The sequence below is a fragment of the Necator americanus genome, chromosome V (genome assembly GCF_031761385.1).
Source record: "Necator americanus strain Aroian chromosome V, whole genome shotgun sequence".
Taxonomy (NCBI): Eukaryota; Metazoa; Nematoda; class Chromadorea; order Rhabditida; family Ancylostomatidae; genus Necator; species Necator americanus.
In genome coordinates, this window is record NC_087375.1 from 31,024,621 (window position 1) to 31,161,079 (window position 136,459).

The 136,459-nt window shown below is 39.4% G+C and overlaps 17 protein-coding genes across 26 annotated transcripts; 8 read left to right on the top strand and 9 right to left on the bottom strand.

Annotated features, from left to right (window-relative positions):
* Positions 1-883: 883 nt before the first annotated feature.
* Positions 884-2,959, bottom strand: RB195_015739 (uncharacterized protein; the record flags this gene model as incomplete). The annotated part of the gene is made up of 3 exons (XM_064206596.1): positions 884-966; positions 1,135-1,219; positions 2,873-2,959. The coding sequence occupies 3 exons, from the start codon at positions 2,957-2,959 to the stop codon at positions 884-886; spliced, it is 255 nt and encodes an 84-aa protein (XP_064062477.1).
* Positions 2,960-5,408: 2,449 nt separating this feature from the next.
* On the bottom strand, positions 5,409-8,741 carry RB195_015740 (uncharacterized protein; the record flags this gene model as incomplete). Its single annotated transcript, XM_064206597.1, has 6 exons — positions 5,409-5,537; positions 7,358-7,444; positions 7,496-7,657; positions 7,816-7,928; positions 8,015-8,165; positions 8,637-8,741. 6 exons carry the CDS (start codon positions 8,739-8,741, stop codon positions 5,409-5,411), a joined length of 747 nt encoding a protein of 248 aa, XP_064062478.1.
* A 1,145-nt stretch (positions 8,742-9,886) lies between these two features.
* RB195_015741 (uncharacterized protein) lies at positions 9,887-13,597 on the top strand (the record flags this gene model as incomplete). The annotated part of the gene is made up of 20 exons (XM_013453276.2): positions 9,887-9,985; positions 10,151-10,278; positions 10,347-10,410; positions 10,475-10,614; positions 10,682-10,739; positions 10,795-10,917; positions 10,985-11,122; positions 11,180-11,362; positions 11,433-11,646; positions 11,717-11,830; positions 11,897-11,967; positions 12,035-12,112; positions 12,217-12,317; positions 12,398-12,457; positions 12,592-12,732; positions 12,792-12,851; positions 12,916-13,008; positions 13,142-13,267; positions 13,333-13,428; positions 13,483-13,597. The coding sequence occupies 20 exons, from the start codon at positions 9,887-9,889 to the stop codon at positions 13,595-13,597; spliced, it is 2,202 nt and encodes a 733-aa protein (XP_013308730.1).
* A 259-nt stretch (positions 13,598-13,856) lies between these two features.
* On the bottom strand, positions 13,857-22,009 carry RB195_015742 (uncharacterized protein; the record flags this gene model as incomplete). Of its 2 annotated transcripts, XM_064206598.1 has the most annotated exons (14): positions 13,857-13,897; positions 14,332-14,438; positions 14,489-14,586; positions 15,041-15,147; positions 15,215-15,317; positions 17,686-17,736; positions 19,827-19,890; positions 19,949-20,061; positions 20,340-20,437; positions 20,511-20,661; positions 21,108-21,248; positions 21,496-21,574; positions 21,644-21,741; positions 21,842-22,009. In XM_064206598.1, 14 exons carry the CDS (start codon positions 22,007-22,009, stop codon positions 13,857-13,859), a joined length of 1,419 nt encoding a protein of 472 aa, XP_064062479.1. The 2 variants fall into 2 exon arrangements, with proteins under 2 accessions (XP_064062479.1, XP_064062480.1); XM_064206599.1 differs by lacking the exon at positions 13,857-13,897 and having other exon boundaries at positions 14,270-14,438.
* A 530-nt stretch (positions 22,010-22,539) lies between these two features.
* Positions 22,540-25,779, top strand: RB195_015743 (uncharacterized protein; the record flags this gene model as incomplete). Of its 2 annotated transcripts, XM_064206601.1 has the most annotated exons (15): positions 22,540-22,623; positions 22,716-22,900; positions 22,976-23,084; positions 23,197-23,317; positions 23,473-23,575; positions 23,642-23,749; positions 23,807-23,939; positions 24,022-24,091; positions 24,169-24,302; positions 24,399-24,479; positions 24,630-24,806; positions 24,891-24,992; positions 25,109-25,241; positions 25,599-25,649; positions 25,748-25,779. In XM_064206601.1, 15 exons carry the CDS (start codon positions 22,540-22,542, stop codon positions 25,777-25,779), a joined length of 1,623 nt encoding a protein of 540 aa, XP_064062481.1. The 2 variants fall into 2 exon arrangements, with proteins under 2 accessions (XP_064062481.1, XP_064062482.1); XM_064206600.1 differs by lacking the exons at positions 25,599-25,649; positions 25,748-25,779 and having other exon boundaries at positions 25,109-25,264.
* A 39-nt stretch (positions 25,780-25,818) lies between these two features.
* On the top strand, positions 25,819-27,426 carry RB195_015744 (uncharacterized protein; the record flags this gene model as incomplete). Of its 2 annotated transcripts, XM_064206603.1 has the most annotated exons (10): positions 25,819-25,884; positions 26,027-26,127; positions 26,215-26,293; positions 26,351-26,428; positions 26,548-26,637; positions 26,729-26,887; positions 26,946-27,091; positions 27,149-27,189; positions 27,222-27,224; positions 27,290-27,426. In XM_064206603.1, the coding sequence occupies 10 exons, from the start codon at positions 25,819-25,821 to the stop codon at positions 27,424-27,426; spliced, it is 900 nt and encodes a 299-aa protein (XP_064062483.1). The 2 variants fall into 2 exon arrangements, with proteins under 2 accessions (XP_064062483.1, XP_064062484.1); XM_064206602.1 differs by lacking the exons at positions 27,222-27,224; positions 27,290-27,426 and having other exon boundaries at positions 27,149-27,221.
* A 4,371-nt stretch (positions 27,427-31,797) lies between these two features.
* Positions 31,798-42,094, bottom strand: RB195_015745 (uncharacterized protein; the record flags this gene model as incomplete). Its single annotated transcript, XM_064206604.1, has 8 exons — positions 31,798-31,848; positions 32,588-32,675; positions 33,617-33,695; positions 34,640-34,778; positions 35,449-35,543; positions 35,711-35,777; positions 40,868-41,022; positions 42,001-42,094. 8 exons carry the CDS (start codon positions 42,092-42,094, stop codon positions 31,798-31,800), a joined length of 768 nt encoding a protein of 255 aa, XP_064062485.1.
* Positions 42,095-48,410: 6,316 nt separating this feature from the next.
* Positions 48,411-48,689, top strand: RB195_015746 (uncharacterized protein; the record flags this gene model as incomplete). Its single annotated transcript, XM_064206605.1, has 2 exons — positions 48,411-48,528; positions 48,598-48,689. The coding sequence occupies 2 exons, from the start codon at positions 48,411-48,413 to the stop codon at positions 48,687-48,689; spliced, it is 210 nt and encodes a 69-aa protein (XP_064062486.1).
* A 14,435-nt stretch (positions 48,690-63,124) lies between these two features.
* On the top strand, positions 63,125-67,501 carry RB195_015747 (uncharacterized protein; the record flags this gene model as incomplete). Its single annotated transcript, XM_064206606.1, has 4 exons — positions 63,125-63,321; positions 63,353-63,446; positions 67,187-67,358; positions 67,434-67,501. 4 exons carry the CDS (start codon positions 63,125-63,127, stop codon positions 67,499-67,501), a joined length of 531 nt encoding a protein of 176 aa, XP_064062487.1.
* Positions 67,502-69,335: 1,834 nt separating this feature from the next.
* RB195_015748 (uncharacterized protein) lies at positions 69,336-75,086 on the bottom strand (the record flags this gene model as incomplete). 3 transcript variants are annotated; one of them, XM_064206609.1, is made up of 14 exons in its annotated part: positions 69,336-69,546; positions 69,604-69,756; positions 70,186-70,316; positions 70,387-70,464; positions 70,526-70,687; positions 71,100-71,184; positions 72,848-72,945; positions 73,240-73,285; positions 73,682-73,786; positions 73,872-73,981; positions 74,070-74,159; positions 74,332-74,412; positions 74,502-74,589; positions 75,019-75,059. In XM_064206609.1, the coding sequence occupies 14 exons, from the start codon at positions 75,057-75,059 to the stop codon at positions 69,336-69,338; spliced, it is 1,479 nt and encodes a 492-aa protein (XP_064062488.1). The 3 variants fall into 3 exon arrangements, with proteins under 3 accessions (XP_064062488.1, XP_064062489.1, XP_064062490.1); XM_064206607.1 differs by lacking the exons at positions 73,240-73,285; positions 73,682-73,786; positions 73,872-73,981; ... (2 more) ...; positions 74,502-74,589; positions 75,019-75,059 and having other exon boundaries at positions 72,848-72,942; XM_064206608.1 differs by lacking the exons at positions 69,336-69,546; positions 69,604-69,756; positions 70,186-70,316; ... (2 more) ...; positions 71,100-71,184; positions 72,848-72,945 and having other exon boundaries at positions 73,228-73,285; positions 75,019-75,086.
* A 566-nt stretch (positions 75,087-75,652) lies between these two features.
* RB195_015749 (uncharacterized protein) lies at positions 75,653-82,928 on the top strand (the record flags this gene model as incomplete). Its single annotated transcript, XM_064206610.1, has 27 exons — positions 75,653-75,739; positions 75,847-75,969; positions 76,552-76,692; positions 76,786-76,957; positions 77,320-77,432; positions 77,490-77,623; positions 77,689-77,772; positions 77,994-78,087; positions 78,211-78,323; positions 78,388-78,481; positions 78,535-78,684; positions 78,758-78,894; positions 78,958-79,099; positions 79,262-79,344; positions 79,534-79,687; positions 79,871-79,965; positions 80,030-80,111; positions 80,228-80,404; positions 80,546-80,683; positions 80,763-80,852; positions 80,907-81,101; positions 81,184-81,286; positions 81,429-81,589; positions 81,647-81,744; positions 81,935-82,021; positions 82,093-82,177; positions 82,818-82,928. The coding sequence occupies 27 exons, from the start codon at positions 75,653-75,655 to the stop codon at positions 82,926-82,928; spliced, it is 3,243 nt and encodes a 1,080-aa protein (XP_064062491.1).
* A 1,642-nt stretch (positions 82,929-84,570) lies between these two features.
* On the top strand, positions 84,571-98,892 carry RB195_015750 (uncharacterized protein; the record flags this gene model as incomplete). 3 transcript variants are annotated; one of them, XM_064206613.1, is made up of 34 exons in its annotated part: positions 84,571-84,650; positions 84,875-84,972; positions 85,038-85,150; positions 85,272-85,371; positions 85,422-85,514; positions 85,674-85,772; positions 86,800-86,928; positions 87,040-87,153; positions 87,416-87,540; positions 87,625-87,732; positions 87,820-87,933; positions 88,384-88,460; positions 88,587-88,717; positions 89,365-89,537; positions 89,652-89,793; positions 89,851-90,338; positions 91,432-91,551; positions 91,745-91,858; positions 92,019-92,114; positions 92,431-92,509; positions 92,760-92,935; positions 93,527-93,629; positions 94,167-94,252; positions 94,325-94,459; positions 94,531-94,661; positions 94,955-95,027; positions 95,316-95,474; positions 95,531-95,590; positions 97,107-97,193; positions 97,714-97,837; positions 97,980-98,113; positions 98,171-98,277; positions 98,336-98,423; positions 98,788-98,892. In XM_064206613.1, the coding sequence occupies 34 exons, from the start codon at positions 84,571-84,573 to the stop codon at positions 98,890-98,892; spliced, it is 4,161 nt and encodes a 1,386-aa protein (XP_064062492.1). The 3 variants fall into 3 exon arrangements, with proteins under 3 accessions (XP_064062492.1, XP_064062493.1, XP_064062494.1); XM_064206611.1 differs by lacking the exons at positions 93,527-93,629; positions 94,167-94,252; positions 94,325-94,459; ... (8 more) ...; positions 98,336-98,423; positions 98,788-98,892 and having other exon boundaries at positions 92,760-92,962; XM_064206612.1 differs by lacking the exons at positions 84,571-84,650; positions 84,875-84,972; positions 85,038-85,150; ... (17 more) ...; positions 92,760-92,935; positions 98,788-98,892 and adding exons at positions 93,023-93,076; positions 98,616-98,639.
* Positions 98,893-99,202: 310 nt separating this feature from the next.
* On the bottom strand, positions 99,203-100,939 carry RB195_015751 (uncharacterized protein; the record flags this gene model as incomplete). The annotated part of the gene is made up of 1 exon (XM_064206614.1): positions 99,203-100,939. The coding sequence occupies one exon, from the start codon at positions 100,937-100,939 to the stop codon at positions 99,203-99,205; it is 1,737 nt and encodes a 578-aa protein (XP_064062495.1).
* Positions 100,940-101,128: 189 nt separating this feature from the next.
* On the bottom strand, positions 101,129-101,464 carry RB195_015752 (uncharacterized protein; the record flags this gene model as incomplete). The annotated part of the gene is made up of 1 exon (XM_064206615.1): positions 101,129-101,464. One exon carries the CDS (start codon positions 101,462-101,464, stop codon positions 101,129-101,131), a length of 336 nt encoding a protein of 111 aa, XP_064062496.1.
* Positions 101,465-101,750: 286 nt separating this feature from the next.
* Positions 101,751-103,970, top strand: RB195_015753 (uncharacterized protein; the record flags this gene model as incomplete). Of its 2 annotated transcripts, none has more annotated exons than XM_013436427.2 (5): positions 101,751-101,837; positions 103,055-103,196; positions 103,300-103,418; positions 103,598-103,717; positions 103,821-103,970. In XM_013436427.2, 5 exons carry the CDS (start codon positions 101,751-101,753, stop codon positions 103,968-103,970), a joined length of 618 nt encoding a protein of 205 aa, XP_013291881.2. The 2 variants fall into 2 exon arrangements, with proteins under 2 accessions (XP_013291881.2, XP_064062497.1); XM_064206616.1 differs by lacking the exon at positions 101,751-101,837 and adding an exon at positions 102,470-102,502.
* Positions 103,971-107,651: 3,681 nt separating this feature from the next.
* RB195_015754 (uncharacterized protein) lies at positions 107,652-110,545 on the bottom strand (the record flags this gene model as incomplete). Of its 2 annotated transcripts, none has more annotated exons than XM_064206617.1 (11): positions 107,652-107,772; positions 107,932-108,029; positions 108,092-108,178; positions 108,464-108,604; positions 108,681-108,753; positions 108,821-108,917; positions 109,441-109,550; positions 109,613-109,701; positions 109,757-109,886; positions 109,935-110,053; positions 110,447-110,545. In XM_064206617.1, 11 exons carry the CDS (start codon positions 110,543-110,545, stop codon positions 107,652-107,654), a joined length of 1,164 nt encoding a protein of 387 aa, XP_064062498.1. The 2 variants fall into 2 exon arrangements, with proteins under 2 accessions (XP_064062498.1, XP_064062499.1); XM_064206618.1 differs by having other exon boundaries at positions 110,447-110,458.
* A 16,050-nt stretch (positions 110,546-126,595) lies between these two features.
* On the bottom strand, positions 126,596-126,926 carry RB195_015755 (uncharacterized protein; the record flags this gene model as incomplete). The annotated part of the gene is made up of 2 exons (XM_064206619.1): positions 126,596-126,724; positions 126,816-126,926. The coding sequence occupies 2 exons, from the start codon at positions 126,924-126,926 to the stop codon at positions 126,596-126,598; spliced, it is 240 nt and encodes a 79-aa protein (XP_064062500.1).
* Positions 126,927-136,459: the final 9,533 nt, after the last annotated feature.

The following is a 136,459-nucleotide window of genomic DNA, read 5'->3' on the forward strand; positions in this document are numbered from 1 at the left end:
TTATAACTGAAACTACACATTAATCACAATCGCGAGAAGTTCTCTTATGATTAAGGTCGGCTACATCGGAGCTTATGCGCGGTCAAGAACAGTGTTTATCGTTCGGTTGTCAACAAGCACTAGTTGCACAAAGCAGTAATAAACACACTGCGGTGGTTATCACGGTTAACCTATTTAACTTACTTATAAACTAGTTATACTATACTATGTATTTACTTATACAGCTTATAAACGAACTCATGCATAATAATGACAGTAACGAAGAAAACGCAACTTAGCTGAATATTATCGATGTAAGGGGGTAGTAAACAAAAGTGAAAATTAACGTGAATAGAATTTTTCCCATGCCGATTTTTGCAATCATATCATTCGACGAAACGCTTGGAAGAAAGAAATTCCGCGCAATGGATGTGTCCTTAGACGAAATAACGTCACTACATATTCATATAATCCCTCGCGCATAATTCACAACAAACACAGTTTGTAACGAGATATTGGAAATGTTTTTCCATAACGTTGACGCTCACGAAGCATAAAAACTTACCGTCACGAATATGAAAAAAAAGCGTGACAGAGAATCACAGAATTCTATAAAAGGAACACAAACACAAACATACCTTGTAAACAGAATCCACTTCAATTTATGTCAGTGGGCCAACGCTTGACACTCCTCGCCAAATGTTGTTAGTGAGCAAGTTTAGCAAAAAATCAAGCAACGTCAAGAATGTGCAGCTATCCTGACCTGGAACAGAGTCGTTCGGAGTCGAACACAGATATGTCCATGAAACTAACAGTAGCAGTTCCCGAGCACACAATAAATTTCACGACTGCCGAATTTACAACGCGCCAAACCCACCAAATATGGTCATTTCGTTGCGGGGAACTAGAAGTAAGGATGCCGCAACTCGGTGAAATTCTCGATGTTGTGACGGAAACTTTCAAGTGCTCCACGAGAACACCACATTCCTACAGTATAAACAGGATCTAGAATAGGTCAAACTGGAATTGTTGAAGAAAAAGTGCAAACCACCCAAGACACAATGGAAAATAGAATTGACTAGGAAAAAACAAGAATATTCATCATCTTCATCATTCTGATCTGTCATTTAAGAACGATCTCTGCTCTCCAACTACCTTTGCACCTTACGTTTTTCTTCTGTTGCTTATCTGAGGTTTGTGACGCCTGCTTCGTTTCTTTGTACTTCCAATTCATGTCCACCTATAATGTATAATATATAAAACGTATAATGTCTTGTTCCAATGCTTTTTTTTATAAAATTTTTCGCCAGATCGCTTAAAGGCAACGTATCACAGAACTGAAATAATTGGGAACCCTTTGGGAAGAGTAGAGTCTGCGGTGTGGATTACGAATATCAGCGTACTCCCACTCGGTTCTTCTTAATCGTCCAGAAAAACGGTGCGCGTTGTTTGTTCCCGAGAACGTTAGAAAGTGATCCTTGCACACATTCCGGTCCCCTCAGCAGTCTATTTCTTGGTTTTACTTGAATAGGCTGGTGAGGAGACCCCATCGATCTTCGACTGCTCGCTCGTGAACGCGGCGCTCGCACAAGGGTGGAGAGTTCCACGCGCCTCGTAAGAACGAATGCAGTTTTTTCCACCCGTTTTCCAGGAAAATTAGTAGAAAGTTAGCGGTGCCACAGTCATGCTCGTGATCTACACACCGAACTATATGCCCAAAGAGAATCCAATATCGTCAGTTTCATGATACGCCACCTTTAATAAACTTTCACTTGACCCTGCAGTACAAAACTAACGCTGGTTTATTGGCGCTGTGAGGTCTGAGGTAGCGATTCATTGGCAGAAGAAGTAAGATATGAGATATTTCAACATCTTAATGTTATTTGGCCGATTTAACACCAAAATCAATAGCGCTACTTATATACTGCAAGAAAAATAATAGTAAACGATAATCGAGGAGCAGTAAATGCTAGGATGTTTTTGTCCGAGCTTCCAAACGCTACATAACAACTCCAAGTTAGATGATTGATGTCATTTCCTTGAGATTTTTCCCGATGTCATAATCGGGGAGCTTCCGGTGCAATGTCGCTCTTTTTTCGAGAAGAGATGCCAACGGTGGAAGGAGCAGAGGCCAAAAGTACAGGTGTATCATTCGGCGAACAGGCATGGATTTCATACACGTGCGTGCCGCTGTAGCACAGGCAAGTATAGTAGGGCCGAAACGACATGACGCAAAGTACAGTTGCGTAAGTGGCTGCGTTCGAAGCGGTACGGCGAGCCGTTGCGGTTAGGATCGACGGGGGACCCTTGCTCGTATCGTTTCTCGCTGCAGTTCACTAGGGTCCTACCTCGATTCCACCCGCTTTCTGCACCACGCCGCTACACAACGGCACCGTGCTTCATGTCGTTTTGACTCGACTTCATTTGATTTCAGTTGTATTGGGCATACATTTCAGGAACATACCGTCTTTTATTCCTTAGCAGTTCTTGCTCGAGAAAGTTTCAAAGGGTTGTCAAGCGGTTATAGCTTTTTTCATGAGGACATTCTGATTTGTGTGATATGTTTTGCCAATATATTCGTAAGAAAATTGATTAGTGATTGATTGTGCGCCGAAATAAGAGAGCACTGCTGACGCCCTACTCCCCTCTTTGTTCACAAATTTTTCCCAGTAGAGAGAAAAAGCGTAAACATGGAAAAGAAGTAGAAATAAATCATTTTGAGAGGAAAAAAAAACATGACTCCCTAGAGATCAGAAACTTAATGGTTCGACCGTTCATTGCGACCGTCTGTTTGCACAATCGTTTTCACTTTATGCTGCTTTTGGATGTCTAGTTATGTACACGTAGCTCTTTTTTACGTGTTTAATTCTTCACATAGTACTAATTTCAGTACCTTATTCTCCTGGGAATAATCTAATCGAGAAAAGGAGGTAGTGATTTTTCGGAAACCGTTTTTGTGATGAGAATCTGAAAGTACCATATTCATATACCTTAATTGTGTTTCTCTTTTTTCTGTTCCTATCTTTCTTCTTTCTGTTGCTTGTTTTTTTTTTTGCAAGGTCAAGCTACCCCATCATTCACGCCGCGAGAGATTTCTGCAACGCGAGCCAAAAAAGCAATTTTTTATCCGGTGACGACAAGTGGCACAATAGGACAGCTGCTGTGAGGTGGAAAAAAAAACTGATTCGTTGGTGTCGTATCGGTGTAACATATGCAAAAATGTGGGAATAGGTTCCAGCGATTAAAAAAGACGTGTGAATGATGACGAAGGGTTCCTATCGACTGTGTGTTTTTGGGGAACGAAATGTTGACATGTTTATAAAATATAACATACGATGAAGCCGAATAGTGGAAAAGTCAACAACAGAAGAGTATTTTCATGTTTTTCATCCAAAACGAGAGCACATCTACAAAGATGTATCGAAGAGTTTCCGGAATTTGTTTTTGTAGAGTTCATGAAAATTTTGCACTGACTCGTTCTAGTTCTCTATGCTTATCAGTTCCTCTTATACTAGTGTTTTTTTAACTACCTGAATCCATCTTATCTCTTACTCAACTGCTTCTCGAACGTAACTCTTGGTTTCCCCCATGCCCAGCCTTTTTTCTGTCGAGAAAATCCGTACGAACTCATAAATTATATGCTCTGGTGCTCTAACTATTTTAAAATTGATGGCTCATTATCTACTCTCCTTTTTGCCAAAAAAAAAATGGTTTTATTTCTTTTCTCTCTGGAACATTGGTCAAATTCAATTTCCAGATCAGGAAACATCTTGCTTGCTCTCTTTCTTTGTTACTGAAAGCTCACCCATTGTTTCTGCAAGATCTGTTATAGTCGGGTCAAAATGAGATGAAGCAGTTGCGCATGCGGTTGCGTTCGAAGCGACGCGGTTAGGATAGAGGGACACCTGCTAGCACCACTCTTCGCTACAGTTCGCGATGGTCCCACTTCGGCTCCACAAGCTTTCTCCAACGCATCGCTTCGAGCGCAACCGCATACGTAACTGCACGTGCTTTGTACCGTTATGACCTACTGTTCCTGGAATCACCATGTCAAAAAAGGAATGTTCGCATAATTAAGGATGTGAGCAATCTATTTACTTCTCTAAGTCATTTAGCAGAAACTTATTTTTAAAAAACATACGGGCTAAAGCAACTACCCTTTTGCTTTTATTGCCTTTGTTCGCTGCAACACGACAATTTGTCATGAGAAAACGTCGATAGTGAACATGTGGTCGTTTTTGTCAAATCGTAAACTCGGTACCGTATAATGCCCTTTAGAGGTGTGAAAGAAGGCATTGACAGACAACTGCCGTTACGTCCAGATGGCCAACAGCACCGTAACGTAACGGCTAATTGACCCGCTAGGTGGTGTCTGCACATTTCTAAAGGGATCGACGATCCTGAATCGAATTTAGAGATACTGCTGTAAAATAAACCTTCATAGCGATGATGAAGAACCAGAGTAAATGCTGTAATTAAACAATGATCGCTGAAATGGCCAGTAACAACAGAAATATGTTCAAAGACAGCTACGTTAGGAGCAAACAAAGAATAACAATTGAACAAAAAACGAACCACTTTAATAGTACATTTTACGAATTTTCTTGTGGAGGAGGTATAAAGAAATGACACTATCTAAGTGAAACTTTAGATAATACTTATCTGCAAGTTGAATAGGCTCCAATAAAACGGTCATGTGATATAATGAAATGCCCACTCTATTCAGAAGGATAGAAAGTTTAAGTATTTTAACAATTCTTTCTTCAGCCAACAAAGCTCATTCTTCCCTGTAGCAGCACGGAAAAAGTCGAATAGTTCCCAAATCAATAAAGACACTTTTTGAGAACAGATGTTAGAGAAAAAAATAATAAAAACAGTCTCCAGAAAAAAAACTCAAGCTCCAGTCAATATCATAGTAACACCAGGAAAACGTTTTCCTCCTGCAAGAATACGGCAACAAAAAAAATCGCAAAAAGTGGTTTACACTACCTTTCTCTGCACATATCCGTCTGCAAGGTCATTAAAAACAATGTTTCTAATACTACCATTGTAACATTGTATCTAATGTTTCTAATACGTTAAAATGCTAGGAATTTTGCGTCGGTACATACTACCCAACCCTATAAATTATATGTAAGTAAATTCTGTAGCACAATGTCGGAATGAGTGGAATCTCTAACTTAGATCACCTTTGAGAACGATAAAACGTAATGTCTGGAATGATGGGACAAATCTGACTGGGAAATAAAAGATGGGACCAACGAAAGATATTGAAAGCACATAACTGCATGTATGGCTAATGGATATTTCATCACGTAAAACACCTCAGATTATGTCATGTTATACTCGATTTTGTCGATAAAGTAAAACAACACTATTTCAACAACATTTGATACCTAAAATAAGTGTAAACCGTCGAGGTCAACCAATCAGGAGCTCTTCGCCTTCTCTGGAAAATTGAATTTTTCGATGGCAAGCCATTCAATACCTCCCCAGTGACGCTGGATGAAGAAGAAGATCGACGACGACATGAAAGCGAATGAACACATGTATGGGATCTGAAAAAAAAGAGAAGTTCTTCATTCCTTCATCCAAACGTTTTTCCTACTCATATAACAAGGGCGCAGAGCATAAGCATCCTGGAATGTTACTGAGTTGTCCCCGTTACTTCCACTAAAGGCAACATATCACGAAATTGACGTACTATGGAGACCCGTAGAGTAACTGTAAATTACGGAACTAAACGTGGCTCCGCTCAATCTCCCCTAATCTTCGTTTAAAAAAAACCGAGTGGGAACGGCGGTTTTTCCTATGAGATATGGTTGGGTCAAAACGACATGAAACACGGACAGTTGCGCGAGCGGCTGCGCGCTCGAAGCGGCGCGGTGGAGCGTAGCGGTTCGGATCGTGTAAGGATCATCGCTACCGCCACCCATGGCTGCAGTTCACCATGGTCCCACCTCGATTCCGACCGCTGTCTCCACTGCACTGCTTCGCGGGCGCAGCTGTTTACGTAACTGTCCGTGCTTCATGTCGTTTTGACCCAACTATACGTTAGAACACGTCCGCTTGTGCACGCTCCTCTCGGCAGCCTGTTCATTGGTTTTGCCTGAATAGGCTGGTGTGAAGACCCATTAATCTTCGACCGCTCGCTCGCGGACGCGGCGACCTGTACGAGGGTGGTGCGTTCCAACTTACCTCTTAAGAAAGAACGCCGTCTTCCTCGACATTTTTTGCGGCAATTAAGGGAAGTTGAGCGGAGTCACACTCTCTTCTCTAATCTACATTCCGAACTCTACGGATTCCCTGGGGTTTCCACACTACGTCAATTTCATGATACGCTGCCTTTGAAGGATGTGTTACTATGCAAAGAAACCTGCTACACGAGCAGCAGCAACACGTTGGTGCAGCATGCCAATGACGTGATTTTTTTGGTGTCACCAATATGCATCCTTTAATGAAGGATCATGCAGCAACTTCAAGAATTTCGTCAGGGTGGGGAGGGCTTACAGGCGTTCTAATAGCGTTGGCTGTCATGATTTTCATTAACATTGCAGCATTCTTCTTTCTATCCTCTTATCCTTCGTTTTAGAAAGAAACACCTTCATTTCGTTCGCAGCTGCAAAAAAGATAACTGCGTATGAAACACGCAACTTATCAAGATGTCGTTTCTCTAATGGTCGATCTTTGAGGAGGAGCTGCTTCGCTGCAAAACTGGGCTGAAATTCTATGCATTTTGTAGGTCTTAATTTTCACAGAAAAAAAACCACAGCCCTCCTTTTGAGTACGCCAGAGAACTGTACCCTCGTCGACGGAAGTGGATGACATTCAAATTGGAACTCTTTCCGGTAAACATTAAAAGCATTAAGGACTAGAAGGCGAATGTAGTGTGTGTAGATTTGGGTCGCCCAATTATAGGTTTCTATATCGAGGTAACGGTAACGAAGCTCTCACTGCTTGGCCCTAGAAGGCATTTGAGGAAAAGCTTACATCGATCGTGTTTGTACTGCTTCATCCCTACTTTCTATCTTTGTTTTCATCATATGATTTCAACAAAAACGTAAAAAATCTTCCTCTCCTATTCTGCTGAATAGATCACACTTGAACATAGATCCAGTATAGAAAAGCATAGATCGTGTACGCTCAAGTTTGAATCTATTTCCTTTCTGCACAACTCCAATTCCTAGTTCAAACGGTTATTTCCTGCTGAATTCAGCTGCTTATACTGCCAATGCATATTACTGCGAAGCACAGGGCCGCACTACAGCAATGTCTCCATTATTCTCCAAGAGCTTGTTATCCAGAGAAAATCCTGTTCTACTAGATCAGTTTAGTAAATGAATAAATGATAGTGATACGAACGTTCGGAAAAAATTACCATGAAGAATCCGTAGACCCACATAACTGTCGTCAAAATCCAAAAGAAGTTGATCACAAGCTGTCCTCCGAACACAGAATTGCTCATCTAAAAAGAAGAAAGCATCTTTCCGAATTATAACAACTTCCAAACTCAAACCTCATAGTCCCGTCCACCGGGAGTGTTTTCAAACGTTCGATGCTCTGGATCCAATGAATAAAATTTGCGTAATTTCTGTTCCTTTTCGTTCCACAGGTCAATGATCCACTTGGCTAGTTCTTCATCACCTTTAGGTATATCACTAATGTTGAGTCTTCGAACCTGAACCAGTTGTTGTCGATTTCAAAAACCATGGACAAGCGGTGTTTGGCAGCTCGAAAACCACACTCCAAAATAAGAGACTTTTCAAATCTACAAAGTTGCTTCTGCTGCACTCCGAATGAGCTAATTTGTTAAAAATTTCCTACAAAAAATCCTACTTGATAGTGCACATCCTTCGGACAAGCGCCATATTTAACAAAATCCACCTCTGACTGTACGATGCAGTCACCAAACCCTATGGTGACATCATAAATATAGTCGATGTAGCCGGCTGAAATCTACAACATCAGTCAATCTGCTGATTTTCAAGGAAACGGTGTCATTTCAAGCACTTCCACATTTCCTGGGGACACAAACCTCTTCTCATATTTTGAATCATATGGACGAAGCCAGTGGTCCGCGGATGGAGAACGTATTCATAATGTACGAGCTGGTTTTTTTCTGCATACTTCCTACTTCTCTCTGTTGCCAAGGGACATTTGTCGGTCCCTTCAGGATAAAATAGAATCTGGAATTATCTTGAACTAATTTCTAGATGTCCTCATCACTTATTTGTTGCTCTCAATCGAAACCAAAAAAAAAAAAACTGTGATATTCATACCGTTTTCAGGAAAATACACAGTCGAGCAGATCTTTAAAAGAATAACTCGATACTACTGATATGGAACGTATATTTTTCTACTTGTCTCTGAGTATATCTTGCAATCGGAAGGGAATGAAGTGTACCTCATGTCTATTTGAAATAAGTATTATTCCAAAAATGTGTCTAAAAATTGAAGACTAAGTCGGATTGTTAATTAGCTAGCCAAGTGGTTGGCACAGAACTCGATAAAGTTATCTGTCCATAATTAAAGGAAATTCTCACTTGATATCGAAAATTTAATTCAACTGACAAAACAAATCAGTCAGAAACATCTAGAAAGAGGACAACACTTAGTACCCTCACAGCAGAGGGAAAAAAAAGAACCGAATCTGTTACCTGGTAATTGAATCCACATCGAGCGTAGTAATCAAGCATTTTGTCAAGTCGACATTTATCTGTTTCATAGGACCGATCGAGAAAGATGAACGAATTGCACGCCATCGCCCATCCTTAGAATTAACAAAACATCAACAAAATGGGATTCAAATTGAGCACTGTGACATATTAAGGAAGAACACCCCTCTCTTAATTCTGTATGTTCTGCTTAGGGTACTATATTATATTTCAGTAGTTGAAATGCTGTAAAGAAATTCAGAAGAAGGTTCGGTTGAAGAGTGAATTTTGTTTGTTTTTTCTTCGAAGTAGAATGATCTTCTGCCACTGTCACTTTACTTTTTTTTTAAATGGAGAATCGTATACTATTCAAAAGCTTTTTCATCATCCACATAGCTCCGTATATCGTTTTGCGGATTCGTATACGAATACTCCACCTGAAATCCGTACCACCTCAGATTCGTGGGTTAATGCCTTTAGTCATACCAGGGTCCCAGGCTGAAATAATGGTGCGCCAAATCGCCAGAAATCGCGAGAATTAAACCCAACATCTTCTTTCCGTTGTCTGTAATGGAATTGGAAAAGTCCCCGAAACAGTACGACACTGTTGTGTTGTGTGCGGCGAAGATGGAATCAACGGGAATAGCGTGCAGATGACAACTTCTCTAAGATCAGACCCTCTACTATTTCACTGCTATTACTATCGAACAGGGACCGATAAGAGAACCTTTTAAAAGGCACTAGAAATAACCTACTACCACCGATGACCAAGACCGACTTCCTCCATCGCTTCTCTTATTACTTTTGAAAAGGACGTTCTCACACGTGAGCTAAGGAGAAAAAAACAACATTACTCATCCTCATCCAAATATTCTCTGTTAAATGGACCGTATTGCAAGAAAACATACTTATTACAACAGTTATTCCAACATAATGGACCTCGCTTCACAAAACATTGCGACTGCCGTGACCCAATGACGCATATGCGCCGTCGCTAATTCAAACTGTTCGCGCGGGAAACTAAACGTGCGGGAATTCGCGTCGCGCTTGGTTGTTGCTAATCTTTGTCGTTCCTCGGATTTTTCTAGTTTCCTTCTTCCCTTGATCACTGGAATCAAAGCTTCAGCTAGTACATTAAGAAGTTTGTCCGTTTTCGCGGATTCATTCTTTTCCATGTACGTCTTCGTAGTTACGCACTCATACTGGACAAAAGGGAATATTATAAATCATTTAAAAGTAATCCGATTTGTAGAATGGCACTCAACAAGGAAGAGATGGACTACGACAAGCACAAAACTCTCATAAGAGAATTCATAGACACATATTACGGTGTCGATGAGAGCGGAGCAAAGGTAAGCCTGATCCGCCTACATTTTCCTGTAGTAGCAAAGACTACACTGTTTATGCTAGTACAGGTGCAGGTTCCCACCAATCCAAGTAAATAAGCTCATTCTGGGGTAAAATAAGGGAAACCACCCATACAACTATTTTGGAAAAAAAAAACAAGCTCTTTGTAGGTGTTCTATTACCGAGAAGATGTCCAACGAATCGCTGAGCGTGAACAAGTTGCACTTTACGTTAATCTCGATGATATCAATCGTTTCGATGAATCTCTGGCTGCTTTGATAGAGGGAAACGCACGAAGGTTTGCTTTTTTTTTCCTGTATCTATCTATCACATTACCGTAAGAGGACGTCGATACTTATTTTGTAGGTTCCACCAGATTTTCAATGAAGTTATTGATGAAATGGTGCACGAGATACTAGGAGATCGTCAGGTATCAGTTTTTTCGAGTTATTAGTCAAATTATTCTTAAGGAAGAGTAAGAATGTTCTTCTTAGCCTCCCGTTCGTGACGCTCTGGATGCTTTCATTTTCCAACGGGTTTACATGGATGATCAATCGAAAATCTCCGAAGGATACCTCGGAGGAACAATTCAAGAAACTCGCAAGAAATATCCTCCACAGTTGTTAAGGCGTTTGTAAGTTATATTGAGTGTTTGTCTTCCACAAGCAGATCTTTAATTTTCTATATCGTCTTCTTTTCAGCGAAGTAGTCTTCAAAAATCGTGACGCTGCAAAACCACTTGCAGTTCGTGATATCAAGGTAAGAAAAACGTGAACAATATGTCTACAGATTTGAAGGAACTTTTCTATTGCAGGCGAACTGTGTCGGTAAACTTGTCACCGTTAGTGGAATCGTGATCCGCGCTACAGAAGTGAAACCTATCGTTGAAGTAATGACCTACGCTTGTGACACTTGTGGAGCTGAAGTCTACCAACCAGTATGATCTTAATTTCTATTGTTTGTGCGAATGAATTTGGTGAGTAGTTTCAATGGCTCTGATTTAGGTGAATGGACCATCTTTCATGCCAGCTGTAAATTGTCCTAGTAAGGAGTGTGTAGAGTCGAAGGCGAATGGACGTCTCCACATGCAAGTACGAGGCTCGAAATTCGGCAAATTCCAAGAGATCAAGATTCAAGAGACGGTTAGCATGTGGAACTCTCGAGCGATCTATTGTTTTTATGTCCTCAACTCGTTTTAGAGTGATCAAGTACCCGTGGGCTCAATTCCTCGCACTCTTACTGTAAATGTATATGGAGAAGCTACTCGTCAATGCAACCCAGGAGATCATGTTCGCATCTCCGGAGTACTAATTCCTCTTATGAGAACCGGATTCCGACAAGGTGGAGGCGGACTTGTCGCGGAAACTTTCTTGGAAGCACATGTATGCAGTATTTTCTACATTGCCTGCTAGAATTATTACTGCACGTTATTACTCTTAGGATATGTTTTAGTTCGTCGAAAATGTACACAGCACAGCTGATGAAAAAGACGTTGATGAGGAGTTGACGGAAGAGGAAGTGGAGGTTCTCGCGCAGGACAATCTGTACGACTTGTTGGCATACTCCATAGCTCCAGAAATCTATGGGTTGACCGATGTGAAGAAGAGCTTGCTGCTAGCCCTTGTTGGAGGCGTAGACAAGAATGCCAGTGGCATGAAGATAAGAGGTTGGTTCTTTTCAGCGTGCGTTCATTTGCATTCTAAATTCACTAACAACCTAAAGGATAACAACTTAAGGATGTCTCAATATCTTGCTCATGGGAGATCCTGGAGTTGCCAAATCCCAGTTACTGTCATACGTGAACCGTCTTGCCCCTCGATCTCAGTATACCACTGGTCGCGGATCCTCCGGTATGCACTTTAGATTTACATTGTATCGGAAATGGGCAAGAGTGTGCTCAGTTGCATATTTTTAAGGTGTTGGTTTGACGGCGGCTGTTGTCAAGGACCCGCTCACAGGTGAAATGACCCTTGAAGGAGGTGCATTGGTAGGTTCTTCAACTTTGGCAGTATTAAAAACTCCCCAAATTAACTCAGAACACAGAGAATTCGTAGGTTCTCGCTGACCGCGGAATATGCTGCATTGATGAGTTTGACAAGATGATGGAAAGTGACCGAACATCCATCCACGAGGTTCGTGGTTTGAGATCCGCAGTATTATTCCAAGATTTGTAGACAGTTATTACTGCAGTCATTATATTTAGGTTAAAGACCCAATGAGAGTTCTACGTTTTTAGGTCATGGAACAACAGACGATATCCATTGCGAAGGCAGGGATTATGACAACGCTCAATGCTCGTGTAGCCATAGTAGCTGCTGCTAATCCCGCATTTGGGAGGTTCGTTTTGGTTTTCACAACTTCATGCTTTAAATTCTGAATAGAAAAGCAAAAATATTTACTTCAAAATTGCGTTTCAGATACAACCCCAAGAGAAGCATCGAACAGAACATTGATCTTCCTGCAGCACTCCTTTCAAGGTAATCTTTCAATATAAGTATGAAACTATGTTTGGATTAGTTATCACTTTTTCCTTGTTGACCATGAGATCTCGCCAGACAGTCGTACAAAAGTCCATCTTATTATTATTCAGACTTTTATAGAACAATTCTAGGTTCGATCTTCTCTGGTTGATACAAGACAAGCCAGACCGCGATGCTGACAAGCGCCTTGCTTCACACATCACCTATGTACATATGAATTCGAAACAGCCTGAAATCGATGGAATGAAGCCGATCGACATGCGACTGATAAGGTTAGCCCGCTAAATATTTCTTCCTCTGATTATTGGTGAGAAAAAATTGGTGTTTTTAGACGCCTCATCGAAGTAGCTCAGCGAAAACAGCCCGTTGTAGGAGATGCTCTTAGGGAAAGGTTCGTGGCCGTTCTCGTTAACTCTTTTCTCCTCTTAACCACGGTATATGTATAATTTGTTTAGGCTCGTTGAAATGTATGTTGATATGCGCCGCGTTGCTCGTGAGAGTGACGACTCTACCTTCACATCACCTCGTCTTCTGCTTTCTGTGATTAGGTATTGCTCCGTCATGTTTATGTACCAGATATTCCGTTCCATTTCTTTCACTTTGTTTGAGTTCTGCTTTATTGCTACTGTTCACAATTCTTAATTCAGAACTAACAACTACTGTTCACAATTCTTAATTCAGAATGTCAACTGCATTGGCTCGTTTACGCCTCTCAAATGTTGTTCTCGCAGATGACATTGAAGAAGCGATCCGCTTGATGCAAGCCAGCAAGGACTCTTTACGCCCAGAAATGTTGCAACAGGAAATGTACGTAATATCGAGAAGAATGATATTTGTTTCTAGTATGAAACAACTACTGTTCACAATTCCAGTCGCCAGTCCCCTATCGACAGAGCTTTCGCTGTTCTAAGAGACCTCAATTCGTCAGCAGGTGACTCTGTGATTGCACTGCAGACAGCTGTGGAAGCGTGAGTTCACAATTCTTCTTTCTTTGATTTCTTTCTTATAATGTAACTTTGCAGCTGTGCTCGCAAAGGTATCAGCGAGGAGGCACTCCGAGATGCCATTACGGTCCATCAAGCAAACGGTGTTATCATGGTCGATTCACAACAAAGGATCCGTTTTGTCATGAACTGAATCAACTATTTTGTCATCCATGTCCAATAACTCCGTTGCCTCTCGATCTCGTACTTCTTTAACACTCGAATGGTTCACTCGATGCATTTCATGACAAAGACTTTTGCTAATTTTCCACCGTTGTTACCTCTATGTAGCAGAATTTTCTATTGGTAGTATAGGAAAATTACAATAAATCTTGTATATATCTATTTTGTTATCAAAAAGTCTCGAACAAATATTAATGTGCCAAAATATTTCGTTAATATTTCGAAAAATTCTAGATATCAATACTATCGCAAATGTCCAAACTGACCACTGCTAAAAGCTTTCCAAAAAATAACTTTAAAAAAATAGAAGTAGAGAGTAGATGAACGCTATGTCTTCTTTTGAAAAAAGATAGCTATCCGCTTATTGGGAGAAATGTAGACTGAAAGATTCTATCCTTTCGAAACTTCAGCAGCTATTGATTGAGAACGAGACAAATAACAACATGAACTTGTACTTGTGATCTTTGCGCTGAACAGTTGCATCTCAAAGGACAATGCAACGATTCCAGAACAATGAAATGTGAAATTCTTAATTTTCGGAGAAAAAAGTATGGATAGTGAAGAATATCCCCCCGCACTTGAACCAATTTTAAAATAAAAGGTGGCACTAAAGTAGATGAATGCAAAGACATCTATAGTAATACTATAATATGGTGTCTTTCATAAATTTCGTAAAGTTCAAACTTCTAAAACTCGAAGTCAAACCTGCTCCAGGTAGATATTTTAAGATCCCTTTTAAGGTAATCTTCTCCGATGTGCACAGCCATGGATCCATTTTGTAGAGCGCATTCCAGAAATACAACCAATCTAACCTGAAGTTTATCGGTTTGATCGTTCAACCACAAAGCGACTGTGTGTGTACCTTGTTCTGTGGTTCATAATTATAACCGCCGGCTTGCTGTGATCGATCATATCGCCGCGCACGCGAACTTTTGCGCCGAAAACGTAGCTCATAAGAGACTGGAACATTTTTATTTACTTTTATAGGCTCGTAATCAATGTATCCGCCACTTTAACACGAACATTAATTTGCTCTTTGGCACCTGCAGAGAAAACAAAGAAACCAGTTTAACTATAAAAGCAGTTGCAGATGATTTGTTCTCACATTGATTTCTTCGATTGGAGATGTTAAGGAAAAGTTGTCAGTGTTAACTCTATAAACAATGTCTCTATGTGAAGAGGTGACGTTATCGATGTCGCAACGATCATTGCAGCCCTTGAATTGGGAAGTAGCACCCTACGTGACCTCAAACGAAAACGGTCTGCAGCCACGAGCATCATGCATGCAAAAACCCAGCTGAGAACAGCTCTAAACTTCCTTATTGACTCCATCCAGAAGTGTCCTTGAAATCACTTGAAAGCCAATAAGAAAGACCACAAAAAGTTCAAATAGTGTCCAAAACGTTTGACTCACCCCAGGCATAACCACCCATATTCCAATTAAGCGATCCATACATTTACGCCATAATTTTGGTCTAAGGACTATCAGTGGAAGTAGCGGTGTAATAATATAAATGGATCCTGCAAAGGAGAAGTTGATTTTTAGGGAAACGAAATGTACGAGAAAAAAAAAACTTGTGAAAATTACCTAGCAAAGCAGAGATCAACGTAAAAAAGCAAAACGCCCAACCCCTTAACCGAACGCAAATCGTTTGCCCAGCAGCCATGACTGGTGGTTCTCCAGCTCCCATCTTCAAATAAAATCTAAACTGGTAAATTCTGGTATTTCAGGTAGGTACATCTCATTCTGATCTTTTCCAGACATTTTTGATGTGCTATCCAGAGTTCTTTTCATGCAAATACAATTCTGCATACGATATGCTTAAAATGATACCAAATTTCCGTCACATTGATTCAATGAAAGAAAAAGAGATGTACGGCGGAAAAAAATTGCCTTCTAAAGCACATTACTCGTTCATGAAAAGAAAATAGATGGCATGTTGAACGAATGAAAATGATTGTAATGTGCTGGTACAAACGTAGTTTCCTTCCATATCTCGTCCGCAGGAGATCAATAATTGATCTAATAAAGATAGAAAGTAGAAGAAAAAGGATTTATTAGTGAAAAAAACCACCAGATGAAACACCTGCTGACGGTCATACGAAGCAGCACACAATGAAAAGTGCCTTAAAGCATTTCTTATACTGAAAGGGATCGGGAATGCAAGAAAACGTGACAACTGTCTCACTCGATTCTTCCCTAACTTTAATATTCATTGTGTAAAAGCGTGACTTCAATCGAACTTGCAAAAAAAAATCAATTTCTAGTTCCAGCATTCCTAGCGAACGTCAAAAACGTCAGCATTATCAGCGATTATTCCGTAATATGGCTGAGCAAATATTCCGCAAACGGTGGTCCGCGTTAAAATACATTATCATCGTGAACGTGAAATGACAAATTGCCATTCTTGGGTGACGCGGCGAGATGGCTAGTTCGATCAGGAAAGCAACTGCTGAATTTACAACACAAATAAGGGAAAGTGTCGCTTCGCTCTCTTCACTATCAACAGAGATTCCTTTGTCCGTGATTCCACTGAATGGCGAGCAGCAAAGAAAAAGAAACGTTATGGTTGATGATCTGCGAATGTAATGCGTTAAGAATTTTACAACTACCTCATATCCTCACTAATGTATAACATATGGGTTATGTTCCAGTCCCTACAGCGTTATCCACCTAACTGCATTCTTCCGACATGATCAATATACATTTCCAATCGCACACACGACAAGCTACTCTGATTTTCGTTAACCTCTCGCAATATTGATGCAACTGAAACTAAAGAAATCACAAATTGTTATGTTATTCACAAGACGAACGATGGCACACTTCCCAGGCCTTTCAGAAATCAGCAGATTATTAAGATAAGTTGCTCAAAGTTCAAATTCGAAATGTTCAAAGAAGATTTGCAGAGTCTCATCCCAAATCATCTCACAAGCACATGAACACGGCTAAAATTGATTTCTTAACACCTTTCTAAACTAGCACTGGATACGGCGTCAAATAAATTGTGAACAGGGATATGCAAATGTATACGTCCAAGGCCAGCGAGTCTTCGGACTGCTTCTGCTCTTATTTTCAAAACAAAATGTTGTCAGTTTCACAGCTCTGTCTTCTATGAATCAATAACTCCCCCGACGCCTAAAGCCTCAATTGAAGAATCCACAGCAGTGGATATTGTTGCCAGCCAAACAACAGCGAGACCTCCCATTCACTCATTAGCTAGGAATTCGTATGAGGAAGAAGAAAGAAACACTTGACGCACGGAAGAAAGCTGTTCTTTTCAGTAACTGAGCAAACCACCCTAACTGAATTCTGCAAAATCCGAGTCTTCAAGTAAGTAGTAAAGATATGTGCACTAACGAAATAAAGCGCAAATTCAAAAATAAGCGCATCCTATGGATCAAATGAGTAAAGCATCAAAAATCGGCGTAGAAATGTTGAGGACAAAACCGAAGCGATAGCTAAAATCAAGCCAGAAAGCACTTTTACATTATCGCTGATAATATAAAAGAAACATTAATGCAGACACAAAAAAGAAACTAGCACATCAGTCACTTTTATACATGACTAGTTTGGGATTCATGAAGATCACAACCAGTTGAAAAATGATGATCAGAGGTGGTCATTTACACTGGTTAAGATGAAGGACACGTTTTCATGGAAAAGAGAAGTGCTAACCAAAACCTAAACAAACTATTCGAATGCGCCAACAATGTCAGAGTTTTTTGACAGCACATTCTAGTGACAGCCACAAGGTCACCGCTGAAGTTCGAATAAAACCGAAAACCAATTCACAACGGAAAGACTGAACAGCTACTGAAATTCACTCTTAACATAAAGGAACAAAAAAAGTACCGAAAAAAAAGAACGAAATATGAGAAGACAGCTCTTTGAGGACTCTAGACTGAGGGCTTCCTTCTAGCAGCAAACCACTTCATAACTAGAAATTCTATTCCGTTATATCGCCGTAATACATACAAATAAAACAAGGAAACAACTACAACATATAGACGGATTATGTAATACGAGTAAATCGAATGCAGCCACATGGTCGTCACCATAATCCAGAATCCAAACGCCAGGTAGTAACCGAAACCTTGCGTTTTCACCTGAAATCATCGAATTGTCTGTTTGCATTTAACAATAGCACATAAAAGAGTATAAAAGCACTCCATACTTGACCAACAGCAGTTTTCTGAGAAATTCAGTATTCAGCTCTACAGGAACTCGTATCGAACATTACTTTAAGGTGATTTTCGCCGAACCACTATTTGAAAGGAAGAGAACGAAAATAAGGCAAAAGCAATAGGCAAAAGTGGTAAGGATTCCTTTCATTTGAAAAGTTCAGTCTCAAAGCATAGTTACCAAATAATACAACAATAATTTCAAGACTATGAAGAAAACAAAATAAGGAAGTAACAGTGTTGGAGGAGTCGGAATGATTTAAAAAAAAAACCTCTTCAGTGCAAAGAATATTCCGCTTCTCAACTTAACTTAGAAACTTAGCTTAACTAAGAAATAAAGAGAGCCATGACTCAACTGTAGGTCGAATTTATAAGTTTTGCGAGTTAATAATAGAGCACAAAGATCGTGTTCTAGAACTGCGAACGGATGATCCCAAGGTCAGCGTCTTCCCTTTCTCTTGGGTTTCCCCATTTGCCCTGACTATCAGCCACACGATCACTCTATTCACGTCGCCAGTTTTCCCTATTCTTAACAAGACGGCACAAAGTGTTGTTTGCGTTTTTCACTTAAAATTTTGAGATAAATCCGTCCGAAAAGAAACAAAATCGGCAAATAGTGCAAAATTAAGGTAATTGTCTTCAATATTACATAAGTAAAATTGGAATTGCATTATGAGCAATGTTTACCTTCGTAAATAAGTAAAAGTGTTGAAGCTTATAGTGAAGGAAGAAATAATTGAGAAAATGACACGTTCACACATATTCAAGTCTTGTATTAGTTGAAGCCAACACTAGCAGCCCTTTTGGTGACAGTATTGCAACCAAGTTATGTATCTATCTTTGAAAAAGCTCATTATTGGTGTTCTTGAGAAAATTGCCCTTTTCGTTAGAGATCATACAAGAAATTTCACAAGAAAAAAACGTTTTAAAAATGTGGCAGCAGCATAAAATAGTACTACCGATTAACTTAAAGTATTACACCTTTTTCAGTAAGATGGAATGCTACACACCTATCTGTTTTCCAACGGACTTATTGTAGTTCCGACACAGAATGGAATGTCTCGCAAAATTCTCTCGTGTTGGTGTTTGTTCAGTTGGAACGGTGCTAATCAGTTTTAATGAAAACGACATACAGTCGCCACTGAACATGTTAGTTCTCGGGAGAGACGACCACTACTATGAAAAACCCTAATCAAATCATGCACGACGGCAACTGTATGCACGCATCAACAAGGGTCTTCAGTTTGCCTGAAACTAAAAAAAAAGTGAAACGGGAGTGAAATCCCTCGCTAACTTCGGGTTGAGGTGGAACAGCCAGTTAGTGCGGAGTGGTACCTCTGAAAACCTGTTAGCTACCAAATCTAGTGGTAAACAAATTCGCAATGAAAGTTCGAAATGGAGTGGCGCTCAAAAAAATGGAGGACGTCTCAAGAACATTTGGAACGCTTCTTCACAGTCCCTTGACAAAGTTTCGCAATTTGTTCACAGAACAGACACCGTCAAGGTCACTACAACCCATAGTTGTAGCACAACACGACTATCAACACCGTTCTCTACGCCAGAGCCACACTTGTGCTGCATATTGTCGGCAACCGATGTTAGTGGAAACAAAGAAAAACTTCAAAGTAGAGAAAATGTTGAATAACGGTAAGTAATATCCTAGATTCATAGAATTAGTAAAAGAAAACCGCCAGAAAAATAATTCCACAAACCAAAAAAAGAACGTTTTTTGTAACCAATTATCGTAATTTTTGTACTTTACAATGCCACCTTTACAAACGGAAATAAAATAATTTAGAGAAGACTAAGAAGAACATTAATATTACTTCTTTTTTATTTTTAATTTTTTTTTGAATTTTTTATTTCATCTACTAACTCAGATTACTGAGATCCTGTAGACCGTATAGATCTAAAACAACAAGCAAACCAACTTATTTAGAACCTAACACACAACTTCCAGAGAAACACCTAACAACGTAACTGCGCACCTACTAGTGGAAAAAGAGAACACTTACCGGCCACAAATAACCTTCTCCACTTGGGTCTAAACGTCGCTTATGAGTATCAGCTTCATAGAATCTGAAACAATACAAGCGGAGACTACCGAAGAAAAAATACTAAGATCACGAAATCCTACTTCTTTAGCCTTCTTTCTTTTGTGAGCCACAATTCCTTGAGCCAAGTAGCGCTTTTTTCGGGATCAGTTGGAATCTCACCAATATCATATTTTTTGACGTCAAAATGCACATTCTGAACACGGAGTCATTTTCTCTAGGAAAAATGAGAATGCAGGTGATTGGCATAATACATGGATGAAGTATGTTTCAAGCCAACAATACAAATACAAACAAGGCGAGGACATACTGATGATATGATGTTTAAAAAAAGCCAAGCTAGCAACTGAAAATACAAAAAGGAAGTAAATGATAATATGACTGAATGAGAGATTGCAAAAAAAAAAAACGCACGTAGAAAAACAAGAAGGGCATAGAGGATATTAGAAGTAAATGCCCTGAAAGAAGTCTTACCTTCGGAAATACACCTTCTTTCAAAAGTCGCATTTCAGAATCTATTATTGTATCTGCATATGCTATGGTGATGTCGTAAACATAAGAAATGTACTGTGCTGTAAGAAGTACTTTTTGTGATTCCATTCCGAAATGACTATGTATAATGTAAAGGAGAAGCGTCAAACGTACACTTTCGCATGACATCCAAGAGATAGTTGAAACCGGTAGTTCTTGGGTGGAGCACGTAATCATACTGAGGTAGGCCATTTTCTCTGGCGAAAGCATCACTTTGAGCAACAGCTCGGGCACCGCGATCAGTTCCCTCAGGGAATAACAGCAGCTAAAAACTAGAACAGTTAACTTTTTTGGAAGTGAAAGTCATGTATAGAAAGATCAAAAGTAAGACAATAGACCTGTTCAAACAAAAAAAAAGTTATTCCTCACTGATAATGACAATTTTGTGAATAAGCTGTCTGTACAAATAAGGAACAGAACAAAATTCGTTTCGCGCGCATACGAAATCTTTCAAATAAGAAAAATAGATTTCCAGCGATGGTTTACATAATGTTATGCTTACTGATTTTCATATACGACACTGTGTTTGAGAATCTTTAGAAAGGAGCGGGAAAGTTCGAACACTGAATTAAAACGTAGTGATAAGGCCTTTATTATTAGCGAATTACATGGCTAGCCAAGAAAAAGAAGAAGACGTGTAGATAAAACGTTCTTCTAGAAAAATAGAGGAAAATAGGGGGAAAAACAATCTCTGCAGCAAAGTTTGCACACCTGGTAGTTATTGTCGGACTCCTTGTAATATGCTATAGAAGAAGCGATTGTACATTTGTCTAATTCGAAGTTTCTGTCAAGAAAGATAAACGATCCGCAGCCCATTGCCCAACCGGCGCCAGGAATACGCTTGAGAGGAGCCTGAGACAGTTCAGATCAAATACCGAGTTTAACATGAAGCAAAATCAATACAAAAAAGTGCAAGGTATAAATGTTATGCTCTTGTATACATATGAAACGCACAGTGCACAGAGCTCTACTACAAAAGCGTAGGCTAGCCCTCTCTTACTATCAACTCTTATCACAGAGTTCATAGTTACGAAATGGAGAGAAGATAAGAAAGGGTAGACCTACAGCGCAGAAAACATATTCATTTCACAATCTTTACCTTCAAAGAAATTTTTTCGGTTGTAAGGAGCAAGGGGTCCATTTTGTATAAAGCGTTCCATAAAAACAGCCAGTCTAGTCTGAAAGTCTGTTGAAGTGCAGGACGAAAACTGACAAGAACTACGAAGAATTACAAAACCCTAACAAACCTGGTTCTATGATTCATTATAATTAAAGCTGGTTTGTCACGCAAGATAAGGTCACCGGTCACATGAAAACTTGAACCGAAGATATACTCAACCAGAGACTGGAATGTGGTTGATTTATGCTGGGATTATGTTCAAGCATATTGCAATCAACTACTATCAATTGAAAGAACTGAAAAATGAAATAATATCAACACTTACTGCAGGAAAAGTGAGCCAATAGCCAACAAGCCTGTCAGCGCAGGTTCGCCAAAACTTAGATCCATAATAAGCAAACGGTAAAAGTGGAAAAAGCATAAATATCGATCCAAGGAATGACGTCAGGAACACCAATAACGTGAACACCACCCCATTTAGACGTCCAAACATAGCACCGACCGCTTCGGTCGGTTCACGTTGACTGTAATAAGTACATTTTGTTCAAATGAACGAATTCATGATAAATTCAAGAAAAAATCTATTATCTTGCTCATTTGATAAGGAGTTACAAATAGCGTTGGAAAGACGAATGCGAAAACAAGAAAGGCACCACAGAGTGCAAAGCTACCTCTTTATCGAACGAGCTTAACAGGAATTAATGAAGCGTAACATGAATTAGCTACTCTTGGGAGGTTAAATATGACAAAATTCTCACAGGACCTACTGGGAGGCCCTTCGGGACTAAAATTAGAAGACCTAATTAACGAAGAGCACCAAAATAAATACAAACTCAATGGAGTTGCATTTTAATGCACTATTCTGTAAAACTAGACATAACGAGAACTAGAACTGCTACCAACTGCCTGCCAGAGCGCCTGCAGAAATTTCAAAATTGATTTTCTAATACGGTCATTGCATAGTTCTGCATTGCACGCAAAACAAATTTTGGCGTTCAAACTCTAGGGGGAACTGTTGCTTCTATGAATATTATTTTCTCAAACAACTCTTTCTGTGGAGTTCTACGCTTGTTCTCGTCTAGTAAACCTATTATCGGCTTGAGAAGGGTAGGTGAATCATTAGTGACGGTGTCCAAACTGTGTAAAACAGCTTGGAATATTATGTGATACATTGCACTGCTCACGTAGTTCCTCATCAGAGCTCTTTCCTTCCCAAAACCTGCGTTGGTTTGACCCTGAAGAACAATAAAACAGCTCGGATGACTTCATCAAGCGCAGCGGACAAAGATAAAAACGGACTTCACTTAGCACCAGTCCGAAATTCCATTCTGCAAATCCCAGAGGCTGTCCGTGGGATGACTGATTTGCAGAAGGAACCGTTTTCGTGCGTTAACTATTCTCTTATTCGAGGTATTGTTGCTAAAAGCGATGATGCTTAATTGATGTATTTATCATTCAGAACTAACATCACCCTACATGCACTTCGAGTAGAAGCCTCAAAAGTTTCAATTATTCAACGGAAAGTTCGGTTGGAGAAGTATTTGTTCAAAAATCTTGGGAGAGTGAAGGTCAGTTTCAGAACATTTTTTTTTCTTCACAAGTATTTCGCCACGTTTCTATGATTCTTATATTCCTATCGCTTTAGCAGATTTTTGCACGTTTTTGTCACTTTTCTTTTAGGGTATATCAAATGCAGAGGATCCTAAGCAGAAACTGTTCATGTTCGATCCCAACCTTGTAAATGAGGATTCTCATGAATTAAAGGAGCAGATCGAGAAAATGATAAAGGAGTACGCCGGAGGTAGGTGGCACAGAGCTTGAAATGGACTAATTCTAGCGCTGTAAAGAATTCTTTTAGTAGAGTTTTGACGTTACTTATGCACTACCAACGTAGGAGCACTACTCTACGTTCTTCTCTTTAAATCTTTGATTTGGGATCAACAATTATCACCTCAGATATTGATTTACGATGGGAACCTCGAACAGTCCAAATAACATTCGAAGATTGGGATTTGCGAAGAATCCTGAAAGCGGTGCTTCCGAAAGAGTTGGACTTCAGGTCCGTTAGAAAACACCTTTAAGCTTTTTCTCCATAAGGTTCCTCTACTCTATACTCTACTTTCAGCAGTTACAGCCAAGCCGGGCATATCGTTCACGTTAATTTAAGGGACAACTTATTGCCGTTCAAAAAAGTAATTGGACAGATACTTCTTGAAAAAGTCGGGAAATGTAGGTGAGTTCAGTTAGCTTGGACTTCACATCTCTACCGGCCAAACATTTTCTCGTTCAGGACTGTTGTTAACAAAATTGACGGAATCACGAACGAATACAGGAATTTCGAACTAGATTTGCTAGCTGGGGATGCGGACTACGTAACAGAAGTGACCGAAGACGGTGTGAGATATCGGCTAGATTTCTCAAAGGTACTGTATCATATTAGATGTATCATCTTGTTTTTCAGTGATGTTCTTAACGTTAGTAACCAAAATGTGATATTTACCTTAGGTGTTTTGGAATTCACGCCTAAGCCATGAGCATGAACGGATAGTGAGAATGTTTGATTCGAAGTCAGTAGGTAAGCTTCGTATTTCCCTCCAATGAATAAGTTTTCCGCCAGGGAGTCGCTGTAAGGTTTCGATCAACACATTTCAGTTTATGATGCTTGTGCTGGAGTGGGTCCATTCGTTCTACCTGCTATAAGGAAAGGACGAATCCGTCGTGCTCTCGCTAATGATCTCAACCCAGAAAGCGTTTTGTGGTTGAAAAAGAATATTTCTCTAAATAAAGTACGTTCCAAGTTCTCAATGGTACTATTTTTCAAACGATGACATCTTCTTAGTTATGTTGTGCGTTTAGCATAAATCACAGTGATTTTTTTAAAGATACCTCCCGAGAAAATTGAGGTTTTGAACCTTGATGCGGCTGATTTCATTCGTGGACCAATGGCAGATGACCTGAGCAAGGTTCTTATTGATCTTGATTTTTTTCACTTTTTACTCCTGATTTTAGAGTTGCAGATGATAGTATTATTGTGTTTTTATTATGTTTTGAATAGAAATCCACAATAAAGCAAATTTATCTACGATTTTAATAATTTTCAGAATTAATTTCAGAAAATCACCTGCTCTGTAGAAGAGGAAGAGAAACCATCTGGAGTGCATGTAATGATGAACTTGCCCGCTTATGCAGTTAACTTTCTTCCATCTTTTCGCGGGATGCTTTCAAAACACGATGGCGTTGAAACTGCCCCCAACTTTCCTATAAAAGCTTACTGCTATCTATTTGCAAAGGTTGGGTTATTGTGTTTTTCATCGATCATAAACTTACAGTTGATTTGAATTTATTCTGATCGCTTATTCGTAAGCTGGTTCTAGGCTCACCAAGATGTCCCTGAAAAATGGTATGAACAACGAGCCCAAGAAATGGTCAGAGAATTTCTGAGGGAAGAAGAGGCTTCTATAGATTTAATTCATCATGTAGGAAATCTTCTCAGTTTCTACTCATTATTATTGTCTTATTTGGTATCTTTATTTTATTGGCTATTTTGACTACTTTCTTCCTTTCATCTTTCCCCGAAGATTTTAACTTTCAGGTGCGTACTGTTTCTTCTCGAAAAGAGATGTTCTGTGTGCAACTGAATTTGTCTTGGGATTTTCTGTTCAAAAAAGAGACTGATGCTGTCCTAAAGAGAGCATGTGAAGATAATGACAAGGATTTGATGGAAAGTAAGAAGAAGAAGTTGGAGTAATTTTTATTTTATGCATTATTTTGATGTTTTTATTTTCTTACGTACTTGTTCTTTCAATTGTTATTGATAGGATTCCCTGCTAAGTTGACTTCCTATGTGTTTTTTTTTTCATTTGTTTACCTAGGGCATCAATTTGCTCACCGAAACGGGTTGTGAGAGTCATTGTTTACATTGTTATTGTTGAATAGCATGTTTTTAAATTTTGAATAAAATTTCTACGTGAAAACTTCCTTGATCTTATTGTGGGTAACACTCTTAAATCTCAGCTGTTAGATATGCGCTAGATATTGCTGAATTGCAATTGTTCTATATATTCTTATAATTTTTCCTTTAGCTGAATCACCGCATGCATCCCTTAGACGCCTCAATTGTCACAAGTTACTAGGTAAACGCTTTTCGTTTACAATTCAATTTTATCAAAAGGCAATGAATCACCTATAATATTTTGTTATCGTAATGATATCAATAACAAGGGTGTTATAGGTAGAGATTCCTCAGTAGCCACGGAGAGATAGAAGAAGAAGCGTAGCGCAGGGCGTTTGTCACATCTGTCGATGCTCGCATCTCTACACAGCTTTCGACATGCTGTGCTTCTGACCAGAGCATTGCCTCTTCTTACGGTGAGTTTTTGCTTCGGCTTTTGGTAAGTACGCTAAGAAGTCGCCAATCTCCTCCATTTTGTGATAGTCAGCACAGAGTACAAATATAAGAGATTCATAAATACAGTATAGAAGTTTGTTGCGGACAACGTTCTTTTTTGAGAGTCTATCAGTCGATGTTATCCAGTCGCGATCTGCAAGAATCTTTGCTCCGATTAAAATTTACAGTTTGCGCCGGAAAATAGCAGAAGTGTTGTCGAATAAGTGAGTGGAGATTAAATTTGAACAGATTTTCCCGTTTTTGTGCTTCTGAGCTCTGATCTGTGGTTGTACCTACATTTCTACTCTTAGATTCAATGAAGATCGTGTAAATGAAATTGGTCCAGATCTGGCATGTTTGGAATGGTTAATGGAATGTGGATCCACTGAAGTCCGTAATTCCTAAGCACTCTTAGCATTTGTTCTCGTCTATAAGTTATTGTTGAAGGTGCTAATGAGTGATAATCGACAAATAAAGTCTATCCGACAGATGAAGAAGTACATAAAGGAAAAACTCGAGGAAAAGGTTAGATTTTTCTTCTTGTTTTGATGTATTATATAACATCGACATTGTATGTAGGGCAAAACACTAACTCGTTTTGGGCTTTAAAGTGTATTGTTCTAGTGAGTTGAAAATCTTTGTAGAGTTCTGATACGCCCTTTTCGATGGGTGTCGCAACTGAACTAGAGTACGATTTGAAATGGAAGCATGTCCCTCATGTCCACATAGTCAAGGTGTGATTTAATGATAACTACGACCAGGTTACTAGGATCTGCTCAGAATGCTTTACTTGCTTATTTTTTTTTATCTTATGGAATTGTCTAGGTCAACGCCAGTGATTCGGCGATTGCAGATGAAGGGTTCAAGTATTTTCACGATGTCAGACGATTAGAAGCATTAAAACTGAATTTCTGTGATTACTTCGGTGATGAAGCGATTCGGGAGCTAGCACTAGGACGAGCAGCGAGATCGCTACGCGATATAGTTAGTGTTTCAAAGTTTTCCTAATGTTGGCGATTAGTTCTTTGTGACTTATTCATAGGAAATAGTATTAAACCCTTCTGTCACTGATGGTGCCGTTTACTGGTTGAGCCGATTGAAATCACTTCAACGAGCACATTTTTATTTTCTACCTTATGTCTCGAATAGATTATCTTTTATTCGACAACTAAAAATGGCTATTCCAAGGTGAGTCGTATATTTCAAAAGGTTTTTGATCGAAATAAATTATTATGGAATTTCTAGGTGCAATGTCACGTTTCCAGACACTATCTATGTGGGATACGGTTATGAGGATGAGAAGACGAAGAAACAGTAGGCGGTCCGTTTTAGAACCCTTCTTTCGTGCAAATATGCTTTGACATTTTGAATTATGAACACTTTCAGTTCACATATCCCCTAGTCACGATCCCCAAGTCAAAAGTTTGGAAGGGATTGGGAATAATTGTCAGCACAGTTGTGGTAAAAACCTCATGTCCGGCAAGGATTTTATTTCCTCTGTTCACAAAGTCGGCCTCAAGTAACTAGGCGTAGACTAGACTTAGTTAGATCTAGGTAGAATTTCATTTATTAGCGCTACTAACTTCGAAGATTTAACAACTACTAAGATAGCTGAGGTCTTATATCCGGTGAAAATAGGGAACTACTTACTCAGCCCACCTCACTGTCATTGTCTTGGACAATTTGTCTCCCGATCAAAAAAAAAAAACCAACTACGAAAAAGAATGGATGGTTCCTTTGTTCGTTACATTTTCCAAGGATAATTTCCCTATTTTCGCTAATCGATAGATTATTTCTTTCCATTGTTTTCGTTTTTGGATTGTTAATAGGTTGATCATAAATGTTGTTTACTTTTGTTTTTCAAAATAAATGAATCAGTATATGAGTGTTTCATGGTTTTCATCTAGCCGATAGGTTCTTTAGTGCTGAACAAAAGTCTTTGTTCGTAAGATAAATAGAAAAATGGTCCAGTTATTGTAAACACCTATGTTAACACTGTCTTATAACTGTCTTCTCAAATATTAGGCAAAAATATGTAGTCTTAGCAAAATGCAATCGCTTCTGAACTTAACTTGCGTCAACCTGAGGCTTTGCGTCCCAACCAATGGCTGGTTCTATCGCAAAAAATCGCAAGTCGCAACTATGAAATAATCCTAATAATGTGTAATTACACCAGAAAAATAGCAAAGGCAATGATAAACTCAGAGACAGCTTTAATGAACTTGTCGGCGCCATCTCCTTACCCGTCATGGTCCCATCGATTGGCCGAGGTGGGTGCTAGTCCCCGCCCACCTCGAGGACGTAATACGTGTAGCCGACACAGTATGCTTCGCGGCGACTCTAGTCCCTGAGATCTTGGGAGTGGTTGGGGCAAGGAGATGAGGATCCAAACTTGTGATGAAAGGCCAGTAAACGTAGCGCAAAGAGGTGGGAGAGAAAATTTGCAAGTAGTACAAAGTAGGACAAGTGACAAGTGAAAGGTGGCCAGTTGTGAATTGATGATAGCATGATAACCAGCACAGAAGTAATCAAACTAGTAATTAAATAATTGCATACATTACAAAATATCACAATAAATAATATTAAATGATAACATAATTTGAAAATATTATATTTAGTTTCAGGCGTAGGACAGTAAAATGGAAGCATCAACATTTCGTTTTGACGTAGCCTAATGTATCGGGAATATAATAATGAGACCACCCGGGATCGCCACCCCACTGAAGCAAATTTTTGCAAAGGAGATGGAAACTTGAAACAACTTCTAAAAAATGAAGAATTTAATTTTACATAGTGTACAGCAGCTTAAACGTGAATTTAATGAAATTTAATGACCAAAAAAGCTTAGATTCTGTACACATTGCTAGATCTAAGATATCGCGAATAACTTTGTCATAAGAGGACCAAAATAAAAAGTTCAGGTAGTTTTTAAAAGGAGGTGATTTGCCCCAGAAACTATCACATCGCTGTTTTTTCTCAACTCCTATTCTTTTTGGAATATTGATGGGACAGAGATGGGAAAATGGCATTTTTCTGAACACTGTCCTATCAAAGCTTTGAAAAAAAACGGCAAGATCCTGGAGAACGTTTGATGCAGCATCTAATAGGGAAAATCCTCGACTATAACATACTGGAAGAACACTTGCTTCGCTCTAAGCTTTTTCGGGTTATCCAATTTTATTCGAAATTGCTCACTTTTCGGCACGTGAGAGAAAATAGGGATTTTGGCGATTTTTTCCATTCTAAAAAAAATGGGACGGCGTTTCGAAAAAATCGCCCATACATTCGGATGGGGGGTCTAAGCGAACCCCTCTGTGCAAAATTTCTCCTTTCCGGACCGTCTGGTTCTCTCAAAATTTAGAAGAGACAAATCCAGAAAAACTCAGGAAATTTCAAACTTCCTCCCATCAAAATTCCAAAAAGAATAGGAGGTGAAAAAATACGCCAAAATGGACGTTTTTTTAGGACAAACCTTCTTTTCTTAAAAACCACCTCAACTTTTCTTTTGGTCCTCTTATGACGGAGTTATTCGCCATCTCCCTAACAATATGCAGAGAATTTGAGCTTTTTTATTATTAAATTTTGTTGAATTTACCTTTAAACTGTTGTGAACTGCGTAAAATTAAATTCTTCATTTCTTAGAAGTTGTTTCAAATTTGCATCTCTTTTGCAAAAAATTTGCCTCAAGCAGGAGCCGAACCTGAGAAGACACAATGCCATATTGCAGGGACAAAATGTTGATTTTTTTTTCTTGTTTTTTTTTCTTCGTCCCTCTCTGATTCGACCTATGCACCTGACTATCCTATTTCTGGTCGCATTATGTCCTTTAGTCAAAATTTGAAGCTAATTCATAGATTTTAGAGTAGAAATAGAATAAAAATGAAAATATTTCAATACCAGTATTTCAACAGCATTTCAAGAAATTTGCATTTTCTAGTATATGGTAATTTCTTCTCGTCGTTTCTCTCAGCTACCAATTTTCACATTTTCGATTTCTTCTTCAGCTAATCGGAGGTCGTATTCGAGAGGGTCGTGTCCCATCACCACGCTTGACCCTGGTCAGAGTACTGAGTGCAAATTAACAAACATTAAAACATTCAAACTAACATTCTTTTTTAAATGGTCCTTTGCGGTTCCAGAATTTGGTTAGGATATTTTCTTTGAAGGCAATTTTTCACGACATTGAAGATGCATAAATCTTTCTGTGTAATAAGAGGTGAGGGCATAGTTCATGAGTAGAGCTTGACCACACTTAATTCTGCCTACACATTCCACAAAAAACATGTGAAACGGATTTCTGTGATCTCGTCTCTCCGACGATACACTTTATTACGGGTAGTAAAGCGAGGGCAATCCGCAGTGGTCCTACGATTGTTCGAGCGAGGCAGTTCTCTTTGTTTCTTTAAGTTATATTAGTGCGATTGCGGACGTTGGATGCTGACGGAGTTGCCTGCGTTCTATTCCGCAATAAGTTGCAGCGTTGGGAGCTGAGGTTGCAAAAGGCTGTTCAGACACCCATTTCTGGATCATTATGTGCAATCGAGGGTTATTAGGTAAGGTCATGAACCAAAGACCTAAAGATTTCAACATCGTCAATTTCCTAGTACTCCGCTACAAGTGCGTTTTCATTTTTTATTTATTATATTATATTTTATATTATATTATATTTCCCTTTTTCATCGTGTCGATTTATTCGTGGTTACCTTGCACCAGAAGAGAATATTAAGGCTGTCTGTGGCTATAGCTTGTGAAATTCTATTTTGAATGAATAAACAAAGAGCAAACCTCTTAAAGACTATACTACTCTCCTTTCTGCTTCCATATAGGACCACCAGAGATTTCGACATCAGACCAACGAATGGTTCATGGGCACTGTAGAAGCAGATGAGATATTATCTTTTATTTCTGTTGTGGTACGTAATAGAATGGCTCTCGTAAATACTAAAAAAAATTGAAAGCCACCGCATCAAAAAAAATCCCAATGTTTGTATCTCTCGTGGTTAATATGTGTAGTTTGAGATGTAGATCAAGAGTATGCGTGAAGCCACTCTCAATTCCTCTATACATCCTGAAAAATGACGTGGGAAATGGTTTTAATTCCTACGAAGTTCATTAGTACGCGTAACGCACGCGCCTCATCAACAAGCGTGCGGTCAGAAATCAATTGCGTCTCAGTAGCTGTCTATTCAGGTAAAAACATTGGACATGCTGCTGAAGCAAACAAGAGCAGCGCCTTCTACCGTACCTCGTAGGAACTCATGTCGTTTCCCACGCCGTTTTTCGGGATGATTAAGAGAAATTGAGCGTAGCCGCGCTCATTTTCCTAATCTACATCCTGAATATTGTCCAAGAGAGATCCAAATATCGAAAATTTCCTGAAACACTGTCTTTAATTTTACTCGAGGTCAATTTTTTTCCTATTTCATGGAATACAAATACAAAATCTCGCTGTTTGCTTTTTACAACGACGTACAAATAGCACGTATCTGCCGTGACCACATATTCTAGCTACGTGAACAATAAACGAAATAAAAACAACATTTATATCTTTTTTAATTTTTTTAGGGATGTTATCAACATGCATAATACACAATAGCAATTATAATATAACAAAATCTATATTATCTATATATAAGTGAATTGTAGAAGGCTGAGACACAGTTTCACTTGTAATGAGCACCAAGAAGAACACACTGGGATTGTTAAGTGAATTCCTATATAACGTCCTATAGGATGCGCCTATACCTATATGTAAAATTAAGTTTCGAAAAAAAGAGTAAGTAACAAAAAAAGTAATATTTAGAACATCAAAGTGATATGGTACAGTAGTTATACAAGGCGTTATCTTGGCACCGGATACGGTAGATCAAATCGTGCCCTAACAAGAGCCGCCACTAAACGATCTCCATCTTATGCGGTTCCGGTTCCGGCACGCTTGCTATTAACTGAAAACGAAAAATTTATCATTTATCATATCACTACTGTTCTATATGTTTAAATAAGTATTTACTATCTTAAAGGCGTCTAAAATCTCGATTTCAGTTAGAGATGAAGAACTCCAATGTACGGGACGTTTTTCAACTTTCACCCTTTTAGTAGCAAATATCAGCAAATTCAAATTTTCATGTACGATCTGAATCCACACGATGATCATGAAAAAATTCTGATCATTACTTAATCGTTTGCTCAGTCACAAAGAATGGAATTTCAGCAAGAATAGCGCAAAAATATTTGTTCTTCCATTAAAATGGCAAGCCGAGCTCTCCTAATGCTTTGTCATCCACGCGTTTTTCACCTCTTCATTATTGACTGACTTATGAGTTGAGTTGCACATCATTGATTTGTCGGCTATAGTCGGTGGGATTTATGTCTGCTCGAATCGCCGCGACGCATCCGCAGGAATTCACTTATTTTCTTTGCCAGTCGAAAATGTAACACCTTCGTCCAAGCAATAACAGAAAATTACGGACAAGCATAGTCTTAAACTTCTGGACAATTATCTCTGTCCTTGCCTTCGGTTTCTCTTTTCCTTTTTTATAGCACTCCTGTAAATCAATAAACAACAAAAAAATCCAATGTAATTTTTCCGTGGCTTTGTTCTACTGATGTTTGACGTTTTTTTTCTGACAGTGTTAAAAAAAAACGAAATTATTTTCGGAAACCATGCTGGCTTAAAAAAAATACCTGGTGTTTCTGTGCTCCTGGCCGAACGTAAATTGCGTAAGCAAGCGGTAATAAAGCTATGGAGAACAGTTTCATCATAGTTGACGTACTGAAACGAAAATATAATACATGACTTTGTTTTTCTTCTGAAATACGCCAGATTTCGTGATACGTAAGCACTGTACTTCAGTTTTATTGCAGATGAGTTGCGATTTTTCCCAAGTTCTTATTTAAAGGCATCATCCCACCAATCTGAGGTGGTACGGATTTCAGGTGGAGTATTCGTATACGGGATAGTATATTATGGAGAGGGGGATGATTCCGTCCACTTCTTCCTAATTGCCGTAAAAAACGGTCCGGGAGATGCGGCGCCGCACAAAACTGGCGCGCTCCAGTCGAACTCCTTGTAGAAAATAGCGCGCCGGAACGCCCGAAGCTGTATCTTTCGGTCCGTTTTTTACGGCAATTAGCAAGAAATGGACGGAATCACTCTCCTCCCCATAATCTACTGCGCCGTATACGAATACTCCACCTGAAATCCGTACCACCTCAGATTCGTGGAGTGATGCCTTTAAATCAATGTCTGTAAAGTGAAGTAAAATAGTCAATATATTTGAGAAATAGTTGAACCACGTATCTTTGTAGATTGATTAACGGTTCAGGACTACTTTGTTAAAGCATTTACTTGTCAATCAATAACTACATAGTCACTGGACTCGCTACATCTAACGATAAAATGACACTAGCATTCTTTTCCTCTCTTTTTTTTCTAGGATTTGTGTAAAATTGCTGTAAAATTGCTAGTAGAGTGCACAGAACTTCTTCTCCATAGAGTACAACGATCTCGAGGATCACTGCTTATTACTGGTTGTTAGCAACTTAATTGATTTAACAAAAAAAAATACCAGCCTTAACTATTATAGTACAACTAACATAGTATCTATTCGGCAGGAAACCAATTGCTTACAAAGAATAGTTTGCCATTTTTTTCCTTGAGAATCTTAAATATTCACCAGAATCTCAATCAATAATTTCTCGAAAGTAACAAACCTAAAAATGTCATCCCATGATCGTAGTTCTGACAGTATATATCCTGCTTGCACGCATATAAAATTGTACGGAGCTAATCCTGAAAATTGATTATATTTCCCTTTTGTGAGCTTTGGAGTTGGACAGATCTTCTCATCCTGTTTAAAATTTTGGTTTTTTTTCTTGAAATTAGCATAAATATAATTATAGTTAGGTCCATCCGTATTGTAACTTGCTTACTCGTGAGGAAGACGAATATTTATAGTAGATCTAGCTCATATCGCTCATATCTTTTGCATAGATATGCAGAAATTAAGGATTTCAGCAAATCCGCCTGCGCTGCGGATGCGTCGCGTCAGCCCGGTTGGACATTTTTGGCGCCGACTCTAGTACCAAAAATATGTGTATGGTATGGAATACCAGAAAAGGAGGTCATATTCACCGAAATGATTGGATCTTTGCAATCAAAGTAAACATTTTTGTTTTTTCTTTTTTTTTGAGATCACTTCCAACCAATAGAGAGACCAAAATCCCGCCTCTTATTCGAGCTCACGTCGCATTAAGCAATTGTTAAGTAATATTTATTAAGTAAAAATATCCGTCATCTAAAAATAGAGTTATAAATATCCGTTGGTCGCTAGTTTTCTGATTATGAGCATCGTTTGCCACTGATTTCACTCAGAAAAGATTCGCGAAGCGGAAGATGGAGTGCGTAAAGTGTGGTTTCTTCCCACGATCCTGTATGAACCTATGAATCCAAGGGAATTAAGGCGGAATCCGTCACAGCGAGAATATACGATCGCCGACTGCTCGCCACACTTCCGCAAACGACTTCCATCATAGGAAAAGAAATTTCCGCCGAATTGCCGTATGAAAAACGAGCGACATAAATAGATTAAGGTCAATGTAACAAAGCCCCTCGCAACAATCGGACCAGTATCCGGAAGTCGCCACTTTCGGCCGCAGGACTTTGAGGAGCGCGTAATAATAATAGGATGATCGTGGCGAGAAATTCCTGAACCCTGAAGTGGTGAAAGAACTGACCTACAAAAGCTGATATGACGAATATCCTCAACGGTATGTTGAGGAATGGGGCGACTATGTTCAGTAGCCATGAAGGTGAGATTGGGAAAATTCGAGCGAATAGAAGGAACGGCATTAACCGGTTCGAATTGTCGTCTATCTGAAATCAAATCGGTGGAGTATCAACTAAAATTGAGAAAGTATCTTTTTTTTTCTTTTCCTCTTTTTCTTCTCCTTTTTTTGGGAGGAGGGAATGGAGTGGGAAGCTACGAACAAATTGAACATCCACAAAACAATCCCAACGAGAGTAGATCTACGCTAGCTGGATCTGCACGAGGAACCGCCATCCAAGAGCAATTCGCCGATCGATACGTATCTTCAGCATTATGGTGTAATCAGTAACCCCGTAGTAAAAGTACTGTAGGCGACAACTTGCGAAATGAGATAGATTTCGATAATGTAGAACGCTTATAAGCGAAAATCTAAAAGAGACTCAGAATTTTTTTAATTCTAGTAATTTTTTATTCCTCACTTCTATTTGAGTATCAATTGCTTCTACCAATGATGGATTTTTTTTACTTCAGTTAATGCGCCACTTAGAATTAATTCCGTTACTAAATTCTGTAAAATTCGGAGAGACCATCACCCCATCGCTAAGGTTATTAGTGCGATAACGATAAAAGTAGTAATTGAAGTATGGATAAATTATAGAAATGGATTCTTGATCATGTCATCATTTACTATTAGAGTTGGGGGCGGAGCTTGGCGGAGCAATTGGGCACACTTTTCCAGTATTCATCGCTCGGCTACGCCGTAGACTATAAACATACCTTCTGCTGCAAATAAGTGAGCTTTTGCCCAAAATAATACATAACATATTCACGTCCGAATTGTTCAGAGAATAGATAGCACAGCGTTGACCCGCCTGAAATTCAGGGTAAATCTATATTTTTCTCAATGAACTTTTTTTGAAAACTACAGAGAATATTCCAGCTTATTAAAAGTGTGATTTTTGCTTGTACTATAAAAAATTACAAGTCAATTCATTATAGAATTGCGCGGAAAATTCTCAAAATAAATAATATTTTTTACCTGTTGTCAGCACACAACAAAGAATGAAACCGCACCAAAAATCGTATACAGCACCAGCAATTACATTCTGAAATAGGAGAATCGTCTCGTCAAACTTTGTAACTTTTTTTGTGGGATACAAATATTTCGATAAAATTTCCTAGAAAATAATGATGACAAAAAAAGGAAAAATATAGGGACAAGCGTTTGCGGATGACGTTGGTCAGTGAACTACATATTATGAAGTTCTACTCTCCCTAAATTAGTTCGTTTAAGACCCGTGTCGAGTTTGTTCACCTTGACTGAAAGGCGTCTATCTTTGCGGTGCTACCGCAGCAATGAATTTACTCGAACTGTCAACGCTTGGCATTTGTTCCTTAGCCTCTCTAGTAATACGGCAATAATAGTAATAACAACAATAATGAATAAATAATATAGTATAATAGCGCAGTAATGTAGTAATGCAATATAATATTCTTATAAATAAGTATATGTGTTACTAGAGTAGTTTGTTATCCTTGTTTACTACTATCCACGGAAGAGAAACTGTAAAATACAGTACAACCCACAGCCAAAGCTAAAAAAAAAACTGTATAAAAGGTATTGAGACACCCTGAATAACATGAAATGAATATTTTAAGGATTTTTTTCGATGTCTCTTATGTATGAACGTTAAAAAATCAATTCGTAATGGCAATAAAAGCGTTCGATTGCGAAGTCAGACCACTTTTTTGGAACTGTGGGTGTGTGAATGCTTCAATATCCTTGAAAATCTTGCGGAAGTACCGAAGCTGGTTTATTCGCTGTTAACTAAGCACATTATCACCACTTCTGGTCATGTTTCCGCCCGGGACAATGGGCCGGTTTTCCTTGCTGGTGGCTTGGCTTAGCTACGATTGCATCATCTCGGACATCATCGACGGGTGGCGCGTTTTTTCCAACCATGAACGCTTAAACCAGCAATCCATGGGCGAATCCATGTCACATTCCTTGGTGAATGCAACATATGAATCGTAATCATCGAAAGTATCTGTTTTTCGCTGCTGCTATGCGCAATAAACGTGTTGCAAGCGTTATCTCCGGCTGATTACGGCGCTTCAGGGGAGCTACGTTAGTTCACGCTGAGAACGGGTTGTACTGAGGTCGTTCGGACGAATTTTGTCGTAGTGGACAGCTTCGGGTTTTTGGTTCAACAAGTTCGCTTCCTGTTTCCGAATGCTCCACAAAGAGAGGGATACTTTTTTTGAAAGTAAACAGGAGTTCCTTCTCCCTCGCATTTTTTTCTGCCTAAAGATGAAGTTTGTTCCACCGTTGAATGTAAAAATATATAGTAGATCCAAAAAAAAGAGTGGAACATGGGATGCAGAAAGTTCAGTGTTCTAGAAAAAAAGATGGGGATAGAAATTAGAAGGATAATGGCGCCATTCCCGTAGATACCTATAGATTTCCTAAAATTAAAACAAGAAATCTCAAAAAATTCATGACATAAAAGTGCAGTTAATAACGAAATAACCAAAATTAACATCTCTAAACATAGAATAACATAAAATATTTTTCAACGATTTTTGCGAAGGCGAAAAATGAGTCCGAAAAACTGTAGATAATTCGATGTATAAAAACTCTTGAAACCTCACACTAAACAATTTCTGGACGAGTTTATCGGTTCCACATTCTATCGTCAAGGCCGAAAGGAATGCTCTGTCTGTTGACATCCGAACAGCGTCATTCGCATAAAATCTTCCGAATGAGCTAGCAAATCGAGGTGTGATTTTGTTTCCACCACATTCTCGCAATAAAAAAAAAATTGAATAAAAACTGCATGAATTGTTTTCATCGAATTTTTCGGGCAAGGCCTTAAGAGTTAATCCCCAGAGCCTCGAACAGAGTGAGAGAGAGAGAGAAAGAGGATTGAGGCCATTCTTCAACGGGAAACTTTCAGCGAGGCAAACCTTTGACGTAGTAACTGTCAATCTTGTACAGTAAACATTCTTTAAGCGAACTAGTCCGGATAAATGCCTGGACAAATAGACTAGGACGAGTTCTATACTATGAGCTTACAGTTACAAAAACAAAACCATCAACCAATCAGAGAACATGAGAAAAATACAGTCTGTGGAAGTGAACGTAGCCCTTTGGAACATATTATTGAAAGAATATCACTGTTCTGACAAAAATTCGGGCAAAATTGACTGAAATTGACTTAAAAAATGTGTATGAATCGCTGAATGCACAAGAGAACCCATTCATTCAGATAAAATTGAGTTCTGACCTGTGAGAACAATCGAATGTGTTCGAACGTTCAAACCCAACATTCCGGGAAAAGCCTATGTGGAAAAGGTATTTGAATACGAATAAATATTGGAAATTAACTGATATTAAGCCAAAATATCCGCATTTAAGAAACTCTCACTATTCGAATAATCGAACCCGAATAGCTTAATAAATAATAAATAAGCTTAATAAATTCAAGTGATCAGACATTTTTCAGGATCTCAAAAATTAGATTCCAATCTTCGAATGTCTCAGCCATACGGAAGAAACTTCGAGTTTACTTTATCGTTCACAATAATAATTGATTTTGAAGGTAAATAATTAAGAAGTAGACAAAGTTGAAAAGAAGAAATCGAGCTGTGAATTTCCGCTATGGGAAGGTGTTCTTCCAGAGAGATTTTAAAGGTGATGATTCTGAATTTCTGCCGGAAACCTGCAAGAAATACGGAGTAGGAACCGCTAGCAAAGTGGTAATTAACTGAAAATAGTCGTGGTGGTGAGCCGAGAGATGCTGAAGAGGATTCGAATTCAATAAAGAATTATAAAATCTGCATGTTTCCGCAGAATATCGATTTCTTTCATTATCACTATCTACTTTTGGATGGTAAAGCTTTCAGTGGTGGGGGGTGCAGTTGGTAAGAGAAAAGGTTATGACTCCACGATCGATCGTTGGTTTGAATCCGCCCTAGCGCCAACAAAGCCTTTGATCCTCTAATGGTCGGTAAATTGGTACCTGACTTATGGAAGAGGAAGTGGGGGAAATAGCAGTGACTTGATGCATCGGCTAGTCCTCGCAAGTCATTGTAAGGTTGCACGTCCGTTCACAAACCTCAAACGAAGTCTAAGCTTAAATCAAGCACGTAGGTGGACCCCTATAGCTGTTGATCAACGCTGTGCACGTTATTCTTTATTTTTGTTTTGGTAAAGGCCTGGTGTAATGCAGTTGTTAAGGAATTCGGCTGCGATTGCTGTTGGATCAAAATTGCCCCATAGTCGACCGAAACTTTCATTTTTTTCGGGTTCGATGGATTGTTATCTGACTTGTTTGGAAGCAAAAAAAAAACACTGACTTGACACATCGGTTAGCTTTCGAAAATCACCTTGTAGGCTCGGTACACGTTTCTCAACATCAAACCTCAAGAAATCGCCTTGGAAGCATTTTATCTTCGTTTTCTTCAAATTTCTGCACGTTTTCCCCGTCGTTCCTCCGTTTCCGGAAATGACCGATGAAAGTCCACTGAAGGTGGTGATAATCACGCGATGTCACGCCATTGCTTTTAGCTGTTTGGATATCTTTCGCGTCGCTTGTTCGTGTAGCGCCCAAACTTGAATTTCTCCGCGTCACCGTCGTGGTATGCTGTGCTGTTGGGCGCGAACGATGCGAGCGAAACCTGCACACGTCCACTACTGGACGTCTATGGCTATAAACGATACAAATACGGCTTCAACTAGCACGAAAACGCCAATAAACAGTCGTAAGCACAACCGATAGTGGCTGAAGAGCGCTACCAGTCGGACAGAACGTCCTGATATCGTGCCCTTTAAAATCCAAGTGATATTCTAGAGATTATACTTTTTTTGTTAAATTAAATTTTCCCTTGAATAATTTCTTTTATATCGGTAAAATATGTGTAGACTTATTTTCTAGAAACGATCATCGAAAAGAATTCAAATTTATTTAGAACAATTTTTCTCGATTACAACTAAATCGAAGAAAAAAATAATCAGGAAACCTTTCGGAAAATTCCATCGATAGAATGGTTTTGTTCAAACAGAAAATAAATATAAAATAAAATTCGGGAAATAAATAAGGTAATAAATAACAAATAATGATAAAAAAATATAAATAAATAAATAAATAAAATAAAAGTAAAACAAAGTTTTAAAGTGTTACATTAGAGAGATCGAATAAAATATATTTTAGCTATTAGTTTCAAAAAGAATGTTACAAAATTCATTCGTGAAAAGTGTGTCATGTTTAAATCAGGCTTTTTTCATGTAATTTTCATTTCGAAATTTTCATTTGGATGAACAAAATCCAACCGAAATAAGAAAACATGACAGGGGATTTTCGCAAGTGTGTTTTAATAAGTAATCATGGGAACGAAAATTAGGTGGAGTTACAGTGTAGGATTCAAATTCATCCATGTAAAAATTAAAAATTCAAAAGAAAGTGATTTACCGTTCAGTAGGATGGAACTTTGTGAAAATTTTCCAAGAATCAGATAAACACGAATACAAATCCAAATTACTGCACTAAACTGTTGTTGCAGAGCAATTTCGAAATATCAAGAATGAAAATACTTTTAATAATGAATAAATATTCCCAAATTAATTAGCCATAAACTTGTGATAGTGATTAGAACTTGCTTATTCCCAAAGAAAATTCTAGAAGGGTTGTGAGGTCCCATTACTCTGTGAACTTTTCTATCCTGTATAAAGAAAAGTGTTTACTGAAGTTAAGAAGAACAAAGATGCTTTGGAAAATGTGCAAAAAATTTTCATCCGATCTTTTTTGGATTTCTTACATACGTTTTTGAAGCGATGCAGTTAATATTAAGGTGGTTCGGCTGGGCATCTTGGATTGATTGCTTTTCTCAGTTTTCATGGATATCGGAAACAAAGGGATCAACAGGCTCAAACTCCTGTTTGAAACCAAATGAAAAATTGATAACAATTGATAAAAATTGAAAATTAACCATGAATTCTCATGGAATGAGGCAAATGTTAAAAGGTAGAGAAAGAAGGATCAAAACTATTCTAAGCAGATACAAGAAAAAAGTCTGAGATATAAAATATGAGGTCAGATTTAAATTAATTATTAATTAGAAAAAATTCTTCTCATAAAATCTTCACTTTTAGAATAAAACGATGTAAATAACCAGTAGGGCCACAAGAATCACTCACTAAGAAGAAAGATCCTGGGATAGCGAAAGTCTGCTTGTACAAGTAGGTACATATGAATACCGTAGTAATATAGGTGAAATGTTCATCCTTGTAATGTCGAAACCGATCCGCTAACGCCGTAAAATTGTCGAATTGCTTCGGGAGCTCAAATGCGGCTGAAAGATTAGCATCTATGTATAAGGTGCATTAGGAAATTTAAGGTGGTGGGCGGGGTTCACTTTTTGTTGACCTTCAGTTGTTTTGTATGATTTCGATAACACCAATGTGGGTTTACTTTGAGAATTTGAAGCCAATCAATGACTGAAACACAAATTTTGATTTACAATTCTTCCTAATTCTAGAATTAATGTCCCAGACACACATTCAAAAGCCCGCAGTACTTCTTTTAAAAAAAAAACCTACTTTGAAAAGTGAAACATCATCATAAAATAAGCATTCCTGGTAAATGCTCCTCTCTTAGGAGTAATAACTCATTAATTAGGATTTAATTGATTGATTTCAAGTGATTAACTGCTTTTAATTAACTTAAAAACCAATCGGGATGTAATCTATGCGTCACCTCTACGTTTCAAATTCCTCCAAAGAAAAAATTCGAAATCCAATAAACGTTTACAAAATAATTTGGAGAAATGAGAGAAAAAAAATCGAGGCTTGTTTTTCTAAAGCACAAAAAAGCTTCAATACAAGACCACTGATCTTTTTTTCTGTTCCAACTAAAATAATTCGTTCTGATAGATTCCTGGCGTACGGATTCCTCAATAAGAAAATTTTTTTGAGGAAACTAGGCGACATGCTTCCGCAATTTTGCAACTAGAAGGAAATGTTCCCACTTCGCCTATGATCCTGAAGAACTCCAATGATTCGGACAAAAATTATCCCCTCTAATCAGCTACACGGTCGTTGAATTGGAACCGAAAAAACCGAAATAGAAAAATAGTCATACACTGGTTTTTAAGAACATCCACTATGATATCATCAAATTTTTAAATTCGATCACATTCGTCAACTTTGTTCAGTCAAGCTCTTTGCAAAATTTCAAGGGGAAAATAATCCAAAGTAGGGAAACTGCTGGCCGCCACTCGACTCTCCTAAGGGTAAATTCAACCGCTAATACGATCCAGCACAGAACTGACCTTCACTCTCCCATCCGGGTGCTGAACATATCATATACCACAGTGATAGCGACGATATAGCAAATATAGCCGGCAGAATGAATAGTCGTGTCATCGATTCGTATCGATTGCGGTTATCGATTGCGGTCACGATAACTGGGAGCGAAGGATGGTGGCGAGTTTTGTGTGTGGGTGCGTGGGCGAAAATGCGCTAGCGGCTATCCATTTCTCTGGCTGCTGATCGGCCTCTGCGTAGTCGTCGTCGTCGTCGTGGTCGCTGTCGTCTTCGTCCTCGTCCACGTACGTTGTCGTCCGTCGGTTCGTCCGCTCAATATGCTGCGAAACCGGCTAAGTTGCTGATGATGATACGGAGACACGGGTGGATATGTGGAGTTGACGGCGATTTGTGTTGATAGGAGGACACTGAAATGGCGGCCTAAGATGTGCAGGATGACGAGATACGGTGTCGAAAAAGCGATAAAATTATAGTAAACGACGACGACACATACGAGAGACAGAAATAAGTTGAACGCAAAAAAAGCTTTGGCTAGACGACATAACCGGATAATGAGAGCTTGCATGGAAACGCAGAGAGATCCTTGGGCATAGTGGATTTACGACGTTGAGAAGCAGCACTTTGTTGAAGATGCCAAAAAAAACTTACACCGGGCTTAATTCAACAGGAAGAATGACCGGAAAGTTGTGAATGTGAACACACCAAACAACTTCTTCATCCAGATCTTCGAAAAACGTTTCCGTTGAGTTGAAAAACAAAAAAAAAATTGAATTTGAAAATATCTTGTTTCGTTACGATATTTATTTCTGGGGTACATATGTGATATGAGAAGAAATAAGTAAACAATTCAGCCTTATCCACTAAAATCTGGAAAAAGTGACCAGTATGAGGTTATAATTAGTTCTTCTAGCAATGTTTGCAGAAGTTCACCGAAGGAGAAATTTCAGAAAAAAAAGAAACGAAATAAGATAACAAAAAAAAACCCGCAAGAAAACATGGTACGAGAATGATATCTAGATTAAGAAAAAGAGAAGAATGAGTTAAGCACCTCATAAAATCCGTGATTCTGCGAAAAACGAATATTCAGCCCAGGAAACTATTTAATTCACAGAACAAAGAGGAGAGATATGGATTTTTTTGCAAGACTGAAAACAGAGACGAAAAAAAAGTACTTTGAGACCTCTTCGTCTCCACCCCGTTTTCCCATTTCTGGAGAAAAGTGTTTGAATAATTTTTTTTGGGAAGATGAGTTCTGAATCAGTCATTGGTTAAAGTCACATGCAATTTCAATTCCTCCTCGTTCATTTTATTCAGCAATTTTTCGTGGACCACCCAAAGTGTTTGCCAGGCCTGGAGATGAATCCTCACGAAGATAACCGTGATATGATTATTCTAATCAGTTTTGAAAAGTCTGATGGAAATCGCCAGCAAGTGGTTGTAATCCAGGAACGAATGGGCATATTGTAATCAGTAAACATTTTCCATTAATTTTATTTAGATATTAAATGAAGGCGTTTCATAATCTGACAAAGCAATAAATGAGGAATTGTTAAATCGATGACGGTGACAGAAAGATTTGTCGAAAAAAGGAAAATAACGGAAAAAAGAGGAAATGAGGAAAGCGAAGCAAATAAAAATAGTGAATGACGAAACAAGGCTTCAGAACAGTTGCAAAATATATATATATATTTTAAAAAATTGCCTATCATTTTAATGGACAATATAACTAAAGAAAGTGCAAAGAAGTAATACATCAGAACATGAATATAAGGAATCAAACTCTGCACCAACAACGGGGAGGAAAGAAAACAGGGATGAAAAGAAAAAGCAGGGAAAAAACAGCGAGAAATTAACATTTTTCAGCAGAGTAAGAAGGATAAAGCTGAATTGTTTACTTATTTATGCTGAAGCAACAAATGTGCGCCAAAATAGACACCGTGATACAGTGAAAAAAACGAAATCTGATGCAAACACAAAGTAAAAATCCAATTTTAGTGGTAGCGCTGACTGGATTTCTGGTGCCCCCGAAATCTTAGTCTCAGAGTGTCCCTCAGGGAAATTTGGATGGATGTCAGTCGAAACTTGAATTGAATTGCTTCTCAAAAACACAATGGAGGAAAAAAGTCAGTTTGGTCAGCGTTTAAATGAGTTTTAATTAATGGTTAGTGTATAGATCAAATAAAGTGCCTAAGAGTAAAAGATAAAGTCTCAGAGTTAGTTCGTTTTTTTTTTGAGCTCAACTTCAACCTTAATTTGCAATCCTTTGACGTTTACGAACCCATATGTCTGGGATATAAATGACATGTCCGGGCGACCCACCGCATCAAGTCGAGGTTTTTTCTCCTTCCAGACGATTCGAATGCAATTTCACTGACTCCGGAGGGATGAGAGTCTATTTTGGCTCGCAAGAGAAAAAATGAAAAATAGTTGATGGATAGTGTGTTAAAGGATGGATAATTCTAAACTGAAGAAACTATGAAATTTCAAAGAACATTCAGGAAAACGAGGAAATCGAGAGTCTCAAACATTGAGAATAGCCGGTCGCGCTCCGAATCCCACGAGATCAGTGAATGGAAACCACGCGTGAATTGAGGCCGATCCGAGGGCTTTTTTTTGAAACCCGTCAATCGAGCGTCTCCTGTTGTTCTCGATTCCCGTGCGAACAATGATTGTTTCCGGATACGTTTGAACTTTACTCGCTCGAAAATGTAGTCCCTTATTTTCAAAAATTTCATAGAAATTTCCGTTGGGATTCTGCTGAAGTCCTCCGCAGGTTGTCGCTAACCTCAAATTACAAATCAAAATTAATTTTACATTAACTTTTCCTCACATGTGAGGCGCTTTAAATGTAGAGCCGGTCTTTGGAAGAATTGATGCGTTGTGTCCAGTGCTTCGAAACATTCGATCACAGAGAAGCACTAAATATAACGAGAGAAACCGGTCGCCGTAAAGTTGTACATCGCATAGGTCCAACTTGACCACGTCGTGAGAAAATTCTTGTCGACACTGTGAGAGATGCCAGGAATAAAAAAAAATTACGACAATTTCCAACAACAAAAAAAATCATTTGCGTTGCATCAGCTGTCTAATTTTCATGGACAGTGCCATAGAGAAATAACATAATGTAGGAACCAAAAAAAAAAATAAATAAAAGGTTGTAGATACCAAATTCATGAAATATTTGGTGCTATGCATGAAAAGTTTGGGATGTGACACAAGAATAAGATCTTTCCTTGTAATTCATTGATCGATGTGCGAAAAAAATTTCGAAAAAAAGAGTTAAATGCGGCGGTTTCCACGTGAAAACAGGAAAATTCCGAGGGTAAGAAACTGTCAACCACGCTTGGATAAAAGGTGGGAATTTCTCAGAAAAAGTGAGTGCAAAATCCAAAAAATGTAAAAGTGGACAAGAAGATTTTTTTTTAAATATTACAGATAATTGAGAAGATGGACAGGTTGCAGCGGGTAAATTACTGTATGTTTTTGTGGTTAGTCATTTGATATTTATTACATTGACATTTATTACTTGATATCGCGACATGATTTTATTATTACTGTAATTTTAAGTCACTATATTGAAAAAAGAGCATGAAAGAAGCCGAAGAATGTCTTGGAGCAAGCAGGAAAAAATAAAGTAAATAGTAAAGTAGAGTAAATAAAATAAACAAAGAGTATTGGGGATCTCTGGAGCCCTACGGTTGATACTATTATGGTTTTTATTAATTGTTTTACCTATTTTATTTATTAGTTACTTTTTCTTTTTTACATAACTATTTTATTATCTAAAACAAATTGAAATGTAGGAATTGGAAGGAAATGTAGGGAATCACTTAAGTCTACGAAAAATTGGAATCGCTCCAGAAAAATCACAAAACTACAACAAACAGTCATTTCAATCATTTAAAGGTGAGTGACAGGAAATTCCCAGATGGTAATACAGTCACTAATGGGGTGACCCCAAAAGCTAGAAAGAAGAGAATATAAATTTTGAAAAACTTAAAATTTTAAAATTAGAAAAAGAGCGTGATGTTTCCGTCACGTGCTTAAACTCAAAAGCCTGATTTAATTGTCATTGCGAAATCTATTCTATCCATTAGATTTCGAAATCGTAATAAATACATTCACGGTTTTTTCTTTCGAAATAGAATAATCATGTATGGGCCGCTAATTCTCGTGCCCATTGATGATATCAACTACGTCATCGCAGTCATCGTTAATTCTTGCTTTGTGACAGGCTCCATGGAATAATTCCGAGATGAATCGAAAAAAATGTGTCCTTGCTCGTGAGCCACAATTTTCACTCTGCAGTAATATAAGAATTTTACAAAGTTTAACAGTTTTGCGAGAGCAAAAGGAGTAAGTAATTAAGAATTAAGGAAACTTTTTCCCAGAACGGATGGCATCTAAATAGCTCCGCAAAAGAAGGGACCATTTTTTCCCTTTTTCGAGAAGTAGATGAAGACATTTCTGAGAAGTATTTTTTTAACTGGTAGAAAATTTGTATTGTAGCTCCAAATTTCCAGCATTTATTTCATTTATTTACTTCATTTATTTATTTCAACATTTATTTCCTAACGATCTTAGACAATTTTTTTGACAACCTTTTCCATCGATTTTTTTTAAAAAACAACTTCCGATTTGTCGTGCCTCTTCCACGAAAAAATTGTGGGACCACAATGACGGTGATTTGAAAGCCTTACTTGTGTGAAGGCGGATTATCAGAGCATCAGAGGGACGCGCGTCTTGTTCAAATAAAAACATAAATCCCTGGAGCATTAAATACAAGAACAAAGAAAATTGGAAGGAATTTAAGCAAGCATTTTCAAAAATACATAGTCAAACTAAACACAAAGAATAGGATAGATCGATAAAGAAGATGTCATCAAGACGTCGTTGGTTGATTTGTTCTAGAGATCGCATCCGGAAAAATTCACGGAAATGCCCCGTTTATGGATGAGCTCGTAAAACAAGGCAGCGGATTTGACCGACAGCTGCTAATTTTGATCATATTAGACTAAAGCGCCCCAAAATATAGCGCTTAGAGAATATACCAGGTTTCTGGAAACTTCATATTTTGGCAAAACTATAAAATAGGATACCTGCGGATAAATCTATTGTCAACACATCAATGAAGGAAATTTCGAAGAATTCAAACATGTTTTTGAAAAATAACTGATTTAAACACAAAAGTAAACGTAAAAGAAGGATGGCTATCATTAGCAAAGAGTTTGCTCGTTTATTTTCTCCGTGAACCAGTTGAATCTTAAATGAAAAGATCGTCCAGCCGAAGTGGATAGTAAGAACCGCGATAACCAAAAATTTCTCAATTTTGTAAAAGAACCCAAAAGATTGCCTTTTTGCAAAAATTCCTGGCTGAATTTGTGCACACCTTGTGAATGTATATGATGTGTTTTTTGTGTTTAAGTGTAAATTTATTTAACTGACCAATAAACAACAGAAGTTCACCCAGATTTTATCTTTTTTTAAACTGTTTATGTAAATTCCAAATATCCAGTGTGAAACCTTTTGAAAAAAAAACCGACAAACTCCGCAGTCCATCAAGAAAAAAATCTGATAGAATGCTTTGCAATAATTATCGAATGAATTTATTCGATTGAACAATTTCCATAGAAAAAAATGTTCGGAAATTAGAAATTGTTGTCAGATGAATATTGGCTTAAAGATTTTTATTATTTGTACAATTTAAAAGAAGGTGGTCAACTACATAACCTTCTAATTCTAGAGAAATTGTTATCTTTGTAATAAAAATCTAGAGAAATTGTTATTTTTATAATGAAAATATTTAAAAATTTGTTTAAATTCATTCATTTAAAAATTAAGAGATTGAATGGTTCACATTCAAAATTTCTGTCAGCATAGAAACAGGAAGAACAGCGAATCATAGAAAAGTTAGGTTTTTTGGACCCTTTGACATTACGATACTGTAAAAAGAGAAATATTTTCAAAGTGGCTAGGCATAAGGCTATGGCGAAGGTAATTTATGTCTATTCACCGGAAAATTAGAGCAATTTAGACATAATTTTTTATTCGGAGAAACCCATAGGCAAAAAATCTCTTTTTTTCTGGAGAAATTGTGAATTCACATGCAATTTCATGTATTTCAAGGACTAATTTCTTTCCATAATAGATATTTGATGAGATTATTGATTGGTCAATTGGTATTGGTCGAAAGAATTGGAAAAACACTCCGAAACTTCCAATTCTAAACTTCTTTAACTCTAAATCTATATTTCATCCTCTAAAAATACTGTAGGATGTCATTGTTCAGGAAAAAGGATCCTTATGTGTAAATATATTGGCAACAACAGGAAAACGAGAGGTGCATGGAATAAAAGCGTGGAAATAAAACTCGAAAGGATCCAGAAAGGAAAACAGAGGCTCGTTGTGCTGAAACATGGCTGAAAGCATGGAATTCAGCCATTCGGGCATGATTCATGGAGCATTAGAATTGGGGCGTCTAGTCATCAGCATGAGGGCTACAGAAAAGACGTATGACTGGGTTATTACGAGAGGTAGGGAGAACCTCCAGAAGGAAACTGAGCGAATATTCAATCTTCACGAATTCAACAGAAACACTTCAGGAAATCGCTTCAAAGAGTTGCACCAAGCGGCGAAAGATGAGTTGTGGGATGAACTGTCTGCGGGCGGAGCGGCGACGCTCCAGCGTCGTTGAAAAACCGTGGATATAGCCGGGCGACGGCGTGATGGTGAGACAACGACCGGCGAGGGTGCGCGAGGTGCCAGAACAAAGCGCACGCACGACAAGGTCGAACGAGGGACGAGCAGATCTTAGCCTCGGCGGTCCGGCCTCGGAATCCGGAACGTCGTAGTGTCGCTCGGCAACGTCTTACATCGTGCGCATAGTGAACGACGCCCGATCACCACACACCCACATACACACAGCATGCATTATGAACAAAAAATGCGGAGGTGGCACTGCGGAGTGAACAGCCTGTCTGTTCCGTAGGAAAGAGATCCGTGCACGGAGTTCCTACTATGGCTTGGTGACTCGGAAAATTAACGCAAAACCTTTGAAATCCTGCTAAATCTTGACTGAGTGCTTTCCATACTACATCAACAAGGACATGAACCTTTCGTTTGGAAAAAAAATAATTGGAAACTGGCTCTGGATGAGAAGACCTCTACAAAAATTTGTTTCAAAGTCGACTTTTACTAAATGCTTCAGAATGAAATTCAAAAAACAACAAAGTATGACAAGAATCCGTCACTGCCATAATGATTTCATTGAAGGTTGATTCGATTTCTTACAAAATCGTTCACCGTAATCCCCAATCATGAGTCTGCGGCATGGAATCCCGTCAAAGAAAAACTTCCACTCTTTTTACGTTCTGGATTTTCATTGTCGTCGTTTCAAAGAGTGCTTTATTGTAAATTAGAACAGATGAATATCCTAGAATATTAAATAAACAATCTTAGCAAGAGATTGAAATTTCTTGATGAGTTTTTCAGGAACCAGATGTTATCTCTTTGCGCACTTATTCGCATTATTTTGTCTTTATTTCGGGAAAAAACTATGGCCTTTGCGTTTTTTTCTACAATTTATCAGGATACTCGAGGATGCCAGTTGGAGCCGTATGAGCACCTTGTAATTGTGGATGTAATCAGGGGATTTAGGACTGCAGAGATTCAGCAGAGCTCGACCAACTTCAAAATACTCCGCTCATTCACTCATTCATTCTTTTGACAAAAATAATTACGTTAAAACTAACGTGGATAACTAATATTTTCATGTCCCGAAAGACCGATATTTGTTCCAGATATAGGTGGACGAAAACTGGTCCCCAAGAAAAAAGTAGCACTATAACTACTAAAAATATGTTTCTTCTTTCCTCATTCTTATGAGGAAACTATAAAAAGAAAAAGAGTAGCTACTCAATGTCTTCAAGATGAAAACGTTCTCAAGGATGGCTCAAAATGAAAATTGAAATTACAGTAAGCGCTAGAAGCGCTAGATTTTAGGAAAAGAAAACTCCGAGAAAGCTCAGCCCAATATTAAACGGATCCTATCCAGAAATTTTGCTCAAATTTCTGTGACCTTCACCTGCAGCGCGTTTTGTGCTGTGAACATCAACAACAAGAAAAACTGCTAGTGATATCTTATCTTTTGCCTGGGAAGGTACGGTACATCAGTGCACACCTCGAGTTTATTTGGTCTTTTTTCCTTCATCTCGAATATATTCTTACCAGTGAATATCTGTCACGAGTTCAGAATGTTTCAAACAGTCGTACACACGTTATCAAGCTATATTTTTTATTTTTTTATATAGCCATTTTTATATAGCTTTTTATATCTATTGAACTGATACCAGTTCATCTACCTCGAGGGATGAAAGGCTTAGTTGGCACTAGAGCGGTTTCGAACCATCGACGGTGTGGCCACAGCGGATCTCTTACCGACTGCGCTAAACACGCCTCGGTGTAAGAAATAGATTATGGAAATGAAAATTTATCGCAAAATTCCACTGAAAGTACAGAAAAAACAGCGAAATAAATAATTCAATGCTTAAAGACAGCGCATTACGTTGTAAACGATGTCGGGGTCCTTCCACGAAAAGGTAGGGTGAAGGTTGTGGATCACGAGTGTGAGCGCGATCATGCTCTTAATTTCCTAAAAGACAAAAATGGCGGTAAATGAGCTTGGTGATAAAATTTTCCTACGACACGACTACGAACGCGCTTCATCTGCGAGAGTAGACGCTTCGCCTGTCAGCGAGCCGGGGAGATGATCTCAGCATCCATTTAATTGCCCCCTCGCTTACAGACGTGGCGCGTGCTCCTGCGTTAGCAGATGTGGATCGCTACTAGGTGCGTCGTAGGAAAGTTTGATCGCCACGAATATTTCCTATGCCGTTTTCGGTGTAATTAGAGAGGGTTGAGTGCGATCGGCCATACTTTTGATTTACACAGCTAACCATTTCTTTTCGTGGTGAGATCCCTCCGTAGTGAATTTCAGGGTAAACAGCCTTTGGACAAGTCTTATCTACCTTCACCCGATCGAAATAGAGTTATCTTTAGAGCAGATGGTTATTCTGCAAAATGTTCGGGTGAAAAAAAGCCAGAAGACCACAAAAATAGGAAACGTTTTAAAAATCTCAGCTTTTTCCAGGACAAAAGAGAAGAACAGGAAAAGTTTGCCAAAATATGTTTCCAACGCTCAAGAAGTTTCGTTCAATAAGCTTTGGAGATGGAACGAGCACCAAAATTATCATTAGTTGGTCATTTACTAGGACGCTTCAGTTTGATCCACACATTTATTTTTTTGTTTGCCTTAGAAATCTAAAGTTAACTGCGTTATTCTAGAAGAGAAACAATAATTTCATTTCATTCAAAAAAGTACAGTTTCAGGACATTTTGTAGAAAGTGCAAACTGCAATAAAACTTAAATTCTATGAGAATTGAAATTACATTGACGATAGAAAAAAAAAGAAAAAAACACATTTTGAAGCAAATGCAGTGTTTCCTAGGAAAAGCCAGAGAAAATGAGAACTGTAGCTGGATATGGTCGGATCAGACGTGAATCCATGTAAGGGCGCGTAGCAGCTGTGCTCGGAGGAACAAGGTGATTACGATCTAAGTGGAATCGCAGTGAGCCCACTCGGACCAGGAGAGATGAACGAAGCCAGCAAGGGTCCCACCTCAACCCCAATCACTGGTTCCACCGTCCACATCCGCTTGTGGAAGTTCACTGAATGGTACAAGTCGTTTTGAACAGATTTTAGCAAAAAAAAACAATAGTAAAACCACAACCAAAACATGTGATATTCTTGAAATGTGCTAAGATCTCAAAATTGAGAGGAAAGAGAGGGAAAAGGTAACGTAGCTAAGCAGATTTAATGCAGTTCAAACGACTGTAGATGGTGACCAGTTCTCGCATCGATGAAATCTACAACTATATTGTGCAATAACCTCGAGAAAAGTCGTATACGAGCTTAAAAAGTAGAGTTAATCTGCTGCTAGGCGACTTGCAAATGTTTTGCGGCAAAGGCAGCAAAAATTGCACTTCTAAGCTGTCCACCTCTTCGTAGGCTATATATCAACCATCTATCTAAGTACTAAAAGTAGTCAGACACGGATTAAAAGCAGCACCAGGAAAAATGAGCAGATTAGTTGATGCTTTCGGATCTACACGGTGGCCTAGTGCAGAATTTCTCCAAGAATATAGGGTAGAATCCCTGAAATATAGCCGGAAAACTATTGCAGAGTTGAAAATGGTGGATGGTGAGGAGATCACTTTTTCAATCGATACCGAAGAATTCCAACACATACAGGAACGTACGTATCCTGTTTACGTACATACGATAAGCGCAACAGAGATCTACAGTCCTGCCAAAAATCTCCCGTCTCCGTTCGGCGACCCGCTGTCGCGTGTCCGTATTTAATAAAACTACCGTAAGCGCCCGCGCGATACGCACGCCATTTTGCACCAAAAATCAGAATTTTTCGCCCTGACTCCTAAATTTGTTGAAACATCCTGTATCATTGTGTGATTATGCGAAATTTTTAAATAACATGCATATATTTTTGTAACTGCGTCACCACTTTCCTAAGTGGATTTTCAGGGATTTGCGCGCAGTTTGACCGGTCAGTACTTTTTCCAGAATTCTTAATTGCTGTAGATCAGCCACGAACTTGCTGACTTCACAATGTCTTAAGGATCCTCCTGCTTTTTTTTTTCAAGAAGAGAACGTAACGTGAGCGACATCAGTATCGTGACACAGCTGTCAACGGAGCATTCATCGAGAACTACTATAAAAAAAATGGGAAAAAGAGTGTACGCCAAGGAAAAAGGGCATGTAAATACTAGTGTGTAGGTAGTATTGGTTTCCAACAACATCGTCCAAACCAGCAGATTCTTTGGGGATTTCGTCAAATTTCCAGAGATTTCGAGAAAATTGCGGTTTGATAGAAAAAAAATTAAATACTTGATTCATTCGCGATTTCTTCGAACAAGTTTTTGCCTTCCTTCATCGAATGAAGAATCCTATGATTGGTAGCCATTTAGATAAGAAACTTTCAAAAGTTTTGGGAATTTTGATCACGTACTCTGCTAAAAAAAAAGGAGTGGAGAGATCGACCTAAAAGGGGACCGCATTCCCGGAAAAGTCCGAAAACACTGAAAAAAACGTCTTTACGATGTTTCTAGATCAAAGGGCTGATATGAAGGATCGCTTATGTGCTGGTGCAGGGCTGCTTATGTGCAGTGCAGGGCCGAAAAAATCAATTATTTCCTCAATTTATCAATTTTAGATATCTATTACGTACTTCTGCAAATTTTCCACAAATACGAAAATTATTTTTTTTTAACTATGCATAATATATTATTTCTGTTGTCGCTACAACCCAATTAACTTTTTAAGGAAGAATCGACCACAATTGATTCATACGACTCGTACAAGGATTCCGACGCCAAGTGGCCGCTGTGCAGATCAGAAACTGCGACCAGCTGCCGCTACGGTCGAACTATAAACGAGATGAGAATGAACTGGAGAGCAGACAGGATGTATATCAATACGGATAAATGTATCAAATCCGACTACCTCTACTGATCTCAGACCAGTGGGTGGAACTACATTAATTTAGACCCGCAAAAATTCTACTTCGTCAAGTATCCTTAAAAGTTTTTGTTGAAGATTTAGAAAGTGGAGGAAAAATAGAAAAAGAAATGGGAGAAGAAATGGTAGAAGAAATGGGAAAAAATAGAAAGCGCCATTTCACGAAAAAAAAACATTTTAGTAAATGTTCTTCCACCACCATGATAATTTTCTAAAGCAAATATGAATGATGATCCGGTAAATCAAGTATGCTAGTAAAAATATCGTTGACAAGCTTTTTCTTTTTAAACCTTAAAGAATTATTGAATAATTTTGTCATTAATTATTGAATAATTTTTATAATAATTTGTGACAAAAATAACAGCAGTTCTTGTGAATCTAAACCAACTTTAAAATATAATTTGCATGAGCAAGAATTTTTTTTCGAATAAACTCACTTTCTCTCGTTTTCATTCTTCGCGTTTGTTCTCTTTTCTTCCAGAAGAGCAGCCGACATGAATAATTCGCGTCAGTTTTGCCGTCTCATTCTACTTTTCCAACGCAGCATAAAAGAAGAGAAGAAGAAGTCCACGAGAAGTTATTATTATTTGAATCCGATTATCAAAGAGATGTAAAACTTCCTCAGGCTATGCAGAAAAATTATTTCAGCTCACTCGTTGTTTTTTTTTATTTTCTCAGCTTCTGTGCGGTCTTTTTTGTTGTTTTTTTTCTTAAATATTTTTCCACTCAGTCCGGAAAATTTTTCCAGAGTGTTGTAAACTGTTCGAATTTCCTGCAAAAGCTCTAAAAAAAACGTTTGCACAGAAGTTTGAAGAATCGTAACTTCATCCTTTTTAAAGGTTTAAATATGGAATCTAAAGGTACCTACGTAAAAAATTTCTTTTTTTTCCACGCCTACTAGAGGTGGTTGGCGCGATTTTTTGAGTACGCTCATCCCAGAGAACGTCAAAAACTGGATAGCAACGTGAATATTCCCCATTCTCTCAACTCCGTTAAAAACAAATGATGTGATTGGATAGTGAGCACGAAAAAAATCAAGAAAGTTGAAAAAAAGGAAAAATACAATAAAGTTTTGACGCTCTTACACTCCATTTTCTCAAAAGTCTTTTAAAAATTAACATATCTAAAGATATGTAGAACATAACATATCACTGCGTACATAATGCGACAAAATACATAAAACATTAAATTTCATCGTTTGGTAAGATAAATAAATAAATATAATGAATAAATAAGCTTTTCGATACGTGGAAAATTTACGTCTTACTTTCGAAAATGTAGAAGTCATGATCTAAATGAAAAGTCCCGTCCGTTACATGTACTAATCTCCTTTCTTTTCAAGAATTGTTACTGCTTTAATATCAGCATATTAACTATAAAAAGAAGAAACGGTAATCTTTAGAAATACGTACCGGTATGCATTTTAATGGATTAACGGATCAATAAATAAACTTGTGATCAATAATTTTTTTTCTAATCTCTAATATTAGGAATAGATCCATGTTAAGAGTTGAAAAATACTGCTGCACGCAGCTATGTGCAGAAAACTTTGAAGACCATGTGCCAAAATTGTGATTGGACACCGCGGACCAATCACAAACGACCATAATGCCCTCCTCTTTGAAATTTGAAGCCATTTTTAGCGCAGTTTCTAACGAAAAAGATACGTAACCTTCAGAAAAACTTCAGAAAAAAGAACCTGGTAGCCGTAATTGTGGCAGAAGAGCGACAGCGAGTGCAGTGATTCGGTGTCAACGATGTCAGTGATATAATTGACATGTTGATAAGAATAAACCAAGAAAAAAAACCAAGCAACACCCTAAATAAATCACCGTCACTAGCTAATTCTCTGATTTCTAATAGAAATAAAATTTTCCCTATTATATTATTATTTTATTGTTCTCGAACCGTTTTCCAATTCAAAAAAAAACAAAGAGAATTTTTGAACAAGAAGAAGAATGAAGTGCGAGTATTTTACAAAAATATCTACCTGGGTGTAGTTCAACCGCAAATTGTGGACGAGAAAAGAGAAATTAAGAAAGGAATGGGAACTACATTTTCCCTTGTAAGATACATACATATTATAGTCCTAAAATATCGGAAAAAATATATGTAGCCTCAAAATATTTCAAATACGTCTTAAAATATAGCCTTAGAATAAATATAAATAAAATATAAAATGTTTAAAAATAAATATAATGTAAGATATGAAAGGGAAGCTTACCCCCGAGCTAACTACTCCCAAGTTCTCTCCTTTATTGAATTGTTGATAACAACACCGTGTTGCAATAAATTCTCGCGTTGAAAATTACTGGAACAGTAAAACTCGTTCAAAGCAAAGACCAACATTTCGTTTTTAAGGAGAACTGGATTATTTCCATTGATTAATGTAATTTTCTCATTGAATAAAGAATATTTCTCTCCTTAGTAAGACAGTTGTTGGTTGTTAGGCCGTCGTTTTGTTCGTGTGGACGACTTGTTCTTCGAGGTGGATACGGTCGGAAGAACTTGTAGGAACCGCTGGATGCTTCCTACTAAACAAACATACAATAATTACGAAAGAAAATCCTTGTTCTACGCTTGCTCGAAGCGGAATCGTTCATGGTTCTTTCTATGGGTTTTTTCCATGTGCTTAGGATTGTCCTTGTTCTACTCAACAGATAAATTCTTTGTCAACTTTTCGGAACAGAAAAAAGTCATGTAGTTGTCCAGTATACGTAGCAATGCGATGCATAGGTGCTGAAATTTTTTTGTTATCCATGAAAACATTGAACTACATATTTGTGTAGCGGTTCTACGTGACAATGTGTGTCTTATGACAAGGACAGAAAAAAAAGCAGGAAGCTTAGGTTGTTTGGTCAACAAACCACCTGGTCACGATCCAGTCATATTGGTTTGATGTCCTAGCGCTTACCGCGCTGAAATCGTTAGTATTAGTTCGATTCAACGGTTTAAAATCCATCATCAAATGCAAATATTTTTTAAATACATTTTTCCGATACAACTGTAAGTTCAATACTGAAATAAAAAGCAACGAAGCCATGTTTGAACGACAGATGAGGACTTTTAACCTATGGTTGGAAACGTGAGGGAAATTTACATTTTTGAGGGAACGACTTTGGAACCTATTAGGTGTATAACTCCTGAAGGCAATCCACTATCTTTCTTGCTCCAGAAGAATTTCAAGGATTCTTATGCTGCTCCCATTCTCTGCTCGCCTACTCCAACACGTAAAATTACGAGCCATTATATTTGTAACCTGATGGACTCGATTGATAAAGAAGGGAAACGTGGTGATAAAGAGCGAGTAGTACGCAATGACTCATTCAACTCACGTTAAACACAACATATAAGAAAGTGATACGGTAATTAGGTACTACAGTATTTTGCAAGGGAGTCACCTACGAACTACTGGCAATGAAAAGATTTGCAAATGAAAGAGAACTGTCAGAAACTTCTCGACCTCTCCACTCATGACACAAAATAAAGCGATAACAGTGATATGACAATCTTTCTTCATCAAAAAAAAAGAAAAACAATTCTTCGGCACACGGGAACACGTGAATTCAGAAACTCGTCAGCGAATACCGTTTCAATTTTCGGGCCCTTTAGTGACACTGGCTTAATCGCTCAAATTTTCAGTGACAATTAAAGAAAGGTTAATGGGAATTGGTAGCAATAAAATGATAAAAACCATACAATTTCAGGTACAATTATTATTTTTGTAATTTTATTATTATTTTGACAAATTCTACCACACATTATCTGATAAAACAATACTCAATTTTAAATCTGTGTGCTAGTAAATTGTGTAGCGTTGGAAATGTGACTTAATACAACCTTAATGCAATTTTTATGCAAAAATAGTACGGCGAAGTATCCTAAGAAAGACTTTGAAAAAATAAGAACCTGTGAATAAGTATATACATAGCGGGTGACATGGAAAAAGAGTAGGGTAATTCTCAAAAAAAAATTGTTGTCCTCTTTATTCAGCAATCCCGAAAAGTTCAAGCGATACATTGAAGTTTAGAAACTGCGAGAGAAGTCGAGAAGCAACGGAAATGTGACCTGAGTGCACATTCACCCCTTTTTCCGAGTTCTATAAAGCTCTGTGATAAGAGTGTCGGAAAAGCTCTGAACTTACGAAAATGATAAAGAAAAATTTTAAATCCTAGCTGGAAAACTACGAGATTGAAAATCAAGCCAGGAAAATTAGTCATAGGAAATGCGGCGACAGATAAGGCGATATTTCTCCCACGAATTTACGGGGAATCGTAGGAAGAAAAGTAGCTGGTCTTTGTTTTAGGAATGACTAAACCAAGGAAAATCCTGGGCTGGAGATCAAAAAGCAAGCACTAGCTGAGCATGTCGAAAATTCTATCAACAACAAAAATGATTCAGAAAACGAACTCTGAATGAGGACCGCTATCGTCACAGTGGAGGCAGAAATCAGAAATTGATACACTCGGTGAGTTCTGTGTTGCAGCGGGGCCGACAATTTCCTGAAGATAAGCGGAACGCGAAACGAGACGTCGTAGCGTAAGGCAATACGTAAATGCACCATCGCTGCGATTCGCCACAACATTTTTAACCTTAGCATTTAACCTGTTCATTTAATATTTACAGTACAAACCGCGGAACCAATAGTTTCGTCACCGACTTGATGGATTTTTTGAAACTCTATGTCAACTATGAGGTGAGCTCAGAACACTCTAAACCTTTCTTATTTTCGTGGGAAAAACAAAGAAATGACTAATGTTTACTCAATGCAGAAAACACATTTTTCCCTCTCTATCTATAAAAATTCATCATATCTCAGCTGACGTCAGTTATACAAATATCAACGGCGATAAAGAAGCTAGGAAAAAAAGAATTTTTCAAGGTGTTCTTTTTTACTACTCGCTTTTTTTGAGCAGTAATCTCGGATGGACGAGTTATGCTGTTCCACAAGTTATCAATGCGAAGCTTTTATAAAATGATGCTCACTATTTAGTACCAGAGAAACTCCAAAAAAGCATCATGCCCGATAGAAGCAACCTGGAAAACTTTAATCATGGTCTATTTATTTTTTTCTGGTGTTTTTTCCGCTTTTATTTTAAATTTATTCAACTTGAAGGGTCTTTTTCCAGCAATTTTTCAAAACAAGAGAAAGGTTGTCAAGGCGTCCCGTCGTTTTGTCGTATCGTGTATCCCGAGGAAAAAATTTCGTAGGTGTGATTGTTTGAAATAAACAGAATTTGAAATGCAATTTCTGCAATACACTTACGTAAACATTAAAAAAAATTACATTTTCATTTTTTTCCATTTTTTCATAAAATTATATGGTTCGCATTCAAATTATAAAGTTCAATTGCTGTTACTGTAGCTAAATTGTCATTGTACTGTACGGTATTAAATACAAATACACGCACATAACTAGAGAACCAGGACGACAGTGAAAATATGGGAGGAGAGGAAGCGTTGTCGCAAAAAAATACAGAAAATTTTTCCAATTAAATAATAAATAAAATTGATCCCAAATTAAAACATTGAGAGAATAATTATATAAGGAATATTGCCGAACAAAAAAAAAGTCATTCAATGTAAATGACAAATAATTGGTAAAATTTAAAAAGTAGTAAAAAAAAACAAGCGGGTTTATCAAATTACTATTCATCGTTTACTTATTTATCAAAACCTAATTTTTTTGTCGACAAATTTCAATGTTTTAAAAACTATCTTGAATAACCTTTGTTCTGGGGGACAATCTTGGGGAAAAAAATTGGATGTTTGCCAAATCCTTTCAGAGAATATCATTCACCAAAAGAAAGATCAAAAAGACAGATTTCAGAAGTTAGGATATTTCTTAGAAAAATTGTCAATTCTCAAGCAAAATATTGATGGGAATTTGAAGAGAAAAAATTCTCCTTCATTAAATCAAACTTTTTTTTCGCAATGTTTCATGAAATAGATTTCAAAAAAGATGGAATAACTTCGAGAAAAACTTCGAAAAAAAAACTGCCACTGTAAAAGCTGATAAATGCAAGCTACTGCGGATGAAATGTGCTTCCCGCGAGATCGTGATTGCTTCCTGTTTCCCTCGATGGACATCAGTTCAACTACCATATATAGCTAACGCTATGCTTCCTACTAAAGATCATAAAAAATGATCAGCTCTGTGCTCCGCAACTGTCACTGAACCGTTTGTTTGCAAAGTCTACGCCAATACTCTCAGACTCAAGACATTCGATCTATTCAGATCAAATTTCCTCGAACATTCAGCGGTGAGCTCTTTCTACTCTATGAAAAGCGCATAAAAGAGTTTTTGGACGAGTTTATCCGGCCACAACTGAACTTTTCACACAAACTCGTACAAATCGAGGAAATAGCTTAAAAGTGATGTTCAACCGGAAAATTACTATTTTTGAGAAGGATGAGCTGATCGGAGGATAGGAGTAAGATAAGTGAGAGGCCTCCGAAATAAAAGAAGTTTTCATAAAAGGAAGCGAAGCCTCGAAACAGGAAGTCCAATGTAATCACTTGGAAGAAAAAAAGAAGGAAGATCCGGATTTTCCTAACGATAAACACAATATGCGAGTTTTTCCAAGCGTAAAGTACTTAGCAAAAATGTTTCCCCAAAATTCATATTCGCGTCTTCTTACAGTTTTCATGGAACTATATGATAAGGATGTACAAGTCTTTTAACCAACGGAAGTGATAAGTAAGTAATCAGTCATAGAACCTAATGAAAAGTTACAGAAACTGATGGAAATTTTTAAAACTGAGCAGACAAGCTCCGAAAAAAAAATTCCAAGGGAAAACTGTAGGATTAGGCAAGGCGATATTTCTTTTGTAAATTCACGAGAACCATAAGGAGAAGACCTATTGGCTTCTGTCCTTTTTAATCTAATCAGTCAGGCTTGAAAGCAGTAAATGGAAAAAATGGAAATTTAAAAAGTTATAAGCGATATTAATGGGATAAAAATTAGGTAATAAAAAAAGATACGCTGCTGACACAGCACTAAAGAAAATATTTGAGAAATCGTCCAATTAAAATGGGTTCACGAAACTTACAATTGCGAGTTAGTAAAGTTTTTGGTATCGAGTTCATACTTCAACCAAGAAAACTCGTCCACATCATGCGCACTGATCCTGAGAACAGAAAATCCTGCATCCTCTGTGCCTATGGTGTAGCCATTTTGCGTAATTGAACGAGCATAATTATAGACACATTAGAAAATCCGCAAATATCTCACTAACAAACTCATACAACGAGATTACCGTAAACTTTGGTCCCAGCCTTTTTTTGTTGACTACAGTAACGGTACGAATTTACAGAGTTACTTACGCAAGTGTCAACTGACGAATGCGGCATAAATTCAAAGAGCGAAAACTAGTCCCGTCACCCGATAAAAGGTCATAGGCGCATGAAAAATTACGACAGCAAACAGCTAAAAAAACGCATGACACGTTGGCAGATTGGATTACTGTTCGTTTTCCCACTAAAACTGACTCTTTCTGAAGAAAATACGAAATATCTTGGATTTATATAATAGAAAAGGAATGTATAGACAGAAAATGAACGTAGAGAAAAAAAAACATTACTTTAAGAACCGTTACTTGGCTGAAATGTGAAAAGATCCCAGCATATAACCCAGGAAGTTGACCTCACTTCAAAGTTGAGTTGAGATTCCACTTAACGGACGGGGAATAAGACTCCCTTACGGCTACTGTGGATTGGTGAATTGGTTGCAAATAGTAACATTTTGAATTGATCTCGAGCGAGATAAGAAAATTATGAACTGATCGCACTATATGATCGACCACGGAGCGAGCTGACCTCACTGCACTCCGACAAAATGTCCACTGATTCCTGGACTTTGTTCGAACTGGTAGAGAAAAGAATTAGGCCGCTGCAGATCAAAAATGAGCAGGAGTATCTGTAACCGTAATACGGTGCTATTTTTTATAGTAGTAAATATTAGTGTGTTATGACCTCATAACCATTACCGAATCTGTAACCTCAACCGAAAAGTTCACGTCAGATTTTCGGATAATAATTCAATAAATCCTAGTTTCACTTCCACTTCGAGCAATTTCCCAACAATAAAGGATTTCACGTATGGAGGAGATATGTTTATACATCGTTTCAATGGATGTAGCGATTATGGCTATTATTTTTAATTGTGAAAAGAGTTCGTTTCGTTTTTACCAACGTCAACGATCGAACTGTAACTGAAAATCACGCCATCGTTACGGTAAAATCAGATTGTGAGATCACCGCTAAATTAGACCTGCAGTTTTTTCAAGTTCTCTTTTTTCGATTTTTGTACTAAGATGGGAGAACTGCTTGCTTAAAAGTATGAAAATCGTTTTGTCACAAATAGAGCAACGTATTCTTTTCAAAAATGCTAAAGTTATAATTTATTGAATTAAATCTTCGGAAATGTCACGATCTGCGCTCAGGATCGAAACCAGTTCATTTAATGTCCTCAAATCACAAATAGATAAGAACACCAATCATAAAATTCAGCTCTAAAAAAAGCTGTAAAAATTAATTATACAATAATTTATTTATAAGTGGAGTTGTATACTTAAGTTACACACCTGTGATAAAATCTCGAGAAAATTCGACAGATTTCACCCCAACAAACTTAGTTGGTCTCGGATGTCAAAAAAAAACGTTAGAAAAAAAATAAACATAGAATGGGAAACTCTACAAATAGATTGGTGCAATTACATTTGTGCGAGTAATGTAAACACGGAAAGGAGCATAATTCCGCGTTGAGGGAAAATAGCACTACTTTGCGTTTCTATGCCGATTTTTTACAATGGCACAGATAGTTCCGCATGTATGTACAATGGATTTTGCTCGGCTGGCACGAAGAAGCTAATTGCACCGTACTATCAATTAAATCGAAAAAAAAATGAATTCTACAGAAATCCACGAGGGTGTCCGCGTAAAAACCCACTTAAGAATTCGTATCAGGTGATTTTTTGCAGGGATTCCATTGCTGGTCATAGGTGGTTTTTTGACTTCAATGGAACACTTTAAAACATTTTTATGGAAAAATTGTTTTTGTCCCAGCGACTGTATGAACAGGGAGTGTAATTCTTAATAGAACGATTGAATACGGTAGTTTTTATGATTAAATCGTTGAAGATGAAGGTTTGCACAGAAGCTATGTGCATCCACCGCTGACGGTCAGTAGAACACCAGAAATAATTCGCATACCTTCGAAATGATGAGTTGCCTCACAGCCAGCTGAGACCGTCAGAAGCCGCTTTACCGGAAAATCAACGCAATATTTATATTCTCCGAAAAAAAAGAAGAAAATTAAGACAAATTCAAATTTGGTATTCCAAAGAACTTTCGCAAGTTCGCGTAGGCGCTTTCCAAAAAAAATTATCTATTTTCCAGATAACGAAAGAACCAGCTAAAATTGGTCGAATCGGTTTACTGTCACAGATTCATCTCTAATTTATGAGCCCTTCAAAATTCCAGTTCAGATCGCCGTTTGACGCACATTGTAAATATATTCCAAAACTATCGACGATGAGATCACTGAGAAATAGCACGCAGGTACATAGGACGAAAGCTGAACTCATAACTGAGCTCAACCGAAAGAGCAGAGGTTACGAAGGAGAGGCAGAAACCGGTACGAGGTTGAGAGACGCGAGTTCGCAAGGATTACGCAACGCTCGGAGCACAGCGACAAACATTGACTGCGAAGTGATTGAGGAGGCACTGAGGTGGGTGTCTCCTCTTCGTGGCATTTTGTAGTTTGTGTCCACGATTGAAAACTCTCGGAGAGGTGAAAGTCACTCGACAAGCACATCTCGGAGCAGAAACCGGAGATCTCGACCAAACAGCGTCGGTAGGGTCGATCGGGGACGATTTCCGATTTCCGATCACTACTGGACATTCTCGAATTTACTATAGTACAGTTCTCTTATCTAAAACAATAATATGTAACAGTCACATATTCACTTCGAATTTATGACAGCAAAGTTCCAGTCGATAACGAATACCGTCCCCTGACATGCTAAGAATCAATAACTAACTTCGTAAAATGCAGAAGTAGCTAGCAGGACGTATAAAAGTGCAGGAAATTAATCACCTCAAAGCAAAAAAATCAGGCAAAGCAATAGTTGTGGGCGTGGGTTGGGTGCAAATTTTGCAAGGTGCAAAATAGGTGCATATGCTTAGCAACTGGGAATTTGGAAGTTCGGTTATCAAATCAGTTTTACAGAATCCTTCACTTTTTTGGTGGTAACTGAACCTCGTAATATCATCCATAAAGAACTGAATCGATGAAATAAATATATGAAATAAATCAATAAATCCTTTCTATAGGTGTCGCTATATCGATAAACAACGGATATGAGACGATGTTAAGAGAACAGCGAACTCTCGAAATAGAACAACGCCCCGTTTCAGTGATCTTTAACCCAAAAGATGACTTCACTTATGTGGACACAGAACTGGGAGATTCTGGATGGAAGAGCCAGAATGGAAATTTTCATAGGAAACCCATCTTGATCGCTTCTTTTGTCCTTTATTGCTCGATTTCTTACTTTTCCACCAAAAGAGGATTAACAAATAATATTTCCCAAGGCTCGGTAAACAAATTGTAATTTTCTGGAAGGATATAACGACGAGAATCGTCTTCGGTTAAGTGAAAGCTTAGATAATAAAAGGAAAAGTCCAAAATACGATAAAGAAATAAGAAACGATGGGCGAGAAGAAAAAACGAAGGGCTTCGTAGGGATTCACTCTGGGGGACTTGAATTGTTTTCCAAGAAATGCTACGGAACATGGGAAAAAAATTGGATTTCTAAGTATTTCTACATCTTTTTCCTGAGGACAGCAAAAGAAAGTAATAGGATTCTATTTTTAATGAGCGTAAATGCAAATGTTAATACAAATGTGCAAAATCTCTATAAATAGCTGAGTTCGCTGCCTGTGAAAGACTCCAAGAAAAATTGACAAGGAATACTACGCACCTTTCAAGTAGATTTCATATCTTCCTCAAAAAAAAGAGTAAGTATTTGACAGATTTGTAAAATTTGCATCGGATCGGTATTCAAAAAATATCAGCTCCGTAAAAAGGTGAGATATCTCAAACTAAAATCAAAAAGTAATCTTGATGGAGAAATCCGGTTCTTCCGTAGCGATTGTATTTTCAGGGTGAAGGTCCACTTTAAAGGTCAATATGGATGTAGTTGAGTATTTCAATTCAAGAAATGCGAATTTCTTTAACAAAGGAAATTAAAATATGAGGAGAAGTTGGGAAGTTTAAAAAAAGTAAAAATGAATACTTCATTTCACGGGGTCCAGAAGAAAGTATCTCAAAATCCACAGTTCTATTCTTCAAATCGAATTTTCAAATGAAAAACCAAAAATATGATTAAATAGTACACAAAAGTAATAAATCAATAAAAAGAGAGCAGTGGATGTGTGAGCGAAACGATGCAACTCGTAGGGTTTCGTCCATCCGAGCGTATCGATTGTAGGCCGATCAAAGCGTGAGATACGAGCGTAGATCGGACTTCTTGTTTCAGGTTCTGTTTAGGACTAACCGTTGAAAAAAAAACGACGAGTTCACTTGCAACATTTGTATTCAAAAATAATCCTCTGTTCTGGTAAAGAACCATTGTTTTCGAAATGAAAAGAGAATCAGATAAAATTGAGAAAAAAACCTCACCAACTACACCCCTTCAGAAAAATCACCTTTTTTCCGTGTCTTTTAGTGGGGTTTTTTTGTAATTTTATATTTCCATTAGTGCTCCTCACTACATGTTGAGATCAAAAAGCGTGGAGTGTGGAGTTAACGCAAAAGTTATGAATTTATTGATCTACCCATTTGCAGTTGCGGACGCCGCGCACCGATGATTTCGAATTTTTCGATGCGATTCCGCAAAATTTCTCTTTTAACCATCAGATTTTTCAATACACATCACTTCAGTGAAGAAAAAACTTGAATTTTCCTATAAATACAACGAAATGAATCTCGACATCTTCAGCAGATGCTTCTCGTAGATTCATCGATACTTGCCATTGGATCTCCAAAATTTACCAATCAAATGATTTGGAGTGTTTTCTTTTATGAAATCTAGTAAAACTCACGAAGCTCACAATCAACTTCAAATTTTCTCTTCAAGTTTAATTTTATGATCACTTCTACAGTCGATTCCACTTGTTTGACCGTTTTCTTTGCAATACCCTCGATATTTTCTGAGAATTATGCTTTTCTCTTGTTCTTTTTTTATCATTTCATTGATTTGTTTATTAACACACATTAAGAAAGAAAAAAAACCGTTTTGTCACAGTTAGATAAAAAAAAAACAGAAAAAAAAATTGCCAGCCGATTTGGACGAGGTTCATATCTCCCAATCCAGTAAATTTCTTACTATCACTCTTGTTCGATGTAAACTTTTATTACAACTTCCAACGGTGACTATCTTCAACGCTGTCGCTTCCAACACAATCCACAGATATTTTGAGCAACTGTTATGTCGAAGAAGGAAGATTTCCCGGCTCTTCAAACTGGTAGCATACGGATCACTCCGTAATCGAATCATTCGCAAAGACCGCCCATCGCTTCATGTCGATCCACGCTACCAGAAGCACCTTGCACTTCTAGTTTTTTTTTTCGCTATCACAGAAAAATATAGGAGATTTCCATAGTAGAAGTTCAAAAATAAAAGTCTTAGGGTTCTCTTGTGAAGGCAAATTTTGATTTCGGTCCACTACGGTCACATTTTTTTTTCTTGACGAAATTCATTGAACTTGTGGCAAACTTGGAACCACTTTTCTGACAGTTCTTTGTTTGTTTTTTGAGGCCATCAATTTCCGACAACATTCCAAAAAAAAAGGATCTCTGAAAAGCTCCACATAGCACTGGCAATCCATGATATTCGCAATTAATTGAACCTCCGCCTCCCCCTCACTCTAATTTTAAAACCTTTTGAAACTGTAACTTTATTGTTCAAAAAATGCGAAGAAAAAAGTTGGAGAGCGTCTTTTTAAGATTGGTCCTATACCATAAACATTTTTTACTAAATTAATAGTGGAAATATTTTTATTGCACCATATCTTACTATATTTTACGTGATTGTGTTAAAAAAAAACGAGTGAACGTTCTAAGCTCTTGGTATACATACGGTTTGATAAAAAAAAGTTCGATCTACGGTGCATGACGGTATAAATAGTTATGTAAAAATTAACACAGCTTCTAACATAAAGCCTTAGCGCAACAATAAGGCAGCATAAATATGTATATGGTTCGTAGCCCGACAACGAAATCGGGTCGAAATGTCTCGCCGCGGTGAAGTCTACAGTAAGCCACCCTATCCTGTTCACACATGTGTGCATGAAATTCAATCTAATTTATAATTACTTTTCAATTTATAATAACTTATAATTACGTCTGTTATGTAGTCCTTCGCCTTTTCTTTCTCTTATCTTTTTTATAATCTTTTTATCTGCTTAAATAAATTAATATAACCAAAAAAAACTTCAACTTTTTTGTTATAATGTGATAAACAATATCTACAACCATTTGAAAAATTTCAGTAAAGAATGAATGAATCCTTTCAAAATAAGAATTTTCAGAGTAGCACAGCGAACGAGATCGTTCAAGCGCATTGTTTACGGAGAGGTTTAACCGCGACAGATGAACAACAGAAGAGATTGTTCTTCATAGACTCGATAAAGATTGAAAATCACATATGGATTGGATTCTGTAGCCTTGGATTGGACCTAATTCTCAATAACTGCTTGATGAGTGAGTTCAGCTACATTCCATATCAGTTTCATTGTAATCGCGTCTACAAATCGCCGCAACGATTGCTTTCTTCAGGAAAAACAAACATGCTACGCTTTTTCACTGGCATGTTTCCGTTTTATCCAGCGCGCATGTGCTCTTGAGGAGTAAAGAGGAACGGTGACAGCCGGCAACTGATCCCGAGCCGATCCAGAGCTCTCCTGTCGCACCCCGCCTTGAATAAATATTTAACCGATATGCTATCAGCCAGCTCGTCCTCGTTCATTTCATCAAATGAAAACTGGGCATTTCGGGTTCTTGAGTCATACTCAAGCGAAAATGAAATATACTGTATTTCGTACTTGGCCTTTTCTATATAATTATTAAAGAAACGCTTTTACAAAAATCGGTAACGACAACTCTAAAATGGATGCTAAAGGAGGTAGGGAGTGTCCTAGCCCAGACATGATTGGTTGGCGCGATCACAGCACTGATTGGTGGATAACGACAGAAAACACTGCACACCTAGCTTATCCCAGAAATCAGTTCAGCAATAGAAGGTACAATGACAAATAATAAGACATTATTCGATCACTAGAATTCACCTTGGCGATTCTCTGCAGGAAATGTGTAGTTGAAGCATCATTTCTGTCCACGTTATTGTGCAGTGGTAAGAGAACACTTCCAATACAGTGATTTATGGACAGGTTGGCATCCGCACAATTTTCCTTACTAAGGGTTTGTTACGCATGTTCCCTTGATGCATAATTGTTTTTGTCCAAAACTAGCATTCCTCTTCACTCGTCCTTCTGGGCAAGTCTGGAGAATTGAACTTTTTCACATGGAGTATGTAGTTTTTCTTCAGACTAGTTCTCTATTGCTTGTAGCCTTCAAACTTCAACGAGGACATCTGAATGTGGCGGAAAGAGTGTCTTGCATAGGAGAGTAACGCTCAACTTGGAGTACTCAAGTAGTGAGATGTCAGAAAGCACAGTTTTGCTGTTCTTATTTGGAACAAAACCGTAGTACATCCAATTACAATATTTTTCGCTTGTTAAGAAAATATCGCTCAGAAGAACTAAGAATTATGGTTTCCACATCTGTTAGAAGAAGATAATTAGCGCATTGGCATAGGTGAAAAAAAGGAAAATAACAGGAAGGTATCGTAGAAATGTTTAATCGGTTTGTAGCTACGTTTCCAATGTTAGCCGGATTTGGCAGCACTTGCGCCGGCTCGGATGACAACAACTCGTTTGCTAAAACATCAATTCCTCCTGAGTGAAAGTTTGCAAGCAAAAAGAAGTCCCTAACTTCCGGACCGATATTAACTTTGAAGAAAGCTGTTGGGAAGCCAGGGCAGCTTTTGAGAAAATGAACGTTGTTAGCATAACATAATAGATTTCAAATATGAGTTATAGATAATAATAAAATAAACGAGAAATATAAGAGATAATGAACTGTGATAAGAAACATTGGAAAATTGAGAATACAGTGGACAACCGTTCAATGTCAAAGGTGAAATAACCGGGTTGAAATGGGCGGAGCATCCATCTTGCTGGGAGGAGCTTCTTTTTCCGACAATTTGCTTAAATAATTACCCTTCCACACACCATGAAAATCACCAGCACTTCTTTAGATCTACTGGAAACACTACGTATTGATCAAGTGAGGTTCCCGAGAATGTCCCTTTGCGTACATTGTCCACTACAAAGGTTAGGTCCTGCCCATGGATAACCACTAACCGTACCACTCTCATACCTTCACATTCACTCTATAACGGATCAGAGTAACCTAACAAAAGAATAATATGAAAACGGGAGGATATATAATCTTTCGCTTTATTACATTCGCTTCCACATATATTTACATCATTTTTCAAAAGCAAAAGATAAGTACAACCCATACAAGCGATAACACTGAATTCTCCAATCTCAATACTTGAATCAGTTGATGCTAACTCTACTACTACTCGTTCGATCATTGGCCCACACAATATCACTATGAAGACGGTTGAGATGTCGGATTGTACCCTAACTCAAACGTTTCATTCTCCGGATAAGAATTGTTGATCACGCTGCTCCAATCATCGTTATATCCAGGTGGTTGATTCATGTAATTAAACACTGGGCGCGGCTTGTTTTCTTTTGGTTCTTCGCTTTGGATTTCTGGCTTGCTTTCTTTTGGCCAGTTCTTTGAACTAACAAAAGGCCTAAAATAAAGAATGTCGGACAGAAAACTTGCGAAATTAGAGAAATCTGCGACTTACTGCGAAATCACTTGCAAAATTGTGATCACCATGAAAAGAATCATGTATATCACAGTAACTCTGGTGAAAAACGTGATATTTCGATTGACGGTAGGATTAGAAGAGGTCCATCTCCATTCGTATTTAATCGAACCCGGTGGGCCATCGGGATACCTGAGTTTGACGAGAATTTTCAGGTATCTTTGCATAAATACATTTAAAAAAGTTCCAAATGCACTTTTTCCTTTCAATGATTAGGACTCTACATTGAACCCCCCTTTGCGAGAGGGCTCCTACACACTACGAGGACCTCCGAGTCCAACACCTGAGTGGAATTTATTGGATAAACCAATTTTTGGTCTCGATACTAAGACCAACGGAATTGTTATCTGTACAATTTTAATTTACTATGTTTTAACGGTAAACATTCTAGAGGAACGCGCAACAGCAAATGTTTGATCATCAAGTCTTCAAGACGTCAAAGGCTCGCCATTTCGTTCCCTTTGCGTTCACTCAGTTGAGATCTCGTTAACAGAAGAAGAAGTAAAAAAAGAAAATAACGAGCAGACAAAACGTCACAACTGGCAGAAAATTTCCACTTACTTGGCATGGAATCGCTGCCACCTCTCAGCTCGCTGCTTCGCAAACTCTTCCCATATCTTCTCGGTTTCTCGCCTCATCTGAGCGTCATATGACTCCCTCTCTGATCGCATTCTATTAAACTGTTCCCAAACCTAAACGAACGAATGGAATTATTTTCGTTGCAGAGCTGATAATACCATAAGGTTAGAGACAATTGGCTACCCGCTGATATTCTTGCTGCGTATACTGTCTGTTATAGAAAGGATTCCCACTACGTCGCCCAGAGTATTGCCGAAAATCCTAGAATTTTGAAACTGGGATTCAATTTCTGTTATATAGAAGAGGTTTTGTCTTTAGCTACCCTAAAATTGTATGGATCCTTTGCATGTCGTTCACCGGTGCCGCACATTCCGTTATCGTAGATGCGACGCCGCTCTGGATCCTTCAAACACTCGTACGCTTCAGTAATCTCAATAAACTTTGCTTCTGAGCCGGCACTGTGTCCAGCAACATCTGGGTGATACTGGAAAGAATATAATTAATATTACATGACATGGATTGTTAGCGAGTGTTTGCTAACTTTTAATTCATGAGTGCCCTATCAGTTTTAATGTTGTTTAAATGAACAAATTCCAAAAAATGCAGTCCATGAAGGATGAAGAAAAAAAAGAAAATTAAAAAGGGTGAAATCTGTGACGACATACTATGCCAGTCAGTTTAATAAACCACTGTCTGTGCTACAAATTAATTTAGGGCTTTTATGAGCAAAGGCAGCTCCATTCATAGACACACACGTTTGTTGACACGTTTTTCATTTCGCTTAGAGGCCAAATATCAACATTTCTCAAGAAGACGTAAGGAGAAATAGTGTTTTTGTAAGCATACCGAATCATCATTCCAAACGCTGCTCACAGAAAATTAAAAATAGCGCTCACCTTTTTTGATAGCTGGTAATATGCGACTTTAATCTGACGTTGAGTTGCATCTCGCTGAACACCCAGAACTTGATAATAATCCTTGCTTAAAAAATACATCATACATTCTCTTATCACTTACAATGTAATTCAGCTAAGAACATCGTATTGCACAGATCGCAAGCATTCCGCGTTTTCACTTCGCATAGAACCGTTTTCAGTACCTAATCCTTCATAAGCACCACCCAAGGTTCAGCGTCTTCCCACTGGGGCATTGGTGAACACTGGAACTTCATAGGAGTCTTTTTCAAAAGTTCCGGGCTTCCAAAGTTTACCAAGGAAAGCAAAAGAGGCAAAAGAGGTAAGTCGCTCCAAAGTAAAACCAATCACTTCTACGTTCCTGCAGCATGCGCATTTGAAATAACGCAAAGGATTTTGCAAACTCTCTATAGATGGATACCGCTAACGCAACACTACGTTTCACCACATTTCTTCGACTAGCGCTTCCAAAGCAATCCAAACGATCCAAACAATCTACACAACCTCGGTACATGCCTCTAAGGCAACACCAGGGTCCAGCACATCCCTGCAACCACTGCCTCTAAAGCAACGCAAAGGATTTTCCTCACCTTCGGTAGATGCCTCTAAAGCAACACCAGGGTCCAGCACATCCCTGCAACCACTGCCTCTAAAGCAACGCGAAGGATTTTGCACACCTTCGGTAGATGCCTCTAAGGCAACACCAGGGTCCAGCACATCCCTGCAACCACTGCCTCTAAAGCAACACAAAGGATTTTGCACACCTTTGGTAGGTGCCTCTAAGGCAACACCAGGGTAAAAAACGGCGGCACCGGGCACATCCCTGTAACCACTGCCTCTAAAGCAACGCAAAGGATTTTGCACACCTTCGGTAGATGCCTCTAATGCAACACCAGAGTCCAGCACATCCCTGTAACCACTGCCTCTAAAGCAACACTAAAGATTCTACACAGGTTCGATAGATGCCTCTAATGCAACACCAGAGTCCAGCACATCCCTGTAACCACTGCCTCTAAAGCAACACTAAAGATTCTACACAGGTTCGATAGATGCCTCTAAGGCAACACCAGGGTCCAGCACATCCCTGCAACCACTGCCTCTAAAGCAACACAAAGGATTTTGCACAGCTTCGGTAGATGCCTCTAAGGCAACACCAGGGTCCAGCACATCCCTGCAACCACTGCCTCTAAAGCAACACTAAAGATTCTACACAGGTTCGATAGATGCCTCTAATGCAACACCAGGATCCAGCACATCCCTGCAACCACTGCCTCCAAAGCAACGCAAAGGATTTTGCACACCTTCGGTAGATGCCTCTAAGGCAACACCAGGGTCCAGCACATCCCTGCAACCACTGCCTCTAAAGCAACGCAAAGGATTTTGCACACCTTCGGTAGATGCCTCTAAGGCAACACCAGGGTCCAGCACATCCCTGCAACCACTGCCTCTAAAGCAACACAAAGGATTTTGCACACCTTCGGTAGATGCCTCTAAGGCAACACCAGGGTCCAGCACATCCCTGCAACCACTGCCTCTAAAGCAACACTAAAGGATTTTGCACACCTTCGGTAGATGCCTCTAAGGCAACACCAGGGTCCACCACATATGCCCATGCATAAACCATAAATGCGCGAACGTAATGAGTAGTTCATTTCATGCCATTGGAAATAACCATCAAATGAACGAACGTAAAAGAAAAGAAAGAAACGAAAAGTGACAATGTCCCTTACACCGAAGAAGACGTGCTGACATATCGTACATGCTGCGCTGAACAAACCACTCGTCGACAAATACCTAATCCGTTTTGACTTGTACATAGAAACATAAGCTAAAAAGATTAGTAACTATTAGTGTAAAGAAGACTTCACAATAATCGGCTAGACATGATGTAGACATGTAATATAGCAGAGATTAGTGAATGTCGCACCCAGATATTCGAGGGATCTTTTCGCCACTTCATAAAACAATCAAGATCCTAACAAATACGATTTATTCTCCATTTACATATCTGAGCAACTTTAAAATCCAACACGAATAAAACATTAAACAGAATCACTACTCAATGACCCGTAGTAAACTATCGTTTACACTTGCAATGCATTTTAATAAGTTATCGGCTGACCAACGGTCCTTTCGCAGCATCATGAAGTCGGTGACGACGTAAATACCTAAACAAGCTTGGAGCATAAAGGTTGTGGGGAGAAACCGGGAGTACAAAAACTACTTACAAGAACAGGCAAAGGGACAACTTCGCCGCAAGTAATAAAACGAATGTATAGTAAAGTCAAAACGATAAGAAGCGCGGTGCAGTTGAGGAAAAGGTTGCGCTCGAAGCGGTGCGGTGAAGCGTAACGATTGGGATTTAGCAAGGATCCCTGCTACCACCGTACGCTGCTGCAGTTTGCGATTGTCCCACTTCGATTCAAACCGCAACCTACAGCATGTTGTTCCGAGCGCAGTCGCACCGTGCTTCATGTCGTTTTGACCTTGCTATACAATGGTACAGAACACTAGTATTTCAAAAGCATATAAAGTAAATCCTTGTGTGCGAAGAAAACACTCACCAAATATAGCCAATATTAGTCAGAATTAGGCAAACCATGACGCCTCCTAATACTACCAACATACGGTTTTTATACTTCTCTCGGTAATACTCTTCCTCAAAATCTCTAGAAAAAAGACAAAAACAATGAGAAAATTGTTTTAAGGGAGTGATACTTTATGATCCAAAGGAACCTCAGTACAGAAGCGAACCTGAAGTGATGTGACTCCTCTGCGTTTGGACCGCGAGGTCCTGTATAGCTGTCATTTCTTGCTCTGTTAAGATCAATAATTGTATCTTCTTTAAATTTCAAATGCGTAGCCTGAAAACAAACGCACACCAAATAAAAATAGGAGGATTGTGAATATCACCGAAATTTTTTATCAGTACCTCGCCAAACGTTAGCCTACCTCTTTCAGGTATCCAGCACGAACTATGCACTGATCATCGTATGCAGCGCGCTTTTCCGGGTTTCTCAAACAGTCATACGCTTCTTTTACCTAGAACTAAGTCGTTGAAAGAAGAAAGAAAAATGGAAAGTTTCCTTGCTGAACAAATCAGTTCCCCTCGAAATATATTTTCTGCACTGTTGACAAAAAAAAAAAGAAAAAAACGCTGCAAATCAGGAACCATAAAAGTGGCTGCAATTTGTAACGAAGAAAAATTACCCACTTGAATAAAGAGCTCAGTATTAGAACTTCTCCGAAACCCACGACGCTTGTCCTGCGGTTTTGAACTACGATCTGGATGGAGCTAAAGAGAGGATCTACCGGAGTTCTTCAAAAACATAGTAAGTTGTACAATGCACTGGTGACATGTAAAAACCCATCAATATAAACCACCTCATTAGATTTCTTAACGAATGCCGCTCTAATTTCCTCTATAGTAGCGTCCGATTTTACTCCAAGAATGTCGTAATAACTGTGTTTCCTAAAAATATGAAGTGAAAACACGTTATTGTTCTCATTTTTAGTTTTCGTTATTATTTTGTTGAAGCTTGCACTACATTAACGAGTCTGTTCAGATCAAAACAGGGATTTTCACTACGGAGTTAATTCCACAATTTACTGGTAGAAAATCGTTCGCTAGAAATACCGACCCAGCAAGGCAACGGATGTTCTAGGACTAGTAGAAGATCCTATGGTTGTAGGTCGAAGTATTGCAGGTGAAATACATTTCATAGGTATCTCACCAGTGGAATGTATCTCAGGAAAAGGATCTCTGGAAAATTCGCTTTTCATTCGGATCAAAATCGAAGCTATATTCGAAATGGTGCAACATCTAACGCACGTAAGGCCTATGCGCCATCTCATTACAAGCTCGATAAAGCAAATTATTTCAGAAACAAAAAAAACCTACTTGGTCAAGTACGACACTTGTCGAAAGGTTACAAGTAACATTCCTCTGGCCCGCATAGTGAGGAGCATAGATTAATGCGTTTACACCAACTTTGAGACATTGACTAAGCGAACTACAAAAAAAAAAAGAAAAAAATCTCTAGTATGCTATTGTGGGAAACAAATAAGTATTGTGGATAATACAAAAGCACGAACTCACCGTGGGATGGTGAAGACGTCATCAGCTTTCGTAAACTTCTAAACGGACTTTGAGTTGCCTAATTCTAATAACTGACCAGAATCAAAACCACGAAAAAAAAACGAAGAATGCGCCTCCTTAAAGGACCGAATCCAAAAAGTGGAAGCGGAGCACGATTTTGTTTTTGGCGGGACAACAGTTGCTGCTTTCTTCTATTCTGCTCTTTTTCAGCGCGCGAGTTTTTTTTTTGTCAGGAAATTGTTTTTTGGTTACAAACTGAAACAAGTGTGACAGGTGTCTTTATGATGAGTATTTTCTTCATGATTTTGCTTGTTAGGTGGATCTTCGTAGGTGGAGAATTACTGTTCGCATCTCATTTTCCTTATCACAGTGCATACTGCTTATTAAGTCTTTAAAATGCTACTTCTTTGAATAGCCTGTTAAGGTGAAACATCAAATGTCACCTCCTAAAAAGCGAATCACCACCGCTCCACCTGTGGTAGCTGCTAAAAGGAGGAAGGGGAACGAGGAGCCTGTCAACAAGGTGTTCTCTTGATAATAATGCGTTTTCAGCCGTTGATGGGAAGATTTCAGGCTTTCAACCTTGGTGAAGAAAATATGCGGTTATTTGTTCAATGATGTGTCTTTTAGGGGGTGTTTGAAACTCATCTTGAACAACTTTCGCAGACCTCAGAAGCGGAAAGTTGCGAATCGTTGTGGAACAGAGGTGATCTCGAAGAAGGTCTAGGAACTACAAAATCGGTAGCGTTTCAGGTAAGTGCATTGGTTGCATGCGAGATTTTGATAGCTGCACTTTGATTCTTTAACTTCAACTGAGCAAACTTTAACTAAAATCAGTTAATTGTAAGAGTTGGATCCTCACCTGGAAGCTGATTGCATCCTGAAGATCCTTTTGCTAGTCGTTTTTCACGTTAAAACTCCTGAGCCCTTTGAAAGCCAAGCAGAATGTTTGACTCTCAATTTTTCTGGTTCCACACTAAAGAAGTCCAAATAATTAATCTTGTTTTTCTAGATGGAACATGCATGAATAGAAGAAATCTTAGGGAGAAGTTTCGTGATTTTGGGATTTGGCGATGAGGCTTGATAGGGTTAAGAAAAGATGATTCTGGGATTCGGTAGCTGCACCTTCTTGCAACTCGTATTCGGGACCAACCTGTCCTTTTCTTTCGAAATTTCCTTAGCATACTTCAGTATTTTAATGGAACCTCCAGATATGTACCCTTTCTAACGAGACTCATAGTTTCCATTCTGAGCCACTAGCAATTTTCACTTTTGTTTTTTTTCCTTGTAGCTACTCCTGGAATATCTTACTGTAGTAGTTTGCAATATGTTTAGGTGTTCGATATTGAAACCTACCATGAACCAGGCTCAGCCACGACTTTCGACAGAACAAATGTGAAATTATATGGAGTTACACGTGCAGGAAATTCAATATGTGCTATTGTCACAGATTATTTCCCGCATTTCTACTTCCAGGTAACCTCATCTATTCCGGTATTCATCATTTCAGCCATTATTCCGCTTCCGTTTCGTAGCTTAAACCTTTCTTTCAACGGTGGCTTTTTCCAGGCTCCTGAACGTTTCGCTCCCGAGCATTTGGATGTTGCACAAAGGAATCTCAATAACGCTGTGGCTGCTTCATTGCGTAGAGCAAACTCAAACTTGCAAATGTCCTCAATAATTGTGGATAATTTAGTTCGATTAAGCATCGTCGATGGTGAAAACGTATACTATTATCGAGGTGAGTGCAAAAACCAAGGTCTAAAAGTTGATTTGTTCTCATTGTTCGTTTTGCTGCCCATCTGATTGGTGTGCAGTTCTTGAGTTCGTGAAGTTTCCTCTTTACTTTCATGTTTGCTAAGTTTTCCATCTAGAGTGTTGTCGGTCCTATAGCTTCTTTTGGAATAAAGGGGAGGTTTTTTCTGCCGATTCCCCAACTATTTATCTATTTATTCGGAAACGCCCATGCTGTAAAACGGAACAAGTAAACAAAATATATCCTTGGCCTTTGATCCGAAATAACCACAGCTTAATAACTTTGCTAGCTGAGCTCTATACGAAGGAATACCTCTGCTCGGACATTTTTGACATGAATTTGTTTAGGCTCCGAGAAGAAATATCCTTTCATAAAAGTCAGTGGAACCTCCAATGCATTGAATAAAGCGAAGCAAGAGTTGAAAAATGGTGGATTTTCCTTTGGTAATGGACCAGTCCAGGTATGTTACTTTAGTTGTTCTTACTTTTTCCTACAATTTAATATTTAACTAATTCAGACTGGTACACTTTATGAGGCAAACATTGACGCCGAGGTGAAATTCATGGCACATAGCGGCATAGTTGGGTGCGGATGGGTGGAAATTCCTGTTGGCAAAGGAGTGATCCACCAGTCAAAGGCACAAAGTTCAAGGTATGTTAGAGTAATTTCTTTGGCTTTTTGTCTCCTCTCCTCTTAAAGAGAAACTGTATTTATAGGTGCCAGCTTGAGCTTGAGGTAAAACTTGGCGATCTAGTTGTTCACGATCCAGAGGGAGAGTGGGCTGATGTAGCACCCATACGGTAAGTATTTATCTAGAAGCAATTCAAGCTTGAACTGTGCATTAATCGTTGGCTTATTGGCGTTCCTTGCTTAGACAGAGAGCATTCCGATCGATTCACCAATTGATACAGAAGCCACCTTTGTTTGGTGGTGTAGTATCTCGTAATTATTAATGGTTGAGGAGAAAATTGAGAGATTAATGGCTTCTTTCATTCTGCTTTTTAAACTTATGCTTATTCAGTACACTTTCATTTGATATTGAATGTATGGGAAGGCGCGGAGTGTTTCCTGATGCCAACGAGGATCCGGTTATCCAGATCGCCAATATGGTTAAGGTGGGAATTTGTGATTCATGAGCTTTTGAATAGATTTTTTTAAGATAAAATTATGGCATTGTCATTCATTATTTATTTATATTCTAACAAAAGGATGTTCATTATGTTGTCATTTTTATTCAGGTGGAAGGCGAATCTGAACCATTCATTCGTAATTGCTTCGTGCTTGGAACATGTGCACCTGTAATCGGTTCTGAGATTATTCAATGTGACAGCGAAAAAGAGTTATTGGAGAAGTAAACGTTTTCTTCCGAGTGCTGCCATATCTTTCTAATTTTATCCGAAATATTAGTTTTTAAGATGGGCGGAATTTGTCCGTTCTGTGGACCCCGATATACTTACCGGGTACAACATCCTCAACTTTGATCTACCGTACATTTTGGATCGTGCGAAGGTAGAGAGCTCATTGACAAGTGCGATTTCACCATGAATGCGTATTTTATGAAGGTGCTAAAACTGCCGTCAGTTGCCATGCTGGGCAGACAGCGTGATCGAGCGTCTAGTGTTCGCGATGCTGCGATTTCTTCGAAGCAAATGGGAAGCCGCATCAATAAGAGTATAGATATGCATGGTCGAGTGATATTTGATGTTCTGCAGGCATGTATTATTCATTTATTGATCTTTGTTGTTATTAGATGCTTTTATATCCGGCTAATCGATATATTTAAAGGTCGTTCTGCGAGACTACAAGCTTCGTAGTTACACTCTCAACAGTGTTTCATATCACTTCCTATCCGAACAAAAGGAGGACGTCGAGCATAGTATAATTTCAGATTTACAGAGAGGAGATGAGCACACTCGACGAAGGTTTGAGCTGTTTTGTACCTCTGAATTCACTTTTACTCTTACTCATGCTTCCTTTTCCTCCAGGTTGGCCATTTACTGTATGAAAGATGCTGCTTTGCCATTGAAACTTCTTGAGAAATTGCTGTCTGTTATCAATTATATGGAAATGGCTAGGGTGACAGGAGTCCCACTCAACTACTTGCTGACACGAGGACAGCAGATCAAAGTGACTTTCATTTTTTTCACTTTTAACTACCTCAAGTCGTGAGCGGCAAGTTAAATGCTTCAAAGTTCTGTATGTTGATTTAAAATGGTTAGAGTATACAATTTTTAATGCTTTTCTTGTGATGCTTTCGTGTGTTATTGTCGTAATTGCTTTCTTCTTCAGATCTTGTCTATGATGCTGAGAAAGTGCAAAACAGATAATTTCTTTCTCCCAGTAATTGAAGCACAGGGAGCCGATTCAGAAGGGTAAGACTACAACGTTTGGATTTCGTGTAGTTTTCTTCCGCTTATATCTTTCAACGCGTTTTACTACAGTATGCAGTGGATTGATATGGCAGTTACTTTTTTGACTTTTCTTTTACGTATTTCTATGCTCTGTTTCTCATAAACATATTGTGTTTGTCTTGGAAAATCAGGCAAGACCACTATTTTTAGTTACGAAGGTGCTACTGTTATTGAGCCTCTTCGTGGGTTCTATAACGAACCGATCGCCACTCTTGATTTTGCATCACTATATCCATCAATAATGATTGCTCACAATCTTTGCTATACAACTTTATTGAAGAAGCCAGAAGGAGAAGAAGGGAAGGTGAGCTTTCACATCATCAAATGTTCAAGTGTTCACGTCCAGGGTTTTCTAACAACCTGGGATTTTTTTTTTCCGAATCTCACACCATGTCATTTTGCATAAAAATGTCATCGTCAATTTGTTTTACAATATGTTCCACACAAAGCCTTGTTGGATTTCATTTGAATTTCTCTACATTTTTAGGACTACATTAAAACTCCGTCTGGCAATTATTTCGCCACAAGAGAACGTCGCCGTGGTCTTCTTCCTGTCATCTTGGAAGATTTGCTGGCTGCCAGGTATAAACATCAAATTTGATGTTCAACACTTTCTGTAGAATTTGCTTCAAAATTGTTGGTTTAGAAAACGCGCTAAGAATGAGATGAAGCATGAAAAGGATGAGTTCCGTAAGATGGTGCTTAATGGTCGACAACTTGCTCTGAAGGTGAACTTTACGTTTTCGTTTTTTTATGTGTTTTTTTTTTACCAAATCAATCACTCGTTTGCTTACTCATCTATGCGAATTAGATAGCAGGAGTTCCCTAATTTGCTTTTCTTCAGGTATCCGCAAACTCCGTATACGGCTTTACTGGTGCGACCGTTGGAAAGCTCCCATGTTTGGAGATCTCTCAGTCTGTAACCGCTTTCGGAAGGCAAATGATCGATCTGACCAAGAACGAAGTTGAGAAACGATATACAGCTGGTGCTTTAGATGGGAAGTGTCCCGCAAATGCTCAGGTACGGAAAGATTACGCCCCAATTTCAATTGAATCCCATGTAAAGCTCGGTTGATTTACATGATTATGTTGAACATTCTTCGTTTTTTTTTTTCGTTGTTCTTACCAGTCTTTTGCTTTCGCTGCTCTCACACTATTTTAGGTTGTTTATGGTGACACGGATTCGGTTATGGTGAAGTTTGGCGTCAAAACAGTAGCCGAAGCAATGGAAATTGGGCTACATGCAGCCACTGAAGTCAGCAAGATCTTCACACCTCCAATAAAGCTGGAATTTGAAAAAGTTGGTCAGCATTTAACATAGAAATTTTCGAAAAAAGTTTCCTTAATTCGAAACTTCCTCCAACGAAACTGTGTTATAGGTTTACTATCCGTATTTGCTTATCAATAAGAAGAGGTACGCGGGACTTTATTTCACGAAACCGGACAAGCATGATAAAATGGATTGCAAGGCAAGCAAGTACAAAGTCTCTGTGGATTCGTAACTTACAAAAGGGGCATTTCAGGGTTTGGAGACCGTCCGACGTGATAATTGTCCATTAGTAGCAAAAGTGTTGAGCACATGCCTCGAGAAGCTAATGATTGATCGTGACGCCAACTCTGCTTTGGAGTTCGCTAAGCGAGTCATTGGTGATCTACTTTGCAACAAGATTGACATTTCAATGCTTATTATCAGTAAGGAACTAACCAAGTCGGGCGAGGTAAGAGTTGTTCACGTTGGTTTTGCGGTTACTTCATTTTTCATTCCTCTGAAGTAAAGAAGTTGTCTTTTTTCAAATTTAGAAATACCAAGCTAAGCAAGCTCATGTGGAACTAGCGGCGAGGATGAGAAAACGAGATCCAGGGTCGGCTCCACGATTGGGCGACCGGGTACCGTACGTTATAAGTAAGTTAAGTTTAGGTCGTTGTCATGATGGTTTCTCCTTTCCATGTGAATCCAGATTAAGTTGGAAAAGATTTTGATGAGAATTTCTCTCTTTGATAGCTTGTTATATGACAACAAAATAAGAAAAGTTGCCGTATTGCAGTTGCTGCTGCCAAAAATGTGCCTGCTTATGAGAAAGCTGAAGACCCAACATTCGTATTGAAGAACAACATTCCCATTGACAACAAGTACTATCTTACAAATCAGCTTGCAAAACCTCTGGCTAGAATATTTGAGCCGATTCTGGGAGACCGTGCAGAGAGAGTACGTTTTTTTTTCTCCTGGGTAGTTCTTCTCCTCTATGTCTGGCCAAATTTCCAGATTTTGATCGAAGGTGAGCACACTCGCGTAAGAGCAGTGGTGCAGAGCAAAGTTGGAGGATTGGCTGCATTCACAAAGAAACAAGTTACGTGCTTGGGGTAAGTTTTGAGGAAAATTTTTTCGGGACTGGAAAGTGCCCACAAGATTATGATAAGAAAGTTGTGTTTCTTCAATATTGGATACTTAATTCATTCCAGCAACCAAAACTGATTTAGTTTTCTTTTGAAACTATTGTGAAATTAAATAATAGTAACAGTAAAATACATAATTAAATAATATTGTTTTCAGTTGCAAAGCAGTGCTTAAGGATCAACATCGTGCAGTTTGTGATTTTTGCCTCAAGAAAGGGAAGCTGCCCGAAATCTATGCGCAGCGGTAACCGAACCGCATTTCTGTTTCGTAGCAGCATCTTTTAAGTTTTGATTGTGGTATCGTTTGTGTTTCAGAATAACAAACGTTAATGTCCTGGAAAGGCACTTCTCTCGGCTCTGGACAGAATGCCAGAACTGTGCTAAAACGATGCATGACAAGGTTTGTTTTATTTATTCAATCACTCAGGTATTCTAATGTAGGACGTGTTGATTGTAAATGACCGTTTTACTAAATAAACGAGTGCATCGACCTAAAAATCGTCTATTAACTTTGACCTATGAAAACATTGATTTTGCGTGCCTTTGATAATAAATGGAGTAAAGTTCGCAAAAGGAAAGCATTTCAATTTCCAGTGAACTTTTGTCATTAGCATTTTCAGCAACGTTACTTCTCTATTTGTAGTAGTGAACGCTTTTAAAGGTATCACCCCACGAATCTGTTCACCACCTCAGATTCGTTGGGTGATGCCTTTAAAAGGTGGAGTATTCGTATACAGGATGGGAGACTACGGAGAGGAGGGTAATTCCGTCCATTTCTTCCTAATTGCCGTAAAAAACGGCCCGGAAGATACGGCTTCATTCGTTGTGGCGCACCATTTTGTACAAGAGGTTCGATTGGAGCGCGCCAGTCTTGTGCGGCGCCGCATCTTCCGGCCGTCTTTCACAGCAATTAGCAAGAAATAGACGGAATCACCTCCCTCTCCGTAGTCTCCCATCCCGTACACGAATACTCCACCTGAAATCTGCACCACCTCAGATTCGTGGGCTTTAAAGAGAAATCCAAGTCGTGTTGTTTTCAGGTTAACTGCTCGGCTCGTGATTGCCCTATTTATTATATGCGGGAGAAAGTACGCGGTGATTTACGGGAGGCTCATTCCGCCTTGGAACGTTTTGGCGAACCGTCATGGTGATGCTGTAATGACGCTCACGATAGCCAATTCGATCTCTCTTTCTTTTTCCTCAAGTGCTTGCGTCGCCTTACCTAACGTGATTACCTCGTTTTTCGACGTTATGTTTTATGTCCTCTGATAACGTTGGTATAGTTAGTAATTTTGTTCAATCTCTTTTCCGGTGAAGATCTAGCTAGCTACGGTTTCATTTTACGACGCAGTGATCTCACTTAGGTTTTTGAGTTGTTGTCAACGATGCCCATACGATAAAATAAGAAGTTTTCCTTCTTGTACGAAGGGTTTTGTGTACTGTTTGTGCAGTATGAAGTATTTCAAAATATTGAAGTGAAAACTAATTAAAATGTGCAGTACCAACAGCGGAACAGAGGGACTATATTGCTTTGATTGATTCTCAACACCGAGTAGGAATAAAATCACATGTGTATCAAATCATCAATGCTCAAATAATTGTCGTGAATGTAACCTTATAGTTCTGTTAGAGGTAATTTGAGATTGCCGTTGCTGCAGCGGTCAAAGATAGGATACCTGACGTGGTAAGGGAAACTAAAGATGAGGTTGTAGATTGAGGCGTGGTTCCGCTCACCTATCCTCAAGGCCGCAAAAAACGGCGTGAAAACCGCTTCAGCTCCTAAGAGATGCTTTAGAACGCACTTCTATAAACACGTTCTGGTCCTCTCAGTAGCCTATTCATGGTTTTACTTGAGGCCGGTGAAAAGATCTCAATAATATTTGACCACTCGCACGCAGATGTGGAGCGTGCACAAGCTAAGGTAGGGTCAAAACGGCATGAAGCACTGTGCATTTGCGTACGCTCCCGAAATGGCGCGGTGGAGGCAGCAGTTGTAACCAAGGTGTGACCATCGCAAACTGCAGTAATGGGTGATGCTAGCAGGGGGTTCTAGTACGCTCATAACCGCTACGCTCCACCGCACCGCCTCGAAAGAAGGAGCGTACGCAATTGCACCGTGCTTCATGTCGTTTTAACCCTACTCTACAACCGAAAACCTCGTAAAAAGAAAGCGGCGTGGAGGATGCAGTTTTTTTTTGTTGCAGAAAGAAAGAGATGAGCGAAATCACCCTGATCCTACAATCTTCAACCCCATCCCTTGCTTCTCTCGCGAATTCCCTCACCAAGTCAAGTATGGTGCTTCAGATTGTTTGCGTGCAATAACAACATCCAAAAAGTATTCCGTAGGAGAAGAGGTTTGCAAACTATGAGTGTTTTGAAATAGGGCGTCACAACTATGTGACTGATATGATCTTCAACTGAACGAAGCTATTCGATCAGGAATTTCCGCTGGATAAGCGTATTCCGCAGTCAATCCTTCACTACCATGCGTTCTGTTCTCTGCTCCATGTTCATGGTCCGTGGCAGAATCCACTATTGGCGTCGAATAGTCTTCGTTACGCTTTTATAGCTCTAAATCTTTCTAGTTTATTATATGGTGTGATGAGCAGTTAGTGTTTCTTCTGTAGGCTAAGTATTTATGTATTAGCAATGTGAATTGTATGTTTATTTTTCATATCCATAAACTTCCCCCTCTTAGCTCAGTGACTATTTTTTGATGTTCCTTTAGGTGTTGCATGTCAAAACCACCGAATTCGGTTGTACTGACTATTTTAGGTTGTTACTCTTTGATTCATGTTCTTGCGGCAAGGAGCATGTCTTCTCCTGCTGTCGTATTGTTCTTCGATAGAGTTCAGCGACGAGTTAATGACAAAGTGAGTCCTTTTTGTATTCCCTTCGATGTTTCCGTTCCATCAGTCAACTGCAAGTGAAATATATAGCTGTTTGTATTCTTTTTATGAAAATACCAACTGTAAGTCCTTTCTTATAGCTCTGGATAATTCAGTCCTCGTTTAGTTTCCACGAATTTGCTTCCTTATGAAGTAGTTCGAAAATTGAATGAGTGATTGAGTTGATGTCATATGAGGATCGCATTTAGGTATCGTGAAAAGGTTCGAGAGATGTTCTATCATGCTTACAATGGCTATCTAAACCATGCTTTTCCCCTAGATGAGTTGAAGCCAATTACTTGTAAAGGTGACACTATTTTTATAGTTTAATTGAACTCTGTTTGTCTTGTAAACGTCCTTATGTTTTTTTAGGTCAGGATACATGGGGATCGTTCTCACTTTCCCTGGTAGATGCTTTGGATACTCTTGTTGTTATGGGTAACACAACCGAATTTCGTCGTGCGGTTGATCTCGTTTTAAAATCCGTACGTTATGTTTCGGTTTGCTTGTTTTAAGTTCAAATCCTCTTTTGATTCAGATTTCCGCGGTTTGTTCTCCAAAGTCAGGATGAAAATACCATTCACATGGGAATACACTGTTTTTTAGGTACGAACCGATGCCAATGTCAATGTTTCTGTTTTCGAAACAAACATTCGGATAGTTGGAGGACTCATTTCGGCTCATATGCTCAGTGGCCGTGTTGAAGGTTGTGAAGTTAGCAATTTTTGGATGATAAAAGTGTGATTTAGTTCTTAGGAATGGTATTGGAGGATGGTTGGCCTTGTTCTGGACCATTGCTGAGATTGGCTGAAGCTGTGGCCGCCCGACTCCTACCAGCCTTTAACACAGGTGAATTCAAAGTGATGCAAGATCTCTTACAAAGCTGTCCTCGAGATGACATTTAGCAGAAATTGGCTTAGCAGTGCAGATAAACTTGACATTGTCATCACGTATTAACAGATGTCGCAAATAAGTATTTGTAAATGTTTATGTTATCTTTAAATGTAGAAACTGGAATGCCGTATGGGACTGTCAATCTCAAATATGGAGTCCCTAAACGTGAAACGCCTATAACGTGCACTGCCGGGGTTGGAACATTTATCGTAGGTGAGGTTTTTCTTCTTGTGTCAATAGTGAAATTCAATGCGGAGAGCTACGTATATTTTTTTCACTTGTTTTTCTCATGCGTACCAGGAAAGAAGTAATATTAAGTAACCAGGACTGAGCGTAAATCGCATGTGGATTTTAAAAATCTATTGCTTGCATTAGGTGGGGTTGTCAATCTTAGATACAGCGTATCACTAAATTGGCGTAGTACGGAAACTCCGGTAAAGTTCGGGCTGCAGATTACGGAACCCGGCGTGGCTCCGCTCATCTTCCCGTAATCGTCGTGAAAAGCGGGAATGAAGACGGCGTACTTCCCGACGAGGAAAGTTTGAATGCAACAACTTTCTGCACTTGCCACATCCATGAACGAGTGATCGAAGATCAATGAGGTCTCCTCTACACCCTATCCAAGTAAAACCAACAAATAGGGCGCTGATAGGACCAGAGCGTGTACAAAGAGATGAGTTCTAGCGCACCTCGTTGGAACTAACGCCGTTCCCCCGTCGTTTTTCAGGATGACTAAGGGGAATCGAGCTAAGTCACGCTGAAAAGCGGTTCCATAATCTACAACCCAAACTACGGGTTAATTGGAGTTTCTGTACTACGTCCATTTCGCGATACGCTGCCTTTAATCATAGAATACTTAATCATGAAACACATCATTCGAAAAAAAAAAACGGTTGTACTTGTGACTGAGGTTGAATTTGTAAGCGGCAGTGGGTGGACCTGCATGGGAACTCGAGCACTTTTCACTACCATTTTGAATGTGTGCTACAACACATTTAAGTTAATTCGTTTTTCATGTTGAAGTTAATTGAGATTCCTAAAATCACCAGCAAACAATAATCGAGGATTAACACAGCAAAATTTGTTGTCTCTGAACTGCTAACGTCCACAGTTGCAGCTGTTTTGAATAAGTCTGTTCTGGATTTAAACGCACCTCCGCTCGCACTATTTTTCCCGTTCCTTGCGGTTCAGTGCTAAGTCCCTACTTATCCCAATGCTTCCTTTAAAAAATTTCTTCTAGAGTTTGGAGCGTTATCACGACTCACAGGCGATCCTCAGTTTGAGAGAGTGGCGCTGCGAGCGCTGGAATCTTTATGGAGAACGCGATCTTCCTTAGGACTTGTGGGCAATCACATTAATGTTCGAACAGGTTATTTTCTTAACATCAAGAAATTAAGTTGAATCAGATATCTGGCATTCTTTCTTTTTTTCTTTCCGTGTCTACCAACCGTAATATTGTAGTAGCAGGCCATAATTGCAGGACAGTGGACTGCTACCGACACTGGAATAGGTGCTGGTGTGGATTCCTATTTTGAATATCTTGTTAAGGGTGCTCTTCTACTGCAACGACCCGCACTTATGGAGCAGTTCAAAGGTTTGATACTAGATGAAATATGGTACTAGTCAGGTTAGAGGGGAGGGTACAGTTGACGAGGCCTGTATCCAAGCCCTCAGAGTCTCAACCATCAGAATTTAGCCTAGATCTTAGCTAAGGCTATTAATGTTGTGGCCCTAAGAACTGGTTTTGGTCAAGGTCACGCCCGTTTTGTCCTCTCCCTCTAACTAGGCTAACCCCTAAAATACTAAAGTTGTAGTTTGAGAAGGGAGCGTGTTCGAATAATTTAGCTACGCTTTAGTGTACTTATCCGCAATTAATCGCTACGTGCGCAAAGGAGACTGGTTCCTGTGGGTGAATATGCATAAGGCTACCGTTTCTTTACCTATATTCCAATCACTGGAAGCTTTTTGGCCTGGATTGTTGGTAACTGTCTGCTAATTACCATTACTATGTTGTGCTAGCCTTTTACAGCTATTTGTTTTTCTTCTAATTATGTTACCTTCAAAGACTATGGTCGGTGAAATAGAAGATGCTTCTCGAATTATGCATCAGTATTCTCAAGTTATTCGGCAGTATGGATTTCCACCTGAGTTCTATAACATTCAGAGTTCTATTGTAAGTTTTAACAACATTTTTGCACTTGAGTCGATCTCAAACTTAGGTACTTGAATTTGAAAAGTCTTAATGAAGGTCTGTTCTTAGTCTGAGAAACGTACAGCTTTCCCGTTGAGACCAGAAGTTGCCGAGAGCCTGATGTACCTCTACAGGGCAACGGAAGATCCGCATTATTTGGAACTTGGAGCTCAGTTAGTTGAAGTGAGTTCTATTTATTCATCGTAAAACCATCTGGTGGTGCGCCTACAAAATTTTAGATGTTAACTCTTTCCCATTTTGTTTTCACTTCATCTCTTTCATCCAACTTAACGCCATCATCAGTTTTTGCTCCTCCTGGCAACTCTGTATGCATCTTTCATGTTTATCGTCACGTCCTCTACTTACAGAATTTTTAGGCAGCCTATTACTTGAAACTCTTGGTGTTTAGTGTTTTCCACATATGCGTGAGCGAAGATTTACTTCGAGATTTGTCAGAAAATATTAAAATACCTCTATCTGATAAAGATTTAAGAATGTAATGCGTTACATGGCAGTGGAACGGCAGTTCTATGGATGTTTTTTTTCATCTGCATTATTCTAGCCCTAATTATAACTTGCCTTACCGTATCTTATTTTCTTCCAAAATGTGCTACTATATGTTTATCACTTTAGGCTATTGAGCATAGTGCAAAAACATCATGTGGTTATGCTACAGTCAACAACGTTAACGATCATTCAATAGAGGATAGGTGATTAAAGTTACATTGCTTTTAAAAATTACTTAACGCTTCATTATTCCGTTTGGTTGTGTTTTTCATTAATTTTATTTGCTGGATGTTCTCTAGAAATTCATTTGTTATAACTATTTTTTGTAGGATGGAGTCGTTCTTCCTTGCGGAGACCACGAAATATCTGTACCTTTTGTTTGATCCATCAAACTTTTTGCATAACGATGGGATGAAAGCTAGACTTGTGGACACGCCTAACGGAGAGTGCGTCATAGATGGTGCGTTTAACATTCAGTGTTCCTTTGACACTGTATTCCAGACGGGACGCTATTCTGATTTCGAGAATTCCCCATTCGTTAAAAACATGGTAACGGTACCAGCACTGAAATCTTCCACTGTCTCCGGGCGCAATATCACTTGTGCTATTGACATTGCACTCACTTTTTTGTTTTTCCTAAAATTATGTAAAATAATCCGTGGACGATTTTCCATCTGACGTTTTTCTTCGTCATAGTATAGCATTCTTACTTAGAAGTAAATGAATGAATAAAGTAACGACTTCAAATTTGATTGTTTTATACCTCTACTCGACAACAGAAGTTTGCCAATTCTCTTCTCACCAATTGCTAGCGATGATCTAGTCTTTTCGCTTGTCATTCATCTCTTCTGGACCTTTCCACGACCAGATCTTTCCTGAGAGTATAGACGGGTCAAGACCGCATGAAGCTCGGTGCAGTTGGACCTCTGCTGGCACCAATCATCGCTGCAGTTTGCTATTCTCCCACCTAGATCCCAATCGCTGGATCCACTGCGCCTCTCCGAGCGCCGTCGCTTACGCAACTGCACAAACTTTCATGATGATTCGATCCGACTATATTCTTCTCAAGTATATACGTTTCGTTTACTGTATCTTTATTAATTTCAGCTGGGGGCTACATATTCAATACCGAAGCTCATCCCATCGATCCAGCTATTGTGCACTGTTGTTCAGCGCAGAGACAAGCTGAAAGGGAAGCAGTGCGAAAGTGGGAAGACCATTACGATCTTCTCTCTATTCTTGATCACCGCGATTCTATATCAGCAAATCATCTGAATAAGGTGCGTTTGAGTTGAATGCTCACAACGAACTGAAATTATTCCCACTAAAGAGAAGTCTTAGACTTGGGGTTCTTAAAGATGTTAGGTTTTCCGTCCCCAATTAATTACCTTTAGGAAACGCTTCCCGAATTTTTGGCTGGTTTGAAGAAAATCCGTGAAGATCCTCAATACTTCGAGCAAGCTAATAACGTAGATGAACGCCGTGAAGTTGTGGAGATCGAATTTGAAATTGATGAATCTTTTTTAAAGGGAAACTGTGAGAAAGTTTAGTTTCGCTTTCGTCTGAATGTGTCGTTATTTTGTATTGTTATAGCAGAAGTGGTAGCGGAGGAAGAAGAACAACCCATATTTAATCAGTCAGCGAATGGAGGCACAGAATCTCTTAAAAATCAGAAGGCACATGAAGAAGAAACATCGCAGCCTGGCGTTTCCACACAGGCACCAGATGATGTAGAAACAGTCGCTCAAATTCCATCACCAGTAGTGCGAGAATCTCAGAGAGAGGAGAGAACTACACCACTACCTGACAGTTCAACAGAGGCGCCAAAGGAAGAGGCATCTACTCAAGTCTCATCGTCGGAAGAGGGAGAATCCGAGACGAAGGAGGGAACCACACTACCTGACAACTCAACAAAATCACCAGAGGAGAAAGAAGAATTTGCAGAAGTCTCATCAGTTTCGGTAGAGGAGGAATCCGAGAAAACAGAAACAACGAAACCAGCCACACTGAAGCCTCCTTCAAAAGGTAGTGCACTTAAAATGTGGAGGACAAAACTAACAGAGAAGGATATTCTGGAGAAGGTAATATTTCAATGCACCATTTAACCAGAAAGTTATGTCCTGAAGAAATATATCGTAAATTTGAATATCAGATAGGTCGCAATTTATCATTCAGAAACTAAAATTTTGAATAGTGTTTTTTCTTTGAGAGAGAGCTTATACTAAGAGACAAAAAGCGAAGACTCTGAACACATGTAGTCGCTCTTTTTTTCGATTTTTTAGATTTCATTCGTCACATTTTGGTGTATGCACTTATATGTTCATTTTCATTTTTCATTTTTTCTAATTTCATTTTTCATTCTCATTTTCCTTTTTTCATTTTTCATTTGTTTGTTCGATGCAGTGTACTTTAAGGCACTGTGCCGTTCTGGTTAATGCTAGAACAGTAAAATATGTATATTAAAAAATAAGATTGAAATGTAGCGAGTGTTAAGCGGTTTGTCCGTTTTTCAGAAACTGATAGTCCGCCAAACTTAATTTTTATGAGTGTTCATTGTTTTCAGTAGATTACTGCTACATGTAGTGAAAGACGATGGACAGATGTAGTAGAGTGAAAACGCCATGAAGCACGATGCAGTTGCGTAAGCGATTGCGCTCGAAGCAGTCGAGCATGGCGGTTAGGATCGACTGAGGTTTATTGCTACCATCGTTCATTGCTGCAGTTCGCGATGGTCCGACCTCGATTCCAACTGCTATCCCTATCGCGCCGCTTGAAGCTCTAATGCATCGTACTTCACTGCTTCACGTCGTTTTGACCCGACTATAGCAGCGATACTGCAATTCTCTACAGGAAAAACCAGATAACAATAAACTAAACTTAAAAAAAAACAGATAACAAAACCTGGACTACGGCGCCGAAAAAAATGTGGAGTAGAAATACAATCGCTGCGAACTAAAGTCTTACAGTCTTCCTAACAGGAAAACAAGCGAGCGAAGATTTCAATATGACTACGATATGCTTTCAATTATACAAAAAAAAAACAAGAATCCATCAAAACCAAGAAAGAAGACGCTTTTGATACTGACTGTATAAGTCGATTGACTAAAGTTAAAAAAAATCTTCAAACTTCCTTTGAGACATTGATCAACTATGCAGGAGGGGACGTATTTTTAGGTGCGTGCACTGATTCATCAGGCAAGACTTCACGACGAAGAGAAACAGGAGCAAGGAGAGATTTCGAACTCTGCCGAAAGACTTGTCACTACCATGATGAAGATACATAGTGACTACGCTGTGAGACTAAGAAATGTTTGCCTTTCCATTTGTTCTCCGGATTTTAGGCCCAACTCAGAACAGAAATTGAAAACTCTCGTGGTTAGTGGTATTCTGGGAGTTGGGGGTGATGTTGGTTGTCGCCTTTATTAACCAACCATCTATCATTTGTTAAAAATTGTGAAATCATGTATGTGCTCAAGTGTTTGTTTAGGATTTGATCAAAGAAGCAAAGGAACTTGATGACGACTACTTTGAAGAGGTTAAACGCCGAACACAACTAGCAAAATTGATGGCTACAATCCCGGTGGTGACAGCGATTTGCAGGGTACGATTAAAATCATCTTCTGAAGCTCGATTTTTTCCTTGCTATTTCTTTACTTTTTCTTTAGTGAGGTTTTTAATCTTAATTTACCCTCGTTGAACGTTCTTAACTTTGACTTCACTTTAACTGCTCCTATTCTATAGGATTTTAGTTCGTCTTTCAGAATTGTTGCTATCCAACGGAGGAAATTGGTGAAAGTGCTGCGTATCGTTATTGGATGAATTCTGTGTACAGAACTCATATTTATCGAAGACGCGGGGTGAATACAGTTTTTCTGCAATTTCAAATCAATTGAATGCATAGTATCAAAAATTCTAGTTTATGGTATTTCCCAGTAAATACAGCTTATTCGAGTAATTTTATTAGTCTGGGGATGAGTCTTATACACAGATTTGTTTTTCTTTCTGTCTTTTAGGAGAAGATTTTACACGACTTAAACGCACATCTGTTGGACAGCTCAGATTTCTTGTTTTATTGCAAATTCCTTCACCTTTCAGATTTCTTTTTTGAATTTTGATGTCTTTTCTAAAAATGTTGTAGACAAGTTTATGTTTACGTATTGTTGGTTGTTGCAGATTGATTTCGAGGTAGGTCCTTTGTGTTGGCCAGATGAAGAGCCACGGATCGAGGACAACTATAGGAATGTTGCCCCAGGTTGGTTTCTTAAGTGTTTTTGCTGTAAAGTTTCCGCCTGAAGGGATGTCAGTGTAGACGACGCCGGCGTAGATCCGGTCGACAGCTCGCGTACAGTCGCATAAGATACTGCGAATCTTTTCGAGATCTCCGTATTTGGAATTCAGGGAATTCATCTTTTAGAAATCTAATAAATCGCATTTTCACCTCAATTGCAAACGCTGCGAACGAACTCTTCGCTTTGTGCGTTGTTGATGACATATTGTTACAGATGTATCTAGAGACACATGGATTCCTGGTGACGTACCCATGGAGGTGTTCTATTTTCCGCCTTCACTGACCAATTTTGAGATTGCTGATGTAGTGGATTACAACTTCGATCTGCTTTTAACTCCTCCAGTTGGATTTGGATACAAATTTATTGGACTTGGGCAAGTGTCGTTGCCTGTGAATCGTTCATTTCATTCTCACTGATTCTTAATATCTCAGATAGATAGTTATTTTCTTTATATACTGTTGTTGAGTTGCATCCACATGAAACTTGCGTCTTTTGCTTTTTTCGACTATCGAGATCTTCCGCAAGGTGCGGTAATCAAGATTGTCAACAGTTCCGAAAAGTTAGTCGAGTAGCATGGAGCGAAGTAGAAGCCTAGCTTCTTCAAATATTCAATATTTGAATTTTATTTATTTTTTCGAGTCAACTGCGGGCGCTTCCTGAAAAATATTGTGCAGAAGTCTCAAGTTTGTGAGTTTCTACTTGTTCCCTTTCTTTTTTCGTAGATATTGTTGGTTTCTGAACAAGTGGAGCTGCCACATTCTATCGTTTCAGCATGAGTTTGAACGTTGCCACAATTTTGTTATCGGGTTGCAGCTGTGATATTTTTATGAGGCCACGGTATTAAATAAACTTTTCTCTATTTCGTTGTCATTCTTGGTAAATGAGATTAAAAAAGCATTTACGCTTGAAATTATGATTTGTCTTTATTTCCTCTATTTTTAATTTAAAAACTCTAGAAATGCGCATCTATGAACTTTCAGATGATAAGGCGATGTTTATGCTCAACGGTATGGAGACGCTACTCGATCAACGCATTCACAACTCGTACGCATAATTGTGGCGAGCTATCGAAGAAGGATGAGGGTTAGTTGAAAGGTCTTTAAGATGTTAAAATAGGGAACTTAGACTGTTTTTATGAGAAATGTTCGACATATATGTATTTATATATTTTAAGAATGCCGCTCTTTACCTACAATAAAACAATAGCACATTACAACTTTAAAATGAGATATTAGTATATCTCAACTGGAAAGTATAAGTTAAATGGAATCGGTCGGTTATGATTTCCTAACCCAGTTATCTTAATGAATTTTTTGTTTTGGTAGGGAGTGGAGCAGTCGATAAGTGGATCTGCACGGAATTAACTATTTATTGAAACTACATATGGTTGGAAACGTCCTGGTGCCAACTAGGTCTTTCATCCTTGTGCCATCGATAAATTGGTACCAGACATGTCTTGGAGGATGAAAACACTGACCTGACACATGGGCTCGGTTTCGCATGTCATTGTAGGGCTGCACTCGCGTTCATTCACCCCAAACTATTTCTAATTGAAGTCGAACGCGAACGCAGATGCCCACAGAGTGCTATATCTTCTATTTCCTGTAGTATGCAATTTAGGAAGGAAGGTTTGTGTCATGGGTTGGCTTGCTTATAAAAGAATGAATCGTTTCCTCGTATTGCGTGACTCATATGGAACTGTACAGGTGACGGATATTTTCGCGTCATTTACTATTTACTATTTATTCCTACTACTGTTGATGCTGCTATTGTTTTAGGCCAAAGTTAATCCGGAATCTGAACTGGTAGAAATTGTCAAAAATTTACCTTACGAGTCTATTGTTCAAGTTGAGGGTTCGGTGATCGATCGCGAAGAAAACAAAAATGTGAAAATGAAAACAGGAGAGATTGAGGTTTGTGTTAGTTATGTTCTTCCTTTTTCTTGACCGTAGAATCTTGGACTATTGAAGAATATCGTTTCTAGATTGACGTAACGAGACTGACAGTTCTGAACTATGCGTCGTCACAATTACCGATGCTGCCGGATACGGAGTCCAGCGAGAAGACCCGACTCGCTTATCGATACATTGATTTGAGGAGCGATCGGATGCAAAGGTGTAGTGTTTTGTGTTGCGCTGCTTTGTGTTAAATTCTTGCAATGTGTTTAAACGACATGAAGCGCGGTGCAGTTGGGTAAGCTGCTGCGCTCGAAGCGGCGCAGTGCAGCGTATCAGTTAGGATCCATTGGGGACCCTTGCTACTATTGTTCATTGCTGCAATTCGCGAAGGTCCCACCTGGATTCCAACCGCTCTCTCCGCCACGCCGCTTTGAGCGCAGCAGATTGTGCAACTGCACCGTTTTTCTTGTCGTTTCAAAAAAGTACCAAACACTGTTGTGGATATTTCAGAACCTTGCGAATGCGATCCGCTGTTGTGCACAAGATGAGACGTTTTCTCGTGGAAGAGGCAAAATTTGTTGATGTAAGTGATTTTCTTCCTGTGATGGTACAAGAAGACTACGACTTTCACGAAAATCTTCCACAGGTTCAGGTTGCTGGATACACGTATTTAGAGTTATGTTCCTGACTTCTTGTAGGTAACCTCTAATATAGTAGGCAAGCAGATAGAGACTTATCCAACATTAGTCATATCTACAGTAATACCATTGGTGTTTGGAGTATGTTTGTAAATCTTTAGGTGATAAGAGAAATTTATTGCTGTTAAGCTCGTAATCTTTCCACTACAAATAAAATTAGTTCTGTGTAATAGGTCGAAACACCCACGTTATTCCGGCGAACACCAGGTGGAGCGGCTGAGTTTATAGTACCAGCACCTCCTCCAAATCAGGGTCTATGTTACTCTCTTCCTCAAAGTCCACAACAGTTCAAGCAATTGCTCATGGTTGGCGGGGTCGATCGGTATTTCCAGGTGTGAAGAACTACTAAATGGCAATTTCACATTTTCTATATTTCGTTTTCCTTTAGATTGCTCGGTGTTATCGTGATGAAGGTGCTAAAGGCGATCGACAGCCGGAATTTACTCAGGTGAGAGTATGCTAAGCTTCTGTCTGTAGTGTTGGTTAGAGAAGATTACTAAAAATTTTAATTATAATCATGTATTATATGTGTATTAGGGTGTTTGGAAAGTATCTGCCGAAAATTTCGCAGTAGCGCAGATTTTTTGTGATGTTCTGGAAGTTCCCGTTTTGAATATATTATATAAGGACACTACCGCTTGTATACACATAACATATCTCGCTCCCTCTTCCTTGCCTATTTCATCCTATAATGGCCGAACATTCTACCCATATTCGACACGTACTCCTTTGCGAGTTCGAATCTGGCCACCCCGTTGCTGACACCTAATCGAAACTTAAGTCAAGTATTCGGCACTGAAGCCCCTTCTGAGCGGTCTGTGCGCGCCTGGTTCCAGCGCTTCAAAGCCGGAAGCAAGAAACTCGAAGATAAGCCTCGCTCTGGTCGACCGACTGCTATATCGTTTGATGAACTGAACAACCTGGCGGAGCAGCATCCATATGAGGGTGTGCGGTATTTTGCTGCCAGTCTTGGCTGTTCGCTGTCCACCGTGAGCAATGGACTGCGATCTCTCGGAATGGTGAAAAAGCTCGGTCAGTGGCTCCCACATGCATTGAGCGACGGCATGTCCACGCTTGGATATCTGCACACAGCTGCTCTCCAGAAGCCGCAGATTCGACTGGCTGTACACCATTGTCACTGGAGATGGAAAATGGGTCCTCTACGTCAACCACGCTCACAAACGTGTGTGGTGCGCTGGCGATGAAATGCCGGATCCTTTCGTGAAAGGTGAAATCCATGAGAAGAAGGTCATGCTGAGCGTGTTGTGGGGAGTTCATGGAATCTACTGTTTCGAACTGCTGCCGGACAACACGACAGTTACTGCCGAGGTTTACTGCGCTCAACTGCAAAGATTGGCCGACAAGATCCGCAAGGAGCACCCGAAGCTAGATAACGTCCGCCTGCTGCACGATAATGCGCGCTCTCATCACGAAGAAGACTTCCTATAAAATTCTGGATCTCGGTTGGGAAGTTCTACCGCACCCGCCGTACAGCCCGGACCTGACCCCGAGCGACTACCACCTCTTCTGATCGCTTTAGCATCACCTGGAAGAGAAGCGCTACGATGATCGTGACCACCTCGAAAATGACCTTAGAATGAATTTTGCCGGATTTCGGCAGATACTTTCCGAACACCCTAATAGTAATATGTGGGATAATATTTTTAAAAAGTCCTAATCACAGGTTCGAAAAGGGTAATTGGTTAGAAACTGCAGGTAGTTTGGTATAACACAGGTATAGTCCCTGGCTATTATGCCGCATGAAAGAGGAAGAATTCGTGGAAGTGCTGCGGTTGCACCGCTGTAGCTGTTTGGTCTCTTTTTTGGTTCCATTTTCTGCTATTTCTGGGTGTTATCCTTCACATCCATCCCGATTGATCCGCTAGGTGGACATATGATAGTGTATTCTTTTGTTGTAATTCTTCAAGCTGTTCAAAATGTCTTGACCGGATGCAATCCTTCAGGTAGATCTTGAACTATCGTTCACAAATCAGGAAGGTGTGATGGCACTGGTGGAAGATGTGTTGATTTCAGCATGGCCAGAAGAAATGGTCAGTTGATTCTGATTTAACTCGATATTCTTTTTGCCCTTTCAAATTTTATATCTTCATGGAATTGTTCCATATTCTAACTACGATTTTCGTTCAGTATCTATTTGAAGTTTTCCTAAAATAGTAGTAGGTGAAATGCTCAAAGAATAGTCAATATGGATTTATCTCTTTTTTGTATACGCTTTATGCAAGGAGATCGTGACATATTCTATAATGGAGCCAATTAGAGATCCTTTTACCGCGCCGTTTTTCATTATCTTTCTACTTCTTTATTTCCTTCTTTATTTCCTTTGTTGAATGTAACCAAATATCACATTATTACTACATCTTCTACTTTTTTCATCTGATATTTGTGGTAATTGTACAACACTCATTTGCAACTCCACGCCTAGCACTTCCACGCAGAATACACTCATTGTACCCTGAGTTTGACGGCTTTCTTTGACTTCGAATGACACTTCTTCCCTATCCTTTTTTTGAAACTATACTTGAGAAAAAAGCTAGTAGCAATTTTTTCCAGGAAGATTTGAAGCCCAGTGCACGTTTTCCCCGTCTTAATTACAACGATGCTATCCGCCTATACGGTAGTGACAAACCGGACATGCGCATACCATGGAAGATCGAAGACTGCACTGAATTGCTTGGTTAGGTGAAGTTCATTTTATTTTGCGGTGGATTTAGATTTTTAGTTCCACTGGCTTTTTTTTTTGAAGAATAGATGAATTCATGGAGCCAATTGTCCACTATCATGTTGTTGCTAACACTTGTGTTAGTCCTGATTTCCAGGTTCTCTGCGAAATCCACATTCGAACGAAAACTGGAAGGCGCGTTTGATTGTTTGCAAGAACCAGGCGAAGAATATGTCAAATTCTGTGAAGAAAGAATTCAAGCGAGTTTTGGATATGAATAAGTTATCTAGGGTAAGAATATTTAAAGCAGATTTAGCTAAATTTGTGTGGTATATCAGAGGTTTTCAGCCTTTTGCAATTTTTGATCGTAGCAAAGAAGTTTGGTTTAAGAAGATCGAAAGCTCTAAGCTGATTGAACGCTTTGATGTTGAGAACGGCGATTGTGTAGTCTTCAGGTTGTTACCTTTCCATAAATAGCTCACTGATTTGGCGAAAGTTGTGTAAATTCTACAGCTGGGGAGATGAAGAAGGGGTTCAGTGGACGCTCGGCCAACTTCGCAACATGGTGGCGGATGTTGGAGGCCTTCGAAAACAGAAAAAGGTAAAAAAAGCACTGAAATAACGAGAGTTTTCGAATTTTTCTGGAATAATTGAATTAAAATTTTGTTTGTAATTTGAGCTTGACATATGTCATGGTTATATTTTTGTTTTTTTCCTCGTTATCCAGATCCAGAAAGTCTTGCCACCATATGTCATTTTTCTGCCTTACTTTTTGTAAGTTTTTTTTTTACAGCTTACAATAGAAATTAGTCAATAATCACCCTGATCACCTTGACTCCCGTTGATCTTCGAATTGGTCGAGCGGGCGCCAGTAATTCTTCCATTTGTCCCGGTCGCGTGCCAAAGTAGCCCAGTAGTTCCTCTTTTCGCGTGGGACACGAAGAGCATCATACTTTTCTTTGAAGGGCTTCGTGAAGAAATCTGACCATCGGGTCGGCGGTCTTCCTGTAGTGCGCTTAATATCGCGGGAACCCAGTCGCTCACGGCTTTGGTCCAACGGTTGTCGTTAAAGCGCATCACGTGTCCGGCCCACCTTATTTTACTTTCCTTGGCAAACGCGGCGGCGTCTCTAATCTTCGATCGCTGACGTAGGAGAGAACTTCGAATCCCGTCCCTCACTTGCGTGAAACGGGATACTCCTAGCATCACCCTCTCGATTGCGCGTTCAATGACGCTCACCGCGTTTTCTTCCTGCTTGCGAAATGCCCAGGTTTCCGAAGCATAGGTCAAAGCAGGAAGTACGGTGGTCTTGAAGAGGTGAGCACGGAGCCGGGTGTTCCTGGTCTTCTTAACTACATCTTCGATGCTCTTGTACGCTCCCTAAGCCGCTCGTCTCCTCCTGCCCAGCTCGAGGGTCAGGTCGTTCATCATGTTCAGTTCCCGACCCAGATAAACGTAGCTGGTGCATTCGGATATGTTCGTTCCGTTGAGCGTGAATGGGGCATCCGAGACCCATCCGTTCCACATGAACATCGTCTTGTCTAGATTCAGCTGAAAACCGATGCATCCACATGTTTCGTCGAATTCGGTCAGCATTCGTTCCGCTTGGCTGATGCTAGGTGTTATCAGTACGATGTCATCAGCAAAGCGCAAATGGTGTAGCTGCCAACCGTCGACCTTCACTCCCATGTCGTCCCATTCCAACTTTCGCATTGCGTTCTCGAGGGTGGCTGTGAATATTTTGGGTGAGATTGTGTCACCCTGTCGAACCCCGCTCTTCACGTCAATGATGATATTCTTGTAGAATGGCGCAATTCCGGTTGTGAAGTTACTGTACAACTCTCGAAGTACCTTTATGTAATGAGTAGGGACGGCTTGGTTGCCCAATGCTTCCACGACCGCTTCCGTCTCAACTGAGTCGAAGACCTTCTTTAAGTCGATGAAGGTGAGACAGAGCGGCATCTTGTACTCTCGTGATACCTCGATGAGTTTCGAAACAGTGTGAATGTGGTCAATCGTGCTGAATCCTTTTCGAAACCCTGCTTGCTCGCATGGCTGTCCTTCATCCAAGACTTTTTCAATCCTATTAAGGATCACTCTTGTAAAGAGCTTGTAGATGACGGACAGTAAGCAGATTGGGCGATAGTTGCCGATGTCATGTGGATCTCCCTTTTTATACAGCAACACTGTCTTGCTGGTCTTCCACTGTTTAGGAACCTTTAACGTGTAAAGAGCCATGGTGTTGATGAGTACTGGCGAAAGGCTCTTCAGGTGTTCTGGTCTTAATCTGTCGGGACCGGGTGCCGTACGATTTCTTACCGACATGATAGTATATCGTATTTCGGACGAGAAAATCTCTGGAATGGCATGTCCGTCTTCCCTCAGATGGTGAGGAGGCAAGTGGACATGGCTGTCGAAGAGATCAGAGTAGAAGTCGTAGATGATTTTCTCCATCCCCCGTCTCGATGCAATGGTTGTTCCCTTCGGGTTCCGTAGAGCAGTCATCCTTGTCTTGCGACTGGCGAAGTCTCGACGGGCATAGCGGATGCTTTTCCCCGCCTCTGCAGCTTCAGCCAGTACTTCTGTTCTTCTCTCTTTAAGGTCTTCCTTTATCGCCTCTCTGCAAAGCCTTGCAAGCACGGACGTGAGTTCTTGGTTCCCTGCTGCTCTACGCTGGCGTATCAGCTCAAGAGTTTCAAGAGACAGGCGTCTCTTGGTGGTTTTAAAACTCTCAAAACTCTCAGCCTTCTTCGCGCAGTCGTGAAGGTGTTCAACCAGCCGGTCATATTCCTCGTCGATGTTGTCCATTGCGGAATCTTCCCAAAAGCCGGCTAACGTAGCGAAGAGATCCCAGTTGATGACAGTCCTGGGATTTCTCTCTCTGAACTTGGCGGCTTTCTCTGCTCTCCTTGTGAAAGAAAATCTTCCTCGGAGGAGGCGATGGTCCGATCCCGTATAGAACTTTGGTACAACAGCGACGTCCGTCAGGCAGAACCTTTTATTGACGATGATGTGGTCTATTTCATTACGGTACCCTCCACCGGGTGACTCCCACGTCCAGCGTAGAGAGGAGGGCTTCTGGAATTGCGAGTTCCCATGGATGGTCTTAGTCGTCATGATGAACTCGGAGAGCCTCTCCCCCTGGTCATTCCATTGTAGGCCGTGGGTCCCGATGAAAAGTTCCTCCGGCGTTCTTCTTGGGCCAACCTTGGCGTTGAAATCGCCAATTATGACCTTGTAGAAGGCATGATCTTCTCGGTAGAACTTCTCCAGGTCCGTATAGAAAGCTTCGACTTCTTCTTCTTCTTAGCTTGATGTTGGAGCGTAAGCGACGAAGATAGTCACAGCTGGTGTTGGACCACATCTTCTCATCCGCAGACGTCCGATTTGGGTCGTGAGTTGTTCAAAAGAGTCGATGTTCTTTGCCATGCTCGTGTTGACGAGAGCTCCACCAACACCTCTACTGTCGCATGTTCCTAAGAACAGTTCTTCTCCAGTTTCATATACGGCGTTGAGAGGGTGACGTCGTCTCGTCTCGGTCAGTCCGATGACGTCGTACTTGATCTTCTTAGCTTGCATCATCAGATCTTCGATGGCCGCTTCCGATGCAAGCGTACATGCGTTATAAGTACAGATCGCCATCCTAGTCCTTTTCCGTTTCGGTAGCCTATGAGTCCTGCAACCCCGTCCTACCTGCCGCCACCGTACCAGGCTTTCCTCCGGGATCAGGAGACTCTTTTCTATTACTGTGTTTTGCTTAAAAATTTTAAAACCCATGGGCATGTTGCAAGCCTCTAGTCCCACTCCGGGAGAACTTTCGTTCTCTCGGAGTGACATGTGGAGCTTATTTGTTGGAGGCGATTCCAAACCGCCTCCCTTGCACCTCCCAGTCACTTGATTGCAGGCTTTGGCCGGACCGACGTGCGGGATGCAAGAATGTCATGAGTCAGTCCTGGCTCAGCAGAAACAGGGAGTCCATCCCCTGAATCCACCTGCGTCTCTGGGCAGGCCCAAGGTCGCTTTTGGTCCGCGATTAGCCCCCTATCCGCCACCCGGGGAAGCGCCACGTAGCCTCGCGACTAACCGGCTGTGATCCCTCTAGTGAGGGAGATCCGTGGAATCAATAATATAATCACCATTATTAATTGCAACAGCATCCCACCTAATGGGAAGGTCAGCGATCCCTTTCTGTCAGAACTGGAGAAACTGGGAGTCGAAGAAGTCGCTGACCGCCCGTTCTACTTCTTCAAACTTGGTGAATATTTTCTCGGTTACGAAAGCCTTGAGGGGTCGGATTAAGTGGTAGTTTGCGTGGGGCATTATCGTGGAGGAAGTGCACCAAAGCTCGTCTCAGCTGTTTCTCTCGAACGGCTGACGCGAGCATCTGGAGCTCACTAGCGTATGTGGAACCCCTGGTGTGGCCTTGTGGACGCAGCTCTTAAAACAGCGTTCCCCTCGAATCCCAGAAACAACAAAGGAGACACTTCTTGGGGTGGAGGTCCGATTTGGCTTGCGTCGGCAGGTCTTCTCCTCGGGAGCTACACGGCACAGTGCGCGTTAAAGTAGTAGAGGACCCAGTTCTGATCTCCAGTAATGAGATCTTCGAGAAACTCCTTTCGATGTGAGCGAAGAAAGATAAGTTGACAGATGACCCTGGTAAACCGGCTGCCGCCCGTCAAGGTGTGATGGATCCATCGAGCCAGCACTTTTCTGTAGCCGAGGGCCTGCAGGCGACTGACGACTATTGAATTGTTACACCCGAGTCTCGTCGAAAGATTGTGACTGTTGATCTCTGGATCCTCTTTGAAGACTGGCAGAGTTCTGGGGACGTCCCGACCGGGGCTTGTCTTCGAAGTCGGTGTCTCCATTTGCGAAGCGAGCGAACCAGCATCTGATAGTCCTGGTGGTAGCGCTGCCCCCGCTATATATATATATATATATATATATATATATATATATATATATATATATATATATGTATGTATATATATATATATGTATATATATATGTATATATATGTATATATATATATATATATATATATATATATATATATATATATATATTGTGGAGAAGCATCGAGAATGTTCTACAACTACAACTTGATGCAAAATGGGTTCTGCGCAAAAATGGAAAGTTCTGGAAATTTCGAAAAATGAGTGACAAGACTCCCTCTCCTAATATTTGCTTCATCGATTGTGCACTGCTGTACTTTTTTGAAAATATTTTAGATTTGTGCGCATTGGATCGTAAATTTCCCCTTGTTTTCTGTGGAAGACGGGAAGCTCGTGAGCACTCATCATCCTTTCACAGCGCCCATAGACGAGCACCGAAAGTGGTTAGATGACCCATCAAAACTCCATCATATCACCGGTGAGCTGCTGCGTGTTCTTTGCTCCAGTTGTTTTATAGTGAAGAAGATCTTTGTTCGATCTTCTATGAAACACTTATTTCAACGTTCTAATAGCTAATTCAGGACAGCACTACGACTTGGTGCTGAATGGCGTGGAGTTAGGAGGTGGTTCTATTCGCATCCATAACTCGGAAGAACAAGCGCATGTCTTCAAGATCCTCAATGAAGAAACTACGCAAATGGTTAATCTACATGAGCTTTCTCAGTAAACCTTGCTTCAAACATACGAGGCGATGTTTTCCACGTTTCTGTGTGTGTGGTGTGTGTGAGTGTATATATATATATATATATATATATATATATATATATATATATATATATATGTATATATATGTCTGTACATCTATAATCTTCATTGCAGAATCACTTGCTCGATGCGCTATCTTGTGGTGCACCACCTCATGGAGGATTTGCTCTAGGTCTCGATCGTTACATTGCTTTGCTCGTGGCTGAAGGCGATCCGTCTTTGCCAGTACGAGAGGTGAGAACCACAACTGCCTCCTTTTCTGTTTTCAATGTTCTAAAATTATTTTGTCGAGACTCTTTGTTTTGCTACTGATCAGTGCTAGACATTCCTTTTTCAGGTCATCGCATTCCCTAAATCGAAGGAAGGCCGAGATCTGATGAGCAAAGCACCGGTCGCTCCTAGTCAAGACCAAATTGCACGATATGGAGTGCAATTTGTGGAAACCAACGATCATGCGAGAAATTCGATCGCTGCCATTCATACATGATTATGCCGTCTTCTTACAGTTGGCTATCATATCTTGTCTTAATCATCACTATATAGTTCAAAGGCATCACCCCACGAATCTGAGATGGTGCGGATTTCAGGTGGAGTATTTGTACATGGGAGAGTATATTATGAAGAGGGGGTGAATCCGTCCATTTCTTCCTAATTGCTGCAAAAAACGGCCCGGAAGATGCGGCGCCGCACAAGGCTGGCGCGCTCCAGTCCAACTGTTTGTAGAAAATAGTGCGCCAGAACGCCCGAAGCCGTATCTTTCGGGTGGTTTTTACGGCAATTAGGGAGAAATGGACGGAATCACCTCCTCTCCATAATCCACTATCTCGTATACGAATAATACACCTGAAATCCGTAGCACCTCAGATTCGTGGAGTGATGCCTTCAAGTCAGATAAATGAAAGTCGTCGGGTCGCTCTCTCTCAATATCATCTCAACTATTTTCTTATGCAGGCAATACACAGTTTTGTAGGTATAGATAACTTCTTTTTACCGTAGTCTTATTTATACTTACTGTCAACTTTTATTGGGTGCTGGACTTAGCGACCACTCAGAAAAAGGAAATATGGAAAAAAATTGATGCGAATGAGAAGCTTGGTGTTTGGTTTGAGGATGAATTTCTTAGGAAAATTCGATTATGAACGTATTCTCTTAAGCGGTCTATACTTTGGATTAGTAGATTATCCTTATCCTTGTGGTTTTGTTCACTCCTTAAGAAGTCGAAAAGTATCACAATGACTGAGTCATTGGCGAAACTTTGTTTTTTGAATTCGCCTGAAATATATGTCTGGGTTTTTTTGCTTTCGCAATATGGTTGACATTACCCAAACTTGTTAAACTGACCGAATACTGTACAATTGGAAAATATCTGATTTTGACTGCATTAATTCGACTTGCAACCATCTGCTGAAGAGTTGATTTTTCTCTGGTTCTCATGACTTGCTGCTGAACATTTTCCACACATAGATTTTGTAAAGATGCAGTAGTATTAGACTAACTCAGTAGTTAGAAACCTGCTTTTATCATTTTTGTTGTTCTTCATACGTTACCGTTACATAAATCTCATTGTTTTATTCGTTACCTTCACACAACTTCTGCCGGAGTTTTCAAGAGTCACGCACATTAATTACAAAGGCACCAGTGAATTATTTTTGTCGAAGAAGGAAGACAAACACTAGTGTACTGCTTAACATCAGGAACTCTGTAAAGTTCCTCGCCTGAAAATTTGTCGAATAGCTTTACTGAGAAAAAATTTTGAGTTCAGTATGACTGTCAGAGGTTTGCTCATGAATGATCACCTGGTTCTAATCAAACGATAAAATTCATATGTCTTAATAATAAAAATAGCAAAATCGGATGACATCCGGGTATGGTCACAAACTTTGTTACTTTCAGCATGTATACAATGTATCCGTAAAACGGATGTTATGGAGGTTCGCAATTCCCTGCAGCAGAGCATTAATTTTGACACCGACATTCGTTACAACACTTTCACAGTCGAAGCAGTGGGTGATCTCTCTTCCTAACTAAGACTACCCCGCGCCCCGATTCTCCAATGTAGCTGGTCATTCACCTGCTCCGCGTGCTTATGGAGCACATCTAAATAGATTGCTGAGCAAGGATTTTATCGTAGTTTATAGATATAGCCCTAGTGATTAGAGGAAGCGACTCCTCTATTTGAAGGCGGCTTCTCTGAAAATCGTCTCCGGATGCTAGTTTCTCAATTTTAGTATTCTCACCACAGTCATCTTCACTCTCACTTCAGAATCTCGCCGAACCTTTCCACAGAGATATATTTTCGCGAATAAATAAATGCTTCTTATTTTTTTACCTTGGATCGGAAAGCAATTACTTTTAAATAATGTGCAGTGAAGTAAGCTAGTGATTTTTTGCTCTGCAGAGAAGAGCAAACGTATTCTCTTTTCAGAAGAAGGCCACCTCTCGGACCCTATGCTTTTGTCTCCACTAAGCAAAGCCAAGGCAATCAGGGAAAAGGTAACCGCCGGAAAGAAAATTTGATTAGTTTGAAAAGAAATCGTTGAGGAAATTGTCTGTATACCCGGCGATCATTTAGCACTTCGTGAAATGCAAAAGCATCACTCCTACAATAAAACATTGTTCTCTATGCTCGGTAGTATCGTTTTCTCTTGGAAAATCAAATCAATCACGAGAACAGCTCGAAGTCGCACCGAAATTCATGAATTCTGCCAAAATGTGGCAGTAATCTGCTGATAGTGATCTAGGCCAATCTGCAGAGCAGAAATTGCTCCTTATTCTTGGGTTCGCTGTTAAAATCTAGACAATTGAAAATAATGACAAATGTAAGGGCACAAATCCTACCTATCTAGCGAAACCACAGCTACAGGAAGAAGAAAGAAATAGCGAGGAAAGAAGACTCTGTCCACAAGAACGCATAGGCGAGAAAAAAAAAGGTTGTGTACTACACATGAATCGTAGATGTGAAGAGCACGACCACAAGTGGAGAGCAATCGGTCAATGTGGTAGGTCATGAAGCGGTGGAAGGTCACTGGGATCCACCAATCCCTATGCATTTCTCTGATTACGAAGTTCTTCTTATGCAGAATGTCATCACAATGTTGCATCTCTGAATTACTATCCTATGTGTAATCCTCACATTGCTTCTCCATCCTAAGGAAGGTGCAGATTTCAAGAAATGTTAATGTGACTAAGAAAAAAGACTTGTGCCACTGGCCGTAAAGGTTCATCGACAGTGCAGTCCTGCAATTTTCTGCTTATCTCTTCCCGTTAGGGCCTGTCAATCTCTTTCACGTAGAGATCTGATATTCTTCGTACAATTGGGTATAGGGCACTGATCTCGACTCTGATCTACAGTATCTGAGATGCGTGAAGATTTACCTTAGTCGATCTGCTGCACAATGAACAGTTTTCCTCACATTTTACGACTCAAAAGACCTCGTCCTCAGTTCTTTCCGTGGAGGGCTATTATTATTTTTAATTTATGTTGTTTAGTTACTTTTTACTTTTTTTTCCTTTTCAGAAATTGCATGAGTGGTCATGGGATGTCTAATGTCTAAGTTGACGCAAAATCGCAGGTCTCATTTCTAACAGTACGGAGGAACTTGTAACTGACGAACTCGGAGAGGTAAGAATTCGCTTTTTTAGCAAGAAAATATACCACTGGTAATGAAATGGGGCTGTAATTATGAAAATTTGCGATTTTGTGTTTGTTACTTATTGATAAGAAGACTTTAACATAGTTTAAAGATGAATGGAACTTGCTGTGAAAAATTATTTCATCTTCAAGTACCCCTATCGTTTGTATCCGTTGAATTGCCTCAGAAATGAGAGGAATGGAAAAACGAAACTAAATCTTTGTTATGATGCAGCTTTAATCATCCCTATAGCTTAGTATCGGATACCAGAGACTTTTCTTGACAAAGCCTTACAGGAAAATTATCTTGCTCAGAGAAAGAAAACATTCGATGCTTTATTGCTTTGTTTACAAAGGAACTGCTGACGATAGAAAGAACGAATCCGCTGTTTACTAAATAGAAGACGAGAAGCCTCTGAATCGTACAGTTATGTATAGCATCTTGTAGCATTATGAACGCTGTGAATGGATGCTGCAAAATATTTATTGAGTAATGATATCCGTTAGAAACCATTTTTTCTGCACTGTGATTCCAGTTTACGATGCTGCGACGCACAATCCACCCAAGGGAGAGCACACCGGAGTGGTACCAGTGCTAGCGCACTTCGAACACGCTTTATTCCCAGCTTCGTAGATGACATCATCAACTGCAGGTGACCTGAAAGAGTTTCCGTTGAGGCAAAAGAAGGAAAAATTTTCGAAACTTTGTCCCTATAAAGCCTAACAACAAAGTTTGCTAACCTTGACAATCTGTGAGATTACTGGAATGTCCCTGCGCTTTCTACATATGGAAACTTTCAAAAGAAAAGAAACCTACTTGTCGTACATGCACATAATATATAGTTTTCCGAGTTTCAGGCAAGCTGCTCCAACATCTATAGCACAACCAACCTTGGTGGCGCCGTCGAATGCTATCTGGAAAACGAAGCTGATGAGGAAACGTTTGCTAGGACATTCAGTTTTCTCGCATGACTCACGTTTGCGGCGGATATGACACTCTTTTTATTCTTGAGGTCGTCTCCGAAGCCCTTGTTTTCAAAAGACTTCCACCAACTAGCCACCGCCTGAGTACATAAGTGTTTTGCTTTTTAAAATATCTTCTTGTGCAGTTTTTTTTTTTTGCCTAAGGTCTTTGTCACTACGTAGTCACCCCTCTAAAATGGGCGAATGCGAATATGTCGCTTTCTTCAAAACGACAAGATCACACAAGATCTAGAAGAAACCGAAACTACCATTTGTCTGAAGGTGTCACCCACTTTGAAAGGAATTTTAGTTCGCTTAGACCTCTTCCAGAATTATACCCCTTGATGCACATGCACTGTCGAAACCGCTTAAAATTCTGAAACAACCTTTTCAATGCCGTCTTCACCAATATTGTTGGTTGCGGTGACTTCTTTGCTCCAGAAGTTTTCTCCGACTGTACTGCTTAAACTTGAGGCGCAGTTCTTAATCTTCTTTATAGCCTTGTCTTCAAGATCCTTGTCATATTGCTGAATAATCAAATGTATACAAAAACTGTTTTTACACAAGCTGTTGACGGATTCTGAATTGCTCTTCACTTCTCACCAGTTCAATCATTTTTGTAGCTGGTTTTGCATAGTTTTCGCCAGATTTCGCCCATCCTGTAGCAAGGAGGCGTCTGCAGCACAAAATTATCATTACAGAAGAAAAACAGTATTTTTGTAGCTTTACTAAAAAAGCCTTGCCTGTAGTAGTTGTGCATTTCCAGTGCAGTTCGTCTAAAATTGTCCGAAAACTTGCCTGTACAGGCAGTGGTTCCGCAAAATGTAGACTTGAAAAGCACTGTAACATTGAGAAGAAATTAGCGCTGAACTAAATATTTCTCAGAAGTGTTGCAAGCATTCAACTGTTCATTTATGCAACATTTCCATTCGTATACTTTGGACACTCTCTCATTTATACGTAAAAATCTGGGCATCCAGTTTATTAAGAAAAGACCTTTTTGTTTAGCATTATTTCTTCTTTGAGCATCTTTAAAACGGACCTAACACAGTGTTAAGAATATTAATGAAGTGTTCTAGAATATTTCTCTTGTTTTGAAAAAAGTTGTATGATTCACATGATTCTTCGATATATCCAGTGTACAAGAATCCCTAAAATAATCCAAGTTCCGTAATGGGACAGAAACGACGAGCCTTTTTCTGCAACTTGCTCTAAATAAATGAGCATTGACCCATGCTTCGCCCACAAATTCCAAAAATCAACATATTGCAGTATTCAAATAATCGAAGCACATCTAAGACCAGAAGAGCTTCAAGTATGAGTTTTTTCTCCAGTAACATCATATGTGAAAAACAGGGACAACCTGATTCAGGGGTTGTTTCGCAAAGTCCATCCACGCAAGTGCAGATGGTCGCATTACTGCAGTATTTACCCTTCGCATCTGCCGTATAGACATCGCCTTTGGTGGGTGCTCTGAAATAATTAAAATACACATGAGAAATGAGGTTCATCAGGTCCGAAAAAGAACTGCTTACTTCTGGTTGAAGAAACATAGGAGGTAGTAGCTTGTCGCTTGGCAAATTTGGTATGTGCATGCGAATGCATCGACTTTCTCGTAGGCAAGCTTAACATCCATTCATTGTTTTTCCATGAATTATCGACTTCTAAGATGCACGAACCTGAGAGAACACTTTCTCTCCCTTCACTAGCGTGTTATTCGGCTGTTCTGCAACTGCCTCCTTCCATTTTTCAGTCAGCAAATCTTTTGCTGTTTTGACAGGGTCACAGTTGTTAGCTTTGATTGTGCCCCTAAGAGTGTTTTTCATCGTTGACTTTGTCGAATGATAATTCTCTTACTTTAGAATTATATGGCCGAGAGTATAACCCTTGGTTTGGAACGCGGGTAGAGGTGAGATCGTATCGGGGCAAGTCTTAGCAGCAGCCTGTGCTTCTGCTTCTATATCGCAATTCCATGTCTGGAACATCTACATTAAGCAGGAGAAAAAGGACTGTTACTATGAACACCCATTCACACATTATGTTTTGTTGTCACCTCTTATCGAAAGGAGGGCTCTAACAAGCTGCGATGGATTAGAAACTAATATCGGAAAGAATGAGTGATGATGGGATTAAGACTGCGGATTTTGTGATCCTCCTTGTAAGAAAGTTGAGACAGAGATAAACGAATGTAGTATTTTTAGTTCCTCGCAAACTATATCACTCTCTATGAAAATACAATTCATGGAGTTTTCCTTACCTTAACTCTTATTTATTTTCCACAAATCATAAATAAAGACTAGTTTGAGGTGATGTTCAAACAAATTTAAGAAGTGATAACAAAATCTAAATGCTGTTTGGAATTTACTTACCAATTGATTCATACTCACTGCCGTTGGCAGTGTCGCGCCGTCTTTACCTTCTTGCTCTCCTTTCGCTACCGATCGACGAAAACCATTGATAAGATCCATAATTCCTTTCCTCCAGTTGGTCAGAAATTAGTGAGTCTTGACATTTAAAACCTTAAAAATATGTAGAAAAACAAGAATTGCACGAAAAGAAAGTTATAATAGAGGTTTACTAATAGAGTGTCATGTCACTCTGTTAGTGAACATCTATTATAACTGTCACTAGTAGAGTGTCATGGTGTTATGTGCCACTCGTAACTGCATAGAATGACGGGATTTTCGGAACAGAAACAAATCCTTTGTATCCAACGGGTGAACATAACCTGGACAATATATTGTTGTTGTCTTACTTGTAGCTGAAGTGACTGCGTTGTTGTAGAGCTGCAGACTTGCAAGGAAAAGAGTCTTAAAAAGAGATTAGTATTTTTAAAAGTACCATTTGTTTCCTGGAATTTTTTTCGAAGTTTCGTACACAGTGATGGTGTTATGTGCCACTCGCAACTGCGTAGATAGGTGATGTCTATACGAGTGTTCAACTCAGAATGCAGTTTTTATTACGTAGACCCCAAAATTGTAGTGAATAGTAAATGTAATGTTTCCAGAATAGAAATAAGACATGATTCTAACCCTAAACTTTCTCATGTCGTTACTGTGAATATGTTAGAGAGAATGACGCTAACCGTCCTATTTCAGGGTGCCAGAAGGGCTCACAGCTGTACGAATTACGCCATGTATTTGCAGCTGTACGAATCAGCGATTGTTTGCAATCTGGCTAGTTCTCTCGTGGTCAGTAATGAACAAGTTCGTAGAGCTGCAAACGTTTGTGTATATGTTAAGCTTTTAGCGTAGTCCCGGTGTAGAGAACTGCAGGTCAGGTTAATGTTTACACGCCCTTATTTTAAGGTGGTCATCTTTAGGTGGTGAATTTCGTCAACGAAAACGGTTTCTAGCAACGATGCATAATTTATGGGAACTCATTTTCATGTGCGAGACGGATATAACTATTTGGCTCGAAAACACCATGTTAAACTGTTGGTCTCCTTCGTTATGTAGAACCTGAGGATATCGTTCATTGCACCCTCCATGACGAGAAGAAGCGCTCTAACATTTCTAGCCGATCTTTCCATGCATGGATTCGTCTAAGTGGTTATATGTCATGGGGTGTTGGGAAATTATCGACAAAGAGCTGTGTTCAGAGAGTGTGTTCCGTGTGGTGATGCCCACTGTCTTGGATGAAGAGGAAAGAGTTCCAAACCTTGGCTTCGGGAAATTTTAGATTTCTGTAAGTTCGTTATTGTGTACTCGCTCTTCGCTTCGCTCGAGCAGAAGAACTTAGCCCAGACAGGGTTCAATTTTAGAGTTAGGTACAAAGGGACTTACCAGATGAAGCGGATTCATCGCTGCACGATGAAGATTGATGTTGTGATGTAGAGAATGTTGGCCACCCTATTTATACGCAGTTGATTTTAAATGTCACTGGTCCATCGGCCAAAAATCAAACGTTACATGGAAATTTAACAAAAGACTGGTGGTGATTTTCAATCCATACCGACCGTCAGACGTGATATATCGCGAATTGAAGGAATGTATTTTGATGTGTCGTGAAAGGATATCCATCAAAGCTCACAGAATTAAATTAAAATAGGCTGTAGTGTTTTGTTATGTGTACGGTAGGGAATGCGAAAACAAATGCATACGAACTCAAATGGTCCGGGTTCTCTATTGCGATTCTAATATTCAGTTCGAAAGTCCTCTGCTCTTACACCACTTCCAAGAAAATTAAGTTCCACGTAGTATTTCTTCAGTCGTTGTTGACAATATATGTTCACTTTCAACCAGATCATGTGTATCGTGTCCATGTTGCAGCAGCTATGCTTGTTTTTTTTTTGCGTTACTAGTTTAGTCCTCCTCATTCTTCATCAGAGACTGCGTTTAGCAGAGAAATGATTTTCTCGCTATGGTATGTTTTATCTCGGCTAGATTGTGGAATACTCACTTTTGGATTCCCTGATTTTCTGATTCTCTCCGATTCAAACTCCAATTTCTCCTTCGATGAATCACTTCATGTTAGGACACCACGCAATGCATATTGATGCTCGTATTTTCGTCAGAATAAGACTGTAGGAGACCAATCCATAGTGTGAAACGGTCGCTGATGATCTAATAAGAAATATTATTTTATTATATCATATTATATTATATATATATATATTATTTTATCACAGAGTATTTATAGGATTTAAAGACAACATTCTAGAAATATGGTGTGCTAAAGAAATTTGGGAGAAAAGCAAAAGAGAGAATTGTAGATGGTAGGATCCTGTGTGGTTCTGCCCATCCCTCCCTAACCGTCGTTAAAAACGTCGTTGAAGAACACAGTCTCCTACGACGATTTCAGTTGCAACGCGCAACTCTTGAGCAAGCGCCGAATCCAACGTCGTAGAAACTACGGCGGTTCTCACATCGTTTTTACGTCGATTAGGGGTAGGTGAGTGGAACCACCCCTTATCTCGTAATATAAAATACCATCTTTAGCTTTCCCGCGGATTTCCTTACAACGTCAGATTCGAGGTACGCTGCTTTTAAGTTAGGCTTTGAACACAAATAAGGGATAATTTTTAACTACATCTTGTCTCTCCCTGTCGAAACTGGTGCGAGAAGGACCACACTTTAGATTAACATTGGAAGGAAATTCGATTACAGGGTCTTAACTTTGTATATTTTTTAGCTGTTGAACTCACTCACTTGTCTTACAGTTGCCATTGAAATGTCACTTTGCGGTCGCATTTGGTAATTTTTTTGTTTCAGAGGCAAACTGAAGCGTATTCCTTAATTATGGACTTTTGTTCCACTTATGTGAAAGTACATGCTCCTATCATTTGTATTTCGACGAAGCGCTGATGACGATCGTATGTTCGTTGAAGTTGCGAGATATTCAGGTCCTGAAGTGTTGCTTAAAGAGGGTAGTGCTCTGCGGTGTGGAACAGGTTAGCGGGAAGCTGGAACATTCTAAATTATCTCTACTGGATTTCCTCTGTTTCTCCAGGTTTCCAGGACACCCCAGTCCTGAAGTGAATTATGTAGTTTGTTCATGGAAGTTGCAAATGCGTTCCTCCTATATAGTGCAGTTACTTTGTCTATAAACCCTTTCCAGAATGCTCGCACATCTACGACAAAGTATTGCAGTTTGCAAAATTAAGGAAACATTATGGTAACTCGTATCAACGAAAAAAAAAGAACAATTTTGACATACATCAAGAGCAGATCTATAGTAGGCCGTCTTAAGCAGTCCATGGTACATCTGTCACTGTTTTACTTTTTGAGTCCGTTTCCAATGCATCGCTCCAGAAAAAGTCCGAGAGTCACATTCCCATCCCATGTTGCCGTTATTTTACACATTCTCACTGCTCATATATGCTATACTCATAATATGGAACAATCGAAGCCACATGAAATTGATTTCATTACTTGTACGGTTGTATAGAAATGATTTGTTGGATAATATCACCATCACGTTAAGCGATCTCAGTCCTCTAGGTCTCCGGTATTTCAGAGGCTTTGAATACCTATGCTCGCAAACAGTGGATTGCCTTTTTCTGGCACTTCATAAAAACCATCTCCGGATTCGTTTATCGTTAGCGAGTAGAAAGAGTTTTAAATTTTTCAAGAATCTCACCGCTGAGCGTGCTGAATTTCACCTTACGTATTTCAGAGTTCAGTTTTTGGTGCAACAAAATGAATGAAAAGGCAACTGTACTGTATTAATTGTACAGTATTACAGAAAAACTATTAAGTTCAAATTTAGAGGGCGACAAACACTCCTATATAACCGACGACGTTAATGCCAGCTTTAGAAAAGAATGTTTTCTAGACCTATAAGTATTGTATTTGTGAGTATGTGTGAAAACCATAAAAAAATTCCCCTCCCTTCTTTTCCTTTCCTTCCTCGCAACTTATCTGATTAGGGTACAGTGATGCTGGCCCCACTTGCTTGCGAAGTGCCGATATTTCTTGAAGCAGATTAAAGTATCAAAGCTCAAAGTATCAAGTATGAAGGACCAGGTGCTGTGGTGTTAAAGAACACGAAACCTGGAGTCGATGGTATTCTTCATTACATTCTCGACACTCCTATATGGTTCCTAACCTTGTTGTTTCTCCTGTCCAGTTTAGGTTTCAGGTAGTTCTACATGTTTTTTTCCGACCTAAATATAAAAAAGTGATACGCCTAAATTTATTCCTGCTGCTGAAGATGTACGGGGCATCAGAAACCGCACCGTTCTTTGTAAGCATTGACTTTTCTGGCTTTATGTTTTCAGAACTGATGTTGTCATTCTATCCACGAGATGAATATCAAGTAGTTGCCGGTCATCAATTTTCATTCCCCACATAATTCATTTCAACTTTTTGCACTACGTTTTCTGGGGTGTCAATGGATCCTTCGAGTGATACCGTAGCATTCTGTCGGATCCACTCATTTACGTCAATGGTCACGTTTTTATGGAATATTAGAATGCAGTCTAGTAAGGAAACTCAAATAATGAGGACAACATGGGAGCGCAGACGAATTAAGCAATCCTGTTGTTCTTCCAGTAAGGTTTAACCACTTAATGAGGAGCTCTACATCTCCAACTTTCCGACTTTTTTGGATCGGAAGTTTACCTAAGAGTAAGCAACCGTCTTGGCAAAATGACGTAAAGCGACTCTGATCCATACAGGTTGGCGACGAACTATTGTGAAAGCTAATCTCACTGTGGCAGGGCTACATAGTATGAGAAAATGTCTTTTTGCAGCTCTACCATACATACTGTACAGTGGGCTCTGTTACCTCAGATGTCGGGTGGTATAGCGACAGGCATCTTGTCAATTTCATTTCACAAATTGTTTTTACGAGAACGGGAGTTTGCGCTCAAGAGCACAGCCCCACAGAACAGATCTTCGAACTGGTGGTCATCCGCTTCGTGTAATTCTAACGGCGCACATAAAATCTTTTATGAAACAAGAAAGGATTCCAAACTAATGGAAGACTCGGGCAGTTCTTATCCGAAAGGGAGCTGACCGAGAGGACTTTCAAAAGTACTTAAACTCCGATATGCTCATCGGCACATTCAGATCGTGTCGAACGCCACAAATATTTGCGTAGGAATATCGCCTGTTCCTTTTCCTAATATATGTGAATGATCTGAAGCCTTCAAGAGAGTAGAAGCAAATGCAATACTTACCGATCAAGGTGTGCATGCGTCACGTGTGAGGACAGATTGCTGCGGTCGATACATCGCTGAGATGAAGGCTTTTTATTACCTTTTACCATATCCATTGGGTATGAGGTACAATGTAATACTATATCGCCAAAGCTGTTCACGCCTGCATTACCATGGGTAATGAAATTACTTGTTCCGGAAGGAGGCATACGTGGAAGATGAAAGATTCTTACCATATCTCCGTTTTGCAGACGATATAATTTTTTCTTCGAGAACATTCAGTAAAGCAGAGACGATGCTCACAAAACTGAACGAAGTAGTTAAGAGAGTGGGACTAGCCATAGACAGATTCAGATCACAAAAAAAATCTACTGCCAGGACGCACAAATCGAAGGCTCCAAAATCATGGAATCTTCGTTATACGTGTACCTCGGGCGTCCTATGAATACGAATATCTTTTCGAAGAAAGAACTGAATGGAGGAAAGAGAGCAGCACGAGAGCATTTACACTCATCAGGGAAGTTAGGGACCGACTGACGGACAAACAGCTCTTTCCCTGTTTGACTCGATATTTTTTCAGGCGCCCACTTACGAAAAAGGAGACATGGGCAGACACCGCTGGAGGCTACTTACGGTAACGTTGTGAGGAGAATCGACTATATATGGACTAAAAGAACTTTAGAGCGAGGAAGGTCATCAGCGAGATTGGATGTGTTTGCTGCATGGATTGAAAATTCTCTTGAATTCGTCGTCAACGTCAAGTGCTTCTTGAATGACGACAGCGAAGAAGGAAACGACTGGAAAATATAATGTGACCCCCTAAGTCATCTAGGTACCTAAGTAAGTGTTCTACTGTATGAGTTTATTCGAGACGTCACAGTGAAGGACACATCCGGTTATTACGAAATAGCTCTGGTCTATGAATTGGACCACTACTCGCATAGCGCAAAGGCTCCTCATGCTTCATTCCGCAGCCTTAAAAGGATCGCGCAGAAGGACAAACGGTTGAATTCGTCACTGAAAACGATGGTGTTCAGCGTTCGACTAAAAAGGTACCAATCGATGTAATAGGCTAGGGAGGAGGCGGGATGTCGGAATGGCACTGATCCCCAAAATTCTGTTCATGGAATTCTTGTGCTCGTATGCATTTCTTTCTTACGCGCATAATTTATTAATAATTGAGTTTATCTTCACGTTAATATTCTGTGGGTAGCCCCCACCCTGCTTTCTTCTATTAAGGATTCTGTAGCCTTGGAAAAGGTTTGCCTAACAGAAAGAGATTTGTGTCTCTGATCCTACGTTAGAGAACAGCGACAGCCCAAGTCCACCATATTCTGCTTGTTATGTGGGGATATAATACCCTTCGTACAGCCAGTGTAATACTGACAGTAGAGTGACCAATCTCTGATCTGCTTTTTCTAAAATGTTATGCACGAAGATCTTCTCCGATCGACCTACTACGAGTCTGGAGCACATTGGACTATGTCCTCTCATATATTACAGCACGAAAGTCTCCTTCTTTTGTCCTCTCCATTCCTGACTTATGCTGCTCAACCTTGACTACTATTTTCTTCGGAACTCGAGTGTGAGCGAAATGGATGTCTGAGTAAGCTTACACCGAATGATGTTTCCCTATCGTTAGAGGTTAGAGAAACTTGTCACTGAAGACTTCAGAAAAAAATTCTGATAGAAGTGAACGCGAATCTTATGGCAAAGGTAAATCTCCTTTAACGATTTTCGAGTGAGCTTTCTGAAGATGAAGGGCCAGTTCTAAAGTTGAGTATTAGATCAACTCAACTATGATTTTAAGCAAGATTACTTCCGCTTTGCAGACTTTCAAACAAGGATGAACAGTGGAGACGATCTGAACATTACGAAAGAACACCAAAGATCATAGAGAGATAGTTTCTCAGTATTTCGTTGTGTGTTCCTTAAATACCGGGACGAAAACTTAGGTGTACACATAAACTTCCGTATCTTTGGAGACGATGTCTATACGTTGGTTTCATACCGACGGAAGGTAAAGGACTAGTTCTAACATTTTCCCCACAGAACGAATTTCTTGAATGATTATGAGAAATGCGAACACTGAGAGCCCCACACTGAAACGCGCTTGCAGCGGATATGATGCGTTCATGGTTCCCTTACATATTCGACAGAACATGCACCTTCATTAGGCGGTGGCCACTGAGGGCAGCAGACTTAGATACCTCTGCTCCGATTGTAGAACTGGAACGGAAAAATTCAAAAATTCGACTAGTTTGGAACCGCTTGTGCGACAACATTAGCTTTCAGTGATTTGCTTGAATATGTTCACAGTCAAGATCGCTATCCATGTTTAATATAGGCTCACCCTGCAGAAACTCTTCATACTGTTTTTATACTCACTGAAAAACACATTTTTATATGACCAGCTCTGCACAACTCCTAGCTACAGGGAGTCCGCCATTTTGGCAGGTAGCCTTACGTTAGGAGTGGTTTATCATACTACGTGTAGGTTTCATGGTGACAATAACATAGAAAAAGAGGGACGGCCACTGTATCTGAGGGTAAAGAAGCACCTAAATTTACTCAGGAAATCAAAACTTTCTACCCCTCTCGGAGTTCACTGCAAAATGCGCTCTAAAAACTTCGAAGTAGTGGTTGAGGTAACAGTATGCTCTTGGCGTCCATAGTATTAAAAAGTTTTCTTTTTTACAACTGCTCAAAATTCAAAATAGGAGAAAAAGGACGGATTCACTGCAATCACAAAAGAACTGATTCCATAACAAGAACTCTGCGGATTTTGATCTAAGAAGCGCGCAGCAGAAGTTTCTCACAAAACTTTTGTGATTGTGATAATTATGGTATGAGGTAGTCTAACCTTCCACTATTGGCGGATAAAATAAAAATGCGCTACCGCTCACTGAACTTGATTTTCCAGGCATTCAGCAAGATAATAGCTCCAAAATGTTAGCTGTTTATGAATAACAACAATAATTTTGGCCTTGGCGAATCAATAAGAGCTACGTATTTACTATGCCAAGATTCAAGAGCAGTTTAACATGAACGCTGCTAAGTGCTCACATGATAACGGGTTTCCTCACAGTAATTTTGTGTTCCATTTATGTTTCTAGAACAATCTCAGTAATAAACTGGGATAGTTTGCAGTCTGCTTCCCCAATCTCTAGATACACACAGTTGAGGCTTTCATTTATGTTCGTTGTAGTGAGCATTTCTATCTCCTTCTATTCTGGAGAAACATACATAACATACTCACACAAAGCAGACAGATTGTCTGTGAACCCTCCCTTATTTTTTTTTGCCCTCGCATGCGCCGCTTATTTGCCGGCGTCCACAAAATAAGGGAAAATCATGATAGTTCGAATAAACCAAATAAATCTGATGTATATTCGAAGGGAAACCAGGAAGGTGGTCGCCTTCTGTATCAACATCAGCACTTTTGTTTCCTGTAGTCTGGACTTTTTTTTATAGGAATGCGTTATCTATGCGTTCGGTATATGATACTCTCAAAGAGTACTACTTTTTTACCCAACCTGCCATCATGCCGATTGCCTAACTAAGCAAATCTCTAAACCTATAAGACTGAATAATTGCAAAAAAAAAAAACACGCAAAAGTGCACGAAAAAAAAAGCAGATTTCAAAATTCATGCGGTTGTGGAATCTACTTTGTTGAACAATGTCACCACTAACTCCGTTAAACATTTTCATTCGCTCCCTCATTTTGTTAGGCATAAAAATGAGTGTATTTGTATAAACTGGGGCTGCTTGACCTTTTGAGATCGTTTATTAGTAGATTTGCAGGTGATAGCTTGCGTTTCAGTTCCCCCTACTGAAAACTACGTATGTCTAGAATAATCCTTTTGATTGTGGAAAAGCCTCAATATAGAGCACAAACGGTGCCTTTCAGTATATCTATTTTGTAACTCACGCAATGGGACGAAACGAAAGTACAACGCAAATGTCATACAATGAATATAATAGAATATCACGAAATTACATCTGCTTGGTGCTATCGCTGCGAGAAAAATGTTCTATGTTGTTGCTGGCATTAATTGCCGCTAACACAATGAATATTTCTATGTAGCCAAAATCCTATAACTACCTACCGTAGTTGTCCACCCTTTTTCGACTATTCGATATGTCACTTTTGATAGACGGCATGAATTGGAAATCAACTCTAGTTTTTCTTTCACTCGCTAGCAGGAAACTTTTTTTTCTCAAATGAAGCCGTAGCCTGTTTTACCGAGGACTAATGTTGCGCAGTCGATGATCGAAGCCGCCCTGGTGGCTACCAAGGGCTTCCTACTTCCGAAGCTGATAAACGCCAGATAGCTATAAAATGGGGTGCAACGGGTCCACCGGCGTCGAGTTGGTGCGACGACGCCAGATAACCATAAAATGGTACTTATCTTGAGATAAAAGAATGAACGTGATACTTCTACTTGTCCGCATGCTACATTTTAGGCTGCACACACGTTTATGAACCTCAGTTCGGAACTGTGCACCCAAAGAAATTGAACGACACACATTTTATAATTCATCGATTGTTTGGATCGACGGTGTGTGGAGTTGAAAAAGTAGAAAACAGTAAAAAAAATACGCATAGAATACTGCTATGAAAGCCACATTCACCACAATGCGACATACAGTGATGCATAAAGAACCTAAAGAGAGCATGATAATCAGAACAGCAAAAATTGTTGGTCTGGATTGGGCTTGCTCGCTTTTTAAAACCCCAGTGGTGCGGTAAAACCCCCAGTGGTGCGGCCGATACGCACAGAATTATACGTGGGATTTCTCTCCACAGATTCAAAAGCGAGCTTCTTCGGTCTTAAAACCGAGAGTGCTTCTTTTGTCGTGCCCTAGATACACTTTGAGAAAGAATCAGCGAGCTTCTTACTTACAACTGAGTCATGCAGTTTTGAAAACTTTCCCTTTTCAGGATCACGTGCTCGGATTCTCGGATTCAGGTGGTCATCCATGTGCTCCGTATAGCTGTAGAGCGAATCTTTATGTAAAGGAGAGTAATATCGAAATTGAATGAACTTCGTCACTGAAGGGACAGAAGTCACGATTTTTCACCCTCCTAATTTTAGTATTCTCACCGCTATCTCCCTAGCGATGCACTCTGCGATCTCACTACATTTTTCTACTAATGTATGTTTTCGAAAATGAAAATGTGATTATCATTTGTGTGGAGAGCAGTCAATTTAAAAAATATCATATCTGCTTCATAATACGGGCTTAGTCTGTCACGTGTGTGTGTGTGTGTGTGTGTGTGTGTGTGTGTGTGTGTGTGTGTGTGTGTGTGTGTGTGTGTGTGTGTGTGTGTGTGTGTGTGTGTGTGTGTGTGTGTGTGTGTGTGTGTGTGTGTGTGTGTGTGTGTGTGTGTGTGTGTGTGTGTGTGTGTGTGTGTGTGTGTGTGTGTGTGTGAGAGAGAGAGAGAGAAAGAAAAGAAATTCCGAAAAGGGATTGTGACGGGTCCACCGGCGTCGAATTGGTGCGCCGACGCCTATAGCTATAAAATGGGGTGTAACGGGTCCAAAGGCGTCGAATTGGTGCGCCGACGCCACATAGTTGTAAAATAGGGTGCGACGGGTCCCGCGGCGCTGCGCAATAACTTCGTGTGCATGTCGCAAAAGGCAAATGGGATGTTACATAGCCAGGGTCAAGCGTATAGTTGGGAAAAATCCCTCCTAAAAACGACCCCCCTTCGCAGACCCTCCCAAAAACGACCCTCTCATCTCGTTCCTACCAGTATAGCTGCTCACACAGCAATCAAAATTTGGGTATAATAAAAAAAATTTAAAAAACAAATAAACGCCTAATAAATAAATTAAAATAATGCGATGTAATAAACAAATAATAAATTATTTTAAAAAAATAGTATTGCTACAAGTAAAACAAAATACATATTGTAATGCAGCGATATTAATGGAATAAATAATAACTAGAAATTATATGTTCATGTTAATTATATATTCAAGATGCCGCGTGACGTGTGCCAGATGGAAGAAGATCAAGAAAAATAAAAGTTTTAAACAATAAACAAAAGTTCGATCCTCGCCGGAACTATTATTTTTGCAAAACAAAAAAAACAGCTGGAAAAGAAGGAGAACACCTTTTAAAACAATTTTCACACTATTTCCGACTATCACCAAACAATTTTACTCATCGATAACGGAAATGAACGGATGAGAGTTCGATCCCCGCATGAATCTAGATTTTTGCAAAACCGAAAAAAAATCACTGAGGAGAAAATTTCACCGGCAATTTCTTGAAATTGTGTTTAGAGCACTGTTTGCCACATACAAATGTTATATAGAGGTTATTTTAGCGATTAAAACCAGGTCTTAATTGGAAATTACTGCTGGGCAGGTCGGATTTTGTTACCTTGAAATAAACATGAATAACTCACTAACGAAGAGAAGAGAAATAAGAAGATAAAGCTGGTTGCGTTGTGTAGAGGAAGATTTGCGCTACAAAATGGTCGAAAAATCTATTGCAGGGACCCTCTGGTTTTTTTGAAACCTAGTTGGAAAGAAGTTGAGAAATTTGGCATTTTTCTCAACTTTTTCTCAACTAGCTTTTTTAAAGACGAAAACTATGCATAAAAAAGTAAAAGCAAATTGTGATAGCAAAAATCTTCCTCTACAACATACTTTAAACCGAATTCGTTTTTAAAAACTATGAGCTGAGTTATGGAAATTTGTTTGAAGTCACACAGATTTTGACGCGTTGCCGAAAATCCGAGATTTCGCTCTTTTTCCCGTTGCGAGGATACGGTAGCGCCTTTGAAAAATTCGACTCCATATTTGGATAGAGCATCAAGGAAAACCCTTAACTGCAAATTTTGGCCTCTGGAAGTGTTCTGGTTTTCTCAAAAGCTAGTTGAGAAAAACTCGAAAATTTGAGGCAAAAATTGGGATTTTTCTCAACTAGGTTTCAAAAAGACTAGGAAGGCTAGTGGCACCAAGCTTTGTAGAAATATAGAAGAAATCTCTCTCTACAGATCGCAGCCAACTTTATTGCATAAAATTCACTTTGAGCGTAGATATTCAGAAACTCGTGGAGCCCACTTTGTACTAATTTTAACCCTAATTACGCCTGTACATGTCTTTTTTTCGCTCAGTAGCAGCATTAGAATTGCTTTTCCGACTGAAACTAAGAAGTTCGTCACTGTAGGATGAGAAATGCGCTCTCTAAATTCTTTTACGCCAAATGCAAAAATAGCACCTTTGCAGGGATTGATCCCTGAAAGTCACAATAAAAACAGCGCGGAATCTCGTTGAGCCATCCAACCTTGGTAGATCACCAGCCCTATTTCAACAGAGCATGTAAAGGCCAATTAACAGATGTCCTTATCGAAGTCTTTGTAATCGCGCATAAATAAGTCTGCACTACACTTACCAACTTGAGCCAGCGTACTTGCTTTTCATTGCAGCTATGCTTCTACTTTTACTTAGTGCTCTTACACTTCTGTTAGCTTCTGATATTGAATTGGCTGTGACGAAGAGTGCCAAAGCACTGTGCAAGCTATGAAGATTGCCTTTTATGGTACTCAATAAGAAGTCACCTCTGGTTAGTTTCATTTCTTTCATATAAATTAGTAACACACAATTTTGTAATGTAGACTGTAATTTTGTAATTTTGTTTTGTAGAACTGTAACTTTGTAGTGCTTAGACTTGATGGGTTTGACAAAAAGTCGATTTTTTGAAAGAACAAAAACTTACAGGTAGTTAATTGCACTTAAAATAATTGGTTTCCTATTTTATCACATCACAACATTATCACTTTATTTATTATCCATCACATTTATTCAAGATTTCAATTGTTTTGGTTTGTGCCACCGAAGCGACTCCGATGTCATCAAGCATCAGTTAGAGCAGCAAAAAATGCTAAGTCGTCCATCTTCAACATTGCCTCAAAAAGCGCAGTATTTTCATTACCAGAATTATGAAGAATGAATTTTTTTAAAATCATTTTTTGGTTTGTGTACCCTCTTTTTATCCAAACTTTTTATGCTAGAATAGTCTTCCTCAACTGCAACCGCGAGTCTTCTTCAATCGTTTATTCGAATAATAAAAGAAATACTTATTCTATATTATTTATTTTTATATTAAACGATTTTTATATAAAAAGTACTGAATATGTACTGAATATGCATCATTGACGTTTTTTCTTCTTTGAGACAACTCTTCCATTTTTTAGTAGCAGATATTGGGACCTGAAAAAAGCCTTAGAATACGTTTCACTTGTGAATATCTTCTGATATGCGATAAAAACATGCCATTCACTGCTGATCATCCTTCAAGTTTCCGCACTACGTCTAAAAAAAAGCAGTTTTCACTCCTGTTTTTCTGCTGAATGTCGCATACCTAAATTACACTTCATTTTGTACACCTTAATATGTGTTTGTTTGAAAACGACAACCCCATCTTCCTTTTGTCTTTGCTCCTTTCATTTTTTTCTGATTTTCCAACCCCTACTTAAATTTTTTCTTAACTTTCCGACCCCCTCTTACGACCCCCCCCCCTGATCCGACACCCCTCTTACGACCCCCTGTTGAGAAATTCTCAATACACGCTTGACCCTGTACATAGCCGTCGCCGCTGGGCGCTTTCCACATTTACGACTCCTCCTCTTGCCTATTTCCTTCTACTTTCGCCTCAAGTTGGTAGCATGCCTTCCTCAGAAAGTGGAAACATGCATTCAAACGGCTGCTCAAATCGTAGCGAACAGTTTACATGATCTGACGTAGAACGTTATCTTTATCAGTAGGATAAAGTCTCTCACGTCATTTTGTGCTAAACATCATTCATTGAGAACTCTTGGAGGGAAACAGGAGGAAAACCCAAATTTCGAGTAATACTTTCAAATTGTGTCTACATTATACTGGTATCGACGGAGTGTTTGAAGTTGAAGTTTGAATATTCTCCAAATGTAGAACTGACGCGGTTAGAAAGAAAACTATGAAATCTTTTGCCTTTATTTATAATAAAAAAAGGATGAAGAAAGATTGTTGGAGATACACAGCCCTAATTTCACAATAAAGGGCACTAATATTGATTTTCGTTGATCAGTGAAGGGGAGCGATATGAACACCACAGAAAGTCTGAAGTCCGGCTTTAGCCGGATGTTCAGAGTGGTGAAGAAATGACTCAGTGATTTTTTTACTGTGCAGGAAACAAAAAACATATACCCTTTTCTACGGAACATCTCCACCTTTCTAACGCTTTGATTGTGTCTCCAGTGGGGAGGCTGATGAAATCATTTTCAAATTCCTCTATTATAATTACTTTCGTTGTTTTTTCAGCCCATAGGAAGACAAGAGAATCGTGAAAAGACAAGTAAATGATTAATGAGATGTTCTTCGTTTGATTTCATCGGAGGCGTATCACTGAGCTTTATCTCTTCGCAATATGGTCGACTAAACTTACTGCCCGAACTGGTTGGACATAATGATAGCTGTACCAGTGGAAAGTATAATGTTGATTGCGTTATCTTCGGCTTGCAACAAAGTCCTTATGAGTTGGTTTTTTTTCTGAATCTCGTAAGTTTTTGCTGAACATTTTCTGTTCTGAATGCTTTCAGAAAAGTACTGCAGTACTAGACTAGTTCTATAGCTAGAAGCATGTTCTTATCACTTTTGTTGTCGCTCATCTGGTGCATGAATCTCAGCGTTTTATTCGTGGCTTTAGTACAACTTCATTTGCAGCCGTCTTTTAACGCCTACAAAATATAGCACGAACTTTCGTCGGTATAAATTGCCTCTGTGAGTGCTGGTAGTGTACCAGCTCTTCAGCAAGTAAGTCGACGTCAACGAATCATCTTTTTTCTGTTCTCAACCGAAAGCTCATCAAACGAAAACACTTGAAACCACAGTTTTTACTTATATATGAACAAATCTACAGAAAGAAAGTGTAAGTTAGTGAATAACAATGAAGTAAATAATCCTAGTGTGCTTTGTCAATGCTTCTACGTCTACACTGCTTAAAAAACAAGTGCGTGGTGTAGTTCGGAAAGTGAGAATTAAAACAGAAAGCAAAAAACAAAAAAGAGAGCTGGTCAGTTTTTTTTTCTATAGTTTTCACATTAATCCCTCTCCAGTGCTTTAATCAAATTGGAAATGTGACTTGAACTCAGCATTAATGAGAAGTGTTCTCAGTATTCCGGAAAAGCGGAAATACCTTTACCTGGTTTATATGAAATAGGGTGAGAATGAAACGATTTTTATAGGATTATGACCGCTGTGGTGGAAAAGTATAGTCCATACATAATTAAGACATGGGTTTTTTTATCGAAGAATGAAAGCAAATCCTAACGAATTTGCCCAACATACGAAAACTGAGAAACTCGAAAACAGAATTCTCCAATATGAGTTTTTTTTTGTGTAAGAACTCGTTCAGTACATTTATTGGGTAGGGAAAGCTCAACATTAAAAAAGAACATTTTACTTGCTTTAACGCAGTTGGGACCTGTTCTATTCAGAAAGAAATCGCCACACGGTCCTTCTACGTGTAAACGCAATTCTGAGTACAATTCCATATGTCATCTATTCCCTGCTGGGGAAGAAATCGGAGAGTTTCGAATTGCTGAATTAATAGAAATTCCTCAGTACTATGATAATATCACATTCCCTTCTATTCTATGGATGGGATTAAACACATTGTTCCTTATCATATAATATGTATGTAGTTCAACTGAAAGAGGATGGACAGAACAGCGTAGGAAAATCTTGAGCTCAGTCACCCAGTACTCTTGCGGTACTGAAGGATTCTCTATGTTATTCGTGCATTGTAGTAACACATGTTTATAGCTCCGAGGTTCTTTGAAAGTCAAACTTTCCAATCCACACGTTTCGCTGAATTCGGTCAGCATTCGTCCCACTTGGCTGATGCTAGGTGTTATCAGTAGAATGTCATCAGTAAAGCGCTAATGGTGTAGCTGTCGACCTTCACTCCCATGTCGTCCCATTCCAACTTTCTCATTGCGTTCTCGAGGGTGGCTGTGAATATTTTGGGTGAGATTGTGTCACCCTGTCGAACCCCCCCTCTTCACGTCAATGATGACATTCTTGTAGAATGGCGCAATTCCGGTCGTGAAGTTACTGTACAACTCTCGAAGTACCTTTATGTACTGAGTAGGGACGCCTTGGTTGTCCAAGGCTTCCACGACCGCTTCCGTCTTAACTGAGTCGATGGCCTTCTTCAAGTCGATGAAGGTGAGACAGAGCGGCATCTTGTACTCTCGTGAGACCTCGATGAGTTTCGAAACAGTGTTAATGTGGTCAGTCGTGCTGAATCCTTTTTGAAACCGTGGTTGCTCTCATGGCTGTCCTTATTCCAAGACTTTTTCAATCCTATTAAGGGCACAAACGATAAACGGTTGAATTCGACATATAATTCAATGACATATAGTGTTCGACTAAAAGAGCAGAGCAATCGATGTGATAGGCTAGGAGGGGGCGGGATGTGGACGGTGCCACTGATCCAAAACATCCTTGCTACGCAGTTCTTGTGTTTGGATACATTCTTTTCCTACTTGCATCATCAAATTATCATTGATTTTTATATTCAAGTTAATGTTCTGTAGCACTCACTTTGATTCCTTCTCCCAAGGATTCTGCAGTATTGAACAAAGCTTTCCTTACAAGAAAGGAATTTGTTCCACCGATCCTAGAGATCATCAACAGATAAGGTCCACAATATCCTGCTTCTCTATCCTCGAATGTCATGTCTATCCTAAGGGTATAACAAAGTTATCCATGAAGATCTGCTCGGATCGATCGAGTAATATTCTACAACACAGTGGACTACGACCTCTTAGATCTTACCACACGGAAGTCTCTTTATTTCGTCATCTCCATTATGCTAACTTATGCTGCTTAACTTTATTTGACTGATCTTTACTTCAGAATTTGAGTTCCCAGTCCTTAGGTCGGTCTGACGATTTCGAAAAGGTAGGTATTGGTTTTTAATGAGAAAAATATTCCACTGAAGGTGTTTCAAGGGGATCTCGTCAGCAATGTATTGGTGATGAACCGAGGTCAAATGTACGCTATTCAAAAAAGATTCAAAAAAGTGTGCGTCAAAGAAGCAGTATTGTGTTTCTTGCACTACTTTGAGCAAAAACAAGATTGTTATTCACCTTCTTTTGGCTAACGTTTCGGCGTCATCACCAAGATCATTCAGAGAGAAACAGAGTCTGCCGAAACCTCCTTTGTGTGTTCTTTAAATTTCAAGACGAATACTTAAGTGTACACACTTTAACATTTTGTCTGCAAAGATGCGAACTTTTGTATCATTGCAGACGATGTCTACAAAACTTTGATTTGATACTACAGGGAGGAAAAGGACTAGGTCTGTTTTTACCACAAAAGCAGAACAACAAGGAGGTTTGAGATTCTTGATTATCTGTAGACATTTTACGTTATCTCCAAGTGTTCTAATGATGGCGGGGAGGGTGGGGGAGAAGCTTGTACTTACTTAGGTTTATTTGGATTTTCCTTTTTGGATTTATTTGCAGGACGAAATGATATGGCAAACCTAGTGACATGGCCATCTTAGGTCCGTCTCTTTCTGCTCATGAATTTCAAACGAGGAAAGTTGCTGTCAAGAACATGTTCCACTCGGGGGACTATCAAGACAAGGAGAATCCGCATGATGTATCTCTGCGTACCCAGGAGGCTAATCAGCATCGATAATTGGACCGCGTGACTCCTGACAGGGTTACAGTAGTTGCTACAGTATCCCGGTCGTCCTTGTGCTACATCTCATTGACCCCACGCTCACACCGCCTTCCCCGTGCCCTTCTGCTGCGCATACGATACTTTCTTTTTGCCCCTTCCTCAACTCTTACGGCGCCTTTTTTGAAACGAACAAAACGAAAAGTGCTTGGTAATAGAAGTTGATTAAAAATGCAGATAGAATAAATTTGTTCAAGGAGTTTACGTAAGCGAAATACCGTCATAGCATATTTCTCAACATTTTTCGCTTTCTGTTCATTTCTTTTGATAAATTTAGCTAACACTGTCATCCAACGCCTGAAGAGGCGCGACAAACGAGTCACAGCATGCACTGCATGCATCTAAAGGGGTTTCTTGAAGATACGGTGGTCTCTGTTTGCCACTTATACACCTAATCCGTCATATTGAATTTGTAGAGGGAAATCACTTGGTATAACCGCAAATTTTTGACATAAAGTCGCTGCTCGTGTAGTTGTTCCAGTTGAGATTTGAGCACGAACTCATTGAAAGACATGTTGACGCGTAATCGTGCGCTTACTCGTGCGCTGCGAGCTTATACAGGAGAGGATTTATATTTATATGGAATGTGTAAAAATGCGAGTTGTGTGAGAATATATGCATGCCAAAGTTTTTTTTCTGCATCATATGTTGTTATAATCCTTATGTGTAGAGTTTCGCAAATAAGGTGAATATAGGACACACTATTATTTTAACTATTATCACTTAGCATATCAATCTGTGATATGCCTCTAATGAAATATTTCTAATCGCATAGAAGGACTTTCTTCTCCACGCTAATTTCCCGCAAGATGCGCTTCGTATGTCATCAAGGAATTTGCTGCGTCAATTCGCTTCTCAGTACTCTCCCTTCCAAATCCATACCGTCACGACGCGAACATCGTGGTTATTTGGAAGGCAATAGGAGCGGTGTAAAGTTCATGGTGGGTGCTCATCTGGTGGAACTGCAGCCGTAATTACGCAGAGGCGCGCAGCGCTGAAGACTAGACAACAACGGTCAGCCGATTTTTACGGGTACTTCTTCTCAAGCGCGGGGGAAGAGCTTTGGGTCGACTTTAGAAGTGAAGGAAATTGTTCCTGGTCTTTGGTACTTTGGTTCGCAAACAATGCCGTTTCTAATGGTTACAATGTCCGAACTTTTTGAACGATACTGAGAAGTACGAACACTGATCTATGGTTCGAAGCCCTGACTATTGAGCGGATGCTTTTTTGTTCCCTCACATATTCGGCGAAGTGAGCACCGTCATTAGGCGGTGGCAACTGGGGAGCAAACTCAGAGAGCTCGCTTTCATTATAGAAGTACCACCAAAAATTCAAACCTTCAACTAGTTTGGACCCGTTGTTGCAACACCATTAGCTCTCATTGATTTACTTGAATACTTGATTATGGGAAAGGCTGTTATCGATGTGTATCATCGGCTAACATTCTGGGATTATAATCCTTTTGAGATGCTAAAAAATAAAAATTCTTAGCAATTCTTCCCTTCAAAAGCCTCATCACCCTGCAAAATCTCTTCATACAGTTTACACACTAAATGAACAACGTTTTTATGTGTGACCAGCTCCGCTCCTAGCTACGGTGTTCGCCGGTTTGGCAGAGCGCTTTCGCATGGCATTAGAAGTAGTTTATCATACCACGTGTGGACCTTATGGTGCCGATAACATACCAACTGAGGCTAGTGTATCTTAGGGTAAAGAAGCATCTAACTGGACTCAGGAAATCAAAATTGTTATCGCTTTCCGAGCTCATCGCAGAACACACCCTAAAAACTCCGAAATAGTGGTTGAGTTTACACTCCTGTCTTTTGCGTCCGATAATATAGCACGCAGAGCACTAGAAAATTTTTTGTTACGACTGTCCAATATTCAAAAATTGAGAAAAACAGTCTATTTCGATAACAAATAAGCTAGGCCTATAAAAGTTCTCTGCGGATTTTGATCTGCGGAGAGGGCAGCAAAAGGGGAAAAGTGGTACTCACAAAAATTGGCTGACCGTTGTTGACCCGTCTTCAGTGCCGCATGCCTTGGCGTAATTACGGCTGCCGTTCCACCAGCACGGAAGCAACCACGACCGCTTTCGATCACTTAGACCCTGCCCCTATTGCTTTTGAACCAACCACGGACACGATGTTGGCATCGCGACGGTACCAATTCGGAAGGCAGAGTAGTGAACAGCGAATTGACGCAGCCTTCCCGTCACTATTAACATCACTTGGGGATAACATAAATCGTCTACAAATAATCAAGAATCTCAAACCGCCTTAATGTTCTGTTTTTGTGAGAAAACGTAAGACCTAGCTCTTTTCCTTCCTATGGAATCAAACTAACGTTTTGTAGACATCGTCTGCAATGATGCAGAATGATACATGTGTACATCTATGTTTTCGTCTTGAAATTTTAAAACACACATGAGAGGTATCGTCAGACAATCTTTCTCTCTGAGTGATCTTTGGTGTTCTTTTGTGTTGTTCAGAACATCTTCACTGTTTTTAAACTTATATAGAGCGGCAGTGATCTTGCCCAGAACCACAGTTGAATTGAGCTAAGATTCAACTTCAAGACTGCTCCTCTATTCTCAAGAAGTCTAAATTATCCCACTCGAAAATCGCTCAATGAAATTCGACGTTGTTGTAAGAATCGCGTTCAATTCTATCAGGAGAAGTGAACTGACATTGTAGTCCTGCGGTGCCACTCCATGATCAACGCAGAAATCAGTGAAAATTTTTCTGCGGTGTTATCTTGAGGTTGATATACAGCAGGATCGCTAATTTTTCTAAAGAAGACGAAAAAGACGCGGATACGCGTCTTTTTCGCATTTTCTCATACTTCGTCTTAATTTGATCTTTATTATAAGATCTGTATACAAATAGATGTAATTAGAGCTTTGAAGACCTTCCAAGAAAGCACTTTTTGAAAAAATCATCTGCGGGTACACATCAACAAGGCTGAGATAATTGCGTCCCAAGGATATATGATTTTTGACGTGAACATATTTTTCGAAAAGTGAAATGATAGTTACATGTTTGTAGTCTACATACTATTGCGAACAATTTGACATCTCTTTCAGCTATATTTCCATGGCTCTGAAAATTTTCTAAATTTGACTAAAATAACATGTTTCCAACTCCAGAGGCCGACATTGCCACCATTACCATTACTAAAAATTACCTTCTTACAAAATCTACACGAAAACTATTAGTTGTTGGACGACTTTGTCTCTTAATTTTCCAACTCAACAGAATTTCCTGTTTTTTGCAGCTAAAGTTACAAATCCGGTATTTTGCATCTCTTACTCTGATTTTTGGCAGTTCGTAAATAGCTAACAAATTATCTGTCGACCATCTGTCCATCAGTCGGCACAATACAATAGAAACCAGTCTTTGTCCTATGATTCGTTTTAATTTTTTCTATAATATGTCTCAGTTGCTGTCAGTTTTCAACCTGCAGAAATATAGGACTTTTCATGTGTTTTTATAGAAGGCTTATTTTTGCGATTTATTGGAAGTTTTTTCAAATATCAACTAATATGTTTTTTTAGGAGGAAGATACCTATTGAGTGGTATCGATTTCAAAAAATTCTGTGCCTTTCAAATTTTTATCACAAACTACTTCAGCCTCTATGGAAGGTCGGAGAATTTTACTTCCATTACATAACACATGAAAGGAATAGAATAACCACAGAGAAGAATGTTACACCGGCGAAACGATATTCTTCAGAATTGCCTGCTTTGTTCCTTTTTAATTTACTTTTGTTTTATCTGCACTCTTTGCTCTTGTATACTGAAGTAATGTCATCAAGTCAAAGAAATAATTATGTTTAGACCAACGAAACGAAACGAAACGAAAAAAAAAACCTTCTGTAAAAGTGCATGAAAAGTTCTATGCTTTTGCAGGTTCAAAACTGACTACAGCTGGGAAAAATAAAATAAGAAATTAAAGCAAATCGCAGGACAAAGACTGCTTTCTATTGTATTGTGAAGACAGATAGACAGATGGTCGACGGATAATTTGTTGGCGATTTACGAACTGCCAAAAATCAGAGTAAGAGATGCGAAATAAAAATTGTTCCGTTGATAGGTCTTGAAAGTTCTAGTTAAGTTCAATCGGTAGAGCTCGCGCTCACGAATCTATTGATGCAGAGGACTTATAATAAAGATTAGATTGAGACGAGTTATGAAAAGAAGACGAAAAAAACGCGGATGCGAGTCTTTTTCTTCTTCTGTCGAAGAATTAGCGATCCTACCGTACAACTGCAAATCGAAGTCCAGTCCTCAGTACTCACTTCTAGTGACGACATTCCAAAAGATAAACACAATACTCTATTCTCTTTGTTAAGTCATATCTTGTTGTGTGACGAGGCGACTGAGGAGATAAATTATATGTGTGTTCGATTTTGCAGGCTCTGAAGAAGGAGATGACGGTGAAATGGTAGCCAGAATGAAGGTGAATAACATTCTTGTTTCTGCCCAAACAAAATAGTGCTGAAAACACAATACTACTTCTTTGACGCACACTTTCTTGGATCATTACGTACATTTGACCTTTCTTTTTTTTCTTTATTACATTGCTGCGAGGTCCTGTTTAAACATCTTCAATGGAATGTTTTCCTCATAAAAAACGAAAACCTACCTTTTCGTAGAATATGTGTTGCTATAATATGTACGCCTACACCTATAAGACTGGAGAAATGGGATAGATTTTAAGTGTGGTGTTGTAGAAACCACTTTGTCGGATAATTTCATCTATCTGAGTCTGTCGGATTGATTCAATCCTTCATTTTGAGAAAGGCGTAAAAATGTGTTCCATGTATAAACTGTGTATAAACTTATAAATTTTTTATAAAGTGAAATGGTCTGTGTTCCTGAGATGATTGATAACTAGGTCTGCTAACTGGTGGTTTGCATTTCAGTTCCACCTTTTGAGAAACAGGTCCGAAATAATCCGCTCTCTTACAGGAGGAAAAAGCTCAATATCTAGCGTGAACGGTTTAGCATACGAATTTCGTAACTCATTTTCCTCGGTGGACGAAGTGAATGTGCAGTGCGAAGTCATACAATCATTGCAATGGAATATAACGAAATTATATCAATTCGACGCTACCGGTGCGGGAACAATGTACTATACTGTTGCTGCCAATAATCGTCGGTTACACAGTGAACATTTATTTTGAAAAAAACCTATAACTACTATCGTATATGCCCGCACCTTTTTGACTATGTCACTTTTGATAGACGGATTGAATAGCAAGTCAACTCTAGTTCTTCTTGCACTTTTGCGTCGTTCTAATTTTGACGTGATGGGAATCTGACATTTCTTAAAATTTATCTAAATCTTAAACGTGAGCAGCTATGTCCCTCTCCACCCTATCACTGAAGCAAACTTTTTTTTTATCAGACTGTAGCCTCTTTCACCGAGGCTCAATGTTGCACAGTCACAGAAACTACCGTTGTGCCTACCGAGCCTGCCGTACTACCGAAGTTCGTCAACTGCTACCATACTTATCGTGAGATAAAAGAAGGAACTTGTCAAGTTGGCTTCGCCTCGCAAGGTTTAGGCTGCATAAGCGTTCATGAACCTCATTCCTGAATTGCGTACTCGGAAGGATTGAACAGCGTGTAGTTTATAATTTATCATTTGTTTGCATCTAAGATGTCTGCGAAGTTGGAAACCATAAAACAATAAGGAATACGCAGAGAACACTACTTTGAGAACGAAGCTTTATGAGGTACATAGTCCTCCTAAGGAGAGCATGGATAATCAGGACACGAAAAATACTTGGTCTTGGTTTACTGACAGCCAAAAACAAATCAATCAAGATCATTCGACCGTGTACTGCTCTCCTTACTTACATTCTTAATTATGTCGCCTGACGCGAATGTCCGTATCTTCGTTGAGGCGTGCTCTCCTTGAGTACAGCTTTGCCCAACCTTCTCCATCTTCACCAAGCCCTTGCAAAGAATTAATCAATTCGTCACTATTCCATGTCCTCGCCAGTTCAACAATGCGTTGAAGTGATCTCTCAAAATTACTAGGGTTGCCATGGCTATTTAATTAGTAGCGTTAAGGAGGTTATTTTTCGCCTTCTTCTCCTGACATGCCTTTTTGAACTCCTTCGTTCTTGATGCGCACCCGTTTTCGACCTTGTTCTAGTTGACGACGCAGCTTCATTACAGGATGCTTCGCCTGTTTAAACTCACCAATGCTGCGGCCGCCACATACAGAATTACACTTGTCTTTTTTCTCCACGGATTCAAAAGCAAACTTCTTCATCGGTACTAAAACTCCGAGTTTTCTTTTTTCGCGGCTCAGACACACTTTGTGAAGAAATTAGCACAGTAAAACTTCTTACTCACAACTAAGCCATACACTGTTTTGAAAACTGCTAATTAGGACTATCATATGCACAGATGCTCCTATTCTGTTGGTCATCCACTGTGCTTCGTAAAGTTGTAGAGCAAAACCATGCGTAAATGAGGTTCTTGTCGAAAATCTTAGATAAGCTTCACCACCAAAGAGACAGAAGTCACGACGTTTTACCCATCTATTTTTAGTGTTCTCACCATTGTTATCTTAGCGTTGCACCCTGTGATCTCGCTACATCTCTTCACAGATGTATGCTTTCGAGTACGAAAATGTGCTTATCATTTATGTGGTATTCAATAACCAAAAAATATAGCGAAATAAGTCAGTGATTTTTGATGTTTAGAAAATAACAAACATATTCCATTTTTCACAGAACATAGCCACCTTTTGAACATTGTAATACGATCGATTTGTGTACAGTGATAGCCTGATAGCTGGGTAACCTCGACATTAGCGACTTTATCATGAAAGATGTTCATGATAAAGCACTCTGTAGTACTAAGGGAATAAAGTATGTGTGTGAGCATTCAGATATTGAGTCTTTTGCGGTCCCATAATCCCACAAGGTTGCATCTTAACGACTTTGATCTAAATTCCTCCAACAGGTTGTTGAAGTCCTTCCTCACTGCAAATTCACGGTCTCGTACTTTCTTGTCACCAGCAGCACCGCAGCGAAAGCTGTATTTTTTTTATGCTGATGTCATACATTATATGTTAGGACATCCTGTGATGTATGATTCGTAAAATACAGCAAACGGAGCATGCAGTTATCGCAGCACTCTGGGGACGGCGGCTCGCGGGACAGCGAATTCAATTTTATGGAACAGTTTCTTCCCAAAAATCCCGTGTTCCCTCGGGGCATTTTACTTATGACACATTCTCCAACATTTTCTGTTCCGAAAGCCTACTCAGTTCTTTAGTCGGTAATGGAGTTGATCGTGTTGATGTTCCGACCTACATGCCCACAGTTAGATAGTTAATCACGTTTTCGTTTCTCAAAAACAGCACTTTCTTCGTAATCAGGTAGCGGCGAGCTCCTAGACAGCTCTAGGGGTAGAATATTAAGTTTCGCAGCCCTTCTTGTCTTTTATTGAGTTCTTTGTACTCTCTCCATGCAGTAGTGCCTGAATAGAGTAACGTGGCTTTAGCAGGACTTTGTTTCACTATCGATTATTCTGCTAGTGGTGCGAATCGAAAATTTTGTTCAACAGATTGTAGCTGTTAGAATTTCGTCCCATTTCTTGATGTAAATGTGCAAAATTAGCACTTTGCAACTACAGAGAGTATTAGTCATTGATAGTTACACAAGGAAAGGAACAGAAATTCAATTTCTATGAACTGCAATCTTTGAGGAGGCGTTATGTATGTACACACGTTTTTCCTGGTTTTTTTTTCTTGTGAAAAGCCGTCACCAGAGAGATTATTCTTTGTACATTCTCTTGACTTCAAATACCTTGTATAATTGAAAAACAGGCAATAGCAATGTAAGGAGCATAAACGAATAACGAACACAGGAGCTGAGCCTTTCATTCAACTGTAGATAGAATTCTTGCAGATTCTAACAGCATGCTCCTAGTCGAGGTACTGCTGTTTTCCAAGAGGAGAACTTTGAAGGTTTCTGAAGGAAACTCCGACTAATAACCTA